The sequence below is a fragment of the Bubalus bubalis genome, chromosome 14 (assembly GCF_019923935.1).
Source record: "Bubalus bubalis isolate 160015118507 breed Murrah chromosome 14, NDDB_SH_1, whole genome shotgun sequence".
Classification (NCBI taxonomy): Eukaryota; Metazoa; Chordata; class Mammalia; order Artiodactyla; family Bovidae; genus Bubalus; species Bubalus bubalis.
The window spans coordinates 40,218,679-40,338,559 of NC_059170.1; the positions used below are offsets into that span (position 1 = coordinate 40,218,679).

Genomic DNA, 119,881 nt, shown 5'->3' on the forward strand with positions numbered 1-119,881 from the left:
TGAAAGTGCTGCACTCAATATAACAGCAAACTGGGAAAACTAAGCATTTACCACAAGATTGGCAATGGTCGGTTTTCATTCCAGTCCCAAAGAAAGGCAATGCCAAAGAATGCTCAAACCACCATATAATTGCACTCATCTCACACACTAAAGTAATGCTCAAAATTCTCCAAGCCAGGCTTCAGCAGTATGTGAACTTCCAGATATTCAAGCTAGATTTAGAAAAGGCAGAGGAAACAGAGATCAAATTGGCAACATATGCTGGATGATTGAGAAAGTAAGAGAGTTCCAGAAAAACATCTACTTCGGCTTTATTAACTATGCCAAAGCCTTTGACTGTGTGGATCACAACAAACTGGATAATTCTTCAAGAAGTGGGAATACAAGACCACCTTACCTGCCTCCTGAGAAATCTGTATGCAGGTCAAGAAGCAACAGTTAGAACCAGATATGGAACAACAGGAAAGGAAAGTGAAGCCGCTCAGTCATGTCCAACTCTTTGTGACCCCATGGAGTGTGGCCTACCAGGCTCCTCCGTCTATGGGTTTTTCCAGGCAATGGTACTGGAGTGGGTCGCCATTTCCTTCTCCAGGGGATCTTCCCAACCCAGGAATCGAACCCAGGTCTCCCACATTGCAGGCAGATGCTTTACCATCTGAGCCACCAGGGAAGCATGGAACAACAGAAAAGTTCCAAATGGGAATGGAATAAGTCAAAGCTGTATGTTTTTTCACCCTGCTTATTTAACTTATATGCAAAGTACATCTTGCAAAATGCCTGGATGGATGAAGCACATACTGGAATCAAGATTGCTGGGAGAAATATCAATAGCCTCAGATATGCAGATGACACAACCCTTATGGCAGAAAGTGAAGATGAACTAAAAGCCTCTTGATGAAAGTGAAACAGAGTGAAAAAGTTGGCTTAAAAATTCTACATTCATAAAATTAAGATGATGGCATCCAGTCCCATCACTTCATGACAAATAGATGGGAAACAATGGAAACAGTGAGAGACTTTATTTATGGGGGCTCCAAAATCATTGCAGATGGTGACCGCAGCCATGAAATTAAAAGATGATTGCTCCTTGGAATAAAAAATATGATCAACCTAGACAGCATATTAAAAAGCAGACACGTTACTTTGTCGACAAAGGACCATCTAGTCAAAGCTATCCTTTTTCCAGTAGTCACATATGGATGTGAGAGTTGGACCATAAAGAAAGCAGAGTGCCAAAGAATTGATGCTTTTGAACTGTGATGTTGGGGAAGACTCTTGAGAGTCCCTTGGACTGCAAGGAGATCCAACCAGTCAATCTTAAAGGAAATCATTCCTGAATGATCATTGTAAGAACTGATGCTGAGGCTGAAATCCAATACTTTGGCCACCTGATGCAAAGAACTGAGTCATTGGAAAAGCCCCTGATGCTGGGAGAGATTGAAGGCAGGAGGAGAAGGGGACAACAGAGGATGAGATTGTTGGATGGCCTCATGACTGAATGGACTTGAGTTTGAATAAGCTCTGGCAGTTGGTGATGGAGAGGGAGGCTTGGTGTGCTGTAGTCCATGGGGTTGCAAAGAGTCAGACATAACTAAGCAACTGAACTGAACTGATCTGAAATCACAAGGTCTGCTCTAAATCCTGAGTAACTCTTCCATCAACTGTTAGGATCAACATAAGCGTTTAACTTCATCCTCTAACCTGGGTGACTTTCATAGTCTCCAGCATATTTCTCTGTACTATGCTCCCTGTTGAAGCTGGGACACCAAGACTAAGGATTCAGGCATCCAAACTCCACACAAACCTGTAACACCTGTCTCACCTGGGTTTTCTCTTTATTTATTTCCCATTCCATGTTTTCATGGTCTTCCTTCCTGAGCACAGTTTCATCTGAGCACTTTCACACCTGATATCTGGTCATGCTTTGAGCTCAGGGAAACGCCTCCTTCCTCTAAGTTCTTGAGGAATTTCATCTCTGTTGCCTTCCCTCAGTCCCCACTACAATTGAGCAGGAAGCCATCCTCACCTTTTCCACCCAGAGCTGATCAAAGATACTGTTATAGATTCTATTTACACAGTCCATACCCAGGCTCAGCTCTGTAGAATCCTCTCTCCACAAAGGTCAGATGAACAGGAGGGAAGGACAGACAGACATCAGGCTCCAGTGTAAGGAGGTTCTGAAGAGCAGGAGGGAGAGGAGCCGAGCTGCTCACCTGGTTGCAGACGGGCTTGTACTTGAGCCCTGGCTTGTTCAGAATCTTCTCCAGCTGCTTGTGGTTGAAGTTGGACACTCCGATGGACTTGGTCAGCCCTGCGTCCTTACACTTCTCCAGGGCCTGGGAGGGAGGGGTGAGGAACAGTCACTTGGAATGGGCAATATAGCAATAAGAAATGCTGAAAAATCATTAAGAGGGTCTCTTGTCAATAATTAGCATTGCTTACCAAGAAGATAAAGGGGAAGAAGTTCATAAAACAAGAAGAAGTATCATCTCCTCCTTAGAAAAAACCTGGAGAAGACAATCACATGGAACGAAAGAGATGTCTATCTACACTGTCCCAAATTCTCCATTTTTTTCCTCTCTGTGAATATTTCAGCAATGGTTCCCTCCCCTCAACCCCAGCATCCCAGCCCTTGGATTCATGAACTGCTGAGTGTGATGGTCCACAGCCCATTCTCACAAGTGGAAGAGAGGAAGGATGTTCCCCCTCTCCTGGCTCCTCCCCTGGTTCTCTCCTCCCCAGACTCACCTCCCACGTGCGACAGAGATCTACTGAGTCAAACATCGGTTTTCCATTTTCATCTGTTGGGAAAAGTGTCTCCCCTGGCTGGAATAGAAGCAGTCATTTCAGAGATATCACCAAATAATTTCTTCACATTTAGCCAGCCCACCAGGCACATCTGGGACTAGGATGCTAAACCTCCATGAGGTTCATTTACTTTCTGCATACTAATATTTACAAAGAGGTTTGCAAATGGAGTTCTCAGCAATGTCTTTAGAAGGCAGTTTTCCAGTAATCTCTTATACATACTATATGTTTTCATAGATATAATTTTCCTACATTCTCATGGGAACTGTCAGTGCCTTAAGTGAAATTTTTTCTGCCCCTTATGCCTTTCCTCTTGCAAAATGCCTCTATTTTACTGCTGGCATAAAAATTGCAGTCTTGACCTGGACTACATATAAAAATTCCTTTTCACTCTGAACATCTGATAGCTTCAGGGCATACACATGAACCAGCAAGGTTCTCTTTAGGTTGATAAGCTATGTGGAAGAAGCAGACATACTCTCAAATATTCTGGAGAATGAGGCTTGAACAGATCATGGTCATTCTGCCACCCATGGAAAATGCTGAGATAAAAATAAAACAAACCAAGAGTGATGTCATTATAAGGAATAGAAAGCCAGAGACATTTCTATTAAGTATTAGGAATCCTTAAATCTATGTAGATGGGAATTGCCATCTACATAGTCCAATAAACTCTTTGGCAAAGGATGGCTTGAGCAGAATTCTGTATTCTAAAAAGTTGTTCTGCATAATAGACGTTGTTCTTGCTGTTTTGTTTTGGCTGTGCCATGGGTTTGCTGTATCTTAGTTCCCTGAACAGGAATTGAACCCACTTCCACAAAACACCCTGACTCAGCAATGAAAGCACACAGTCCTAACCACTGGAACAACTGGAAAATTCCCCGCTACATAATACAGTTCTTAATGGCTAAGTGCAGTCTGCAAACCTCACCGTGAATACAGACGATAGCGGAGGCCAGGTCTCCTGAGTCCTGAGAAGACCATGAGGTTTAGACCCACCCAGAAGGACATCACCAAATCCACGAAACATGAAAGGGTGAGAGATGAGAAGACCTCATCCTGTTCAGGTGTGAGGCTATGTCAGCGCTCAGCACTCTGCACCAAACTCTGGATATGAAATCCCAACTCCCAGGCCTAATCAGCGCCATGCACAGAACTCGCCTATTTCTACTTCCTCAAGATTTTGAGACAGAGACTCGGATTATTTAATTTGTTTCTCTGGAGACAGGTAAGAAATTCAAAGAACCTCCCCAAAAAGATGATCACAAATGATTATTTAAGAGATTCTACTCTAGTGTAATCATTCCTTCAACCTAACTAAGAAAAATCTTGTCAGCCATCCATGGAAGTTATAGACATTCTGACCCAAGAAATAGAACAAAGGTGATCACATAAATCACCTACCATCAAAGCCACTGGTTGATGAATAATATAGAGATCGACATAGTCCAGTTGAAGATCTTTCAGTGACTTTTCCAACGCTGGTCGGACCAACTCTGGACGAAGGAAAGTGGACCAAACCTGCAGATATTAAACAAAGGAAGCTGTGTGAAATGAATGCTTCATGTAATTTTGTTTGACTTGTTTCACTTAATAACAAGACATTGTTATTGGTTAGAAAGAGATGACCACGGGAAAAAAGTTCCATTTCTTCCTGAGTTCCATTCTTTATCTAACCTATCCATGTAAACATCATGATTTGATTGAATTTATCACCCATACATCTTTCACAATGGAATGAAATGAATCAAGATATAAATAACTTTATCAAATAATTAGCATACCCATCAACTGACCTATGCTTGATAGAGCATAAAAGCAGAACCTTAGTCTATTTTGACCAAACAATCCATCTTCTCAAAATTAATTACTATCTTGTTTACATAACTATAGGGGGAAATGCTTTGAACACTTTAATAGGAGCATAACATAATTCAAGACACTTTGGCTAGATTTTGTATAATACACAAAGTGTCTCTCCCAATGCTCTCTTACTCTTGGAACTGAGAACTGAGATTCAGAATGTGAAGAAATTTGAGAAACTCACCCAGATGATAAGAAAAGCTATAATCTGCTCCCAGATCTGTCTGATTCATTAGCCCATAATAAATTACACTGCTCTGGCCTGGACTCAAAGAAATAAAGTGACTTTCATGTAAAATTAAAATTTGAACACACCCTGATGATAAAGCTATAGTTACACTCTTTTGGGAGGGGAGGACACAGTGAGAGAAAAAGGATACTAGATTTAAGATACAAATAAGTGTGAAAACAGTGGTACCAATAAGCACCTTCACTAAACTACTGCTTCTATTACCAAATTGTCATCTACCCCAGTCACTTGCACACATGTGCACACACACAACACACACAGCACCTTTGAAGTGTAGAATATGTCTTCTCTTTTCACAGTGCCATCGGCAATCTTGCTTCGAATGGCCTGGCCAACCTGCTCTTCATTTTGATATGTATGAGCACTGTCAATATGCCGGAACCCAGCCTCTATAGCAAATTTGGTGACCTCCACAGCTTCACTCTTAGGAACCTACATAAGCAACAAAAATAGTAATTGAATATCCAGATGATTAAGAGATTCCTAAGGCACAAGCTTAATCTTATCAAGAACCAACATTTCATGCATTTGATTCATTCTGCGGGTGTGCTGAGGAACCCATAACACTTTCCCTGCATGTTCCTGTTCAGGAATTAAATGGACACCCAGGAACCCTTCAACCCCAGGCTATCAGTGGTTGATCACAGGCATCAGAGGACTCAAATACCCTCTAGGTTCAGTGATCTGGTGGTAAAACTCAAAGGACTCAGAATAAAATTGTAGTCATGGATACGATTTATACAGTGAGATGTTTGAAGCAAAATCAATAAAACTACAAGGGGATGGTAAATACATCAAGAAACCAGGTGAAAGCTTCTAAGACCTCTGTCTACCAGTGTTACCACACAGAAAACACCAAATAAAAGCTGTATCTATGCAAGGTGTAAAAAGTGATGTTCTCATGTAACTATTCATTGTTACCGATTACCACATTCAAGCTAGTTAGCAGACCCATCATCTCACATAGCTAACTTTTGGGGTGTTTTCGTGAGAATACTTAATATCTGTTAACTATAGTCACCATACTGTACACCAGGTACATTTATCTCATTACAGAAGGTCTGGACCTTTGACCAACATCTTTCCATTTTTCCTAACCTTGTCCCCAGCTTCTGGTCACCATTCCTCTACACTCTACTTCTGTGAGCTCACTTTTTCAGATTTTACCTATGAAGAGAACATGTAGCATTTGTCTTTCTATTTCTGGCTTATTTCACTTAGCTTAATGTTCTCCAAGTTCATCTGTGTGGTTGCAAATGGTGGGATTAACGTCCCTTTTCAAGCCAAATAATATTGCAATATGTTTCTGTAATCCAGGATTTTTCATGTTTCAAGCAGGTAGATGCTTGGTCCAAGTTCCCCCTGTTGGATCTAGTCTCCGTTTCCTTATGATCACGTGCCTTGTGGGGTGTACTGAGGAGTGAACCAGTGAGCTCTGTACTAGCCTGGACCCTTCCCTCCACTCATCACATTTTGCAAAGTGAACAACCCCATCTTTTACCTGCAAAATGTCTTCTGTTCTATAAATTAGAAAGGTGAGATTCAAAGTTTGAAGAACAGTCAGGTGTCACAACTACATATTCTAAAGGCAAGATGGACAGCAAAGTTTCTGGCTTCCAGTCTAGAGACTTGTCCACTAGTCCCTCTTATGCCCAAGGACTGAAAACTATACTTTAATAAAAAGGCACTAAAAAAAATCCAAGGATACATTAAAAAACCTGGCATGTAAGATTGTAGCTTATCCCTTCAAATGATAGTATAGTTCCCATCAGAAAAAGTTTCCAAGCAGAAGTACAAGGCCAAACACAGCTGGAGTGTGTCTTGCCTGGCACTGAGCAGGTATACCACAGGAGAAAAGCAATTCTCTCCCACTAGATTTCCGTCACCTTATCTTTAGGCCCTCCCACCTCAATTATTTCACTGGGTCATGTGTTTCTGAAGGAAAAAAGAGTTCTGAAATGAAATATACAGAAAACACACTGCAATCACCCTCAAAGCCAATCTGCTGACAGTCAGTGATCTTGACAGTTAAGTCTCACTCTTCTGCCAAGCTGGGAAAGAGATAGAAACTGGAGGGGAACCCAGAGTAATCTGCAGGTGAGCACAGCCTCAGACCCTGATGCAGAGTGAAGACAGGATGCTCTCTCCCTTTTCACAGGGCATGGTTCTAGCCTGATTAACAAAACCACATGATCTTCCTAGAGTCACCCAGGAACTCAATGCTTAAGAACATTAACCTCCTTCCACTTATGTTGCATCCACTTACTATTTATATCTCAACCCCAAACCACTACACTTACCTCTGGAGGTGCACCGGTGCCAAATCCCAGGGCAGGAATGAAGTGGCCGTCATTAAGCTTCACTCTTTGACTTTTGGGATCCATTGTCTGTTTTGCTCCTCTGACTAAGCAGACTCTGATTTTTCTCTTCTGCCTTCACAGGTTATAAATGCCAGTGAGGTAATGCCCTAGCTGCACTCTCTAGTGTTAGCAGATACATTGTAGGAGGGGCAAGGTGAAATCAGTACCCCGGGCATAAGAAAAGGATTGAAGTCAATTAACTCGTTTGCATTTTTATCAGTGTAATCATTAATTACACTGATTAAATCATTGACCTGAGGTTAAATCATTAACCACAGGTATGCAGATAATACCATCTTTATGGCACAAAGGGAAGAAGAGCTAAAGAGCCTCTTTATGAAAGTGAAAGAGGAGAATGAAAAAGTTGGCTTAAAACTCAACATTCAGAAACCTAAGATCATGGCATCTGTCCCATCACTTCATGGCAAATAGATGGGGAAACAGTGGAAACAGTGACATATTTTATTTTCTTTGGCTCCAAAATCACTGCAGATGGTGACTGCACCCATGAAATTAAAAGATGATTGCTCCTTGGAAGGAAAGCTATGACCAACCTGCTGCTGCTGCTGCTGCTAAGTCACTTCAGTCGTGTCTGCCTCTATGTGACCCCAGAGATGGCAGCCCACCAGGCTCCACCACCCCTGGGATTCTCCAGGCAACAACACTGGAGTGGGTTGCCATTTCTTTCTCCAATGCATGGAAGTGAAAAGTGAAAGTGAAGTCGCTCAGTCGTTTCCGACTCCTACTGACCTCATGGACTTCAGCCTACCAGGCACCTCCATCCATGGGATTTGCCAGGCAACAACACTGGAGTGGGTTGCCATTTCTTTCTCCAATGCATGAAAGTGAAAGTGAAGTCGTTCAGTCGTTTCGGACTCCTACCGACCCCATGGACTGCGGCTTACCAGGCTCCTCCATCCATAGGATTTGCCAGGCAAGAGTACTGGAGTGGGTTGCCATTGCCTTCTCCTACCTAGATAGCATATTAAAAAGCAGAGACATTACTTTGCCAACAAAGGTCTGTCTAGACAAGGCTATGGTTTTTCCAGTAGTCATGTATAGATGTGAGAGTTGGACAATAAGGAAAGCTGAGCACCAAAGAACTGATGCTTTTGAACTGTGGTGTTGGAGAAGACTCTTGAGAGTCCCTTGGACTGCAAGGAGATCCAACCAGTCCATCCTAAAGGAGATCAGTCCTGAATATTCCTTGGAAAAACTGATGCTAAAGCTGAAGCTCCAATCCTTTGGCCACCTGATGGAAAGAACTGACTCATTTGAAAAGACCCTGGTGCTAGGAAAGATTGAGGGCAGGAAGAGAGGGGAACAACAGAGGATGAGATGGTTGGATGGCATCACCGACTCAATGGACATAAGTTTGAGTAAACTCCAGGAGTTGGCAATGGACAGGGAAGCCTGGCATGCTGCAGCCCATGGGCTTGCAAAAAGTCAAACACAACTGAGCAACTGAACTGAACTGAACTGAACTGAATCATTAATTATATAATGTTGAGATTGACTGAACAATTATTGACCATATATTAGACTAGAAACCTCCACATAATTTTTTTTTCATTGTCTAATATGAAGCTTGTGCTGTGCTTAGTTGCTCAGTCATGTACGACTCTTTTGACCTCGTGGACTGTATTCCACAGGCTCCTAGTTCATGGGATTCTCTAGGCAAGAAAACTGGAGTGGATTGCCATGTCCTCTCTCCAGGGGATCTTTCCAACCCAGGGATTGAACCCAGGTCTCCTGCATTACAGGCAGATTCTTTATCATCTGAGGCACCAGGGAAGCCCATATGTTAGACTAGATACTTCCACACAATTTTTTTTTCATTTTTCTAATATGAAGCTTGATTTTGATCAAACATCAGTTGAAATAATTAACTATATTACAATATACACATACCCACATACAGTGAAGTGAAACTCGCTCAGTCGTGTCTGACTCTTTGCGACCCCATGGATATAGTCCTATATAGTCCATGGAATTCTCCAGGCCAGAACACTAGAGTGGGTAGCCTTTCCCTTCTCCAGGGGATCTTCCTAACTCAGGGATCAAACCCAGGTCTCCCACATTGCAGGCAGATTGTTCACCCACTGAGCTATCAGGGAAGCTGCTGATACACATACACACATATAAAGAATCACACAATTTAAGGGAGTGATTAATAAGCAGTTTTCAAAATATTATTTCTTAATAAAGAAAACTTCAAATGAAAATAAATTTGCCTTTTTACTTTCCCCACCACCATAATTATGTTGCTATCCAGACCTGACAGTGGTGATATCCTGAAAAGAATACCAAAACCACACATTCTAACAGTGTTTTTTTGAGATTAATTATTAATAGTTTCAGGATACCATGTGCAATGTGCAAACAGACCCTTACAGGGGTTAATCCTTGGACTTAGTTATATAACTTTTTAGAAAGATATCATAATGGAAATGATAATGATTTTATTTACTTTACTATCTTGCTCAATGGTTACTCATAATAGAAGAATCTGTACACAAGTTAAATTGTTACAAATACGGGAAGAGTCAGGGAAATCAAGATGTATTGATACAATGGGATGTTGTGAAGCTAGAAGTACTGAATTCTCCTTTAGAAATGTGAGAAAACAATCAGAAACCAGATGAAAAACCTCACAGGAGCTCTAGAAATGAACAAAATCTACAGGAATACATTAAACACACTATCAGGAAAATCCCAGAAGAGAGCAGAAGGTCATTTCATCATGTTTTTACTGCCATTTACCACTCTCCTGACTTGTACACAGCAGTCTTGATCTGTAAAGGGTGGCAGTTCAGCTCCCAGTTGCCTCCAGCAAACCAGATTGATCACAAAAGCCTTAATGCAATGTTCCAACCTATTTGGGTGTTGCCTGGAGACTGGTGTCTGTTTTTCATAAACCTAAGCTTAAACTAAAGAGCAGCTGGAGTGGCTTATTACTGTTGGAGGGAGACTGTACATATATAGAGCCAGGAACAAGGAATTAAGGGTGGAGATATAGACTAGAGCATATAATACCTTGAATAGAACCAGGGTGTGGATTTAGGGGACAGAGGGCATTCAAAAACAGCCATATATTCAGGAGAATCAAAGAGGCACACCTACTCCAGGCAAGATGCTGACTCAGAAATGAACTCAGTGCCTGTAGCTTAACTATTGGGCTAATCCCAGGACTAAAGCATGCCAAGTTAACCAGTGAAGGCCAGTCAGGACATGGCACAAATCTACAAAGTGTGGGTATTTAGTGCTTGTTTCAAGTGCCCAGTTGTGAACACACTCACACCACATACACACAAAACTCCATATGCCTCAAAGACTGACACATACAAGACACAAATATGTAACTCTTAGAAGAGAAACTAGAGGGAAAACTTCATGGCATTAGATTTGGATATGTCACCGATATATTATGGCATCCATAAGTGATGGTACCAATAAGTGATGGCATCCAGTCCCATCACTTCATGGCAAATAGATGGGGAAGCAATGGAATTAGTGACAGACTTTATTTTCTAGGGCTCCAAAACCCTGCAGATGGTGACTGCAACCATAAATTAAAAGATGCTTGCTCCTTGGAAGAAAAGCTAGGGCCAACCTAGACAGCATATTAAAAAGCAGAGACATTACTTTGCTTACAAAGTTTCATCTAGTCAAAGCTATGTTTTTTCCAGTAGTCATGTGTGGATGTGAGAGTTGGACCATAAAGAAAGCTGAGCTCTGAAGAATTGATGCTTTCAAACTGCTGTGTTGGAGAAGACTGTTGAAGAGTCCCTTGGACTGCGAGGAGATCAAACCAGTCCATCCTAAAGGAAATCAGTCCTGATATTCATTGGAAGGACTTATGCTAAAGCTGAAGCTCCAATCCTTTGGCCGCCTAATGAGAAGATCTGACTCACTGGAAAGGAACTTGATTCTGAGAAAGATTGAAGGCAGGAGATTGAAGGGGATGGCAGAGGATGAGATGGCTGGATGGCATCATGGACTTGGTGGACATGAGTTAGAGCAGGCTCTGGGAGTCGGTGGTAGACAGCGAAGCCTGGTGTGCTGCACTCTGTGGAGTTACAAAGAGTTGGACATGACAGAGTGACTGAACTTCACTGAACCAATGTCACCAAGGCACAGGCAACAGAAGAAAAATAGGTAAATCAGTTTCCATCAAAATTCAATTTTTTTTTTTTTTGCATCAGAAGAAACTATTAATGCAAAGGGGTGTGAAAAGTCAATCCACAGAAAGAGAAAAAAACTTTGCAAATTATATTTCTGATAAAGCTGACTGGAATGGCAAGTCCTGGAAACACCCTAAACTTTATTTCATATTGGTCGGCTCAATTGCTGAGCTTCCTTTGTAGCTCAGATGGTAAAGAATCTGCCTGCAATGCAGGAGACCAGGGTTCAATCCCTGGGGTGGGAAGATCCCTGGAGAAGGAAATGGCAACCCACTCCAGTATTCTTGTCTGGAGAATCCCATGGACAGAGAAGCCTTGCAGGCTATACTCCATGGAGTCACAAGAGTAGGACATGGCTTAGTGACTAAACCACCACTTGGTGACCTTCAATCTTTAATGCTTAGTATGTTCATAATTAATCTTTTGATTTTCCCTGCCTATTGAAGCAAATTGTAAAGTTTATGTATTTACTCACTTTTCCCGAGTTTGTCATGACTACCACCATTTCTCTTCCATACTGAATTAAAAGCATTTTCTAAGAGCATATGGATTTACACCTTGAACTAGTTCTACTGTCCCCCAGCTGACAGACATGGACATGGTAGAAACTGTCACAGCCTCTATGTGAAGAGCCGACACTCAGGAAACAAAACACATTGCTCCACAAACATCACACCAAGCACTCTGGTATATTCTCTCCACACCTTCCAGTAGTCACCTCTGTTTCTCTTCTGTTTCTCTTTGACTCCAGTTTTCTACACAGTGCATCCCAAATCATAGTAACTGTGTGGACAGGATGATGGTAAGCTCCAGATGACAGTGGCCCAGGTGCTTTGGCACATACCCCCATTCCTGCTTCTGTTCCCTCCCCTCCATGTTTCAGAACCACCACCTGTTTTTCTTCCTCCCTATTCTTGCACTTCCAGGATCTCAGAATTTGAGGGAACTTGAAGACCAGTCAGTGTCACGAATAAGTGTGATCAGATCACAACAGGAATAAAATGTTACATCAATAAACATCATCTTTGTTATAGAAGGAGTTGATGATAATGTAGAAGAAATGCTCAGATTTGTACAAGAAATGCTCAAACAAACATTCAAAGAGCTCTTCTTAGGTAATCTGCATTTCAACATCTCCTGGGTTTTCATCCAATCCATCTTCAATGAGAACAAAGTCTTCATGTCTTGAAGCAAGTACATCTATTGTTCTTGATCTGGTAACTAGAAAAGTTTTCCGAAATAGTGTTCATGATTTCCACCCACAAATTCAGATGAATAAGAAGAAAACAAGAATTCTTTGTCTTTCTTGGAATTGATTTTATTTGGGCTGTTTTGAAGTTGATCTTTCTCAGAAAAAGGTAACTGAAGAACATGCTGTGTTCTAGATAAAGAACCAAGATTAGAGGGTGACCTGATCATCCAGGACTAGCTCTGAAACCATGTTCAAATGTAGGTGTCCTTTTCCTTTGAAGTAAAATGCTGACTCAGGAGTTAATGATTGAGAAATGTGAAGATAAAGAAACAAAGAATAGCTGTAGGACTAGGGAACTGGTAACTGGGAGACTATAATTCTCCCACACTACAGGATCAAGGAACTCACAGTTCCCTGACAGATACAGATAAAGTCCTGACATACATTCCTAAATTGTTTTTACAGGAAGCAGACCCCCACCAAATGAGAAATCCTGAGGGCAAGCAAGTAGACCCTAGACTGGTTGAAACCAGGAGGTTGGTAATGCTTGAAACTTCACCTTGATGCCAACCAGTCCAAGGACTGTGCATGAGCTGGTCATGCCCTCATCCTTAAACACCATGAAACTCCTCACTAACTACTCCATAGTGGGTCACACCGTCTTGAGGGAATTAGCCCACTGTGGTGCCCTTTGCCTGGCAAAGCAATTATCCTTCAATTAGCACCATAGTTATGCATATATTCCCTCCCTTTTGAGTCTCTCTCCCACCTTCTCCCCCTCACAGCCATCTAGGTTATCACAGAGCACAGAGCTGAGGTCCTTGTGCTACACAGCAGCTTCCCACTAGCTGTCTATTTTACACACGTATAATAGATAGTGTTTATATGTCAATGCTTCCTCCTCAACTCGTCCCAAACTTTTGAAATTGCTTCCAATCAAGATTCTGTTCCTCATCTCTAAAACATCTTTAGGACTCCCTTTTTGGGAAGAACCCTGACCTCTGGGATATAAACACGTCTAAGGTACATAACTCCTCTAGTGGGATCCCAGTGAGATAGCTCATTCCTTACTCACCTACCAGCAAACACTGTATTTACTGTCACATGTACACAGACTCAGCTTTGGGCAAAGTAATAGAAAACTGATTTTGCAACACTTGTTGGGTTCCAAGTCAAAAACACAAAGCCTGCACCTATTAAGCAAAGCACACTCACCCACCCTCTACAGCCCAAAACTATAGTAACATTTCCTTAATTGATAAGATTTGAACTCATATCAGTTCAGGTCAATTCAGTTCAGTCGCTCAGTCATGTCCGACTCTTTGCAACCCCATGGACTGCAGCATGCCAGGCCTCTCTGTCCATCACCAACTCCCAGAGTTTATCAAACTCATGTTCAGTGAGTTGGTGATGCCATCCAACCATCTCATCCTCTGCTGTCCCCTTCTCCTCCTGCCTTCAATCTTTCCCAGCATCAGTCTTTTCAAATGAGTCAGCTCTTCTCATCAGGTGGCCAAAGGATTGGAGTTTCAGCTTCAACATCAGTCCTTCCAATGAACACCAAGGACTTATCTCCTTTAGGATGGACTGGTTGGATCTCCTTGCTGTCCAAGGGACTCTCGAGAGTCTTCTCCAACACTGCAGCTCAAAAGCATCAATTCTTCAGCGCTCAGCTTTTTTTATAATCCAACTCTCATATCCATACATGACTACTGGAAAAACCATAGCCTTGACTAGACAGACCTTTGTTGGCAAAGTAATGTCTCTACTTTTTAATATGCTGTCTAGACTGGTCATAACTTTCTTGTCAAGGAGTAAGAGTCCTTTAATTTCATGGCTGCAGTAACCATCTGCAGTGATTGTGGAGCCCCCCAAAATAAAGTCTGACACTATTTCCCCTGTTTCCCCATCTATTTGCCATGATGTGATGGGAGCAGATGACATGATCTTACTTTTCTGAATGTTGAGCTTTAAGCCAACTTTTTCACTCTCCTCTTTCACTTTCTTTAAGAGGCTCTTTAGTTCTTCTTCACTTTCTGTCATAAGGGTGGTGTCATCTGCATATCTGAGGTTATTGATATTTCTCCTGGCAATCTTGATTCCAGCTTATGCTTCATTCAGCCCAGCATTTCTCATGATGTACTCTGCATATAAGTTAAATAAACAGGGTGACAATATACAGTCTTGACATACTCCTTTTCCTATTTGGAACCAGTCTGTTGTTCTATGTCCAGTTCTGACTGTTGCTTCAGAAGCAACAGTCAGAACTGGAACACATATCAACCCATGAATATTCAGTGGGTGGAGTAACAGGAGAAAGACCTTGAGTCTAGGGATCCTGGATCAATGAAAATATGCCCTCAGCATCCTTCCCTTTCTCAGGAGAGAGATGTTTTCTTTACATTACTGCAAAGAAAACATGCCCTCCATGTCTCTGCAAGGAGCCACTGTCTCTGTGTTGCAAGGGTGTTTGCTATATGTTGTGTGGGATGAAGGGTAGTGAAGGTAGTTGGAACCTCTGCCTAACAGATGTACAGAAATGGGAGAGCTTAGGTAGAATTATCTGCAACAGACACTTATCCATTTCTAACAGCTAAATACTCCTGATATCATTCAGTCTGCTTCTCCACTAGACTATCAACTCAAGAATTTATATTAATATTATCTATTTTATTTATTGATAAAACAATGTCTTACTAAAATTTTTCAATAGTTTTGTTGAATAAATCAATGAATAAATATAAGAACTAATCAAAATGTTTAACATAAAGAAGAATGTATATCTAAGCATATATGTGTATGTATATGTGTGTGTGTGTGTGTGTGTGTGCCAAATTGCTTCAATCACTTCCATCTCTGTGTGACCCTGTGGGCTATAGACCTCCAGGCTTCTCTCTTTGTGTGATTCTCCAGGTAAGAATACTGGAGTGGGTTGCCATTTACATATATACATACATATATATACCAGTCCATTCTAAAGGAGATCAGTCCTGGGTGTTCATTGGAAGGACTGATGCTAAAGCTGAAACTCCAATACTTTGGCCACCTCATGCAAAGAGTTGACTCATTGGAAAAGACTCTGATGCTGGAAGGGATTGGGGGCAGGAGGAGAAGGGGACAACAGAGGATGAGATGGCTGGATGGCATCACCGACTTGATGGACATGAGTTTGAGTGAACTCCAGGAGCTGGTAATGGACAGGGAGGCCTGGCGTGCTGCGATTCATGGGGTCGCAAAGAGTTGGGCACGACTGAGTGACTGAACTGAACTGAACTCACACACACACACACACACACACACACACACCGATCATTTTCCTCTACAGCAGAAATTAGCACTACATTGCAAACCAACTATACCTCAATAAAAATTTTAAATATAGACATTTTAACAGTTTTTCAAAACTAAATAAATTGAAAAGATGCACTGCTTTATAACACGCATGTATGCTCAGTAGCAAAGTCAAGTCTGACTCTTGCAACCCCACAGACTGTAGCCTACCAAGCTTCTCTGTCCATGGGGTTTCCCAGGCAAGAATATTGGAGTGGGTTGCCATTTCCTTCTCCAGGGGATGTTCCCAATCCAGGGATCATACGTGAGTCTCTTTCATTGGTAAGCTGATTCTTTACCACTGAGCCACCTGGGAAGCATTATAAGAAGCAAAATATAATACTGGGACTTTTTTAGTTCATTTTTTTATTGAAGCATAGTTAAATTACAATGTTGTGCCAATTACTGCCTATAGCAAAGTGACTCATTTATACATATATATATACATTCTTTTTCATATTTTTTTCCATTATGGTTTATCATAGGATATTGAATATAGTACCCTGTGCTGTAAGTTGGTATTTGTGCTAATCCACTACTACTGTGGGCAGGAATCCCTCAGAAGAAATGGAGTGGCCATGATGGTCAACAAAAGAGTCCGAAATGCAGTACTTGGATGCAACCTCAAAAACGACAGAATGATCTCTGTTCATTTCCAAGGCAAACCATTCAATATCACAGTAATCCAAGTCTATGCCCCAACCAGTAATGCTGAAGAAGCTGAAGTTGAACGGTTCTATGAAGACCTACAAGACCTTTTAGAACTAACACCCAAAAAAGATGTCCTTTTCATTATAGGGGACTGGAATGCAAAAGTAGGAAGTCAAGAAACACCTGGAGTAACAGGCAAATTTGGCCTTGGAATATGGAATGAAGCAGGGCAAAGGCTAATACAGTTTTGCCAAGAAAATGCACTGGTCATAGCAAACACACTCTTCCAACAACACAAGAGAAGACTCTACACATGGACATCACCAGATGGTCAACAACGAAATCAGATTGACTATATTCCATGCAGCCAAAGATGGAGAAGCTCTATACAGTCAGCAAAAGCAAGACCAGGAGCTCACTGTGGCTCAGATCATGAACTCCTTATTGCCAAATTCAGACTGAAATTGAAGAAAGTAAGGAAAACTACTAGACCATTCAGGTATGACCTAAATCAAATACCTTATGATTATACAGTGGAATTGAGAAATAGATTTAAGGGCCTAGATCTGATAGATAGAGAGCTTGATGAACTATGGAATGAGGTTTGTGACATTGTACAGGAGACAGGGATCAAGACCATCCCCATGGAAAAGAAATGCAAAAAAGCAAAATGGCTGTCTGGGGAGGCCTTACAAATAGCTGTGAAAAGAAGAGAAGAGTAAAGCAAAGGAGAAAAGGAAAGATATAAACATCTGAATGCAGAGTTCCAAAGAATAGCAAGAAGAGATAAGAAAGCCTTCCTCAGCGATCAATGCAAAGAAATAGAGGAAAACAACAGAATGGGAAAAACTAGAGATCTCTTCAAGAAAATTAGAGATACCAAGGGGACATATCATGCAAAGATGGGTTCGATAAAGGACAGAAATGGTATGGACGTATCAGAAGCAGAAGGTATTAAGAAGAGGTGGCAAGAATACACAGAAGTGTAAAAAAAAGATCTTCATGATCCAGATAATCACGATGGTGTGATCACTGACCTAGAGCCAGACATCCTGGAATGTGAAGTCAAGTGGGCCTTAGAAACCATCACTACAAACAAAGCTAGTGAAGGTGATGGAATTCCAGTTGAGCTATTTCAAATCCTGAAAGATGATGCTGTGAAAGTGCTGCACTCAATATGCCAGCAAATTTGGAAAACTCAGCAGTGGCCACAGGACTGGAAAAGGTCAATTTTCATTCCAATCCCAAAGAAAGGCAATGCCAAAGAATGCTCAAACTACCGCACAATTGCACTCATCTCACACGCTAAAAAAGTAATGATCAAAATTCTCCAAGCCAGGCTTCAGCAATACGTGAACCATGAACTTCCTGATGTTCAAGCTGGTTTCAGAAAAGGCAGAGAAACCAGAGATCAAATTGCCAACATCTGCTGGATCATGGAAAAGGCAAGAGAGTTCCAGAAAAACATCTATTTCTGCTTTATTGACTATGCCAAAGCCTTTGACTGTGTGGATCACAGTAAACTGTGGAAAATTCTGAAAGAGATGGGAAAACCAGACCACCTGACCTACCTCTTGAGAAACCTATATGCAGGTCAGGAAGCAACAGTTAGAACTAGACATGGAACAACAGACTTGTTCCAAACAGGAAAAGGAGTACATCAAGGCTGTATATTATCACCATGCTTATTTAACTTATATACAGAGTACATCATGAGAAACACTGGACTGGAAGAAGTACAAGCTGGACTCAAGATTGCTGGGAGAAATATCAATAACCTCAGATATGCAGATGACACCACCCTTATGGCACAAAGTGAAGAGGAACTCAAAAGCCTCTTGATGAAAGTGAAAGTGGAGAGTGAAAAAGTTGGCTTAAAGCTCAACATTCAGAAAACGAAGATCATGGCATCGGGTCCCATCACTTCATGGGAAATAGATGGGGAAACAGTGGAAACAGTGTCAGACTTTATTTTTTGGGGTTCCAAAATCACTGCAGATGGTGACTGCAGCCATGAAATTAAAAGACGCTTCTCCTTGGAAGGAAAGTTATGACCGACCTAGACAGCATATTCAAAAGCAGAGACATTACTCTGCCAACAAAGGTCCGTCTAGTCAAGGCTATGGTTTTTCCTGTGGTCATGTATGGATGTGAAAGTGGGACTGTAAAGAAGGCTGAGCACTGAAGAATTTATGCTTTTCAACTGTGGTGTTGGAGAAGACTCTTGAGAGTCCCTTGGACTGCAAGGAGATCCAACCAGTCCATTCTAAAGGAGATCAGCCCTGGGATTTCTTTGGAGGGAATGATGCTGAAGCTGAAACTCCATTACTTTGGCCACCTCATGCGAAGAGTTGACTCATTGGAAATGACTCTGATGATGGGAGGGGTTGTGGGCAGGAGGAGAAGGGGACGACAGAGGATGAGATGGCTGGATGGCATCACTGACTCGATGGATGTGAGTCTGGGTGAACTCCGGGAGTTGGTGATGGACAGGGAGGCCTGGCGTGCTGTGATTCATGGGGTCGCGAAGAGTCAGACACGACTGAGCTGAACTGAACTGAATCCATATGTAATAGTTTGCATCTGCTAACCCCAACCTCCCGATCAAGCCCTCTCCCAACCCCTTCCTCTTCAGCAAACATCAGATAACACTTGACAGATTATGAAAATACTTATGTTAATTTTAAAAAAGTATAAAACCTCTATATTGAAGATTATTTCAAATTATAAATAAACAGGCACACACTTTTGTACAGGAGAGTCATGAAAGTATGAAATTAAATTTATATTTTATGGCAAGAAAAATATAAAAATATTTTCTCTGCCCTTTGCACTCTTCTCTCCTCACTGTGAGTTGTGTTTCTGCATTATGCATGGACCAGACCTCTCACATCAGCAGGAACACCTGCTCAACCATGAAAAGCAACATTCTCCCAGCATCAGTAGAACAGCTCCTTGAAAGATAAATTCCTTCTTGATCATGCAGGAGGTCACATGACCTACCATGATGACGCTTAGATCTGTATTATATACAGTGTCAATAATATGTCTTTTCATGCAGAGCCCTCCATCTTCAAACTTACATCCCTCTGCCTTGACTTCTGGAGGACAGACAGTTTCCAGAGCTTTCTGAGATGCTCTTCCTGGGTTATAGTTCTCAAATTTGACTCGAACAAAAGTTTCCATTTCTTTCTCAGATCAGCTGATTCATTTTCAAAGGAAAACACACCAAATTTATTAAATGGGTTAGTCAGAGGTTATTTTTATTTTTCATCCTTTATTTTTTTTTTTTAGTTTTTTTTTTCATTTTTTTTTAAATTTTATTTTATTTTTAAACTTTACATAACTGTATTAGTTTTGCCAAATTTATCTTTTATTTTCAAATTATTTTGTTATTGGAAAAGCTAGTATCTATATTTGAAATCTTTATTATTTCATAAAAACTTTTTAAAAGATAAATCAGCTTTCAAAAGTCAGAAACTTCTTTTAAACACCTCCACCAAGTACAGAAATGCTCTTCAGAACCCTAGAAAAAAAGTTCTGGTAGAATGCATGGTGGACAGCTCATAGTCAATATTCTTCAGAATAGGGATACTCAGGGTGTTCAACCCCCCTGAAAGAGAAAGAGAAGGAATAATTTATTAAATCTGCCATGTTGTCATAGAGACGATTACTCTGTGATGCAGCCAGGATGGGCTAAAACTTTAAGTCCAGAAACACGTCCCATCCTTTCCCCCGAGAAGCACAAGCAGGTATCTGCTCCTTGTGCACACAGCACCTGCACGTCCAGTCCCAACATTCACGTGTAATATTCACCCCATGGTGACAGGTAGTTTGACTCAGGTTACAATTTTTAAGAGTGTGCAAGACCTAAGGACTAACTGTGGAGATCATTTCAATACCACTTTCGACCCTAAGTGATGAGAAGGATCACAGGTAAGGAATTCCTTGCTGTTTCTCATACATCCATTCAAAATAATATTGCGCATACCCCAAAATATGCTTCCATTAAGAAATTACATTAAACTGAAGAAATATCACATGCCCCTAAATAATCATACCTATAAAATGTGACTACTGCTTCCTTAATTTGTATTATATGACTACACTTGTTATTTATTAATTAATATTACTGCTGTTTTCCTTCCTTATAGTCTGATTTTTCTTTCTAAATTTGTTCTTTTTAATTCAATTCATTAAAGAGTGCATCCTGAGCCATTCCATGTGCCAGAAGCTGTGCTATTGACATAAACCTACAAGGATGAGTAAGTCTAGGCATTCACAGCATAATGAAGGAGAACACAGAATACACTTAACAGTTTTTGAGAACAGAAAAGTAACTTGCTATCTTTTCTCATTTTTCATCATGTCTTTTCTCAGAATCATAATATACATATACATACATATACGCACACACTAAGTCGCTCAGTTGTGTCCAACTCTTAGTGACCCTAAGGACTATAGCCCGCCAGACTTCTCTGTCCATGAGATTCTCCAGGCAAGAATACTGGAGTGGGTTGCCTGCACTGCTCCAGGGAATTCCCACCCAGGGATCAAACACATCTCTTGTGTCTTCTGCATTGGCAGGCACATCTTTAGCACTACGACCACCTAGGAAGCCCATAAGCATGTATATGTATATATAAATACAAATATATATGTCTTCTTTACAAACAAGGTGGCTTCCCAAGTAGCTCAGTGGGTAAAGAATCTTCCATGGACAGAAAATCTCATGGACAGAGGACCCTGGCGGGCTACAGTCCATAAGGTCACAAAGAGTCAGACATGACTGAAGCCTGTGAGCACTACAAACAAGAGTTTTGAGATCTTTTATTTGAAACTAAAATTTCATTTCATCACTAATTTGTGTTCGCTTCTCTCTAAACTCCCTTTCAACTTCTCCCTGTTTGATTAGTATTCTGTCTTTTCAATCCTGACATCCTCCTATAGTAATTAGGCAACTGGAATTCAATGTTAGTGACTAAGTCAAAGTCAGGGAGATAGGAGCTCCCCAGAGAATGGACCCCTGATGGGCAAAGGTTACACTGCGGTAAGTCTGAACTCAAGAAACCAGAAGCCCAGACAATCTTACCTGGGTGTGTCCTACTAAGGACACAGCAGTCACTGGAGGATCAGTTAAGCTCATGATCTCCTTATAATTCATTTGGTGACATTTTAAGGATGAGGAAATGGGAGATGTGATGAGGGACAGGTCAATAAAGAGAAAAATTTGGAAGAAATAGATGGTGCCTTGGTAAAGAAAAGTCCATCAGGGAGAAAATCCACCAAACACTTAGGGGAGGGGGTGGAGGCAGGCCAACTGTGACTTCTTACACTGAAGCATGTTGGTTTTCATGGGCCCTCCTTCATAAATAGTATCAACAATACATTTAAAATTTTGTTAGGATAAGCATGAATGTAATTCAGGATGGAGTCCTTATTACACAGTCATTGTGTATCATTTCCTCTTGATTCTATAAAGAATTAAAGGTGAAACATTTGCATCAGTCCCTGAAAGAAGGAGCCTGGTGGGCTACAGGCCATGAGGTCCCAAAGAGTCAGACAAGATTGAGCAACTAACACTTTAACTTTTACTTTCTGAAAAAAGAGTGAGCTGCAGGCACTGCACCCTCTATAGCTACTAGGTCCCTTGGCCCTGAGAGGAGGTACACCAGGCACAGGGATTGCTGCTGCTGCTGCTGCTAGGTCGTTTCAGTCGTGTCCGACTCTGTGCGACCCCATAGATGGCAGCCCACCAGGCTCCTCTGTCCCTGGGATTCTCCAGGCAAGAACACTGGAGTGGGTTGCCATTTCCTTCTCCAATGCATGAAAGTGAAAAGTGAAAGTGAAGTTGCTCAGTCGTGTCCGACTCTTTGCGAACCCATGGACTGCAGCCTATCAGGCTCCTCTGTCCATGGGATTTTCCAGGCAAGAGTACTGGAGTGGGGTGCCACTGCCTTCTCCGAAGCACAGGGATTAGGGACACATAATAGTGAATTCACCACAATGTCAACTCTGAGTTGTCCTGGGCCCAATCACATTCTGTTGGTAAGAGACAGAGTTCTGGAGGAAACCTCTGTTCTGAGGTTGGCAGGAAGCCCCAGGTTTACTCCCACACTGGAAATCAGGACTCTCTTCCAAGAATTAAGCTTTTGAAAAGCTTAGTTCCCCTGCTGACCTGCCTGCTACAAAAGAAAACAAAACAAAAAACTGTGTATGTGAAACAGTCACTTACATTAGAAGTTCATAATATCTTGTATTTCTGTTGATGCCATCGATTGCTTTCATGTCTTCTGGAGTCAGTTCAAAGTCAAACACCTGGAAGGAAGGAAGAATCATATTAATCTCTGCCCCAAGGAGCTGACCTTACCCTGGTGACTGGAGGACATTTCAGATGGATGCAGACAAGAAGAGGGGACAGGGAAGTTGTGTCTGTCCCAGCTGGACAAGGAATGACCCTTGTGAAGGATATCCCTTAGGAGCCCTCTACCCACAGCCCCACTCATCATCACCTGCATGTTCTCTTTGATCTGCTTCTTGTTGTAACTCTTGGCCAGAACCACAACCCCACGTTGCATTTGGTAGCGAAGGGCAACAAGAGCTGGAGTTTGCTTGTGCTTTTGGGCAATGGCAGAGAGAACTGGGTCCTCCAAGAGATAAGAGAGGTTTGGGTCCAACTGGGAAGGAAATTCAGAAGTCCTGAGGAGGTGAGACTGAGTGGTCAGTTTATGAAGAAGTTTCCCAAACAGACCAGTATCTCTATTCTAGACCAGCGCTTCTCAAACTGTGGTCCATGGGCCAGCAGCATCTGCATCACCTGGGATCTTGTCAGAAACACAAATCCCATGGCTTAGCTGAGGACAAACTGAATCAGAACCTCAACTGTGTCACCTCCCATTCTGTATTTACAAAGATCTGCAGATGATTCGGGCACATTATTGAGTTGAGACCAGGACTGCTGAACGCATGGATTTTGTTTCTTTTTTACTTCTCTGTGGTTGTTTTCTTCTCCAATCAGAGCTCAAAAGTAAAGACAATGGTTTAAAAGGAGAACGTGATGGAAAAGATTGCAAACTATTTTTTCCTTTAACTTACACTTGTCTCAGGGGTTGATAAAAGTTGAGTAGTCTAAAAATGAAAACCGTGCTTTTCATCATTATTTACATTGTGCAATTCTTCTACAAACGTTTACAAAATGGTTCAAATTATACTTATTTTTCAATCATGATACACCTGGGAATTACATATTATTATCCTGATTTGGGGCTACCTTCATGGCTCAGATGGTAAGGAGTCCACCTGCAATGCATATTTAATCCCTGGGTCAGGAAGATCCCATGGAGAAGGTAATGGCTACCCATTCCAGGATTCTTGCCTGGAGAATTCCATGGACAGAGGAGCCTGGAGGGCTACAGTCCATGGGGTCACAAGTAGCTGACACGACTGAGCAACTAATGCTATCCTGATTTTAGATATAAAGTGAGGGAAGCTTGGAAAGTCTAGTAGTAGTAATGTGTTCATCAGTCCATAAATAAGTAGATTATGACAAACTTATGTCTTAGTTTTCAAATGGGGGAATATATAAAGATTTTAAAGTAGACACTTGTGTTAAAATCTATATACAAGACAAATGCAATGTAAGAAAACTGGCTGGATGATGCGAAGACAAAAGAAAATTTCTCCGACCTGTCTTGTCTCCCCTCTGCCTGTTGAGAGTTATCTTCAAAGCACTGAGTTTAGTATGATAACATTTGCATCAAAAATAGAGTTTTAGGTAAATTGGTTGTTGCCATCAATAACGTTCATTACCATTGTAATGATCATTGGGATCCCAGAGCACCATAAGCAATGAGGACAATATCATGTGACTTGCAGAACTCCAGCAGATTGAGATAAGGGTAACATTCCACCTGTAGAATGCCAGTATACAAGAGTGTTAGATTATATGGAAAGGTAATGTGCCAGAGAAAGCTTAAAAGTAAAAATTATATATGCTAAAGAAAAAATTGTGTCACATCACATTATGACTGGAACCACCAGGGAGAGAAATATTTTAAAAAGAAATTTATATCTCTGTTCTCTGAGAAGGTAAAAATTTAATGACATTACTGAAAGCAAGTAAATCTATGGACCAGATCTTGGTTGCTGAACACCACTGAACACCCCCAACACGCATGCTTAATTCCAGATCTGGGACAGGAAAAGAGCTTTCTAAGCCTTGGACATCAAACTATGCCAGAAAGAAAGAAATTGCACAAAATCATATGAAGAAATGTCTGAAGGACAAAAGAACCAGTTTGATGGTTCCACTGATGACATTTGATTAGATTTGAGAACCAAAGGGAGTTATGAATGAAAGCAAATGTAGCACACAGAGGCAATAAAAATCCCAAAGAGCAAAAAACATTTCCTGCCACAGACTGTGACTATTACAACAAATCATTTTTTAGAAACTGACAATTAATGGGAAGGAACAAAGATTTTTACACTGTCTTATAGGAATGTTGTACTTAGTCATTCAGTCATGTCCAACTCTTTGCAACCCCATAGACTATAGCACACCAGGCTCCTCTGTCCATGGGCTTCTTCAGGCAAGAATACTGGAGTGGGTTGCATGCCTGCCTCCAGGGGATCTTCCCAACCCAGGAATCAAACCTAGGTCTCCCTCATTGAAGGCAGATACTTTACCATCTGAGCCACCAGGGAAGTACAAGAATACTGGAGTGAGTAGCCTATCCCTTCTCCAGGGGAACTTCCTGACCCAGGAATTGAACTGTAGTCTCCTGTATTGTAGCCGATTCTTTACCAGCTGAGCTATCAGGGAATAGGTATATTTTATCCTGAATTAATGAGGCAATTATATTTTTACAATAAATGTCAGGTCAGAAGATTAAAAAGAGCATTTAAAATGGAAAATAATGAAAAACATTCCAATGCATTAATTCAGGTAGAAGTCATCAATGGATTCTCAACCATTATGTGAAAACTTGGGGGAAATCAAACTTCCCCCGATCATGCTTATTGTCCAACAGATGACTAGGTAATTTCAACAGGGAAAATACACATCTCCAAATAAAAGATCTAGCTATTAATAGCTTTACCAGGAGAACAAAGGTACTGTCACACAGTGGGACAACTTCTCACTATGCACTTCCAACCAGGGATCATGCAAGGAACAAAGCATGAAACCGACATTTTCTGAGGGAAGGTAATGGAGGTGAAGGGGATTAGATTAGTCCCCTAGAACTTAGAGGAAGGTGGTGTTCCTCTGAACTGAAAGCATGACCAGAAATCAGTGTGGAAGTGCTCAGATGAAACTGTGTACAAGAAAGAAGACCAAATATGCATAGTAAATGATGAGAAATGCTGGGCTGGAAGAAGCACAAGCTGGAATCAAGATTGCCGGGAGAAATATCAATAACCTCAGATATGCAGATGACACCACCCTTATGGCAGAAAGTGAAGAGGAACTAAAAAGCCTCTTGATGAAGGTGAAAGAGGAGAGTGAAAAAGTTGGCTTAAAACTCAACATTCTGAAAACGAAGATCATGGCATCTGGTCCCATCACTTCATGGGAAATAAATGGGGAAACAGTGTCAGACTTTATTTTTGGAGGCTCCAAAATCACTGCAGATGGTGATTGCAGCCATGAAATTGAAAGACACTTACACCTTGGAAGGAAAGTTATGACCAACCTAGATAGCATATTCAAAAGCAGAGACATTACTTTGCCAACAAAGGTCTGTCTAGTCAAGGCTATGGTTTTTCCAATAGTCATGTATGGATGTGAGAGTTGAACTGTGAAGAAAGCTGAGCACCAAAGAATTGATGCTTTTGAACTGTGGTGTTGGAGAAGACTCTTGAGAGTCCCATGGACTGCAAGGAGATCCAACCAGTCCATCCTAAAGGAGATCAGTCCTGGGTGTTCTTTGGAAGGGATGATGCTAAAGCTGAAACTCCAGTACTTTGGCCACCTCATGCGAAGAGTTGACTCATTGGAAAAGGCTCTGATGCTGGGGGGGTTGGGGGCAGGAGGAGAAGGGGACGACAGAGGATGAGATGGCTGGATGGCATCACTGACTCTATGGACGTGAGTCTGAGTGAACTCCGGGAGTTGGTGATGGACAGGGAGGCCTGGCATGCTGCAGTTCATGGGGTTGCAAAGAGTCAGACATGACTGAGCGACTGAACTGAACTGAACTGAACCTTAATATAGAAAGGTGTTCAGATTTAACTATTAATTAACACAATCTAGGATTACAGAAACAAGTTAATTAGCATCACAAAATAACAATGATAAATACATTCTATTTGTCAAAACCTGTCTGGATATCTTTGTAACATAAAGATTGAGTGGCCATTCTAAGTTAAAAGTGCTTGAAAAAGATGATTCAAAGTGATATAGGAACCACAATCAGACCCAGATCATCAAAATTATATATATATATGTAATGCATATATATATATATGTAATGCATGTATATATATATGTATGTATGTAAGGCGTTCCATCTGATTGTTCCTCATGTAGTTAATTTGGTTCATTCCTTCAAAAGTGATGGCCTGCCTTCCAGTACAGCCTTCCTAGTGCAGTTAACAGAACTGATTCACTGTATGATGTATCATTACTCTGGATTTCCGGATCTCTACGAACCCATCCTGGAGGCAATAAAGGTATGATGGCAGTTGTACCAGTGTCTGTGGAGCTGCAGCCTATGATGTGATAGATGAATGCGATGAAACATTCCTATAACCAGCTATTCAATTTACTTTTTTGTGGAAATGTGCTTTTTGTTTGAAAAATGCAATTTGAACTGTGGTTCAATATTTCTTAGAGAGTGATGTATTTCTTATGTGCTATTACTGTCCAAATTAATAATCATATTTCTTCAGTTCTACAGTACCAACAATGATAAGGCATATCTTTAAATTTGTAACAGCTTTGGAGGAAATTTGTTTTAAAAAATGATATATTAAGTCGATATGTACACAAGTTGCTTCCCAATATCAGAAATGTCAAAATATGTAAGATACATCTTAGATTCAAAGGAAGGCATTGTAATTACAGTATTTGACTTCCGTTTCTTCTCTGATTTTTATTTAATTTTTGCTATGGCTTGTTCATGAATGTTCATATATCTTAGAATCTTTACTTGAATTATTTGTGAACTCACTGTTTTTCAACTTTGTGTGGATACTGGATCTAAAAAGCATTGATTCAGTTTGTCTTGAAAAATGGGTCACAGAAAGCGCACTTTCCTCTTAGTAAATGTATTGCTTAATCAGGGAACAGCAAAACAATTGGAGAACTTCCTTCAGCTAGATGTATTCAGAAGTTGTTAGAAATCAGTTCTATTGATAATGTTCCTTCTTGAGGTCTGAAATAAAGTATAAGGTCTCAGTATCTTTACTTCTGTATCTGAAATGAATACAAAGCATTTTCTTTCTACTATAGAGTTTCTAGTTAGACTTAGAATGAGTTTGGATGAGGCCAAAACACAAAACTGTTCAGCAAAGAAGGTATACTACTGGTATGACCCTTGGACACTTCAGAAGTAAATGTCTTTATTTATAAAAGATTTTTGTCATGGATTTAATAGCAATATTAACCTCTTTCTGCAATGTTGCTGTGTCCATAGATGAAAGCTACTGCTGCTGTTAAGTGTCATTCTTCACCACTAAAAGCTGAAAATTCTGATAACTGAAGTAGGCTCAGTTTGCACGGATCTCCCTATTAAGCCAAGAAGAAGCATTTTCCATTAGTTGTCAACAACAACAATAAAATCAAAAGATTAAAATTCCTTCAGAAAGTATTTTCCGAGGTTTAAGTACTTTAGGTGGTAACAGCAGTCCAAAAAAGCCTTCAAGATTTTGCCACCTTTCCTTGGTCTCCAGTACTCCACTCATGCTTGAAAACCACTGACACTGGACATTTTCTCTCATATGTCACAAAGCGGGGAAGAAACTGTATCTTGTAATAATTTTCTCTATGGTTAAACATGAGATGGAGTTTTGTTTTTTAAACTCAGAGGTCACTGTGCTTAGATACTTTCGTTTTTCATTCTCTGACTACTTTGAGATTTCATTTCTAAGCGTTAATACTAGGTAAATATTAGTAGTGAATGATAAAGAGATATTTCTTATTTTACTATGAAATTTGAAAGCAAACTGTTAAGCTAATTCAGTTGTGTGCTAAGTCCTCATTCTACAGACTTTGAATAGCACTGCCACGTATTCTCTGATGGCAGAGGTTCATTTTGAAAATATTTTGCTGGCAAACAGGAAGTAGAAATAGTTCAAATGTGACTTGAGTTCCTATTTCTTGAGTATTCCTCAGCTTGATAAACTCTAGGAGATATTTATTCATTTTTGGAGACCATTATTTTTGCCATGTACTGTGATTTTTTTGATGACTGGTCAAGTACTATCAGTGATGTCAAAACTAAATGGGAAAAAAGAAAGATTAAATGTCAGTGGAAGAATCTTATTTATGGTGTTAATAACAAAAAATAGTTTATATTTTATACTACTTTTCCTCTTTATGATCTACAGGATTTTCCTAAGCCCAGTGAAGAGAAGGTTAAATTGATTCTCAGTCAAAGTGCCTGGACTTCTCAATCCAATTCTTTGGCATCTTGCTTGTCTAGACTTTCTGGAAAATCTGAAACTGGGAAAACTGGTCTTATTAATCTCGGGAATACATGTTATATGAACAGTGTTATACAAGCATTGTTTATGGCCACAGAGTAAGTTTAAATTTGAACTTATAAAAAAAATTTCATTTTAACTGTAGAAATTGATGCATGCTGATGAAATGAAAGATGGTGAGATTGTCTTCAAATTTTTGCTTATATATGGCAGAACAAATATTAATATTTTCATATAATCGCCTTATTTGGAAACAAAATTGCTTTTAGTGCCTGGAGCTATTAAAATGCTAATTTATATAAATTATATTTCATGTTTATATTATTTATTTCATTTAGAGTCCTTCAATTACTCTGACTTGATATTTATTAATATATCAGAGGAAGTGATTGAACTTATTTCACAGAGTTTAAGGGTTCTCAGGTACTAATTTGTTATTATCCTGTAAGACTGATTTTTTTTTTAACCTGTATATCTTGAGGTGGTCATATTTAGTTTTTTCTGCTTGTAGGTATTTTCTCAGATCAATTACTTCTTCACTGCCCTTAAAGAAATTCAAGCTCTGCTTCCCATCCCAAGTTGATAGATACTGAACAGATGTATAACAGACATGTTCCTTTGTTGTCTTACAGATTTACTTTCAAATACATTTTCTTTTGCAGCCAAGCAAATAGGAAATCAGTGGCTGTTAGCTATGTGAATGCAATCTGTAAAAGTACAAAATAGTGATGAACTTTTCCTGAAGGCAAAAACCTGGTTGAATTTTTCTCTTCTATACCAATAGGATATTCATGGAACTTGACCAAAGATGTTTACAAATTGAATTCTAGGCCTTTGTAAGTTTTTATGCCTTCCTAGAGGTATCATAGGAAAAGGAGAAGGAAATGGCAACCCACTCCAGTGTTCTTGCCTGGAGAATCTCAGGGACAGAGGAGCCTGGTGGGCTTCCGTCTATGGGGTCACACAGAGTCGGACATGACTGACGCGACTTAGCAGCAGCATATACATATATATATATATATATATATATATATATATTCCCTGCCATACTCTTAACTTTTCTAATGTCTGAAATTTTTCACATGAGAACATAGGAGCAAAAAAAAAAACTAATGCCAGGATCACATTAAATTCCTAACTTTTATAACTGAGAAGATTATATATATACACACACACACACACACATATATATATATATAACTGATATAAATGTATATTTCTTGAATTATAGAAGATTCTTTTTCTTTAACTGAAAGTTGTACCTTAAAGACTTTGGTACATATGAAATAAGGCCATTGCAGAAGGATAAATACTACATGACATATATATCATATATAAGTTATAATATATATGGAGAGGGGTCAAACTCAGAATTAAATGGTAGAGTGCTTGTCACCAGGGGGTGGGAGGCAGGAAAAATCAGAAATTGCTAATCCTAATAAATCTCAATTATACAAGATGAATAAACTCTAGATTTGCTGTACACCATTGTGCCTAGAGTTAACAACATTGCTGTATTGTATAGTTAAAAATTTGGTAAAAGGATAGATTTCCTTTTAAGTTTTCTCACAAAGAACCAAAAAAAGTAAGAGCACAGAAAGACACAGAAAAATGTGTTTAACAATTTTATGCTAGAAATAGATGTGGAAACAAGAATAAGACTGAGTAAATCACAAGGTCTGCTCTAAATCCTGAGTAATCCTTCCATAAACTGTCAGTATCCCCAAAAGCATTTAACTTCATGCTCTAACCTGGGTGACTTTCATAGTCTCCAGCACATTTCTCTGTATTGTGCTCCCTGTTGAAGTGGGGACACCAAGACTAAGGATTCAGGCATCCAAACTCCACACAAACACTTAACACCTGTCTCACCTGGTTTTCTCTTTATTTACTTCCCATTCCGTGTTTTCATGGTCTTCTTTCCTGTACACAGTTTCATCTGAGCACTTTCATGCTGATTTCTGGTAATGCTTTCAGCTCAGAGGAACACCTCCTTCCTCTAAGTTCTGGGTACTATTCTAATCCCCTTCACCTCCATTACCTTCCCTTAGGCCTCATCACAATTTAGCAGGAAGCCATCCCCACCTTTTCCTCCCAGATCTTATCAAAGATACTGTTATGGATTCTATTCACACTGTCCAGACAGAGGCTCTGCACTCTAGAACCTTCTGTCACCAAAGGTCGGATGAACAGGAGGGGAGGACAGACAGATATCTGGCTCCAGGGCAAGAAGGAGGCTCTGAAGAGCAGGAGGGAGAGGAGCCAAGCTGCTCACCTTGGTTACAGACGGGCTTGTACTTGAGCCCTGGCTTGTTCAGGATCTTCTCCAGCTGCTTGTGGTTGAAGCTGGACACCCCGATGGACTTGGTCAGCCCTGCGTCCTCACACTTCTCCAGGGCCTGGGAGGGAGGGGTGGTGAACAGTCGTGAACAGTCACTTGGAATGGGCAATAAAACAAGGTTAATGGCTGCAAAAAAAAAAATTATTAAAAGTGTCTCTTGTCAAGAATTAGCATTGATTATAAGGAAGAAAAAAGGGGAAGAAGTTTCTGACACAAGAAGAATTACAGTCTCCTTAGAAAAACCCCAGAGAAGATACATCACATGGAAGGAAATAGATACCTGTCTTCACATTCCTAAATTATCCTCCACAGTTCTTCTGTGTCAAGATTTGAGCAATGGTTTTCTCCCTCACAACCCCAGCATCACAGCCCTTAGATTTATGAACTGCTGTGTCTGATGGGCCACAGCCCATTCTCACAGGTGGAAGAAATGAAGGAGGATCCCCCGACCCCTCTCCTGGCTCCTTCCCTAGACTCACCTCCCATGTGCAACAGAGGTCCACTGAGTCATATGTCATTTTTCCATTTTCATATGTTGGGAAAAGTGCCTCCCCTGGCTGGAATAGAAGCAGTCATTTTAGAGATGTTACCAAATAATTTCTCCACACTTAGCCAGAGAGAGGGCACTGAGAGGGGGCATCAGAGGGAAGACAGATTGAAACCAAAATCATAGACAACTAGCCATTCTGATCACATGGACCACAGCCTTGTCTAAATCAATAAAACTAAGCCATGCCATGTAGGGCCACCCAAGACAGACGGGTCATGGTGGAGAATTCTGACAAATGTGGTCTACAGGAGAAAGGAATGGCAAAGCACTTCAGTATCCTTGCCTATAGAACGATATGAACAGTATAAAAAGGCAAAAAGATAGGACACTGAAAGATGAACTCCCCAGGTCGGTAAGTGCCCAATATGCTACTGGAGATAAGTGGAGAAATAACTCCAGAAAGAACAAAGGGACAGAGCCAAAGCAAAAACAACAACAAGTTGTGGATGTGACTGGTGACAGAAGCAACGTCCGATGCTGTAAAGAGCAATATTGCATAGGAACCTGGAATGTTAGGTCCATGAATCAAGGCACATTCGAAGTGGTCAAATAAGAGATTGCAAGTTCAGTTCAGTTTAGTTCAGTTCAGTCGCTCAGTCGTGTCCTACTCTTTGCAACCCCACGAATCGCAGCACACCAGGCCTCCTGTCCATCACCAACTCCCGGAGTTCACTCAGACTCATGTCCATCAAGTCAGTGATGCCATCCAGCCATCTCATCCTCTGTTATCCCCTTCTCCTCCTGCCCCCAATCCCTCCCAGCATCAGGGTCTTTTCCAATGAGTCAACTCTTCACATGAGGTGGCCAAAGTACTGGAGTTTCAGCTTTAGCATCATTCCTTCCAAAGAAATCCCAGGGCTGATCTCCTTCAGAATGGACTGGTTGGATCTCCTTACAGTCCAAGAGGATCTCAAGAGTATTCTCCAACACCACAGTTCAAAAGCATCAATTCTTCAGCCCTCAGCCTTCTTCACAGTCCAACTCTCACATCCATACATGACTATTGGAAAAACCATAGCCTTGACTAGACGGACCTTTGTTGGCAAAGTAATGTCTCCGCTTTTGAATATGCTATCTAGGTTGGTCATAACTTTCCTTCCAAGGAGTAAGCATCTTTTAATTTCATGGCTGCAGTCACTATCTGCAGTGATTTTGGAGCCCCCAAAAATAAAATCTGACACTGTTTCCACTGTTTCCCCATCTATTTCCCATGAAGTGATGGGACCAGATGCCATGATCTTCGTCTTCTGATTATTGAGTTTTAAGCCAACTGTTTCACTCTCCTCTTTCACCTTCATCAAGAGGCTTTTTAGTTCCACTTCACTTTCTGCCATAAGGGTGGTGTCATCTGCATATCTGAGGTTATTGATATTTCTCCCGACAATCTTGATTCCAGCTTGTGCTTCTTCCAGCCCAGTGTTTCTCATGATGTACTCTGCATATAAGTTAAATAAACAGGGTGACAATATACAACCTTGACATACTCCTTTTCCTATTTGGAACCAGTCTGTTCTTCCATGTCCAGTTCTAAGTGTTGCTTCCTGACCTCCATACAGGTTTCTCAAGAGGCAGGTCAGGTGGTCTGGTATTCCCATCTCTTTCACAATTTTCCGCAGTTTATTGTGATCCACACAGTCAAAGGCTTTGGCATAGTCAATAAAGCAGAAATAGATGTTTTTCTGGAACTCTCTTGCTTTTTCCATGACCCAGTGGATGTTGGCAATTTGGTCTCTGGTTCCTCTGCCTTTTTCTAAACCAGCTTGAACATCAGAAAGTTCACTGTTCACGTATTGCTGAAGCCTGGCTTGGAGAATTTTGAGTATTACTTTACTAGTGTGTGAGATGAGTGCAATTGTGCGGTAGTTTGAGCATTCTTTTGGCATTGCCTTTCTTTGGGATTGGAATGAAAACTGCCCTTTTCCAGTCCTGTGGCCACTGCTGAGTTTTCCAAATTTGCTGGCATATTGAGTGCAGCACTTTCACAGCATCATCTTCCAAGATTTGAAATAGCTCAACTGGAGTTCCATCACCTCCACTAGAGATTGCAAGACTGAATATCAAATTCTAGGAATCAGCGAACTAAAATGGACTGGAAAGGGTGAATTTAACTCAGATGACCATTATATCTACTACTGTGGGCAGGAATCCCTTAGAAGAAATGGAATAGCCATCATAATCACCAAAAGAGTCCAAAATTCAGTACCTAGATGCAATCTCAAAAACGACAGAATGATCTCTGTTCATTTCCATGGCAAACCATTCAATATCAGAGTAATCCAAGTCTATGCCCTGACCAGTACACTAAAGAAGCTGAAGTTGAACGGTTCTATGAAGACCTACAAGACCTTTTAGAACTAACACCCAAAAAGGATGTCCTTTTCATTATACGGGACTGGAATGCAAAAGTAGGAAGTCAAGAAACACCTGGAGTAACAGGCAAATTTGGCCTTGGAGTACAAAATGAAGCAGGGCAAAGACTAATAGAGTTTTGCCAAGAAAATGCACTGGTCATAGCAAACACCCTCTTCCAACAACACAAGGGAAAACTCTACACATGGACATTACCGGATGGCCAACACTGAAATCATATTGATTATATTATTTGCAGCCAAAATGGAAATGCTCTATACAGTCAGCAAAAACAAGACTGGGCGCTGACTGTGGCTCAGATCATGAACTCCTTATTGCCAAATTCAGACTTAAATTGAAAAAAGTAGGGAAAACCACTAGACCATTCAGGTATGACCTAAATCAAATCCCTTATGATTATACAGTGGAAGTGAAAAATGGATTTAAGGGACTAGATATGATAGATAGAGTGCCTGATGAACTATGGAGAGAGGTTTGTGACATTGTACAGGAGATAGAGAGCAAGACCATCCCCAAGAAAAAGAAATGCAAAAAAGCAAAATGGCAGTCTGGGGAGGCCTTACAAATAGCTGTGAAAAGAAGAGAAGTGAAAAGCAAAGGAGAAAAAGAAAGATATACCCATTTGAATGCAGAGGTCCTAAGAAAATCAAGGAGAGATAAGAAAGTCTTCCTCAGTGATCAGTGCAAAGAAATAGAGGAAAACCATAGAAGGGGAAAGACTACAGATCTCGTCAAGAAAATTACAGATACTAAGTGAATATTTCAGGCTAAGATGGGCTCAAAAAAGGATAGAAAAGTTATGGACCTAACAGAAGCAGAAGATATTAAGAAGAGGTGGCAAGAATACACAGAAGAACTGGACAAAAATGATCTTCATGACCCAGATAATCATGATGGTGTGATCACTCACCTAGAGCCAGACATCCTGGAATGTGAAGTCAAGTGGGCCTTAGGAAGCATCATTATGAACAAAGCTAGTGGAGGTTATGGAATTCCAGTTGAGCTATTTCAAATCCTAAAGATGATGCTGTGAAAGTGCTGCACTCAATATGCCAGCAAATTTGGAAAACTCAGTAGTGGCCATGGGACTGGAAAAGATCAGTTTTCATTCCAATCCCAAAGAAAGGCAATGCCAAAGAATGCTCAAACTACCACACAATTGCACTCATCTCACATGCTGGTAAAGTAATGCTCAAAATTCTGCAAGCCAGGCTTCAGCAGTACATGAACAGTGAATTTCCAGATGTTCTAGCTGGATATAGAAAAGGCAGAGGAACCAGAAATCAAATTGCCAACATCCGCTGGGTCATGGAAAAAGCAAGAGAGTTCCAGAAAAACATCTATTTCTGCTTTATTGACTATGCCAAAGCCTTTGACTGTGTGGATCACAATAAACTGCGGAAAATTGTGAAAGAGATGGGAATACCAGACCACCTGACCTGCCTCTTGAGAAACCTGTATGGAGGTCAGGAAGCAACACTTAGAACTGGACATGGAAGAACAGACTGGTTCCAAATAGGAAAAGGAGTATGTCAAGGCTGTATATTGTCACCCTGCTTATTTAACTTATATGCAGAGCACATCCTGAGAAATGCTGGGCTGGATGAAGCACAAGCTGGATCAAGATTGCCAGAAGAAATATCAATAACCTCAGATATGCAGATGATACCATCCTTATGGCAGAAAGTGAAGAAGACATAAAGAGCCTCTTGATGAAAGTGAAAGAGTAGAGTGAAAAAGTTGGTTTAAAGCTCAAGATTCAGAAAACGAAGATTATATCATCTGCTCCCATCACATCATGGCAAATAGACAGGGCAACAGTGGCAAACTTTATTTTGGGGGGCTCCACAATAACTGCAAATGGTGACTGCAGCCATGAAATTAAAAGACGCTTACTCCTTGGCAGGAAGATTATTAAGACCAGTCTGGACAGCATGTTAAAAAGCAGAGATACTACTTTGTCAACAAAGGTCTGTCTAGTCAAGGCTATGGTTTTTCCAGTGGTAATGTATGGATGTAAGAGTTGGACTATAAAGAAAGCTAAGTGCAGAATTGATGCTTTTGAGCTGCAGTGTTGGAGAAGACTTTTGAGAGTCCCTGGGACTGCATGGAGATCCAACCAGTCCATCCTAAAGGAGGTCAGTCCTGAGTGTTTATTGGAAGGACTGATGTTGAAGTTAAAGCTCCAATACTTTGGCCACCTAATGGGAATAGCTGACTCATTTGAAAAGTCCTTGATGCTGGGAAAGATTGAGGGTAGGAGGAGAAAGGGATGACAGAGAATGAGGTGGTTGGATGGCATCATCAACTCAATGGACATGAGTCTGAGTGAACTCCGGGAGTTGGTGATGGACAGGGAGGCCTGGTGTGCTGCTGTTCATGGGGTTGCAAGAGTTGTACACGACCGAGTGATTTATCTGAACACTTAGCCAGCCTCCCATGCACATTTGGGACTAGGATGCTAAATCTCCATAAGGTATGTTTACAACGTTCCGGATACTATTATTTGCAAAGTGGCTTGTAAATGGAGTTATCAGCAATGTTTTTAAAAGGCAATTTTCTACTAATCTCTTATATTTACTCTATGTTTTGATGGATATTGTATTCCTACATTCTCCTGGGAACTGTCAGTACCTTAAGAGAAATTTTTTCTGCCTCTTATACTTTCCTCTTGCAAAATGCCTTTATTGTATAGGGAGTAACAGTAAGTTATGCCTTACCGCTTGCATAAAAATTGCAATCTTCGATAAATATCAGAATTCCTTTGCACTCTGAACATCAGATAGCTTCAGGGCATACACATGAACCAGCAAGGTTCTCCTTAGGCTGATAAGTTATGTGGAAGATGCAGACATACTCTCAAATATTCTGGACTGATGAAGCTTGAACTGATCAAGGTCAATGAGACTTGAACTGATCAAGGTCAATCTGCCAGTGATGGAAAATGCTGAGAAAAACATCAAGCAAATCAAGAGTGATGTAATTACAAGAAATAGAAAATCAGAGACATTACTGTCAAGTATTAGGAATCCTTAAATCTATATAGATGGGAATTACCATCTACACAGTCCAATAAACTCTTTGGCAAAGGATGACTTGAGTAGAATTCTGTATTCTGAAAATGAGTTCTGCATAATAGACTTTGCTCTTGTTACTTTGCTTTGGCTGTGCCATGGATTTGCTGTATGTTAGTTCCCTGAATAGGAATTGAACCCACTCCCTCAAAACACCCTGACTCAGCAATGAAAGTACACAGTCCTAACCACTGGAAAAACTGGAAAATTCTCCTCCACATAATACAGTTCTTAACAGCTAAGTGCAGTCTGCAAATGTCACCATAAATACAGGCGCCAGCGGAGGCAAGGTCTCCTGAGTCCTGAGAAGACTGTGAGGTTTAGACCCACCCAGAAGGACACCACCAAATCCATGAAACATGAAAGGGTGAGAGATGACAAGACCTCATCCTGTTCAGGTGTGAGGCTGTGTCAGCGCTCAACACTCTTCACCGAACTCTGTAGTGAGATCCCCAGACTCTGAAACCTAATCAGCCCCATGCGCAGAACTTGCCTGTTTCCACTTCCTCAAGATTTTGAGGCCAAGAGACTCAGATTATTTAACTTGTTTCTCTGGAGGCAGGTAAGAGGTTCAAAGAACCTCCCCAAAATGATGATCACAAATGATTATTTAGGGGATTCTACTCTAGTGTAATCTTCCCTTCAAACCTACTAAAAAAAATCTTGTCAACCATCCATGCAAGTTATAGACATTCTGACCCAAGAAATAAAACAGAGCTGATCACACAAATCACCTACCACCAGAGCCACTGGATGATGAATAATATAGAGATTGACATAGTCCAGTTGAAGATCTTTCAGTGACTTTTCCAAGGCTGGTAGGACCAACTCTGGTTGAAAGAAAGTGGACCAAACCTGTAGAGATTAAACAAAGGAAATTGTGAGAAATGATTGCTGTATATAATTGTGCTTGTCTTCTTTCACTTAATAAATAGACATTATTATTGGTTATAAAGAGACAACCATGGGAAAAACCATCCCATTTCTTCTTGAGTTACATTCTTTATCTAACCTATCCATGTAAATTTCATTATTTGATTGAATTTGTCATCAGTACATCTTTCACAATGGAATGAAATGAATCAAGATATAAATAACTTCATCAAATAATTACCATGCCCATCAACTGAATTATGCTTGATAGAGTGTAAAAGCACAAACTTAGTCTAATTTGATCAAACAATCCATCTTCTCAAAGTTAATTACTATCTTGTTTACATAACTTTAGGGAAAAGTGCTTTGAACACATTAATGTGAGCAGAACATAATAAACATTTGAGACACTTGGGCTAGATTTTGTGTAGTGCACAAAGTGCCTCTCAAATGCTCTCTTACTCTTGGAATTGAGAACTGAGATTCAGATTGTGAAGAAATTCGAGAAGTCTCCCAGATTATATGAAAAGCTATAATCTGCTCCCAGGTAGTCTCAGGTAAAGTATTCATTAAGTAAATATAGTATAGTTTTAGTCACTCAATTGTGTCCGAATCTTTGCAACCCCTAGACTGTGGCCCACGAGGCTCCTTTGTCCATCGGATTCCCAAGCAACAATACTGGAATGGGTAGCCATTTCCCTCTCCAGTGGATCTTCCCGACCCAGGGATCAAACTCATATCTCCCGCATTTCAAACAGATTCTTAACCATCTGAGCCACCAGGGAAGCCCTGATTCATTAGCCCATACTAAATCACATGGCTCTGCTCTAGGTTCAAAGAAGTAAAGTGACTTTAATTTAAAATTAAAATTTGAACACACCAAGGATGAGAAAGTTACAATTACTCTCTTTGAGGGGCACAGTGAGAGGAGAAGTATACTAGATTGAAGATACTGGATTTAATTTGTGTGAAAAAAAAAAGGGGGTTACCAATAAGCACTGTTCAGCAAACTACTAATCGTATTACATAATTGTCATCTGCCCCCAGTCACTTGCATACACATGCACATACACACAGCACACACAACCTTTGAAGTGTAGAATATGTCTTCTCCCTTCACAGTGCCAACTGCAATCTTGCTTCGAATGGCCTGGCCAACCTGCTTTTCATTTTGGTACAAATGAGCACAGTCAATATGGTGAAATCCAACCTCTATAGCAAATTTGGTGACCTCAAGAGCTTCACTCTTAGGAACCTATGCAAACAAGAAAAGCAGTTGTTGAATATTCACATGATTAAGAGTTTGCTAAGGCACAAGTTTGATCATACTAAGAATCAACATTTCTTCATGCCTTTGTTTAGTTCTGTATTTGTGGTGATGGACCTATGACAGTTTCCCTAACATTCCTGGTCAGTGATTAAATGGTCACCCAGAAACCCTTCAACCCCAGCCGACCACAGATATCAGAGGACTCCAAGCCCACCACCAGTTTCAGAGATTTGCTGGAAGAACCCAAAGGACTCAGAATAAACTTGTAGTCATGGAGAGGATTTATTCCTTGAGATGTCTGAGCAAAATCAAAAAAGGTACAAGATGTATGACAAAAGCAAATACTGGACTGTACCTATGAGACTCCTCTGTCCATGGGATTCTCAGGCAAGACTACTGGAGTGCGTTGCCAGTTCCCTCTCCAGAGGATCGTCCCGACCCAGGGATCGAACTCAGGTCTCCCACATTTCAGGCAGATTCTTTACCATCTGAGCCACTAGGGGAGCCCTGATTTATTCAGTTCAGTTGAGTTCAGTCACTCAGTCGTGTCCAACCCTTTGTGACCCCATGAATCACAGCACGCCAGGCCTTCCTGTCCATCACCAACTCCTGGAGTTCACTCAAACTCATGTCCATCTAGTCTGTGATGCCATCCATCCACCTCATCTTCTGTCGTCCCCTTCTCCTCCTGCCCCCAATCCCTCCCAGCATCAGAGTCTTTTCTAGTGAGCCAACTTTTCACGTCAGGTGGCCAAAGTATTGGAGCTTCAGCCTCAGCATCATTCCTTCCAAAGAACGCCCAGGACTGATCTCCTTTAGAATGGACTGATTGGATCTCCTTGCAGTCCAAGGGACTCTCAAGAGTCTTCTCCAACACCACAGTTCAAAAGCATCAATTCTTTGGTGCTCAGCTTTCTTCACAGTCCAACTCTCACATCCATACATGACCACTGGAAAAACCATAGCCTTGACTAGACGGACCTTTGTTGGCAAAGTAATGTCACTGCTTTTCAATATGTTATCTAGGTTGGTCATAACTTTCCTTCCAAGGAGTAAGCATCTTTTAATTTCGTGGCTGCAGTCACCATCTGCAGTGATTTTGGAGCCCAGAAAAATAAATTCTGACACTGTTTCCACTGTTTCCCCATCTATTTCCCATGAAGTGGTGGGACCAGATCTTAGTTTTCTGAATGTTGAGTTTTAAGCCAACTTTTCCACTCTCCTCTTTCACCTTCATCAAGAGGCCTTTTAGTTCCTCTTCACTTTCTGCCATAAGGGTGGTGTCATCTGCATATCTGAGGTTATTGATACTTCTCCTGGCAGTCTTGATTCCAGCTTGTGTTTCTTCCAGCCCAACATTTCTCATGATGTACTCTACATATAAGTTAAATAAGCAGGGTGACAATATACAGCCTTGATGTACTCCTTTTCCTATTTGGAACCAGTCTGTTGTTCCATGTTCAGTTCTAACTGTTGCTTCCTGATGTACATCTAGGTTTCTCAAGAGGCAGGTCAGGTGGTCTGGTATTCCCATCTCTTTCAGAATTTTCCACAGTTTATTGTGATCCATGCAGTCAAAGGCTTTGGCATAGTCCTTAAAGAAGAAATAGATGTTTTTCTGGAACTCTTGCTTTTTCCATGATCCAGCGGATGTTGGCAATTTGATCTCTGGTTCCTCTGCCTTTCCTAAAACCAGCTTGGACATCTGGAAGTTTACAGTTCATGTATTGCTGAAGCCTGGCTTGGAGAATTTTGAGCATTCCTTTACTAGCGTGTGAGATGAGTGCAATTGTGCGGTAGTTTGAGCATTCTTTTGCATTGCCTTTCTTTGGGATTGGAATGAAAACTGCCCTTTTCCAGTCCTGTGGCCACTGCTGAATTTTCCAAATTTGCTGGCATATTGAGTGCAGCACTTTAACAGCATCACCTTTCAGGATTTGAAATAGCTCAACTGGAATTCCATCACCTTCACCAGCTTTGTTCGTAGTGATGCTTTCTAAGGCCCACTTGACTTCACATTCCAAGATGTCTGGCTCTAGGTGACTGCCCACAGTAGTAGATATTATGGTCATCTGAGTTCAAGTCACCCATTCCAGTCCATTTTAGTTCTCTGATTCCTAGAATGTCGACATTCACTCTTGCCATCTCCTGTTTGACCACTTCCAATGTACCTTGATTCATGGACCTAATATTCCAAGTTCCTATGCAATATTGCTCTTTACAGCATCAGACCTTGCTTCTATCACCAGTCACATCCACAGCTGGGTATTGTTTTTGCTTTGGCTCCATCCCTTCATTCTTTCTGGAGTTATTTCTCCACTGATCTCCAGTAGTATATTGGGCACCTACGGACCTGGGGAGTTCCTCTTTCAGTATCCTATCATTTTGCCTTTTCATACTGTTCATGGGGTTCTCAAGGCAAGGATACTGAAGTGGTTTGCCATTCCCTTCTCCAGCGGACCACATTCTTTCAGACCTCTCCACCATGACCCGCCCATCTTGAGTGGCCACACATGGCATGGCTTAGTTTCATTGAGTTAGACAAGGCTGTGGTCCATGTGATTAAATTAACTAGTTTTCAGTGATTATGGTTTCAGTGTGTCTGCCCTCTGATGCCCTCTTGCAACACCTACCACCTTACTTGGGTTTCTCTTACCTTGGACGTGGGGTATCTCTTCACGGCTGCTCTAGAACAGCACAGCGGCTGCTCCTTACCTTGGACGAGGGGTATCTCCTCACCACGACCCCTCTTGAACTTGAACGTGGAGAGGAGATACTTCTCCTCTCAGCCTTCCTGCGCTGGCATTCCTTCAGATCAGATCAGATCAGTCGCTCAGTCGTGTCCGACTCTTTGCGACCCCATGAATCACAGCACGCCAGGCCTCCCTGTCCATCACCAACTCCCGGAGTTCACTCAGACTCACGTCCATCGAGTCAGTGATGCCATCCAGCCATCTCATCCTCTGTCGTCCCCTTCTCCTCCTGCCCCCAATCCCTCCCAGCATCAGAGTCTTTTCCAATGAGTCAACTCTTCACATGAGGTGGCCAAAGTACTGGAGTTTCAGCTTTAGCCTCATTCCTTCCAAAGAAATCCCAGGGCTGATCTCCTTCAGAATGGACTGGTTGGATCTCTTTGCAGTCCAAGGGACTCTCAAGAGTCTTCTCCAACACCACAGTTCAAAAGCATCAATTCTTCAGTGCTCAGCCTTCTTCACAGTCCAACTCTCACATCCATACATGACCACAGGAAAAACCATAGCCTTGACTAGACGAACCTTTGTTGGCAAAGTAATGTCTCTGCTTTTGTATATGCTATCTAGGTTGGACATAACTTTCCTTCCAAGGAGTAAGCATCTTTTAATTTCATGGCTGCAATCACCATCTGTAGTGATTTTGGAGCCCCCCACATAAAATCTGACACTGTTTCCACTGTTTCCCCATCTATTTCCCATGAAGTGGTGGGACCGGTTGCCATGATCTTCATTTTCTGAATGTTGAGCTTTAAGCCAACTTTTTCACTCTCCTCTTTCACTTTCATCATAGGCTTTTTAGTTCCTCTTCACTTTCTGCCGTAAGGGTGGTGTCATCTGCATATCTGAGGTTATTGATATTTCTCCCGGCAATCTTGATTCCAGTTTGTGTTTCTTCCAGTCCAGCATTTCTCATGATGTACTCTGCCTATAAGTTAAATAAACAGGGTGACAATATACAGCCTTGACGAACTCCTTTTTCTATTTGGAACAAGTCTGTTGTTCCATGTCCAGTTCTAACTGTTGCTTCCTGACCTGCATGCAAATTTCTCAAGAGGCAGAGCAGGTGGTCTGGTATTCCCATCTCTTTCAGAATTTTCCACAGTTTATTGTGATCCACACAGTCAAAGGCTTTGGCATAGTCAATAAAACAGAAATAGATGTTTTTCTGGAACTCTCTTGCTTTTTCCATGATCCAGCGGATGTTGGCAATTTGATCTCTGGTTCCTCTGCCTTTTCTATATCCAGCTTGAACATCTGGAAGTTCACGGTTCACATATTGCTGAAGCCTGGCTTGGAGAATTTTGAGCATTACTTTACTAGCGTGTGAGATGAGTGCAATTGTGCAGTAGTTTGAGCATTCTTTTGCATTGCCTTTCTTTGGGATTGGAATGAACACTGACCTTTTCCAGTGCTGTGGCCACTGTTGAGTTTTCCAAATTTGCTGGCATATTGAGTGCAGCACTTTCACAGCATCATCTTTCAGGATTTGGAAAAGCTCAACTGGAATTCCATCACCTTCACTAGCTTTGTTCATAGTGATGCTTTCTAAGGCCCACTTGACTTCACATTCCAGGATGTCTGGCTCTAGGTGAGTGATCACACCATCGTGATTATCTGGGTCATGAATATCTTTTTTGTACAGTTCTTCTGTGTATTCTTGCCATCTCTTCTTAGTCTTAGTCAATTACAGAACTCAGTTTAAACTCTGTACTGGGGATTATACAACAACAATGTATCCTGCTTGAGGACAGTTTCTCCTTCCTGAAAACATTCTGCCTAATCCTGTTATCTTAAAATGTAAATTATGGGAGTGAGTCTAGTAAGATCTTTACAACCTCCAGACATTCTATTGATTCACTGTAATAACTAATTAAAAGTATATAACTCCATTGTTAAGACTAACAAGAAGGGTACTCTTTCTGCCCCCTTCTGATGTCTATGTCAGAAGCTTTCTAGATACCTTTTATACTTTCAGTTCAGTTCAGTCATTCACTTGTGTCCCACTCTTTGCAACCCCATGAACTGCAGCACGCCAGGCCTCCCTGTCCATCACAAACTCCTGGAGTTCACTCAGACTCACATCCATCAAGTCAGTGATGCCATCCAGCCATCTCATCCTCTGTCATCCCCTTCTCCTCCTGCCCCCAATCCCTCCCAGCATCAGAGTCTTTTCCAATGAGTCAACTCTTCACATGAGGTGGCCAAAGTACTGGAGTTTCAGCTTCAGCATCATTCCCTCGAAAGAAATCCCAGGGCTAATCTCCTTTAGAATGGACTGGTTGGCAAATTGTATTACACAAAAGCTCTGAGCCATCAAGCCTCGTCTCTGGCCCCGGATTGAATTCTTCTCCTCCGGAGGCCAAGAATCCCGGTGTCTTTCATGGTTCAGCAACAACCTTTCAGTTTCATGGATGCTGGTAAAAGAGGGAATATTTATCACCCACAACAAATGCCATATCCAATCTACGAGTATTGTTTTTCAGCTTTGCTGAGACATAGTTGACATGTCTCATTATGTAGTCTTCAAGATTACCATTTGATGATCTAGTGTACATATATATTGTGAAAATGTTCACCACACCAAGATTCATTCTTAACTCTTTCTTTCTAAAGATTGAAGTGGTGAGACAAGGTGACACCTAAACAGGCAATGATGGGAGGAAAAGTTTAAGTCTAGGGGCCCTGGACAAACTGCACTAAGTACTCAGCATGCCTGCCCTTTCTCTGGATGGAGATGTTTTCTTCATATCACTGGACAGTAAGCACACCCACCATTTCTCTGGAGGGAGCCACTGTCTCTATGTTGCAAGGCTGTTCCCTGTACAGATAAGAATTAGTGTGGCAGGAAGGTTAGTCAATGCCTCTGCATCTCAGCTCTCAGAAATGCAAGATGCTGTTGGCAGTCATCTCTCAAAGGGCAATGATCCATTTCTAACAGCTAAATACTCATGATTTCACTTTTTATCTTCACCCTCCTCTAGACTATCATTTCAAGACACTTTCATTTCATTCTTGTCTGCTTTATGTATTGACAAAAAACTGGCTTATTAAAAGTGTTTGATAGAGTTTTGTTGAGTAAATCAATGAATGAATGAAGAACTCATCAAAACGCTGACCATGGGAGAACAAGATGGCAGATGAATAGGTGGACGTGGAGTACATCTTTCTCCTCAGATACATCAGGAATACACCTTCAGACACAGACGTGCATGCAGAACACCAGCTGAGAGCAGACAGGTGTACCTGACCAGTGGAAAAGAATATATAGAATCACACAAAACAGTGTGGGTAGGACAAAGGAAGTAGGAGGGAAAATAGGAGTGTTAGTAGGACTGGACCTGCTATTGGTGGGTAGGGGAACTGAAGCAGGAGTTTTATCCCCACAGCAGGGCAATTGTCTGAGTCAGAGGAGAAACATTTAAGGCTGAGAGTGAAACAGCTGATCTGTGGCAGCTTAAATGGAATGAGATTCAGAGAGTCCTTACCACAGCCATACATACGCTGGGCAGGAATGCAGGTTTCCTGGAAGTTTCAGTGACTGGGAGCTGGAGTTTAGGGATTGTGGAGCAATCCCAGTGCGTGGGCTACTGTTGACTGTGGAGAGACGGATTGAGGGGATGTGAGGGAGGAGATTGTGGTGGGAAATGCCTGTGGAGGAAAGCTAGGCAGCCATGGAAGTAAGGCGATACTGCTGAGTCATGCACAGAGGGTAGAGCCATCAACATAGCCTCTCTCTCCTCACCTGCGAGCATCAGCAGATGAACAGCAGAGAGGCTGGCACATCAAACCCCTGGAGCGCTGAATGACTGAGTAGGACCCAAGGTGCCCCTTTAAGTGCCTGATGCACCAAACAACAACAACAACAACAAAGAAGGGCCCCAGGCAAAGGAGCCCTCTAAGTGCCTGAATGGGCGGAGATATGAACAAAGACTGGCCAAAGAGGTCTTCTGATCGCCAGCTACAAGAGACTCAAAAAAAGACTCTGATAGGGCCATAACTCCTGCTGCAGAAGCACTCGGTGTCCCTGCACACTTGGCGCCGCCGGGGTTCCCGCAAGCCAAGCAGCTGCACCACATTCACACTCAGCCCTCACTGTGGTAGAGCTGCCACAGGCAAAAAAAAAAAAATCTTGTGTTTATGCACAGGACTCTTTGCAACCCTGTGGACTGTGGCCTGTTAGGCTTTTCTGTCAGAGAGGGGGTTCTCCAGGCAAGAATACTGTTGGGGATTTTCTCCCCGGGACTTGGAAGCGATGAACCTGAATGAAGGACACTTGGACAGTCTCTTGCTAGGACTGACAAGTTTATTTCTGCAGTCAAGCTTTTTTATAGAAGCAGGAACAAAGAGCTCAAAGGATGCGGCCAGCAGAGCGCATAAGGAGTTAAAACATAATCAGTAGAAACATTTCAATGACGGCGTGCTGTAAATGACTCATGGGCTTCTCCCACAACCCGCTCTCACAAGCAACATCCCTGTTTATTATTAACTCTTGGCGCTGAGCATAACCAAAGGCAGGAGATGTCTTTCTGTCCGTAGTGCAAAGCTGCATACTTCTGGCCCTTCGTCATTTTCCCAAGGACTTTCTCCTTTTACGGCTATTTTGCACTACGCTTCCTAACAAATACTGGAGCGTATTGGCCAATAATGGTTGCCACACCTTCTAGAGCACTTTATTTTCTACTACCCTAGCGGTGAACTCCCCGGAGTACCTGGTGCTGCCAGAACACCTGTGACCCAAGCAGCTGCACCACCTCCACACCTGGCCCTCACAGGGACAAATCCAAGCCCTCCAGGGCAGCCTCAGGAGCTAAACTCCAGTGGACGACCCATATGTAGGGGTGGAAATAAAACCACACTTGAAACCCAGGGGCAGTGTGGCTAAGGAAGAAGACTCAAAACCTTCCCACCAGCTGTACAAGGCAGCAGATTAAACCCACATGATCAACTAAGCAGAGTCTGTGCCTATGGAATATATAAAAGGCCATTGAGAGCTCCCACAAAAGAAAATGCACTAGCTCTGATAGCTGGGGATATTGGAGGCAAGAACACACAAAAGTAGGACCAGGTTAGAATCTGAGCAGCCCCCACAGCAGGTCCAGAGATAAGTATAGTGTTGGAGGGCATCCTAGGGAGGTAAGGTAGACTGTGATTTCCAGCGTGGGAAAGGATTCTGACAACAGTGACTCAAGAAAAGCATTTATTATTCTTTTTTTTTTTTTTTACTTGTTATGTAGATTCTTTGGATTTTCTTTTTTTGCCCCCTCTGTTGTAGTTGTCGATTTTATTGGCACTAAGAAATTCAACTGAACTTTTGAGCTTTTTCTTTTTCCTCAGTTACTTTTTTTTTTTTTTTAATTGTTATCATAAACCTCTGCCTCTACATTGGGCTTTTGCAGTTCTGTGGCATTTTCCTCTTTCATTTTCTTTTCTCTTCTTTTAATTTTAATGTTTAATTTTTTTAACCGACTACTATTTTTTCTATATTTATTCCTTTGTTTGCTTTTCCTACTTTTTTCGCCGTTGCAGTTAATCTTTAATGTATATAACTCTTCTTTATCTACCTCTATTTAACTTCGCATATCTATTCTTTCTTTCTTTTCTTTCTCTCCTTTCCTCTCAACATATTTGTTAGTTTTAGTTTCATTGCTTTATTCCCCAATTGGCACCTTGCTTTAGTTTTGTTTTCCAGTTTGTGCTTTAATTAGTTTTGTTCTGGTAGATATAAATTTTGGTCTCCTTTGTTCACCAAGTCAATCTATTGTACTTAATTTTTGTTGGAATGCTTTGATTTTGTTTATGGGTGTATATGTATATGTGTATATTGAATCACATCTTCTATTGTTGTTATGAAACCTCTGCCTCTACATTAGGCTTTTGCAGTTCTGTGGAGTTTTCCTTTTTTTCCCTTTTTTCTTTCTTCTTCCATTTTTTTCTCTTTTCTCTTTTTTATAATTTTAATTTTTAATTTTTTGAACCGATTATATTTTTTCTACATTTATTCAGCATTTTTCTTTCCTACCGTTCTTTTCCCCTTACAGGTAATCTTTAATGTATATAAATCTTCTTCATCTATATCTATTTAACTTTGCATATTCTTTCTTTTCTTTCTTTCCTTTCCTCTCAACATATTTGTTAGTTTTGTTTTCATTGCTTTATTCCCTACTTGGCACCTTGCTTTAGTTTTGTTTTCCAGTTTGTGCTTAAGTTAGCTTGTTCTTAATAGGTAAATACAATTTTTGATTTCCTTTGTTTGCTGGATCAATCTGCTGTACTTTATTTTTGCTGGACTGTTTTCACTTTGCTCATGGGTATGTATGTGTATATTCCATTATTTTAATTATTATTTGCCTGATTTTGTAACTGCCATTTGTCTAGGGTTCATCTTTGGTTTCTTGCTTTTGGATGTTTTACTCTGCCTTAATGCCATAACAAACCACCTGTGGAATCTTCGTTCCTGACCAGAGATCAAACCCTGAGCCTTTGGAGTGGGAGCACTGACTCCAAGACCCTAGACTACCACAGAGCTAACCCTAGGGAGTATCAAATAGTGAGAATTCACACAAAGGAAAGCACTTGAATACAAGACCCGGCATCAACCAACCACCAGTAGCACCCTGTGCAAAAAGCCTCATCTAAACAACAAACAAAACAAAAATAGAAACCTAAGCATCAGCAGACAGGAGTACCACTTCACTCAGCCTTGCCTATCAGAGGAAAACCAAACAAACAAACAAAAATTCAGCCCATATCTCACTGTATGTGAAGCTCACACAAACCACTGGGCCAACTTTAGGAGGTCAGAAACCAAAAGGAAGAAAGAATTCAACCTTCTTCAAGGAAAGAATTCAACTTTCCTTGAAGCCTGGAAAAAGGAGACTTCAAACACAATACCTTAAAAAAAAAAAAAAAAGAAAAGGCAGAGAATTACTGCACAAATGAGGGAACACACTAGAAACACAGGAGTTCAAAATAAATCAAGAGGAAATAGGAAAATTACCTGAAAAAGAATTCAGAATAATGATAGTAAGGATGATCAAAAACCTTGAAAACAAAATGGAGAAAATGCCAGAATCAATTAACAAAGACCTAGAAGAACTAAAGAATAAGCATACAGGGACAAACAACACAATTACTGAAATTAAAAATACTCTAGAAGGAATCAATAGCAGAATATATGAATCAGAAGAACAAAACAGTGAGCTGGAAGATAAAATTGTGGAAATAATTTTTGAAGAGCAGAATAAAATAAAAAGAATGAAAAGAGCTGAGGACATTCTCAGAGACTTCTGGGACCATATCAAACACACCAACATTCTAATTATAGGGGTCCCAGAAGAAGAGAAAAAGAAAGGATATGAGAAAAAATTTGAAGATTATAGTTGAAAATTTCCCCAATATGGAAAAGGAAAGAGCCAATCAAGTCCAAGAGGTACAAAGAGTCCCATATAGGACAAACCCAAGGGGAAACATCCAAGACACATACTAACCAAACTAACAAACACTAAACACAAAGAAAGAATATTAAAAGAAGCAAGGGAGAACAACAAGTGACATACAAAGGAAACCACATATGTTTAACAGCTTGTATTTCAGCAGAAACTCTTCAGGCCAGAAGGGAATGGCAGGACATATTTAAAGTACTGAAAGGGAAAAATCTACAACCAAGATTACTGTACCCAGCAGGGATCTCACTCAAAATTGATGGGGAAATCAAAAGTTTTTCAGACAAGCAAAAGTTAAGAAGAATTCAGTACCACCAAACCAGCTTTACAACAAATGTTAAATGGACTTATATAGTCAAGAAATATAACAGAAGATAAAAGATATACAAAATCAACCCCAAGCAATTAGAAAATGCCAATAGGAATATATATATATATATATATATATATATATATATATATATATAATTACTTTAAATGTAAGTGGATTAAATGCTCCAACTGAAGGAAACAGACTGGCTAAAGGGATACAAAAACAAGACCCATATGTATATGCTGTCTACAGGAAGCCCACTTCAGACCTCAAGACACATGTAGACTGAAATTGAGAGGATGGAAAAATATATTCCATGCAAATGGGAAGCAAAAGAAAGCTGGAGTAGCAATTCCCATATCAAACAAAATAGACCTTAAAATAAAGAAGATTCCAAGAGATAAGCAAGGACACTACATAATGATTAAGGGATCAATCCAAGAGGAAGATATAACAATTGTAAATATCTGTGCACCCAACATGGGAGCACCTCAATACATAAGACAAACAGTAACAGACGCAAAAGGAGAAATTGACAGTAACACAAAAACAGTAGGAGTCTTTAACACCCCACTCACACCAATGGACAGATCATCAAAATAGAAAATTAATAAGGAAACACAAGTCTTAAGTGATACATTAGATGAGATGGATCTCATTGATATCTTCAGGACATTCCATACAAACACAGAAGAATACACCTTCTTCTCAAGTGCACATGGAACATTCTCCAGGATAGACCACATCTTGGGTCACAAATCAAACCTCAGTAAATTTAAGAAAATTGAAATTGTATCAAGCATCTTCTCCAACCACAATTCTATTAGATTAAATATCAATTATAAGAAAAAAACTGTAAGAAACACAAACACATGGAGATTAAACAACACATCTCTAAATAACCAACAGGTTACTGAAGAAATCAAAAGGGAAATAAAAAGATTTCTAGAAACAAATGACAATGAAAACATGACAACTCAAAATTTATGGGATGCAACAAAAGCAGTTCTAAGATGGAAGTTTATAGCAATATAATCCTACCTCAAGAAACAAGAAAAATATTGAATAGACAACCTAACTTTATACCTAAAGCAATTGGAAAAAGAAGAAGAAGAGAAAAAAAAACAAAATTAGTAGAAGGAAAGAAATCATAAAGATCTGAGCATAAATAAATGAAAAAGAAATGAAAGAAACAATATTGAAGATTAATAAAATTAAAAGCTGGTTCTTTGAGAAGATAAACAAAATTGACAAACCCTTAGCCAGACTCATCAAGGAAAAAAGAGAGAAGAATCAAATCAATAAAACTGGAAATGGAAAAGGAGAGGTTACAACAGACACTGTAGAAATACAAAGGATTATAAGAGACTATTATGAACACTACATAGCAATAAAATAGATAACCTGGAAGAAACGGACAGATTCTTAGAAAAATTCAATCTTCTAAGACTGAACCAGGAAGAAATAGAAATTATAAACAACCCAAATACAAGCACTGAAATTGAAGGTGTGATCAAAAATCTCCCAAAATACAAAAGCCCAGAACCTGACGGCTTCACAGGAGAATTCTATCAAACATTTAGAGAAGAGCTAATGCCTATCCTTCTAAAACTCTCAAAAAATTTCAGAGGAAGGAACACTTCCAAACTCATTCTACATGGCCACCATCACCCTAACACCAAAACTAGACAAAGACAACACAGAAAAACAAAACTATAAGCCAATATCACTGCTGATCATAGATGCAAAAATCTTCAACAAAATTTTAACAAACAGAATTCAGCAACACATCAAACAGCTCATACACTGTAATCAAGTTGGGTTTATTCCAGGGATGGAAGGATTCTTCAATATATGGAAAACAATCAGTGTGATACACCATATTAACAAATTAAAAGATAAAAACCATATGGTAATCTCAATAGATGCAGAAAAAACCTTTGACAAAATTCAGCACCTGTTTATGATTAAAACTCTTCAAAAAATGGGCACAGAAGGAACCTACCTCAACATAGTAAAGGCCATATATGATAAGCTTACAGCAAATATTATTCTCAATGGTGAAAAACTGAAAGCATCCCCCCTAAGATCCCTGATTCTAATATTCCCAAGACAAGGGTGTCCACTTCCTCAACTATTATTCAGCATAGTTCTGGAAGTCCTACCTACAGTAATCAGAGAAGAAAAAGAAATAAAAGGAATCCAGAAAAGAAGTACAGCTCTCACTGTTTGCAGATGACATGATACTGTACATAGAAAACCCTAAAGATATTATCAGAAAATTACTAGAGCTAAGGCTATACTTTTTCCAGTAATCATGTATGGATGTGAGAGTTGGAATATAAAGAAAGCTAAGCACTGAAGGATTGATGCTTTTGAACTGTGGTGTTGGAGAAGACTCTTGAGAGTCCCTTGGATTGCAAGGAGATCCAACCAGTCCATCCTAAAGGAGATCAGTCCTCGGTGTTCATTGGAAAGACTGATGTTGAATCTGAAACTCCAATACTTTGGCCACCTGATGCGAAGAACTGACTCACTTGAAAAGACTCTGATGCTGGGAAAGATTGAGGGCAGGAGGAGAAAGGGATGACAGAGTATGAGATGGTTGGATGGCATCACCAACTCAATGGACATGAGTTTGGGTAAACTCCAGGAGTTGGTGATGGACAGGGAAGCCTGACGTGCTGCAGTTCATGGAGTCACAAAGAGTCGGACATGACTGAGTGACTGAACTGAACTGAAGTGAATCAGTGAATTTAGCAAAGTTGCAGGATACAAAATCAATACACAGAAATCACTTGCATTTCTATATACTAACAATGAAAACTCTGAAAGAGCAATTATGGAATCAATCCTATTCACCATTGCAACAAAAAATAAATTAAATATCTAGGAATAAACTTACCTAAGGAGATGAAAGAACTGTACACAAAAAATTATAAGACACTAATGAAAGAAATCAAAGATGACATAAACAGATGGAGAGATATTCCATGTTCCTGGGTAGGAAGAATCAATATTGTGAAAATGATTATATTATCAAATGCAATCTACAGATTTAGTGCAATCCTTATCAAATTACCAATGGCATTTTTCACAGAACTAGAACAAAAATTTCAGAATTCATATGGAAACATAAAAGACCCCGAATAGCCAAAGCAGTGAGAAAGAAGAATGGAGCTGGAGGAATCAAGCTTCCTGACTTCAGGTTATACTACAAAGCTATAGTCATCAAGACAGTATGGTACTGGAACAAAAACAGAAATATAGACCAATGAAACAAGATAGAAAGTCTAGAAGTAAACCCATGCACCTATGGGTACCTTATTTTTTACAAAGGAGGCAAGAATATACAATGGAGCAAAGACAGCCTCTTCAATAAATGGTGCTGGGAAAACTGGACAGCTACATGTAAAAGAATGAAATTAGAATACTTCCTAACACCATATACAAAGATAAACTCAAAATGGATGAAAGACCTAAATGTAAGATCAGAAACTCTAAGACTCTTAGAGGAAAACATAGGCAGAACACTCAGTGACATAAATCAAAGCAAGATCCTCTATGACCCATCTCCTAGAGTAATGGAAATTTAAAAAAAAGTAAACAAGTGGGACCTGATTAAACTTAAAAGCTTTTTCACAGCAAAGGAAACTAAAACCAAGGTGAAAACACAACCTTCAGAATGGGAGAAAATAATAGCAAATGAAACAACTGATAAAGGACTAATTTCCAAAATATTCAAGCAACTCATACAACTGAATACCAGAAAAACAAACAACCCAATCAAAAAGTGAGAAAAAAGACCTAAACATTCATTTCTCCAAATAAGACATATAGGTGGTTAACAAACATATGAAAAGAGGCTCAACATCACTCATTATTAGAGAAATGCAAATCAAAACTACAATGAAATACCACCTCACACCAGTCAGAATAGCCCCCTCAAAAAGTCTAGAAACAATAAGTGCTGGAAAGGGTGTGGAGAAAAGGGAACACTCTTACACTGTTACAGCCACTATGGAAGATGGTATGGAAATTCCTTAAAAAACTAGGAATAAAAGCACCATATGACCCAGCAATCCCACTCCTAGTCATATACCCTGAGGAAATCAAAATTTAAAGAGACACATGTACCCCATTGTTCACTGCAGCACTATTTACAATAGCTAGAACATGGTAGCAACCTAGATGTCCATCGACAGATGAATGGATAAAGAAGTTGTGGTATATAGACACAATGGAATATTACTCAGCCATAAAAAGGAGCACATTTGAGTCAGTTCTAATGAGGTAGATGAACCTAGAACCTATTATACAGAGTGAAGTGAGTCAGAAAGAGAAAGATAAATACCATAATCTGACACATACATACAAAATCTAGAAAAATGGTACTGAAGAATTTATTTACAGGGCAACAATGGAGAAACAGACATAGAGAATAGACTTATGGACATGGGGAGAGGAGAGGAGAGGGTGAGATGTATGGAAAGAGTAACATGGAAACTTACATTACCATATGTAAAGTAGATAGCCAATGGGAATTTGCTGTATGGTTCAGAAAACTCAAACAGGGGCTCTGTATCAACCTAGAGGGGTGGGATGGGGTAGAAGATGGGAGGTAGTTTCAAAAGGGAGGGGATATATGTATATTTTTTTGGCTTCCCTGGTGGCTCAGAGGTTAAAGTGTCTGCCTGCAATGCGGGAGACCTGAGTTCGATCCCTGGGTCAGAAAGATCCCCTGGAGAAGGAAATGGCAACCCACTCCAGTATTCTTGCCTGGAGAATCCCATGGATGGAGGAGCCTGGTGGGCTACAGTCCACGGGGCCGCAAAGAGTCAGACACAACTGAGCAACTTCACTTTCACTGTCATGGCTGATTCATGTTGAGGTTTGACAGAAAACAGCAAAATTCTGTAAAGCAATTATCCTTCAATAAAAAAATTAATTAATTTTAAAAAATGCTGAGCATGGGCAGATGACTTAAAATTGGATAATTTGATATGATGCACTGCTTTACAATAGGCAAAATATAATACTGGAATTTTAAAATACTATGTCATAGCTTACCAAGATACTTAAGCTAAGTAAAAAATAAGTATGCAACCTGTGTGTTGAATATTATTTCAATTTATAAATAAATACACAAGGTGGCACCAGTGGTAAAGAACCTGCCTGCCAATGCAGGAGATGCAGGTTCAATTTCTTGATTGGGAAAGACCCTTGGAAGAGGTCATGGCAACCCACTCCAGTATTCTTGCCTGGACAATGCCATGGACAGAAGAGCCTCACAGGCTTCAGTCCATAAGGTGACCAAGAGTCAGACACGACTAAAGTGACTTAGCATGAACGCACACACAGTTGGAAGGGAAAATTACGAAAGTGTGAAATAAATTACATATTTTGTGAAAAGAAGATAAACTTCAGCAACAAAAAATTCTTCTCTGCCCTTTGCACTTCTGTCTCCTCACTGTGAGTTATGTGTCTGCACGACCCGTGGATCAGACCTCCCCCATCAGAGGGAAGACCTGCTCAACCATAACAAGCAACATTCTCCCAGCATCAGTAAGACAGTTCCTTAAAAGAGAGCATTCTATCTTGACCTTGTTAGGGGTTCCATGACCCAGCACAATGATGCTTAGATATGGATTATGTACTCTGTAATAAATATGTCATTTGATGTACAGCCTTCTTTCTAAAAACTTCCATAACTATACCTAGACCTCTAATGGACAGAACAGTTCTCAGAACTTTCTAAGATGCTCTTCCTTGAAGGTATTAATCCTCACATTTAAATCGAATAAAATTTTCCATTTCTTTCTTAGGTCAACTGACTAATATTTCACTGACAAAGGAAAATGCACCAAAGTTAAGTATTACTAAATGGATTAATTACAGATTAGCTTCATTTTCTAAACTTTCCCTTTTATTTTCTAATTTTCTGTAGCTTTTACTGTATTATTTTAATTATTGGGAAAAACAAGAATCAATGCTTTCAAGCCTTCACTGTTTCATAAAATGTTTTTTAATAAAGGAAAGGCAAGTTTTTGAAATGGAAGACAGTTTTTTTAAGCACCTCTACCAAGTACAGAAATCCTCTTCACAGCCCTAGAAGCAAGACGTTCTGGTAGAATGCGCGTGTACAGCTCACAGTCAATATTCTTCAACAAATGGATACTCAGGGTGACCAACACCCCTGCAAGAGAAAGAGGAGTGTTAATTTATTAAATCTGTCATGTTTTCATAGAGAGCTTGGCTCTGTGTTGCAGTCAGGATGGGTTGACACTCTGAATCTATAAACACGTCCCTCCTTCTCCCCCAACAAGCACACATGCAGATGCCTGCTCCATGTGTACACTGGACCTGCAAGTCCAGTCCCAACATCCACATGTAATATTCACTCCACAGTGACAAGTAATTTGACTCAGGTTACAGTTTATAAAAGGGCCCAAGAACTATGGCTAGGGGCTTCCCTGGTGGCTCAGTGGATAAGAATCCACCTGCCAATCCAGGAGACACGGGTTTGATCCCTGGTTCGGGAAGATCCCATATGCCATGGATAACTAAGTCCATGCGTCACCACTACTGAGCCTGTGTTCTAGAGCCTGGGGACCACAACTCCTGAAGCCTGTGCACCCTAGAGCCTATGCTCCACAACAAAAGAAGCCACTGCAATGAGAAGCCCATGAAGCACAACTACAGAGTAGCCTCTACTCATCCCAGCTAGAGAAAAAAGCCCATCCAGCAACAAAGATCCAGCACAGCCAAAAATAAATAACTTTTTTTTTTAATTTTTAATAGTAAGGAAAGTTTTTTAAAAATGAATGACGGCTAAAGGTGGAGGTCATTTCAGCCATAGGCAAAACGTAGGACCCTAGATGATGAAAAGGAAAACCCTTAAGGAACTAGTGGATCTTTTTCACATAATATTCAGAAAATAACTACTGAAGCCAGGACACAGGGTGCCCCTGGTGAGGAGCTTCTAATATAATGAAGAGATACCACATTCATCTGAGTGATCATAATTAGAGAATAAATTATTGTAGAATTTATGAGAATGTTTATCATTCATAATTAGCATTACCATTGTTTTCTGCTTCTTATATTCTCATTTTTCTTTCTAAATTTGTCCTTTTCAATTCAATTCATTAAAGAGTGTATTCTGAGCACTTCCATATCAAAAGAACCATGCTGTTGACCTAAAACCACAAATATGAGCAAGTCTAGGCATTCACAGCTTAATGAAGGAGCACATAGAAATATACTTCAAAGGCTGAGAACAGAAAAGGATCCATCTTTTTTCATTTATCAAGATACAGCTTTACAAACAAGAGAGTTTTGAGATCTTTCATTCAAAACTAAATGTTTGTTTTATCACTAAATTGTATTTTCTTCTCTTTAAACTCCCTTTCAACTTCTTTGTGTTTGATTAGCCTTCTGTCTCTTCAGTCCTGACAACCACATGCAGTAGTTAGGCAGCTGAAATTCCATGGTACTGACCAAGTCAAAGTCAAGGAGGTAGGGGCTCCCCATGGGATGGAGCCCTGGTGGACAAAGGCTACACTGGGGTGAGTCTGGACTCAAAAAACCAGAGAGACCAGACGATCTTACCTGAGTATGTCCTGCCAAGGACACAGCCATCACCCTCGGGAGGGTCAGTTAAGCTCATGATCTACTTGTGATTTATTTGGTGACATTATAAGGATAAAGAAATGGAAATTGGAACAGGTTAAAAAGGCCAATGAAGCGATAAATTTGAAAGAAATTAATGATGGCTTGGTAAAGAAATGCCCACTAGGGAGAAAAGCAACTAGACTCTTGGCTTGGGGGTGGTGGGAGGGTTGAAGCAGGCCCACTGTGATCTCTCAGTACCCATGCACAGTGGCCTTTGTGGGCCCCTCCTCCATAAAAACATAAGCATGGCATTTTACAATTGTATTAGGATAAACATGAACATGCAAAAGGATGGATTCATTATTACCTAGTAATCATTAATATAATCATTTCCTCCTGATGTATAAATAGAATTGAAGATGAAATATTTTCATAAGTCCTTAAAAGAATAGTGGGCTGAAAGCACTGTGCTGTCTTTGTCCACAGGGTGCCTGGGCCCTGAAAGGAGGTGCACCAGACACAGGGATGAGTGGTACAAAGTAGTGAATTCACCACCATGTCATCTCTGGGCTGGCCTGGGCCCCATTCACATTTCTGTTGGTCAGAAATGGAGCCTTGGAGGAAACCTCTGGTCTGAGGTCTGCAGGAAGCCCCTGGTTTACTCCTATGCTGGAAATTAGGACTGTCTCCCTAAAACTAAGCTTCGAAAAAACTTAGTTCCCTGTTGACCTGCCTGCTACAGAAAACTGTGAAATGTCTGCAAGTCACTTACAGTAGTAACTCATTATATCTCATATTGCTGTTGAGGCCATCGATTGCTTTCATGTCTTCTGGAGTCAGTTTAAAGTCAAACACCTGGAAGGAAGGAAGAATTGCATTAACCTCTCCCCACAAGGAGCCAGCCTTCCCCTGGGGACCGGAGGACTTTCCAACTGGATGGGGACAAGAAGAGGGGACAGGGAAGCTGTATCTGTCCTCAGTTGGACAAAGAATGACCCTTGTGAAGGATATTCCTTAGGAGCCCTCTGCCCACAGCCCCTCTCATCACCTGTATGTTCTCTTTGATCCGCTTCTTGTTGTAACTCTTGGCCAGAACCACAACCCCACGTTGTATCTGGTAGCGAAGGGCAACCAGAGCTGGGGTTTGCCTGTGCTTTTTGGCAATGGCAGAGAGAACTGGGTCCTCCAAGAGAAAGGGGAGGTTTGGGTTCACCCTGGAAGGAAATTCAGAAATGCCAAAGAGCTGAGACTTGTTTGTGAGGCGACTTCCCAAACAGACCAAGTAGGTCCACTCTAGACCAGTGCTTCTCAAAGTGTGGTCCATGGACCAACAGCATCAGCATCACTTGGGATCTTGTTAGAAATACAAATTCCATGGCTGAGCTGAAGACCAATTGAATCAGAACCGCAACTGTGTCACCTCCCATTCTGTGTTTACAAAGCTGTACAGGTGATTCGGATGCATTTTTGAGTTGAAGCCAGTGCTGCCAAACAGGTGGATTTTATTTCTTTCTTACTTTTTTTCTTCTTTAACTAGGAATTTTTTTTTTTTTTTTACTTTTCACTTTTCTAGGATATTGATCAAAATTGAATAGTCTCAAAATGAGAGCTATTCATTTCACCATTAGTCTTCTATGGATCTTTTAGAAAAATGCTTCATATTTGAATTTTTTCTATCATGATAGATCTGGGAGTTGCATATTACTATCCCAATTTTAAACATAAGGTAAGTGAGGCTAGAAATGCATATTTTTAGAAATGTGTTCATTAGTTAATAGATAAGTAAATCATGAAATATGCTTGTGTCTTTGGTCTCAAAGAGGGATTATATAGAGATTTTAATACAGACATTTGTTCCTGATGAATCTACAAGACTAGTACAATGTAGAAAAATTGTCTGGGAGCTGGGAAAATAAAAGAGAAGAATTCTTTCCATCCTTCCCCTTTCTCCCCTCTGCCTATGAGAGTTATCTGAGTACTGTACGATTTAAACTATTTCATCAAAAATTGAATTTTAGGGAAACTCCCACTTGTCTTCAATAGGATTCAATACCATTCTTTTAGTCGTTGGGATCCCAGAGCACCATAGGCAACAAGAACAATATCATGTGACTTGCAGAAATCCAACAGTTTGCTCTGATTGAAATAAGGGTGACATTCCACCTGTAGAATGCCAACAAAGAAGAGTGTCAGATTATATTAAAAGGTAATATTAACAGGACAGAGGAAGATTAAAAGTTTAAAAGGTGCTAAAGGAAAAACTGCAACTTAAATGTAAACTGGAAATAACAATATCAATAGAAAAATAGAGAAAAGTGTGTTTATATAGTTAATTTTACGATAGACATAGGTGGGAAAACCAATCCAAGATGGAGAAAATCACAAGGTGGGCTCTACATTTGAGTAAATGTTTCAGAGTAAATATTTCATCTAGTGTTAGCATCACCATGATCCTTTACCTTCACCCTCTTACCTGGATGATTTTCATCATCTCCAGTACATTTTTCTGTACAGTGCTGCCTGCCTGCTTCTGTACTGTACTCATAAATGCCAAGATACCAAGGCTAAGGATTCAGTCATTCAAACCCCACACAACTCTGAAACCCATCTTATATGACTTTTCTTTGGTGGTGGTGGTTTAGTTACTAGGTCCTGTCCAACTCTTGCAATCCCCATGAACTGTAGCCCGCCAGGCTCCTCTGTCCATGGAATTTCCCAGGCAAGAATACTGGAGTGAGTTGCCTTTTCCTCATCCAGGGGATCTTCCTGACCCAGGGATGGAGCCTGCTTCTCCTTCAGTGCAGACAGAGTCTTTACTGATGATCCACTTGGAAAACTCATATGTTCATTGTCTTTCTTCCTGTACACAGTTCCCTCTGAGCACTTTCACATCAACTTCTGGTCATGCTTTCAGCTCAGGGAAACACCTCCTTCCTTTAGTTCTGCATGTCTAGTCTAACCCATTTCACCTCCATTACCTTTCCTCAGTCCCCACCATAATTTAACAGAAAGGTCTCCCACATTTTCTACCCAGACATTATCAGACACAGATACCATTGTGAGTCCTATTCTCTAGAATCTTCTGTTCACAGAAGAGGGGAGGACAGACAGACATCAGGCTCCAGGGCAAGAAGGAGGTTCTGAAGAGCAGGAGGGAGAGGAGCCAAGCTGCTCACCTGGTTGCAGACGGGCTTGTACTTGAGCCCCGGCTTGTTCAGGATCTTCTCCAGTTGCTTGTGGTTGAAGTTGGACACCCCGATGGACTTGGTCAGCCCTGCGTCCTTACACTTCTCCAGGGCCTGGGAGGGAGGGGTGGTGAAGTCATGAACAGTAACTTGGAATGGGCAATAGAACAAGAATAAAAGCTGAAAAACAATCTGTAAAAAATGTCACCTGTCAAGAAATAGCATTGATTATAAGGAAGGAAAAAGGGGAAGAAGGTCATGACACAAGAAGAATTACCATCTCCTTTTAAGAAAAACCTCAGAGAAGACATGTCACGTGGAAGGAAATAGAAGCCTGTCTTACTGGCCAAAATTCTCCTCCTCTATTCCTTTCTGTGAACATTTCAGCAATGGTTTCCTCCCCTACAACCCTAGCATCACAACCCTTAGATTCATGAACTACTGAGTCTGATGGTCCACAGCCCATTCTCACAGGTGGAAGAAAGAAAGGAGGTTCCCCCTCTCCTGGTGCCTCCCCTGGTTCCCTCCTCCCCAGACTCACCTCCCATGTGCGACAGAGATCCACTGAGTCAAATATTGGTTTTCCATTTTCATCTGTTGGGAAAAGTGCCTCCCCTGGCTGAAATGGAAGCAGTCATTTTAGAGATGTCACAAAGTAATTTCTCCACATTTAGCCAGCCTGCCAGGCACCAGGGATTAAACCTTCATGACGTAGGTTTATAACTTTCTAGATACTAATATTTGCAATGATTGCATATGGAGTTGTAAGCAATGTCTTTAGAGGGAGGCTTATTCTAATCTCTTACACATACTATCTGTTGTAATAAATAAAATTTTTGTAGATCCTAATGGGACGCATATTGGCTTATGTGAATTTTGTTTGTTTCCTGTAATTGCCTCTTTTGAAATGCCTCTTTTGAGCTAGGAATGGCAGTAAGCTACATGGCTTTATTTCCAGAATAAAAATTGCAACCTTGACCTGGGCTAGATAATCAGACTTCCTTTTCCCTCTAAGCATCTGATACCCTAGGGCAGGCATGTGAACTAGAAAGGCTCTCCTTAAGTTGATATGGAATGTGGACGATCCAGACATGCTTTCAAATGTTCATGACCATGAGCTTTGAGCTGTCCCAAGGCCATATTTGCCACCAATGGAAAATGTTCAGTAAAAGTAAAGCAAACCTAGAGGATTGGCTTGATAAAGGGTTTTTTTGTTTTTTTGTGTTTTTTTTGTTTGTTTGTTTGTTTTTTTAAAGACATTTCTGAAGAGTACTGCAAATCCTTAGATCTCCATGGTTGGGACCTGCCATCTTCATAGTCCTCCAAGCTATTTTGCATCAGATGGCTTGAGTAGATTTCTATAACTTAAAAGCAAGAGTTCTACATGATGCAGTTCTTAGTGGTTGAGTGCAGTCTACAAACATCGTGAAAACAGACATCAGTGTAGGCAAGGTTTCCCAAGTCCCTATAAAGGCTGGGAGGTTTAGACCTACACAGAAAGAGCACCAAATCTGCTCAACTTGAAAGAGCAGATAAACTCATCATGTTCAATGTAAGGCAATGTCATGCTGCAACAAACTCTGGATTCATTAAATCCCCAGAGGCTCAAGAGTCATAATCTTGACTGTGTGTTGAACTTGCCTATTTTTATTTTCACAAGTTTTTGAGTCAGATTATTTAACTCCTTTCTCTGGGAAGCAGGTAACGTATTCAAAGAAACTCAGTAAAAAGATGATCACAAATGATTATTTGGGAGGATTCTGCCATAGTGAGGGCTTCCTACAACCTACTAAGAAAAATCTTGTCAACCATCCATGCAAGTTTATAAGCATTATGAGGCAAGAAAAAATATATATGTGATTGATTTTAAAAATAGATTGCCAACCTTCAGAGCCACTGGAAAATGAATAATATAGAGATCGACATAGTCCAGTTGAAGATTATTCAGTGACTTTTCCAAGGCTGGTCGGACCAATTCTGGACGAAGGGAAGTGGACCAAAGCTGCAGAGGTTAAACAATAGAAGCTGTGTTAAATTAATTCTTTAGGTAATTTGGTGGGGGGGCATGGGGGGCCCTAAATGTGAGGCTGAAGAGATCTTAGTTCCCTAGTTAGGAATGGAACCCAGGCTCATGGCAATAATATATTGAGTCACAACCACTGGACCCCCAGGGAATTTCAATACTTCAGGTAATATTTTTCTGCTTTCATCTAATATTTAGATATTTGGGGGCTTCCCTGGTAGCTGAGACAGTAAAAAATCTGCCTGCAATGCAGGAGACCCAGGTTTGATCCCTGGGTAGGGAAGATCCCTTGGAGAAGGGAATGGCAACCCACTCCAGTATTCTTGCCTGGAGAATTCCATGGACAGAGAAACTGGAAGGCTATAGCCCATGGGGTCACAAAGAGATGGACACAACTGATTGACTATGTCTAACACTTTAGACATTTTTACTGATTAAAACAAATGACCTCAAGAAAGATGCTCATTTTCCTTTTGAGGTCCTTTTTGATCTAACTTACCCATGTAAGCTTTATTATTTGCTTAAATTATCATCAGTTGAATCAGACAGATTCTTATATCAATCACAATGGAGTGAAATGAAGCAAGAGATAAAAAGAATTATTGAAAAATTGCCATGTTCATCATCTGATTATGTTTGATAGAATGTGAAACCTGCTCACAAACTTGCTGTAACTGGGTCAAACAATCAGATCTCTCAGAATTAATTAATATCTTGCTGTTTACATAACTGTAGGGAAAAGACCTGGAACATATTAACATGGACAGAAGATAAGTCAAGACACTTCAGCTAGATCTTGTGTGATACACAAAGTGCCTGTCCTAATGCTCTCATACTGACAGATCTAAGAACTGATTCAGAATGAGAAGAAATTCTAGAAAGTCTACCAGGTGATAAGGAAAGCTATAATCTGACAACTGTTCTGTCTGATTCATTCACCCATACTAAATCACATTGCTCTGGTATAGGCGCAGAGAAGCAAGTGACTAATTTAAAATTAAAATTTGAACACACTGATGATGAGAAGGGTATAATCACATTCTTTCTTTGGTGGGAGAGTATGGTTTGGTGGAGAAGGATGTTAGATTTAATATATAAATATGTGTGAAAAAAGTTGTAGCAATAAGCACCATTGACCAAACAACTACTGATCCTATTACCTAACTGTCACCTGCACACAATCACTTACACACATGTGCACACACAAAACACACAGCACCTTTGAAGTGTAGAATATGTCTTCTCTCTTCACAGTGCCATCGGCAATCTTGCTTCGAATGGCCTGGCCAACCTGCTCTTCATTTTGGTACAAATGAGCACTGTCAATATGGCGGAACCCAGCCTCTATAGCAAATTTGGTGACCTCTAGAGCTTCACTCTTAGGAACCTTCATAAGCAACAAAAGTACAAGTTAAATATCCACATGATTAAGAGATTGCTAAGGCCCAGGTTGATCTTCCCAAGAACCCACTTTTTTGTGTGCCTTTGGTTAGTTCTGTGTGTGTGGTGATGTAGCCATGACAGTTTCCCTGAACATTGTTGTTGCTCAGTCACCAAGTCATGGCCAACTCTTTGAGACATCAGAGACTACAGCATGTCAGACTTCCCTGTCTTTCACTATCTTCTGGAGTTTGCTCAAACTCATGTCCATAGGGTCAGTGATGTGGTCCAACCATCTCATCATCTGTCATCTGCTTCATTCCTAGTAAGTAACTAAATGGACATGCAGAAACATTTAATACCAGGCAATAAGTGATTGATTGCTGGCATCAGAGGACCCCAAGACCACTTCAAGTTTCAGAAATTTACTGGAATAAATCATAAGACTCAGTATAAGTTTGTAGTCATGGATATGATTTATACTGTGAGATGTTTGAAGCAAAATCAATAAAGGTGTAAGTTGCCTGGTAAAAGCATCAAGAAAGCAGGTGAAAGCTATTGAGACCTCTGTTTACCAGTGAAGCCACACAGAATACACTAAATAAAAACTGTATCTATTCAAGGTGTACAAAGCTATATTCTTATAAAAGATCCATTGTTGATGATCACCAACACTCTTCTTATGACCAAGCACTGAAAATTATACTTTAATAAAAACATATTACGACACCCAGGGAAACATTGCAAAACCTTTGCTGTAAGACTGTAGCTTATCCCCTCAAATGACACTATGTTTTCCATTAGAAGAAGTTTCCAAGCAGAAACAGAAGAACAGGCACAGCTGGAGTGTCTTGCTTAACACCAAACAGGCACCCCACAGTAGAAAAGAAATTGTCTCCCATTAGTTTTCAGTCACCTCATATTTGAGAACTTTTACCTCAAATATTTCTCTGGGTCATGTCTTTTCAGAAGGAGCAAAGAATTTTTGAACTAATTAAATACACAGAGAAACCCCACCATTGCAATCCCCCTCAAAGCAAAGCAGTTGACAGTGTTCCTGAGAGCCGAGCCCCACCTCTTCTGCCAATCTGGGAAAGAGGCAGAAACTGGAGGGGAACCCAGAGTAATCTGCAGGTGAGCACAGCCTCAGATCCTGATGCAGAGTGAAGACTGGACGCTCTCTCCCCTTTCACAGGGTATGGTTCTAGCCTGGTTAGTGGAATCTCGAGATCCTCCCAGAGTCACACAGGAGCTCAGTGCTTGACAACCCAAGGCCCTTCCTCTCAAGTTACATTCACTTACTATTTATATCTCAACCCACAGCCACTAATGTTACCTCTGGAGGTGCAAAGGTTCCAAATCCCAGGACAGGAATGAAGTGGCCATCATTAAGCTTCACTCTCTGGCCTTTGGGATCCATTGCTTGTTGCTCCACTGAGTAAGCAGACTGATTTTTTTCTTTTGCCTTCAGAGGTTATAAATAACAGGAAGTTAACGCCCAGCTGACTGTCCAATGTTAGCAGACACACTGTATGAGGAGAAGGATTAAATGAGTCCTACAGGGTAAGAGGAGTATTTAGCCACTTAGCTTGTTTGTTTTTTCTTATCAGAATGTCTTAAGTTATATAATGATGAGATGTGCAGAACAATTATTGACCATATGTTACACAGAAACCTCCAAGGCCAGTCATTTCATTTTTCTAATTAAGAAGCCCACTCTTGATCAAACATCATTTGAAACAACTATCTTGTAGTACATACAAACACAAGTCACACAATTTGAAAGAATATTTAATAAGCATTTTTCAAAATGTAATCCCTTAATAAAGAATAAAAATATCAAATGAAAACAAATTGCCTTTTTTACATTTCCCACCAGAAAAATTATTTTGCTTTATAGACCTGTACTGGTGGAAGTTTTAGTTGCTAAGTTCTGTCTGACTCCTTTACAACCCCATGGACTGTAGCTGGCAGGCTGCTCTGTTCATGGAATTTCCCAGCAAGAATACTGGAATGGGTTGCCATTCACTATACCACGGGAAATTCCTGACCCAGGGAATCTAACTCACTTCTCTTACAACTCCTGCATTGACAGGCAGATTCTTTAACACTGAGCCACCTGAGAAACCCTTACAGATCTGACAAGGGTAAAATCCTGAAAAGGATACCAAAGCCAAACATTTGGCAAGATGTTTATAGGAGACTAAATATTAATATTTATTGGTTACCATGTGCAGTGTGCAAACAGACTCTGAGTGTTTATACCATGAACTTTGTTACATAATTTTAAAAAAAAAAAACACTCATAATGTAGCTGACAAATACTTACATAATTTACTATCCTGCTCAACATTATTCATAAAAGGAAAACCTATAAACAACTGAAACTGCAACAAAATTGAGAAGAGTAAAGGAAATCATGATGCACCAGTACAAGGGGATGTTGTGAAGGAAAATATAGTTTAACACATAGAGTGATGTCAGCAAAATAGTGAGGTAGGAGGAGTGAAGTCTCCCTTGGAGAAGGAAGTATGGAAACAGAAAGCAGCTGAAAATGTCATAGGCATTCTGGGAAACAGTCAAAGATCTACAGCTACAAAGTGAACATGCAACTAGGAAAGATCCAAAACTGTGGAAGGACATTTACGTGTGTTTTTATTCATATTCACCTCTCCTCTGACTTGTACGGTGGTGTCTTGATCTGTAAACGGCAGCAGCTCAGCACCCAGTTGCCTCCCTAAAAACAAACTGATGACAGAAATCCTTATGTGCAAAGTTCCCACCTACTTGGGGGCTGACTGAAGACTGGTGTCCCTTTCACTTAACTCTGAACTTAAACTGCTCTGAAGAGCAGCTAGGGTGGTTCCTTACAGCTACAGAGGGATTTCTATATGTGGGGACAGGGACAAGGGAGTACAGTGGAGAAACAAGACTAGACCATGTTAAACACTGAGTATAACAGGTGTGGACTTGAGGGGATAGTAAACCATTCAGAAACAGTCATAAATTCCCCAGAACCAGAGTCATCCATGGGTCAGCTATGTTGTTGATTCAGAAATGAACTCAGTTGCAGATGACACCACCCTTATGGCAGAAAGTAAAGAAGAACTAAAGAGCCTCCTGATGAAAGTGAAAGAGGAGAGTGAAAAAGTTGACTTAAAGCTCAACATTCAGAAAACTAAGATCTTGGCATCCAGTCCCATCATTTCATGGCTAATAGATGGGGAAACAGTGGCAGGCTTTATTTTTTGGAGCTCCAAAATTACTGCAGATAGTGACTGCAGCCATGAAATTAAAAAACACTTACTCCTTGGAAGGAAAGTTATGACCAACCTAGACAGCATATTAAAAAGCAGAGACATTGCTTTGTCCATCTAGTCAAGGCTATGATTTTTCCAATAGTCGTGTATAGATGTGAGAGTTGGACTGTAAAGAAAGCCGAGCACAGAAGAATTGATGTTTTTGAACTGTGGTGTTAGAGAAGACTCTTGAGAGTTTCTTGAACTGCAAAGAGATCAAACCAGTCCATCCTAAGGGAAATCAGTCCTGAATATTCATTGGAAGGACTGATGTTGAAGCTGAAACTCCAATCCTTTGGCCACCTGATGCAAAGAACTGACTCATTGGAAAAGACCCTGATGCTGGGAAAGATTGAAGGTGGGAGGAGGAGGTGACGACAGAAGATGAGATGGTTGGATGGCATCACCGACTCAATGGACATGAGTTTGAGCAAGCTCCAGGAGTTGGTGATGGACAGGCAGGCCTGGCATGCTGCAGTCCATGGGCTCGCAAAGAGTTGGACACAACTGAGCAACTGAGCTGAACTGAACTGCCATTAGTTTCCTGCTGGGCTGATCCCAGACCAGGCACATGCCATGCCACCTAGTAAAGGACAATCAGGATGTGGTAAAAATCTGAACACAGTGGGTGTGTTGTCCAAGTACCCAGTCATGAACATACAGAGGAAGAGAGAGAAAAGGCGTACAATAAAGAAAGCTAAAAAAAAGAGACAGAGTGGAAAAAGAAAAAGAGAATGACATGAGCCATGAAACTGTTGTTGTTACTGTTTAGTTGGCTAAGTCAAAGCCCCTCTTTGTGACAGTATGGATGGTAGCCTGACAGGTTTCTCTGTCCATGGGATTCTCCAGGCAAGAATACTGGAGTGGGCTGCCATTTCCTTTTCCAGTGAATCTTCCTGGATCTGAGATCCAACCCGTATCTCCTGCACTGTCAGGCAGATTCTTTACCACTGCCCTACCTGGGAAGCCTGATCCATGAGACGAAGAAAAGAAACCGGCACCAACTCTTCCTGAACAATCACAGGAGCCACACTTAGCTCACAGTGAGTGTCACAACTGTGCTGGGAGGAGCTCCAGGTGGGCAAGAGGACGCTGAGCTCAGCTACCCCAGGAGCACATCAGGGTCACATCTCCTAATAACACATGACAACAGCAGGAAGACTTTTCCACACCAGGGCTGTAAAATTCTCTTGTCCCCACAGAGCTGGGTGGGAAGGGAAGAGAAGCCGGCAGATGAGGACTGAACCCCGGGAGGGCCCCAGACAAGAGGGGTGACAGGGACTCAGAGATCCTCCCTGGAGAGACCCATGTACACCATACACTGGGCACTGCAGCCCTGGTATGACCCTGGGAGGTCACGACCCCACAGCTGCTGTGAACCCAGGCGGACCCGCAGGAGGCCTGGGAACCTGACTCCTCTCCTGAGACACGCACCCACTCCTGGTACTGGAACAGGCTGAGAGGGTGGCCAGATGCTGCCCAGGACTCGGCCAGTTTACTGGGCAGCCCATGTGCCCCCCGACCCACAAATGCCCCCTCAGCACCTCTGGATCCAGTTCACTCTCCCTGGGGCAAGGGCCACCCATGCTGGGCAGAGTAGGCAGTGAGGGGTACAGATCTGGCTCAGACCAGTAGGATGTCTGGATGGGCCAGGGTGGCCATCGGCTATCAGAGAGGGGCCTGAGGAGCAGTGTTCTGGAAATATCTTTCTCCATTTCCCTCTGAGTAAAGTCCTTTAAAAGCCTATGTGACAAGGACCCTCTGCCCCACTGACTCTCTGACTTGTCTTCAGCTCCTGTCTCCCCACCTCACTAAACTCCACCCACATCAGCAGACTTGCTGGCCCTTAAATGTTCCATGAATACCCTTCCTTCCTGGAATGAGTGTTTTCTGTTCCAGAGAAATGCAGGGAGCCACTGTCTCTATTTTCAAGGCTGTTTGGTACAAATGAAAAGTTGTGTGGGGTGAACAGGTAGTTTGTGTCTCTGCCTAACAGAAGTACAGAAATGGGAAAGATTGTGCAGAATTTGGGAGAATGGCATTGAAATACGTATAATATCATATATGAAATGAGTCACCAGTCCAGGTTCGATGCACGATACTGGATGCTTGGGGCTGGTGCACTGGGACGACCCAGAGGGATGGTATGGGGAGGGAGGAGGGAGGAGGGTTCAGGATGGGGAACACATGTATACCTGTGGCAGATTCATTTCAATATTTGGCAAAACCAATACAATATTGTAAAGTTTAAAAATAAAATAAAATTTTTTAAAAAAAAGATTGTGCAGAATTATCTCAACAGACATTTACCCATTTCTAACAGTTAAATTCTCCTGATTTCATTCACAGTCTCATTCTACATGAGAGTAATGGCTCAAGACATTTCTCATTTCAGTTATTGACATTTGTTGATAAAACAATGTCTTTCTAAAGAATGTTCAGTAAAGTTCTGTGGAATGACCACTAAATAAACTCAAAATATGTAAGGATTCATCAAAATGCTGAGCATGAGCAGACAAATAAGAAATTACAAAAATGACTAAGATGTGCTGCTTGTTATACAGGAAGCAAAATATAATACTGGATTTTTTAAATCATATTTTTAGCTTACCAAGATACTTAGGCTATGCTTCAAAAGAAGTGTACAACCTGTAGATTGAAGTTTATATGTCTTTGTAAATAAACAAACACACACATTTGTCAAGTAAAATCACAATGTAAATGCACCAAAGGAAGTGTTTTTGAGTGGGTAAACACAGCTGATCATCATTCCCTATCCTGTCCCTTTTCTATCTAAATATTCTGTCATATATCTCTATTATTTCAATCATCAGGAAAAAGAGTATTCTTACTTTGAAGTCTATGCTGTTTCATAAACAGTTTATTTTTAAAAGGAAAGGCATGGTTTCAGAAAGTTCAGACACTTTATTTAAACTTCTCTTTCAGGCACAAAAATTTTCTTAACCACCCTAGAAGTAAGAAGTTATCGAAGAACCACAGGGAGAGCTGAGAGTCAATATTATTCAGAGAATGGATGCTCAGGGTGACTGACACCACTGGAAGACAAAGAGATATATTCATTTATGAAATCTGGCCTCATTATAACATAGTTTTATAATTAATATAATCATTTTCCCCTGATGTGAAAAGAATTAAACATTAAACATGTTCATTAGTCCCTGAAAGAATAGTGGACTATATGCACTGTGCACTTTGTGTTTCCTGGCTCCCTGGGCTCTGAGAGGAGGTACACCAGGCACAGGGATTAGGGGCACAAAGTAGTGAATTTATTCACCACAATGTCAACTGTGGGAATTTTACTGATGGGCTGTCCTGGGCCCCAATCTCATTTCTGTTGATCAAGGATGGAGCCCTGGAGGAAACTTCTGGTTTGAGGTCTGCAGGAAGTACCCGGCTGACTCCTATGCTGGAAGACTCCTATACTGGACTGTCTTTCTTTTCAGTCCTGAAAAGAGGACTGACTTAAGGACTGACTGAAGCTTTTAAAAAGCTTAGTTCCCCTGCTCACCTGTCTACTACCAAAAAAAAACAAAACAAAAACAAAAAACTGTGTGTGTGAAACAGTCACTTACATTAGAAATTCATAATATCTTATATTTCTGTTGAGGCCATCAATTGCTGTCATGTCATCCGGACTCAGTTCAAACCCAAACACCTGGAAGGAAGGAACAATCACATTAACCTCTCCAGGAAGGAGCCGGCCTCCTCCAGGGCAATGGAGGACTTTCCAGCTGGATGGAGACAAGAAGAGTCAGGAAGACGTGTCTGTCCTCAGCTTCCAGGAGAACAGTCTGGCCCCCTCTGATGAATTCTCACCTCTTCTTTCCACACCTTCTCCTACTCTGTCCACCTCACAAACATTACAGTGCATCAGTCCCTTATCTTTCTGAGTGAATCACTTGTGACAGAAAACAAACTAAAATTTGCTTTTTCCAAACACACTGCTTTAGAGACTCCTGACTCGATACTGAACCTGAGCTGACATTAGACTGATTGCCTCTCCTCAACATGCCCTAAGGGTGACAGCGTTCAGCTGAAGCAGTGTGGGAAGGAGGCTCCCCTTGAAAGCCTGTTCAGAAATCTGATATGAAACTTACTCATTATCTAATATAATAAATCTAACAAAACCTATATGTCAATGTCTTAGTGGAGAAGACCCCTGTGTTGGGAAAATGTCCTGGAGAAGAAAATAGCAACCCATTCCAGCATTCTTGCTTGGAGAATCACATGGACAGAGGAGCCGGGTGGGCTACAGTCCATGGGGTTACAAAGAGTTGGACACAACTAAAGCAACTAACACTTTAGTGTAAACAGTTATGAATGAAAAGTGTTTAAAATATTAAAGAACACAAATTATTAAAAATTCACATCACAGTCATGAAAAGAAAAGCTTAATTTTCTAAAGAAATACATTTTCCAGAGTGATCTAGTGATTCAGTGCAGCATGAACCAAAGCCTAAAACACATAATCTTTTGTGGAAATCAGTAAAGTAATACTAAATTTTAAATAAAAGAACAGCAGTCAAGAGCAGTCAAGATATCCTCAAAGACAAATGTACCATTCTAAGGAAGAACACTTACTTTCCATTTTAAAAACACAGAACAGAAAACTGAATAGTTAAATACAAGAGAAGGGCCACAAATGTACTTATGGACACTTATTATATAACAGAGTTGATAATAAAAATCAATGAAATACATAGACACTTAGATTTCTATTTAAATAAAGAAACATATAGGCAATTATTTTTATATCATATTAAAAAAATCAGTTTCAGATATATTTTTGAATGAAATTTCAATGGAAACAGAAAAACAATTTTTCAGGGGACCATGCACCTGACCCTTGACATGGCCTGACCTGTAATTTCCAATGGAGACTGAAGTTTGCCAAAAGAAGTGGTGACTTATTTCTGAGCTGAGATAATGACATGGATTTTTTTCCCACTCCCTGGCTTGAAATTACAGCGCTGTCCTGAGATGAAAACCAAGTTAGTTGACCAGATTCTAGCCAAATATATATGAAAAACTACATGGAGAAGTATGCAGGCTCCTCTGACAAGAGTCGTATCCACCTGCTAAAGCAGAACTGCCTAGCTGTACTGAACTGAACAGCAAATGCATGAGAGCCCAGCCAAGAGGACAACAGTTGAGCTGAGTGCAGGTGGAATCTCAAACCATAGAATCAAGAGACACATAGCTGATCTCTGTATTAAATCTTAAAACTGGAGAGAGTTTTCTGTACACCTATGCTTAAGGGTACAGTAATGCTCTGTTTCACAGAAAACAAACGAGAGACACCATGCAAAAGTGGACAAAGTCTTGAGAGGAACTTTACAAAGACAGAAACTCAAGAAGTTTAAACATATGAAGATGAAACCTTATTAGTATTCAGGAAAATGCAAAATAAAACCACTATGGTTTGGAGATGAAAGATTGCTGCCCTAATTTTCGTGCCCCCAAATTCACATGTGGATGGTGTTAGAAATGGAGCCTTTGAGGGGTGATTAGATCATGATGGTGGAGCCTTTGTGATGAGATTTCAACAACATCATAGTCATATAAGAAACTTGGGAGAACTCTCCTGCCCACCTCAACTACATTAAAATACAAGAAGAAGCCTGGAGGAGAGCCCTCACCTGACCAAGAGTGCACCCTGACCTCAGACCTCCAGCTTCAGAAATGTGAGAAGCAAATTTTCATTGTTTCTAAGACACCAAATTTGTGGCATTTTGTTAAAACAGTCCAAATGGCGTAAAATAATCACATAGTGCAATTTCATCCATTGAGAAAGAAGGTAAGAAGACATCATTTGTACAAGGTGATAGGATAAATTGCAGACCTAGCACTGGAACTAAAATCTCTATTTTCTGTCCAAATTCATTTTCTTGGACTTCAAAATCACTGAAGATCGTGACTGCAGCCATGAAATTAAAAGACCCTTGCTCCTTCTAAGAAAAGCTATGACAAAGCTAGGCAGTGTATTAAAAAAAACAGAGGCATTACTTTACTGACAAAGGTCCATATAGTCAAAGCTGTGGTTTTTCCAGCAGCCATGTATGGATGTGAGAGGTAAGCTGAGTGCCGAAGAACTGATGCTTTTGAACTGTGGTGTTGGAGAAGACTCTTGAAAGTTCCTTGGACTGTAAGGAAACTAAACCAGTCAATTGTAAAGGAAATCAGTCCTGAATATTCATTGGAAGGACAGATGCTGAAGGAGAAGCTCCAATACTTTGGCCACCTGATGCAAAGAACTGACTCATTGGAAAAGACCCTGATGCTGGGAAAGATTGAAGGCAGGAGGAAAAGGAGAAGACAGAGGATGAGATGGTTGGATGGCCTCACTGACTCAGTGGACATGAGTTTGAGCAAGCTCCGGGAGTTGGTGATGGACAGGGAAGCCTGGCGTGCTGCAATCCATGAAGTTGCAAAGAGTCATACATGACTGAGTGACTGAACTGAACTGAACTGAACCCTGTACAACCAGGCCACCTCTCCCGTTGCCACAGCAGGAGGAGAAAATCATCAGGAATACACACAAGACATTAATGCACAGGGAAGAACCAGTAAATCATAGTGACTCAAGGAAAGTCATGAGAGACAGACAAAGAATGACCCTTTGGAATGAAGGATATTCCTTAGGAGCCCTCTACCCATAACCCGACTCATCACATGTATGTTCTCTTTGAATCGTTTTTTGTTGTAACTCTTGGCCAGAACCACAACCCCACATTGTATCTGATAGTGAAGGACAACCAAAGCTGGAGTTCGCTTGTGCTTTTTGGCAATGGCACAAAGAACCGGGTCCTCCAAGAGAATGGGGTGGTTCACATTCACCCTAGAAAGAAATTCAGAAATCCAGAGGAGCTGAGACTAAGTATTCAGTCTGTGAGTAGTTTTCCCAGACATATTAAGTAGGTGTCCTCTATACCAGTGCTTCACAAAGTGTGGTCCATGGACCAGCATCATCAGTATCACCTGGGATTTTGTTAGAAATACAAATTTCATGGCTTAGCTGAAGACAAACTGAATCAGCATCTCAACTGTGTCACCTCCCATTCTGTGTTTACAAAACTCTGCAGGTATTTGGATGCATTATTGATCTGAGACCAGGATTGCTAAAGTTGTGGGTTTTTTCTTTAATTCTCAGAGGTTGTTTTTCTTCTATAATCAAGGGCATGAACAGAGAAACAGAAGGGAAAGACCAGGGATTTTTTCTAAATTTCACTTTCCTGCTGCTCTGCTGCTGCTGCTGCTGCTGGTAAGTTGTTTCAGTCGTGTCTGACTCTGCGACCCCATAGATGGCAGCCCACCAGGCTCCCCCGTCCCTGGGATTCTTTAGGCAAGAACACTGGAGTGGATTGTCATTTCCTTCTCCAATGCATGAAAGTGAAAAGTGAAAGTGAAGTCGTTCACTTGTGTCCGACTCTTTGCGACCCCATGGACTGCGGCCTACCAGGCTCCTCTATCCATGGGATTTTCCAGGCAAGAGTACTGGAGTGGGGTGTCATTGTCTTCTCTGTTCACTTTCCTAAGGTATTAATAAAAAGTAAGTAGTCTCAAAATCAGAGACATTTATTCCCTCATTATTTTTCTTTAGATATTTATAGAAGTGGTTCAAGTTTGTTTTTTTCTATCATAATAGACCTCACAATTGCATATTATTATCCCAATTTTACATGTAAGGTAACTGAGGCTTGGAATTTCTATCTTTAGAAATGTTTTATTAGTTAATAACTACATAAATCATGACATAAGCTTGTGTCTCTGGTTCCAGCTAGGGTATTATATTTAGATTTTATTGCAGACATTTGTTAATGATGAGTTTACAAGCTGTTCAGTTCAATTCAGTTCAGTCGCTCAATCATGTCCAACTCTTTGTGACCCCATGAATCTCAGCTAATACAATGTACAAAGAAATGGCTGGGTGATGGGAAGTTAAAAGAAAAGAAAATATTCCATCCATCCCCTATCTCCCCTTTGCTTATGAGAGTTATCTGAGTACTGTATTTTAAAATATCTCATCAAAAATTGAATTTTAGGGAAACTCCCACTTGTCTTCAATAGGATTCAATATCATTCTTTTACTTCTTGTGATCCCAGCACACCATGGGCTAAAAGAACAATATCATGTGACTTGCAGAAATCCAACAGTTTTCTCTGATTGAGATAAGGGTGACATTCCACCTGTAGAATGTCAACAGAGAAGAGTGTCAGATTATTTGAAAAGGTAATATTAACATGACAGAGGCAGATTAAAAGTTTTAAGTGCCTAAAGGAAAGATTGCAACATTAAATGTAAAATGGAAATATAAACATCTAGAGAGAAGTAGAGAAAAGTGTGTTTATACAGTTAATTTTATGACAGACCATGGATGGGAGAACCAGTCCAGGTTGAATAATAAAAAGGTGTACTCTATATTTGAGTAGATACTCTCAGGTAAATGGTTTCTCTTCTGTTAACATCACCTCGAGCCTTTAACTTCACCCTCTAACCTGGATGACTTTAATCATCTCCAGCACATTTTCTGTTCTGTGCTCTCTGTTGAGACTCATAAAGGCTAAGACACCAAGACTAAGGATTCAGCAATCAGAACCCCACAAAAACACTTAACACTCATCTCAGCTGATTGGTTACTTTATTAATTTACTTCCCATTCAATGTTTTCAAGGCTTCCTTCCTATACACAGTTTGTTCCAGGGCACTCTCCCATCCAATCTTGTCATCCTTTAATCTCAGGGAAACACCTCCTACCTCTAGTTCTAGATTCTATCCAAAATTCAGAAGGATGCCCTCCCCACCTTTTCCATCCAGATTACATAGAGATACTACTTTGGATTCTATTCACACCACCCAGACAGAGACTCTGCTGTCTAGAGTCCTCTGTCCCACAAAGGTCAGATGAACAGGAGGGAAGGACAGACAGACATCTGGCTCCAGTGTAAGAAGGAGGTTCTGAAGAGCAGGAGGGAGAGGAGTCAAGCTGCTCACCTGGTTGCAGACGGGCTTGTACTTGAGCCCCAGCTTGTTCACAATCTACTCCAGCTGCTTGTGGTTGAAGTTGGACACCCCAATGGACTTGGTCAGCCTTGTGTCCTTACACTTCTCCAGGGCCTGGGAGGGAGGGGTGGTGAGCAGTCACTTGGAATGGGCAAGAACAAGAATAAATGTTGAAAAAATCAACAAACATGGTCACCATCAAGAATTAGCATTGAGTATTAAGAGGAAAAAGGGAAGAAAGTCATCACATCAGTTGAAGAATTACTATTTCTGCCTTAAAAAAACAAACAAACAAACAAAGAAGACATATCACGTGGAAGGAAAGAAATGCCTTGTTTTTGCTGTCCAAAATTCTCCATTTCATTCCTCTATGTGAACATTTCAGCAATGGTTTCCTCCCCTCAACCCGAGCATCCCAGCCCTTAGGTTCATGAACTGCTGAGTCTGATGGTCCACAGCCCATTCTCACAGGTGGAAGAAATGAAGGAGGTTTTCCCTCTCCTGGCTCCTCCACTGGTTCTCTCCTCCCTGGACTCACCTCCCACGTGTGACAGAGATCCAACGTATCAAATATCAATTTTCGCTTTCCATCTTTTGGAAATAATTCCTCCCCTGGATGGAACAGAAGCAGGCATATTAGAGATGTGACAAAATAATTTCTCCACGATTAGCCAGGCTGCAAGGCACCAGGAATTAAATTTCCATGAGGTAGGTTTACAAATTTGTACATACTAATATTTGCAATGTGATTTGTGTATGGAGTTGTAAGCAATGTCTACAGGAAGGAGGCTTATTCTATTCTCTTATACTTATTATATGTTACAAAAAATACAATTTTTCTATGTTCTTAAAGGGACTTCCAGTGGCTTCTGTGAATTTTGTCTGTTTCCTGTACTTGCCTCTCTTGAAATGTCTCTGGTCTGAGAATGGCAATAAGTTCCATGCCATAATTTCCAGAATAAAAATTGCGAATGACACCTGGGCTAGATAATCAGGTTTCCTTTTCTCTTCAAGCATCAGATGCCCTAGAGCAGGCATGTGAACCAGCAAGGCTCTTGTTAGGCTGATACGGAATGTGGAAGACCCAGACATGCTCTCAAATATTCATGACCATGAGCCTTGGAATGCCTCCAAAATCATATTTGCCACCAATGGAAATTTTCAGTGAAAATATAGTAATGTTATGATAAGGGATAGAAAAAGGAGACATTTCTGAAGAGTCCTGCAAATCCTCAAATCTCTCTGTGTCTGAGATTTGCAACTACATAGTCCACTAAGCTATTTTGCATCAGATGGCTTGAGTTGATTTCTGTAACTTGAAATCAAGAGTGCAAAGTAAACCTTTCCTTTTTTTTAATTCCTTTTTTTAAATTGAAGGATCAGTGTTTTACAGAATTTTGTTGTTTTCTGTCAAACCTCAACATGAATCAGCCATAGGTAAACATATATCTCCTCCCTTTTCAACCTCCTTCCCATCTCCCTCCAAATCCTACCCCTCTATGTTGATACAGTGCCTCATTTGAGTTTTAAGCAAAACATTCTTAATGACTAAGTGCAGTCTAAAAATCTCATTATAAAGTAGGGCAGGACTGTAGACAATGTCTCCCAATTCCCTATAAAGGTACAAGGTTTAGACTCACCCAAGAGGGAGCACCACCAAATCCTCTCAAGTTAAAAGGATGAAAGACAAGATAAAGTCATCATGTACAATGTAAGGCAGTGTCATGCTCACCACGGCTTCACCAAACTCTTGGTTCATTAAATCCCCAGACACTCAGGAGTCATAACCAGGACTGTGTGCAGAACTCACCTATTTCTACTTCCTCAAGTTTTTCAGGCAGAGACTCTAGATTATTAACTCCTTTGTCTGGGAGGCATGTAACAGATTCGAAGAAACTCGGTAAATAGATGACCACAAATGATTATGTGGGGGATTCTACTCTAATGTAATCATCCCTTCAATCTACTAAGAAAAACCTTAAATCAACCATCCATGCAAGTTGATGCATCTTCTTTTTTTTTAATTTATTTATTTTAGTTGGAGACTAATTACTTTACAAAATTGTAGGGGTTTTTGCCATACACTGATATGAATCATCCATGGGTTTACATGTGTTCCCCATCCTGAGCCCCCATCCCATCCCTCTGGATCATCCCAGTGCACCAGCCCTGAGCACCCTGTCTCATGCATCAAGCCTGGACTGGCGATCTGTTTCATATATGATAATATATATGTTTCAAGGCTATTCTCCCAGATCATCCCACCCTCGCATTCTCCCACAGAGTCCAGAAGACTGTTCTATACATCTGTGTCTCTTTTGCTGTCTCACATACAGGGTCATCGTTACCATCTTTCTAAATTCCATATATATGTGTTAGTATACTGTACTGGTGTTTTTCTCTCTGGCTTACTTCACTCTGTATAATAGGCTCCAGTTTCATCCACCTCATTAGAACTGATTCAAATGTATTCTTTTTAATGGCTGAGTAATACTCCATTGTGTATATGTACCACAGCTTTCTTATCCAGTCGTCTGCTCATGTACATCCAGGTTGCTTCCATGTCCTGGCTATTATAAACAGTGCTGCAGTGAACATTGGGATACATGTGTCTCTTTCAATTCTGGTTTTCTCGGTGTGTATGCCCAGCAGTGGGATTGCTGGGTCATATGGCAGTTCTATTTCCAGTGTTTTTTTTTTTTTTTTTTTAAATTTAAATTTATTTATTTTATTAGAGGCTAATTACTTTACAGTATTGTATTGATTTTGCCATACATCAACATGAATCTGCCACGGATGTACACGTGTTCCCAATCCTGAACCCCCCTCCCACCTCCCTCCCCATACCATCCCTCTGGGTCATCCCAGTGCACCAGCCCCAAGCTTCCTGTATCCTGCATCGAACCTGGACTGGCAATTCACTTCTTATATGATATTATACATGTTTCAATGCCATTCTCCCAAATCATTCCCCCCCCCCCTTACAGAGTCCAAAAGACTGTTCTATACATCTGTGTCTCTTTTGTTGTCTCCCATACAGGGTTGTCGTTACCATCTTTCTAAATTCCATATATATGCGTTAGTATACTGTACTGGTGCTTTTCTTTCTGGCTTACTTCACTCTGTATAATCAGCTTGTTTCATCCACCTCATTAGAACTGATTCAAATGTATTCTTTTTAATGGCTGAGTAATATTCCATTGTGTATATGTACCACAGCTTTCTTATCCATTCATCTGCTGATGGACATCTAGGTTGCTTCCATGTCCTGGCTATTATAAACAGTGCTGTGATGAACATTGGAGTACACATGTCTCTTTCAATTCTGGTTTCCTCGGTGTGTATGTCCAGCAGTGGGATTTCTGGGTTGTATGGCAGTTCTATTTCCAGTTTTTTAAGGAATCTCCACACTGTTCTCCATAGTGGCTGTACTAGTTTGCATTCCCACCAACAGTGGAAGAGGGTTCCCTTTTTTCCACATCCTCTCCAGCATTTATTGCTTGTAGACTTTTGGATCGCAGCCATTCCAACTGGTGTGAAATGGTACCTCATAGTGGTTTTGATTTGCATTTCAATATAAATATCATCACTGATGATGAGTGATGTTGAGCATCTTGTTATGTGTTTGTTAGCCATCTGTATGTCTTCTTTGGAGAAATGTCTATTTAGTTCTTTGGCCCATTTTTTGATTAGGTCATTTTTTTTTCTGGAATTGAGCTGCAGGAGTTGCTTGTATATTTTTGAGATTAGTTGTTTGTCAGTTGCTTCATTTGCTATTATTTTCTCCTATTCTGAAGGCTGTCTTTTCACCTTGCTTATAGTTTCTTTTGTTGTGCAGAAGCTTTTAATTTTAATTAGATCCCATTTGTTTATTTTTGCTCTTATTTCCAATATTCTGGGAGGTGGGTCATAGAGGATCCTGCTGTGATTTATGTCAGAGAGTGTTTTGCCTATGTTCTCCTCTAAGAGTTTTATAGTGTCTGGCCTTACATTTAGATCTTTAATCCATTTTGAGTTTGTTTTTGTGTATGGTGTTAGAAAGTATTCTAGTTTCATTCTTTTACAAGTAGTTGACCAGTTTTCCCAGAACCACTTGTTAAAGAGATTGTCTTTTCTCCATTGTATATTCTTGCCTCCTTTGTCAAAGATAAGGTGTCCATAGGTATGTGGATCTATCTCTGGGCTTTCTATTTTGTTCCATTGATCTATATTACTGTCTTTGTGCCAGTACCATACTGTCTTAATGACTGTAGCTTTGTAGTAGAGCCTGAAGTCAGGCAGGTTGATTCCTCCAGTTCCATTCTTCTATCTCAAGATTTCTTTGGCTATTTGAGGTTTTTTGTATTTCCATACAAATTGTGAAATTATTTCTTCTAGTTCTCTGAAAACTACCTTTGGTAGCTTGATAGGGATTGCACTGAATCTATAGATTGCTTTGGGTAGTACACTCATTTTCACTATATTGATTCTTCTGATCCATGAACACGGTATATTTCTCCATCTATTTGTGTCCTCTTTGATTTATTTCACCAGTGTTTTATAGTTTTCTATATATAGGTCTTTTGTTTCTTTAGGTAGATATATTCCGAAGTATTTTATTCTTTTCATTGCAATGGTAAATGGAATTGTTTCCTTAAATTTTCTTTCTGTTTTCTCATTGCTAGTGTAAAGGAATGCAAGGGATTCCTGTGTATTGATTTTATATCCTGCAACTTTACTATATTCATTGATCAGCTCTAGTAATTTTCTGGTGGAGTCTTTAGGGTTTTCTATGTAGAGGATCAAGTCATCTGCAAACAGTGAGAGTTTTACTTCTTCTTTTCCAATCTGGATTCCTTTTATTTCTTTTTCTGCTCTGATTGCTGTGGCCAAAACTTCCATAACTATGTTGAATAGTAGTGGTGAGAGTGGGCACCCTTATCTTGTTCCTGACTTTAGGGGAAATGCTTCAATTTTTCACCATTGAGGATAGTCTTTCCTGTGGGTTTGTCATATATATCTTTTATTATGTTGAGGTATGTTCCTTCTATCCTGCTTTCTGGAGGGTTTTGTTTTTTTTTTTTTTATCATAAATGGATGTTGAATTGTGTCAAAGGCTTTCTCTACATTTATTGAGAAAATAATATGGTTTATATCTTTCAATTTGTTAATGTGGTGTATTACGTTGATTGATTTGAGGATATTGAAGAATCCTTGCATCCCTGTGATAAAGCCCACTTGGTCATGATGTACGATCTTTTTAATATGTTGTTGGATTCTGTTTACTAGAATTTTGTTAAGGATTTTTGCATCTATGTTCATCAGTGATATTGGCCTGTAGTTTCCTTTTTTGTGGCATCTTTGCCTGGTTTTGGTATTATGGTGATGGTGGCCTCATAGAAAGTGTTTGGAAGCTGACCTTCCTCTTCAATTTTCTGGAAGAGTTTGAGTAGGATAGGTGTTAGCTCTTCTCTGAATTTTTGGTAGAATTCAGCTGTGAAGCCGTCTGGTCCCGGGCTTTTGTTTGCTGGAAGATTTCTTATTACAGTTTCAATTTCCATGCTTGTGATGGCTCTGTTAAGATTTTCTATTTCTTTCTGGTTCAGTTTTGGAAAGTTGTGCTTTTCTAAGAATTTGTCCATTTCTTCTAAATTTTCCATTTTATTAGCGTATAGTTGCGATAGTAGTCTCTTATGATCCTTTGTATTTCTGTGCTATCTTTTTTTATTTCTCCATTTTCATCTCTAATTTTTCTGATTTGATTCTTCTCCCTTTGTGTCTTGATGAGTCTGACTAATGGTTTGTCAATTTTATTTATCGTCTCAAAGAACTAGCTTTTAACTTTGTTGATTTTTGCTATGGTCTCTTTTGTTTCTTTTGCATTTCTGCCCTAATTTTTAAGATTTCTTTCCTTCTACTAACCCTGGGGTTCTTCATTTCTTCCTTTTCTAGTTGCTTTAAGTGTAGAGTTAGGTTATTTATTTGACTTTTTTCTTGTTTCCTGAGGTAAGCCTTTATTGCTATGAACCTTTCCCTTAGCACTGTTTTTACAGTGTCCCATAGGTTTTGGGTTGTTGTGTTTTCATTTTCATTCATTTCTATACATATTTTGATTTCTTCTGTGATTTGTTGGTTATTCAGAAGTGTGTTGTTTAGCCTCCATGTGTTGGAATTTTTAATAGGTTTTTTTTTTTTTTTTCACTGTAATTGATATCTAACCTTACTGCATTGTGGTCAGAAAAGATGCTTGGAATAATTTCAATATTTTTGAATTTACCAAGGCTAGATTTATGGCCCAGGATGTGATCTATCCTGGAGAAGGTTCCGTGTGCACTTGAGAAAAAGGTGAAATTCATTGTTTTGGGGTGAAATGTCCTATAGATATCAATTAGGTCTAGCTGGTCCATTGTGTCATTTAAAGTTTGTGTTTCCTTGTTAATTTTCTGTTTAGTTGATCTATCCATAGATGTGAGTGGGGTATTAAAGTGCCCTACTATTATTGTGTTATTGTTAATTTCCCCTTTCATACTTGTTTGTATTTGCCTTACATATTGTGGTGCTCCTATGTTGAGTGCATATATATTTATAATTGTTTTATCTTCTTCTTGGATTCATCATTTGAGCATTATGTAGTGTCCTTCTTTGTCTCTTTTCACAGCCTTTATTTAAAGTTTATTTTATCTGATATGAGTATTGCTACTCCTCCTTTTTTTTTTTTTTTTTTTTGATCTCCATTTGCATGAAGTATATTTTTCCAGCCCTTCACTTTCAGTCTGTATGCGTCCCTTGTTTTGAGGTAGGTGTCTTGTAGACAGCATATATAGGGGTCTTGTTTTTTTATCCATTCAGCCAGTCTTTGTCTTTTGCTTGGGGCATTCAACCCATTTACTTTTAAGGTAATTATTGATAAGTATGGTCCTGTTGTCATTTACTTTGGTGTTTTGGGTTTGAGTTTATACATGCTTTCTGTTTTTCCTGTCTAGAGAAAACCCTTTGGCATTTGTTGAAGAGCTGGTTTGGTGGTGCTGAATTCTCTCAGCCTTCGCTTGTCTGTAAAGCTTTTGATTTCTCCTTCATATCTGAATAAGATCCTTGCTGGGTACAGTAACCTGGGTTGTAGGTTTTTCTCTCTCATCACTTTAAGTATGTCCTGCCATTCCCTTCTGGCCTGAAGAGTTTCTATTGAAAGATCAGCTGTTATCTTTATGAGAATCCCCTTATGTGTTATTTGTTGTTTTTCCCTTACTGTTTTAATATTTGTTCTTTGTGTTTGATCTTTGTTAACTTGATTAATATGTGTCTTGGGGTGTTTCACCTTGGGTTTATCATGTTTGGGACTCTCTGGGTTTCTTGGACTTGTGTGACTATTTCCTTTTCCATTTTAGGGAAGTTTTTGACTATTATCTCCTCTAGTATTTTCTCATGGCCTTTCTTTTTGTCTTCTTCTTCTAGGACTCCTATGATTTGAATGTTGGGGCGTTTCACATTGTCCCAGAGGTCTCTGAGGTTGTCCTCATTTCTTTTTTTTCTTTTTTCTTCTCTTCTTCATTTATTTCTACCATTCTATCTTCTACCTCACTTATCCTATCTTCTGCCTCCATTATTCTACTGTTGGTTCTCTCCAGAGTGGTTTTGATCTCACTTATTGCATTATTTTTTAATTAAATGACTCTTTTTTATTTCTTCTGGGTCCTTGTTAAACATTTCTTGTATCTTATCAATCCTTGTCTCCAGGCTATTTATCTGTAACTCCTTTTTGTTTTCAAGATTTTGGATCATTTTTATTATCATTATTCTGAAGTCTTTTTCAGGTAGACTCCCTATCTCCTCCTCTTTTGTTTGGTCTGGTGGGCATTTATCATGTTCCTTTACCTGTTGATTATTTCTCTGCCTTTTCATCTTGTTTAGATTGCTGTGTTTGGGGTGGCCTTTCTGTATTCTGGCAGTTTGTGGTTCCTCTTTATTGTGGTGGTTCCTCCCTGTTGGTGGGCTTAGACGAGTGGCTTGTCAATGTTTTCTGGTTAGGGAAGCTTGCATCGGTGTGCTGGTGGGTAGAGCTGGATTTATTCTCTCTGGAGTGCAATGCAGTGTCCAGTAGTGAGTTTTGAGGTGCCTATGGGTTTGGTGTGACTCTGGGCAGCCTGTATATTGTATATCAGGGCTATATTCCTGCATTGCTGGAGAATTTGCATGGTATGTCTTGTTCTGGAACTTATTGGCTCTTGGATGGTGCTTGGTTTCAGTGTAGGTATGAAGGCTTTTGGATGAGTTCTTATCAATTAATGTTCTCTAAAGTCGGGAGTTCTCTGGTGTTCTCAGGATTTGGGCTTAAGACTCCTGCCTCTGGTTTTCAGTCTTATTCTTACAGTAGCCTCAAGACTTCTCCATCCAAACAGCACTTATAATAAAGCTTCTAGGTTAATGGTGAAAAGATTCTCCACAGTGAAGGACACCCAGAGGTTCACAGAGTTACATGGAGAAGAAAAGAGGAAGGAGGGAGATAGCAGTGACCAGGAGGAAAAGAGGGGGAATCAAAAGGGGAGAGAGCAATCTAGCTAGTAAACAATTCCCTATGTGCTCTCCATAGTCTGGAACCCTCAGAGAGGTTCATGGAGTTACATAGAGAAGAGAAGAGGGAGGAAAGAAATAGAGGTGAGCAAGAGGAGAAAAGGGGGAATCAAAAGGAGAGAGATAGATCTAGGCAGTGCTCAGTTCCTTAAGTGTTCTCCACAGCCTGGAACACCCACAAAGATTCACAGAGTTGGCTTGAGAAGAGAAGGGGGAGGGAGGAGATAGAGGTCACCTGAGGGAGAAAAAGGAGAGTCAAAGGGGGAGAGAGTAATCAAGCCAGTAAACACACTCCTAAGTAAAAATGGGTACTTAAGATTGGACTCTTAAATGTACAAAATTGATAACAAATACTATAAAGCAAAGATTAAAAATCTAGAGTTGAGGTTAGACTCTCAAAAATACAATATTAAAAATAAACAAACAAAATAACAAAAAGTATAAGAAATATATATGAAGTTTGCTTTAAAAATAGGGTCTTTTTTTGCAAGGAACAGTAGGTTCTAAAAATGAAAATTAAAGGAGTAATAGAGGAGTTAAAAAAAGAAAAATAATTTTTAAAAATTAAAAAAAAATGATAATAGTAAAAATATATCTAGGAATTTCTCTGGTGCCGTTGCAGGCAGTGTGGGGTCAGTTCAGTTTCAGATAGTTCCTTGTTCCAGCTTATACTTTTCAAGATCTATCAGATCAGATCAGATCAGGTCAGTCGCTTAGTCGTGTCCGACTCTTTGCCACCCCCATGAATCGCAGCTCGCCAGGCCTCCCTGTCCCTCACCAACTCCTGGAGTTCACTCAGACTCACGTCCATCGAGTCAGTGATGCCATCCAGCCATCTCATCCTCTGTCGTCCCCTTCTCCTCCTGCCCCCAATCCCTCCCAGCATCAGAGTCTTTTCCAATGAGTCAACTCTTCGCATGAGGTGGCCAAAGTACTGGAGTTTCAGCTTTAGCATCATTCCTTCCAAAGAAATCCCAGGGCTGATCTCCTTCAGAATGGACTGGTTGGATCTCCTTGCAGTCCAAGGGACTCTCAAGAGTCTTCTCCAATGCCACAGTTCAAAAGCATCAATTCTTCGGTGCTCAGCCTTCTTCACAGTCCAACTCTCACATCCATACATGACCACAGGAAAAACCATAGCCTTGACTAGATGGACCTTTGTTGACAAAGTAATGTCTCTGCTTTTGAATCAAGATCTATAGGCCCCTTCTAATGTAGTAGGTGTTAAACTACAGGGATTTTAATCTGTTGCACCTGTCACTTCCAAAGCAGTTCTCTGTTTATTTGGCTTCTCCTGTTTTGCAGGTGTCTTCAGTGTCTACTTTCTGCCCTGACACAAGGGGGCACAGGCGGTCTCTTGTTTAGGCTCACTTGTTCAGTCGTGCTGTTGGGAGGGGGGAGCACTGCAAACAAATACTACTGGCGTTTGTGGGGAGTGTTCACAGTGTCTCGGCCACACTGGCTTTGTCCAGGCTCATGGTGTGTGTGCTTTCCCAGACTACACTGCTCAGGCTTCAGGTTGCTTTGCAGGGAGTGGGCCCTGGGTTGCATGCACTTCCCACGTCTAAGCCGCTCCGGTTCAGATTCTCGGGTACTCCACAAAAGCGCAGACTCAGTTGGGCCTGCATTTTGTCCCGTTTCCCTGTCTGAGCAGCTCAGGCGACCAGGTGCGTGGGGAGTGCACTCTCCTTAGGTGCGGTGCATCTTATCACCTCTCTGGTCCTAGCCACTCCGGTTTCCAGCTGCACCCATCTCCCATGTGCCTTGTGTCTCTTCTGGGGAGCTGATCTCTGGCTGCAACCCTCCCGGTGGATGTCAACCGTCCAGAATCTCAGGAAGTCTTTGGTTAGAAACTGGAAGCCTGTTTGCATTTTGGTAGGGGGTGCCCTTTCTGGGGCCGAGTTTGCCCTTCTCCAGCTCTGGCTGGTGCCCGCCTGGCCCCTGCCTCCAGCGGGGGATGGGCCAGTCCACAGCCGACTAGCTCTTCTCTGATATTGGCTCAGTCCTTTGTTCTGTGAACAGCCTGGCAGTGCCTTAGGTTAGGGCTTTTTGTAGGATAGTTCTCTCTTTCTCTTTTTTTTTTTCTCTCTCACTCTGGCTATCCCACAGTTTAGGTTGCTCTCTCATGTTAGCTCCCTCAGATTGCCCAGTCCTTACCCTAAGCAATGCCACCTGCTCCTCTCCGTTCACACCCCCCCCACCCCTACCCCACCCACCCCACCCCACCCCTGCTTGCTGGTGGTGGATGAAAGCGTTTGGGGTACTTCTCTGCTGAGAGTTGCCTTTAGGCACATAATCTGTGGGTTTTATTTATTTGTTTTTCTTCCTGGTTATGTTGCCCTCCAAGAGTCAAAAACTTCCCCCAGACCTGCTGGTAAGAGGGTTTCCTGGTGTTTGGAAACCTCTCCTCTATTAAGTCTCCCTTCCTGGGATGGATCTCCATCGCTAACTCTTTTGTCTCTCTTATCTTTTATTTTTTGTCCTACCTCCTTTCGAAGACAATGGGAGGCTTTTCTGGGTGCCTGATGTCCTCTGCCAGCGTTCAGAAGTTGTTTTGTGGAGTTTGCTCAGCGTTCAAATGTCCTTTCAATGAATTTGTGGGGGAGAAAGTGGTCTCCCCTTCCTATTCATCTGCCATCTTAGGACCGCCCCCTCCTGACACACATTCTAACACAAGATATAACATTGATCTGATCACACAAATTTCCAACCTTTGCAGCCAGTGGATAATGAATAATATAGAGATCAACATAGTCCAGTTGAGGAGTTTTCAGTGACTTTTCCAAGGCTGGTCTGACCAATTCTGATTGAAGGAAAGTACACCGAAGCTGCAAATAGTAAAGAATGGAAATTTTATTAAAAATTCTTAGTAAATTTTCATTTGGTCTTACCTTTTGGCTTCTGATATTACTTCCTTGACCAATGATGGTAATGTGCCAATTCTTAAACACTGAACACCAAGGATTTCTAATACCTTAAGAATATACCAAGAAGCATAGTTCACCAATCAACTGCTCACCAAACAAATGATCCTATATATAAAACAGTCCCCTGAGCACATTCACTAGCACACATGTTCACACACACAACACACAACACATTTGAAGTGTAGAATGTATCATCTCTCTTCACAGTGCCATCTGCAATCTTGCTTCGAATGGCCTGGCCAATGTGCTCTTCATTTTTGTACACATGAGCATAGTCAATATAGCGAATTTGGTGACTTCAAGAGCTTCACTCTTAGGAACATACATAAGCAACAAAGGTAGAAGTTGAATATCCACATGATTAAGAGATTGCTAGCACAAGCTTTGATCTTCCAAAGAATCAACATTTCTCCATGTCTTTGATTAGATATGTATGTGTGGTGCTGAACCCTGGACAGTTTACCTGAATGTTCCTGGTCAGATTTTATTTTATTTTTTATTTATTTATTTTTATATACACACCCAGTAACCCTTACATCCCTAATGATCCATGATCGATCACTGGCATCAGAGGACCCTAAGCCAACCTCCAGGTTCAGTGGACCCAAATAACTCAGCATAAAGTTGTGGTCATGAATATGGTTTATACTATAAGATAGTTGAAGCAAAATCAACAAAGGTATAAGGTACATGGTAAAGACATTAAATTACAAGAGATAGACACAGGGAGTCAGGTCTGTTGCAATCCATAGGATCACAAAGAGTCGGACATGACTTAGTGACTGAAAAGCAATAATAACAAAAAGCATCAAGAAACAAGGTGAAAGCTTCTAAGACCACTGTCTACTACTGAAGCTACATGGAATACACCAAATATAAACTGTATCTATTCAAGGTGTACCAAGTGATGTTCTCATATAAGGATCCATTGTTTTTATGATCACCAAAATCAAGCTATTTAGCAGATCCCTCATTTCACTTACCTTACTTTAGGGGGTTTGTAAGAAGACTTCACATCTACTCTCTACAAAATCTCAGGGTATCACCCATTATTTTTAATTATTGTCATGGTGCTGTCCATCAGGTTACCAACTTATTCATCTCATCATTCAAGTTCTAGACTGTTGACCAATATTTTTCCATTTGTCGCAGATTTATCTCCAGCTTCTGGTCTTCATTTCTCTACTCTTTGTTTCTATAAGTTCCACTATTTTAGATTTCACCTACAAAAAGACTCCCCTGGTGTTTCAGACGGTAAAGCGTCTACCTACAATGTGGGAGAACCGGGTTAGATCCCTGGGTCAAGAAGATCTCCTGGAGAAGGAAATGGCAACACACTCATGTATCTTGCCTGGAAAATTCCATGGACAGAAGAGCCTGGTAAGCTACAGTCCATGGGGTCCCAGTGAGTCAGACACGACTGAGCGACTTCACTTTCACTTTTCACAAAGAGATCATGTAGTATTTGTCTTTTTATTTCTGGCTTACTTCACTTAGCTAAAGATCTCTCAGTTCACCTGTGTGGTTTCAAATGGCAGGACTAACGGTTTAAATGCTGAGTAATATTCCATTTATTTTACATGTGTAGAATCTTTTCTATTACAAGGAGTTAGATAATTGGTGTAACCACCCTCTGTTGGGTTCAGTCCTGGTCTTTCTTAAACATTCTGGCATTCGGAGAATGTACTGAGGAATGGACTAGTGCTTCAGTACTAACCTGGACACTTTACTCCCTGCACCCTACTTTGCACTAAAAAGTCCTGTCTTCTCTTTCCAAAATGTCTCTGAATATTTCCTTCTAATTTCCAAATGAAAAAACTGAGATGCAAAGTTTCAGGATCAGACCTTGTCACTACTACATTCTCTAAAGACAAGATAGACAGCAAACTTTCTGGCTTCAGGTCTAGAGACTTGTCTGCTAGGCCCTTTTTTGTCCAAGCACTGAAAACTACACTTTAATAAAAAGACATTACAACACCCAAGGGATACATTACACAACATGGCCTGTAAGATGGTAGCTTATCCCCTCAAATGCCACTATTTTTTGCATTAGAAGTTTCCAAGCAGCAACCGAAGTACAAGGCAAAACACAGCTGGGGTGTCTTGCCTGGCACCTACCAGGTACCCCACGGTAGAGAAGCAATTCTCTACAATTAGTTCCTATTCACCTCATCCTTAGGACTTTCCACCTCAAATACTTCTCTGGGTCATGCTTTTTTGGAAGGAAGAAGAGTTCTGGAATAAAACATACAGAGAAACCTGGCCATTGCAAAAGCCCTCAAAGCAAAGCAGTTGACAGTCAGTGATCTGGACAGCCAAGTCTCACCTCTTCTGCCAAGCTGGGAAAGAGGTGGAAACTGGAGGGGAACCCAGGGTAATCTCCGGTGAGCACAGCCTCAGACCCTGATGCAGAGTGAAGACTGGGTGCTCTCTCCCCTTTCACAGGGCATGGTTCTAGCCTGATTAGTGGAACCATGTGACCCTTCCAGAGTCACCCAGGAACCCAATGCTTGACAACCCAAGTCCCTTCTGCTCATGTTACATCCACTACTATTTATACCTCAACCCCAAATCACCTCTGTTACCTCTTTAGTTTCAGCGCTGCCAAATCCCAGGAAAGGAATGAAGTAGCTGTCACTTAGCTTCACTGTCTGGCCTCTAGGATACATTGCTTGTTTCTCATCTGATAAGCAGACTGATGTTTTCTTCTGCCTTCACAGGTTACAAATAACAGGAAGTTAACACCCCAGTTGACTGTCCAATGTTAGCAGATACATTGGAGGAGGAGAAGGATTAAACCAGTGCCCATAGAGTAAGAAAAGAATTGAAGCCAGTTACATTTTTTTTATCAGAAAGAAAAACTTAACTTATATAAAGATGAAATGTGCCAAACAATTATTGACCAAACTTTACACAGAAACCTCCACACACCAGTCATTTCACTTTTCTAATTATGAAGCCCACTTTTGATCAAACATCAGTTGAATCAACTACTTCATAGTACAGAAAGACACACTAGTCACACAATTTAAAAGTGTTGATTATTACTGCTACTGCTAAGTCACTTTAGTCATGTCCGACTCTGTGCGACCCCATAAACGGCAGCCCACCAGGCTCCCCCATCCCTGGGATTCTCCAGGCAAGAACACTGGAGTGGGTTGCCATTTCCTTCTCCAATGCATGAAAGTGAAAAGTGAAAGTGAAGTCGCTCAGTCGTGTCCGACTCTTAGCGACCACATGGACTGTGGCCTACCAGGCTCCTCTGTCTATGGGATTTTCCAGGCAAGAGTACTGGAGTGGGGTGCCATTGCCTTCTCCATTGATTATTAAGCACTTTCCAAAATGTAATCTCTTAGTAGAAAATCAAAATGTGAAACAAACCAAATTTGCCTTTTAAATTTTCCAGCAGCAAAATTATTTTGCTTTACACACCTATGGTGGTAGAGGTACAGTCAGTAAGTCATGTCTGACTCTTTTACAACCCCATGGACTGTACCCCGCCAGGCTCCACAGTTCATGGAATTTCCCAGCTAGAATACAGGAATGGGTTGCCATTTCCTACCCCATAGTATCTTCCTGATCCAGGGATCAAACCCAAGTCTCTTGTGTCACTTACATTGGCAGGTGAATTCTTACCACTGGGCCACCCGAGAAGCCCTTACAGACCTGACTAGGGTGAAATTCTGAAAAGGACACTAAAACCAGACAGTTTGGCAAAGTGTTTATTGACATTAATCATTAACAATGTTTTGATACCATGTGCAGGTTCAAACAGACTCTTGAGTATTTATACCTTGTACTATGTTACATAACTTTTTAGAGTACTCTTTTAATGTTACAAGTACATATTTTACACAGTTTGTTTTCATGCTAAATATTATTCTTAAAATAAAAACCTATAAACAAATGAAATTGCAACAAATTTAGGAAGAGTAAGGGAAATCATGATGCACTGGTACAAGGGGATGTTGTGAAGAAAAATTCATTTTATCACATAGAGTGATGTCAGCAAAATAGTGAGCTAGGAGGAGTGAAGTACCTCTTGGAAAGAGAAAGCAGCTGAAAAATATCGTAGGAGTTCTGGGAACCAGTCAAAAAAACATCTACAGCAACAACGTGAATGCACAACTAGGAAAGATCCAGAACTGTGGAAGGACATTTCCGTATGTTTTTATTCACACTCACCTCTCCCCTGACTGTATCCATTTCACTTATTTCTGAGTTTGAACAGAAGAGCAGCAGGAGTGGCTCATTAAAGCTTCAGGGGGACTAGATATATATAGGACCAGGGCCGGGGACCAAGTGTGGAGACACACACAAGACCATGTAAAACCCTGATAGAACTGGGGTGTGGATTTGGCAAATAGTAAGGCATTCAAAAACAATCATAAATTTCCCAGAATCAGAAAGCCACTCATGCTCCAGGCATGTTGTTGACTCAGAAAGGACCTGAGTTTCCCTTAGTTTTCTGTTGAGCTGACTCGAGGATCTGGCACATGCCACGTCAGCCAGTGAAGGACAATCAGGATGTGGTACAAATCTGCAAACAGTGGGTGTGCTGTGCTTTTCCAAGTACCCAGTCATGAACACACAGAAGGAAACAGAGAAGGCGTACAACAGAGAAAGGGTGAAACAAGAAAGCTAAAAAAAAAAAAAAAGACAGATGGGGAAAAAAGAGAGAAAAAAATGAGCCATGAAACAGTTTTTGTTACTGTTTAGTCGCTATGTCAGACCCCTCTATTGCAACCCAGTGGACGGTAGCCTCACAGGTTTTTCTGTCCATGGGATTCTGCAGGCAAGAATACTGGAGTTGGCTGCATTTCTTTTTCCAGTGGATCTTCCTGGACGAGATCCAACCTGCATCTACTGCATTGGCAGGCAAATTCTTTACCACTGCCCTACCTGGGAAGCCTGATTCATGAAAGGAAAAAAAAGAAATCAGCACCAACTCTTCCTGAACAATCACAGGAGCCACACTTAGCTCACAGTGAGTGTCACAACTGTCCTGAGAGGAGCTCCACGTGGACAAGAGGACACTGAGCTCAGCTCCCCCAGGAGCACATCAGGGTCACATCTCCTAATAACAGACAACACCAGCAGGAAGCCCCCTCCACACCAAGGCTGTAAAGAATCATCCCCACGGAGCTGGGTGGGAAGGGAAGAGAAGCCAGCAGATCAGGACTGAGCCCCTGGGAGGGCCCCAGATGAGGAGGGGAGGACAGGAGCTCAGAGGTCCTCCCTGGAGAGACCCATGCATGCCACACACTGGGCACTGCAGCCCTGGCACAACCCTGAGTGGTCTTAGCCCCACAGCTGCTGTGAACCCAGGGGGACCCGCAAGAGGCCTGGAAACCTGACTCCTCTTCTGAGACATGCACCCACTCCTGCTCCTGGAACAGGTTGAGGGGGTGGCCAGACGCTGCCCAGGACTCGGCCAGTTCACTGGGCAGCCCATGCGCCCCCTGGCCCATAAATGCCCCCTTAGCACCAATGGATCCAGTTCACTCCCCCTGGGGCAAAGCCACCCATGCTGGGCAGAGTGGGCAGTGGGGGGTACAGATCCAGCTTAGACCAGCAGGATGTCTGGATAGGGCAGGGTAGCCATCAGAGTGGGGCCTGAGGAGCAGTGTTCTGGAAATATCCTTCTCCATTTCCCTCATAGTAAAGTCCTTTAAAAGCCTATATGACAAGGACCCCCTGCCCCACCAGCTCTCTGACTTGCCTTTAGCTCCTGTCTCCCCACCTCACTAAACTCCACCCACATCAGCAGACTTGTTGGCCCTTAAGTGTTCCATGAAAACTCTTCCTTCCTGGAATAAGCGTTTCCTGTTCCAGAGAAATGCAAGGAGCCACTTTCTTTGTGTTTCAAGGCTGTTTTGTACAAATGAAAAGTTGTGTGTAATGAAGTGTAATTGATATCTCTAACAGAAGTACAGAAATGGGAGAGATTGTGCAGAATTATCTCAATAGACACTTAACCATTTCTAACAGTTAAATTCTCCTGATTTCATTCACAGTCTCATTCTTCACAAGACTAATGACTCAAGACATTTCTCATTTCACTTATTTACATTTGTTGATATGACAATGTCTTTCTAAAGAATGTTCAGTAAAGTTTTGCGGAATGACCACTGAATAAACTCAAAATATGTAAGGATTCATCAAAATGCTGAGTACGGGCAGACAAATAAGAAATTACATAAATGACTAAGATGTGCTACTTGCTATACAGGAAGCAAAATATAATACTGGATTTTTAAAATCATATTTTTAGCTTACCAAGATACTTAGGCTATGTTTCAAAGGAAGTATACAATCTGTAGAATGAAGTTTATTTGTCTTTGTAAATAAACAAATGCACATATGTGCCTAGGAAAATTACAAGGTAAATGCACCAAAGGTAAGTATTATCGAATGGGTAAACATGACTGATCTTTATTTCCTATCCTTTCCCTTTTCTATCTAAATATTCTGTCATATATATGTATTATTTCAATGACAGGAAAGAAAGAGCATTCTTACTTTAAAGTCTATGCTGTTTCATAAACTGTTTATTTTTAAAAAGAAAGGCATGGTTTCAGAAGTTCAGACACTTTATTTAAATTTCTTCATCAAGCATAAAAATATTCACCACCCCAGAAGTAAAGAGTTATCGAAGAACCACAGTGAGTTGATCAATATTCTTCAGAGAATGGATACTCAGGGTGACTGACACCACTGGAAGACAAAGAGATGGACTCATTTATGAAATCTGGCTTCATAATAATATAGTTATTATTAATAATAATAACTGTATTCATTTTATTCTTATATAATAACTAATTTTTTTTCCTTATGTAAAAAGAATTAACAATTAAACATGTTTACTGGTCGCTGAAAGAATAGTGGGCTGCAGGCTTTGTGCCCTTTGTGTTTCCTGGCTCCCTGGGCTCTGAGAGGAGGTACACCAGGCACAGGGATTAGGGGCACAAAGTAGTGAATTTATTTACCACAATGTCAACTGTGGGAATTTTACTGATGGGCTCTCCTGGTCCCCAATCAATTTCTGTTGATCAAGGATGGAGCCCTGGAGGAAACCTCTGGGCTGAGGTCTGCAGGAAGTACCTGGCTCACTCCTACTCTGGAAATAAGGACTGTCTTTCTAAACTTAAGCTTTTAAAAAGCTTAGTTCCCCTGCTCACCTCTCTGCTACAAAAAAATAAAAACAAAAATGACTGTGTTTGTGAAACAGTCACTTACATAAGAAATTCATAATATCTTATATTTCTGTTGAGGCCATCAATTGCTTTCATGTCTTCTGGAGTCAGTTCAAAGTCAAACACCTTGAAGGAAGAAACAATCATGTTCACCTCTCCCTCAGGGAGCCAGCATCCCCTGGGGACTGGAGGACTTTCCAGCTGGCTGGAGACAAGAGGGGACAGGGAAGTCGTGTCTGTCCTTAGCTTCCAGGAGAACAACCTGGGACCCTTGCTGAGTTCTCACCTCTCCTTCCCACACCTTCTCCTACTCTGTCCACCTCACTAACATTACTGTGTATTAATCCCTTATCTTTCTAAGTGAATCACTTTAGACAGGAAACAAACTAAAATCTTCTTTTTCCAAACAAACTGCTGTGGACACTCCTAACTCAATACTTGAACCTGAGCTAACATTAGACTGATTTCGTCTCCCCAACACGCCCGAAGGGTGACAGCATTCAGCTGAAGCAGCGTAGGTGGAGGCTCCCCCTTGAAAGCCTATCAGTAATCTGATTTCAAACTTACTTCTTACCTATGAATAAATCTAACAAAACCTATATGTCAGTGCCTTAGTGGAGAAGATCTCTGTGTTGGGAAAATCCCCTGGAGAAGGAAATGGCAACCAACTTCAGTATTCTTGCCTGGAGCATCGCATGGACAGAGGAGCCTGACAGACTACAGTCCATGGGGTCACAAGGAGTCACACACAACTGAAGCGACTAACACTTTACTGGAGAAAGTTATGAAAAGTGTTTAAAATGTTAAAGAACAGCAAATTATTAAAAATTAACATCACAGTCATGAAAAGAAAAACTCAGTTTTCTAAAGAAATGCATTTCTCCAGAGTGATCTAGTATTTCAGTGCAGCATGATCCAAGGAGTTAAACAAATATTCTTTTGTGCAAATCAGTAAAGTGATACTAAATTTTAAATAAAAGAACAGTCAAGAGCAGTCAAGACATGTTTAAAGATGAATGCACCATTCTGAGAAAGAACACTTATTTTCCATTTTAAGAACACAGTACAAAGGACTGAATAGTTAAATAGAAGAGAAGGGCCGAGGCAGTCCTAAGATGGTGGAGGAATAGGATGGGGAGACCACTTTCTCCCCTACAATCATCAAAAGGAAAGATGGAAGGCAGAGGAAAGGAGGATGACAAAGGATGAGATGGTTGGATGGCATCACCGACTTAATTGACATGAGTTTCAGCAAGCTCCAGGATATGGTAATGGACAGGGAAGCCTGGCATGCTGAAATCCATAGGCCATAAAGGGTCAGACATGACTGGGTGACTTAATTGAACAGAACTGAACCCTCTTCAGGGAGGCCACCTCTCCTGCTGCCACAGCAGGAAAAGAAAACCATCAGGAATACACACTAGGCATTCATGCATAGGGAAGAACAGGTAATGCATCTTGACTCAAGGAAAGTCTTGACAGACAGACAAAGAATGACCCTCATGAAGGATATTCCATAGAAGCCCTCGGCCCAGAGCCCCACTCATCACCTGTATGTTCTCTTTGATCCACTTCTTGTTGTAACTCTTGGCCAGAACAACAACCCCACGTTGAATCTGGTAACGAAGGACAACCAGAGCTGGGGTTTGCTTGTGCTTTTTGGCAATGGCACAAAGAACTGAGTCCTCCAAGAGAACAGGGAGGTTCAAGTTCACCCTAGAAGAAAATTCAGAAATCCAGAGGAGCTGAGACTAAGTATGCAGTTTGTGAGTAGTTTTCCCAAACAGATTAAGTAGGTCCACTCTATACCAGTGCTTCTCAAAGTGTACCAGCATCATCAGTATCACCTGGGATCTTGTCAGATATAAAAATTCCATGGCTAGCTGAAGACAAACTAAATCAGAATTTCAACTGTGTCACATCCCATTCTGTGTTTACAAAGCTCTGCAGGTTATTTGGATGCATTATTGACCTGAGACCAGGAGTGCTAAAGTCGTGGATTTTTTTTTTTTTTTTTAATTCTCAGAGGTTGTTTTTTTTCTATAATCAAGGGCATGAACAGAGAACAGAAGGAAAAAAACAGGGATTTTTAAAAATTTTCACTTTCCTAAGTGAATAGTCCTAAGTGAAAAATATTGAGTACTCTCAAAATCAGAGAAATCTATTCCGTCACTACTCTTCTTTAGATATATACAAAAATGGTTCAAGTTTAGTTTTTTCTATCATAATAGACCTGAGAATTGCATATTATTATACCAATTTTAGACATAAGGTAAGTGAGGCTTGGAATTTCTATTTTTAGAAATGTTTTATTAGTTAATATCTATATAAATCATGACATAAGCTTGTGTTTCTAGTTTCAACTAGGGGATTATATATAGATTTTAATGCAGATATCTGTTAATGATGAGTCTGCAAGCTAATACAATGTAGAAAAATGGCTGGGTGTTAGGAAGATAGAAGAAAATATTCCATCTGTCCCCTCACTCCCCTTTGCTTATGAGAGTTATCTGAGTACTGTATTTTAAAATAGCTCATCAAAAATTGAATTTTAAGGAAACTCCCAGTTGTCTTCAGTGGGATTCATATCAATCTTTTACTCGTTGGGATCCCAGAGCACCATAGGCTACAAGAACAATATCATGTGACTTGCAGAAATCCAACAGTTTGCTCTGGTTGAGATAAGGGTGACATTCCACCTGTAGAATGTCAACAGAGAAGAGTGTCAGATTATTTGAAAAGGTAATATTAATATAACAGAGGCAGATTAAAAGTTTTAAGTGCCTAAAGGAAAGGTTGCAACATTAAATGTAAAATGGAAATATCAACATCTAGAGAACAATAGAGAAAAGTGTGTTTATACAGTTAATTTTATGACAGACCATGGATGGGAGAACCAGTCCAAGTTGAGTAATCAAAAGGTGTACTCTATATTTGAGTAGATATTCCTGGGTAAATGTTTTATCTTCTGTTAGCATCACCTTGAACCTTTAACTTCACCCTCTAGCCTGGATGAATTTCATCATCTCCAGCACATTTTTCTGTTCTGTGCTCCCTGTTGAGACTCGTAAATGTTGAGACACCAAGACTAAAGATTCAGTCATCAGAACCCCACACAAACCCTTACCACCCATTTCAGCTGATTGGTTACTTTATTAATTTACTTCCCATTCAATGTTTTCATGGCTTCCTTCGTACACAAAGTTCATTCCAGGGCACTTTCCCATCCAATCTTGTCATCCTTTAATCTCAGGAAAACACATCCTACCTCTAGTTCTAGGTTTTACCCACAATTTAGCAGGATGCCCTCCCTACCTTTTCCATCCAGACTACATCAGATAGATACATCAAATCTGTCTACATCAGATTTGGGGTTCTATTCACACTATCCAGACAGCAACTCTACTCTCTAGAATCCTCTGTCCAACAAAGGTTGGATGAACAGGAGGGGAGGACAGACAGACATCAGGCTTCAGCGCAAGAAGGAGGTTCTGAAGAGCAGGAGGGAGAGGAGCCGAGCTGCTCACCTGGTTGCAGACGGGCTTGTACTTGAGCCCCGGCTTGTTCAGGATCTTCTCCAGCTGCTTGTGGTTGAAGTTGGATACCCCGATGGACTTGGTCAGCCCTGCGTCCTTACACTTCTCCAGGGCCTGGGAGGGAGAGGTGGTGAACAGTCATTTGAAATGAGTGACAGACCAAGAATAAATGCTGGAAAAAAAATCTGTAAAAAGTGTCTCATGTCAAGAATTTACATTGATTTTAAGAAAGAAAAAAGGAGAAGAAGGTCATGATATAAGAAGAATTACTGGGGGAGGAGCTAAGATGGCACAGAAGTAGGATGGGGAGAACACTTTTTCCACCACGAATTCATCAAAAGAACATTGAAACGCCGAGTAAATTCCACAAAACAACTTCTAAATGCCGGCAGAGGACATCAGGCACCCAGAAAAGCAACCCAAGTCTTCGAAAGGAGGTAGGAAAAAAAATATAAAAGACAAAAAAAGAAACAAAAGAGGGAGGGACGGAGTTCCGTCCTGGGAAGGGAGTCTTAAAAAGAGAGAAGTTTCCAAACACCAGGAAACCTCACTGCCGAATCTGTGCCGAGCCTTGGAAGCACAGAGGGCAACATAACAGGGAGGAAAAATAAATAAAAAATTAAAACCCACACATTGCGAGCCCTACGGTAACTCACCCAGCGGAGAAGCAGTGCAGATGCCTGCATCCGCCATTAGCAAGTGGGGCCTGGGCAGGGAGGCGCGGCGCAGGCTGCATCGCAAGGATCTGGCCTGAATACCCCGAGCGCTATCTGAGCGAAATAATTTGGGCTAGCAAACCAGACTGTGGGATATCTACCATGTGAAAAGCCAGCCCTAACCTAAGACACCACCAGGCCCACGCACGGAACAAAGGACTGAACAGAGATAGCTGGCGGCAGACCATCCCCCTCCGGTGACAGGCAGCCAGAGCCGGAAGGGGACAATCGCAGTCCCAGAGAGATATTACCTATAAAACTGTAAGCAGGCTTCTTTGCTAACTAAAACTTACTGGGGGTCTGGACGGTCAACATCTGCCTGAGAAGGTGCGCCGGTTGCATACCTAGATAACCGAGCAGCGGGGAGGCGATAAGTCGCAGCAATCGCGCGCGCCGAACACCTCATCACCTGAGCTGCTCGGATCTGGGAAGGGCACAAAACGCAGGCCCAACCGAGAGTCTGCGCCTCTGAGGACTACCCGAGTGCCTGAACCTGAGCGGCTTGGACCTGAGAAGTGCAGGCAGCCCAGGGCCGGCCTCGGATGGTTCCCGGAGGAGCAACCTAGAGCCTAAGCAGCGTGGGCAGGGAGGCTACACGCGCCGTGAACGGGGGGCAGACCCAGTGTGGCTGAGGCTCTGCGAGCACACGCCAGTGTTATTTGTTTGCAGCATCCCTCCCTACCTCCCCACAGTGCGACTGAACAAGTGAGCCTAAAAAAAAAAAATGTCCTCCATCGTCCCCTTTGTGTCAGGGCGGAAACCAGACACTGAAGAGACCAGCAAACAGAAGAAGCTATAACAGAGGGAACTGCCTTGGAAGCTACAGGCAATAGATTAAAACCCTGTGGTTACTACCAACTACATAGGAAGGGGCCTATAGATCTTGAGAAATATAAGTCAGACCAAGGAACTAGCCAAAAATAAACTGAACCCACAATACTCACAACAAAACCGGAGAAAGTCCTAGATATATTTTTACTATTTTTACGATCATTCATTCTTTCTTTTTTTTATTTTTATTTTTTTAACTTAAAAAAAATTTTTAAGTCCTCTATTATTCCTTTAATTTTCACTTTTATAACCGATTACTTTGCAAAAAAAAAAAAAAGAGAGAGAAGACCCTATTCTTTTTCTTAAAGCAAACTTCATATATATATATATATTTTATAATTTTTTTGACCTTGTTTTTTTTTTCTTTTTTTTTTTTCCTTCTTTTCTTTAACATTGTATTTTTGAAATTCCAAACTCTACTCTAGATTTTTAATTTTAGCTTTTTGGTATTTGTTATCAATTTTGTACCTATAGTTTTTTTTATATATAATTTCTGTGACCCTTTTTTAATTTTTCTTTTTCTTTTTCTATGTTTCTTTCTCTTCTTCTTTTAAATAACATTGTATATCTGAAATTCCAAACTCTACTCTAGATTTTTAATTTATGCTTTTTGGTATTTGTTATCAATTTTGTACCTATATTTTCTTTATAATTTATGCGACTTTGTTTGTTCTTGTTTTTTTTTTTTTTTCCTCTCTCTTTCTTTTCCTTCTTCTTTTTTTAACATTGTATTTTTTAAATTCCAGACTCTACTCTAGATTTTTAACTTTTGCTTTTTGGTATTAGTTATCAATTTTGTGCCTATATTTTCTTTATAATTTATGTGACTTTGTTTGTTCTTGTTTTTTTTTTTTTCCCTCTCTCTTTCTTTTTCTTCTTCTTTTTTTAACATTGTATTTTTGAAATTCCAGACTCTACTCTAGATTTTTAACTTTTGCTTTTTGGTATTAGTTATCAATTTTGTGCCTATATTTTCTTTATAATTTTTGCGACCTTGTTGGTTTTTGTTTGTTCGTTTTATCTCTTTCTTTTCCTTCCTCTTTTCTTTAACATCGTATTTTTGAAATTCCAAACTCTACTCTAGATTTTTAATTTTTGCTTTTATGTATTTGTTACCAATTTTGTACCTTTAACAACCCAATCTTCAGTACCCATTTTTCACTAGGGAGTGAGATTACTGGCTTGACTGCTCTCTCTCCCTTTGGACTCTCCTTTTTCTCCACCAGGTCGCCTGTGTCGCCTCCCTAACCCCTCTCTACTCTACCCAACTCTGAATTTCTGTGTGTTCCAGATGGTGGAGAACACTTAGGGAACTGATTACTGGCTGGATCTGTCTCCCTCCTTTTCATTCCCCCCTTTTATCCTCCTGGCCACCTCTGTCACCTTCCTCCTTCTTCTCTTCTCTGTATAACTCCGTGAACAGCTCTGAGCGGTCCAGTTGTGGAGTGCACATAAGGAAGAGATTACTGGCTAGCCCACTCTCTCCTCTATTGATCCCACCTCATCTCATTTGGGTCACCTCTAACTCCCTCCTCCCTCTTCCCTTCTCCATGTAACGCTGTGAACCTCTCTGGGTGACCCACATGGTAGAGAAACTTTTCATCTTTAACGTAGATGTTTTATCAATGGTGCTGTATAGAAGGAGAAGCTTTGAAACTACTGTAAAAATAAGGCCGATAACTGGAAGCAGGAGGCTTAAGTCCAAACCCTGACTCCAGGGAGCTCCTGACTCCAAGGAACATTAATTGACAGGAGCTCATCAAATGCCTCCATACCTACACTGAAACCAAGCACCACACAAGGGCCAACAAGTTTCAGGGCAAGACATACCAAGCAAATTCTCCTGCAACAAGGAACACAGCCCTGAGCTCCAAGAAACAGGCAGCCCAAAGTCACCTCAAAACTATACACATCCCATAACTCATTACTGGACATTTCATTGCACTCCAGAGAGAAGAAATACAGCTCCACCCACCAGAACACCAACACAAGCTTCCCTAACCAAGAAACCTTGACAAGCCACCTGTACAAACCCACACAGAGCGAGGAAACGCCACAATAAAGAGAACTCCACAAACTGCCAGAATACAGAAAGGACACCCCAAACTCAGCAATTTAAATAAGATGAAGAGACAGAGGAATACCCAGGAGATAAAGGAACAGGATAAAAGCCCACCAAACCAAACAAAAGAGGAAGAGATAGGGAATCTACCTGATAAAGAATTCCGAATAATGATAGTGAAATTGATCCAAAATCTTGAAATCAAAATGGAATCACAGATAAATAGCCTGGAGACAAAGATTGAGAAGATGCAAGAAAGGTTTAACAAGGACCTAGAAGAAATAAAAGAGAGTCAATATATAATGAATAATGCAATAAATGAAATTAAAAATACTCTGGAGGCAACAAATAGTAGAATAACAGAGGCAGAAGATAGGATTAGCGAATTAGAAGATAGAATGGAAGAAATAAATGAATCAGAGAGGATAAAAGAAAAATGAATTAGAAGAAATGAGGACAATCTCAGAGACCTCCAGGACAATATTAAACACTACAACATTCGAATCATAGGGGTCCCAGAAGAAGAAGACAAAAAGAAAGACCATGAGAAAATACTTGAACTGGTAATAGTTGAAAACTTCCCTAAAATGGGGAAGAAAATAATCACCCAAGTCCAAGAAACCCAGAGAGTCCCAAACAGGATAAACCCAAGGTGAAACACCCCAAGACACATATTAATCAAATTAACAAAGATCAAACACAAAGAACAAATATTAAAAGCAGCAAGGGAAAAACAACAAATAACACACAAGGGGATTCCCATAAGGATAACAGCTGCTCTTTCAATAGAAACTCTTCAAGCCAGGAGGGAATGGCAAGACATACTTAAAGTGATGAAAGAAAATAACCTACAGCCCAGATTATTGTACCCAGCAGGGATCTCATTCAAATATGAAGGAGAAATCAAAAGCTTTTCAGACAAGCAAAAGCTGAGAGAATTCAGCACCACCAAACCAGCTCTCCAACAAATACTAAAGGATATTCTCTAGACAGGAAACACAAAAACGGTGTATAAAATCGAACCCAAAACAAAAAAGTAAATGGCAACGGGATCACACTTATCAGTAATTACCTTAAACGTAAATGGGTTGAATGCCCCAACCAAAAGACAAAGACTGGCTGAATGGATACAAAAACAAGACCCCTACATATGTTGTCTACAAGAGACCCACCTCAAAACAGGGGACACATACAGACTGAAAGTGAAGGGCTGGAAAAAGATTTTCCATGCAAATAGGGACCAAAAGAAAGCAGGAGTAGCAATACTTATATCAGATAAAATAGACTTTAAAACAAAGGCTGTGAAAAGAGACAAAGATGGTCACTACATAATGATTAAAGGATCAATCAAAAAGAAGATATAACAGTTATAAATATATATGAACCCAACACGGGAGCGCCGCAATATGTAAGACAAACACTAACAAGTATGAAAGGAGAAATTAACAATAACACAATAATAGTGGGAGACTTTAATACGCCACTCACACCTATGGATAGATCAACTAAACAGAAAATTAACAAGGAAACACAAACTTTAAATGATACAATAGACCAGTTAGACTTAATTGATATCTATAGGACATTTCATCCCAAAACAATGAATTTCACCTTTTTCTCAAGCGCACATGGAACCTTCTCCAGGATAGATCACATTCTGGGCCATAAATCTAGCCTTGGTAAATTCAAAAAAATAGAAATCATTCCAAGCATCTTTTCTGACCACAATGCAGTAAGATTAGATCTCAATTACAGGAGAAAAACTATTAAAAATTCCAACATATGGAGGCTGAACAACAAGCTGCTGAATGACCAACAAATCACAGAAGAAATCAAAAAAGAAATCAAAATTTGCATAGAAACTAATGAAAATGAAAACACAACAACCCAAAACCTATGGGACACTTTAAAAGCAGTCCTAAGGGGAAAGTTCATAGCAATACAGGCATACCTCAAGAAACAAGAAAAAAGTCAAATAAATAACCTAACCCTACACCTAAAGCAACTAGAAAAGTAAGAAATGAAGAACCCCAGGGTTAGTAGAAGGAAAGAAATCTTAAAAATTAGAGCAGAAATAAATGCAAAAGAAACAAAAGAGACCATAGCAAAAATCAACAAAGCCAAAAGCTGGTTCTTTGAAAGGATAAATAAAATTGACAAACCATTAGCCAGACTCATCAAGAAACAAAGGGAGAAAAATCAAATCAATAAAATTAGAAATGAAAATGGAGAGATCACAACAGACAACACAGAAATACAAAGGATCATAAGAGACTACTATCAACAATTATATGCCAATAAAATGGGCAAAGTGGAAGAAATGGACAAATTCTTAGAAAAGTACAACTTTCCAAAACTCGACCAGGAAGAAATAGAAAATCTTAACAGATCCATCACAAGCACGGAAATTGAAACTGTAATCAAAAATCTTCCAGCAAACAAAAGCCCAGGTCCAGACGGCTTCACAGCTGAATTCTACCAAAAATTTAGAGAATAGCTAGCACCTATCCTGCTCAAACTCTTCCAGAAAATTGCAGAGGATGGTAAACTTCCAAACTCATTCTATGAGGCCACCATCACCCTCATACCAAAACCTGACAAAGATGCCACAAAAAAAGAAAACTACAGGCCAATATCACTGATGAACATAGATGCAAAAATCCTTAACAAAATTCTAGCAATCAGAATCCAACAACACATTAAAAAGATCATACATCACGACCAAGTGGGCTTTATCCCAGGGATGCAAGGATTCTTCAATATCTGCAAATCAATCAATGTAATACACTACATTAACAAATTGAAAAATAAAAGCCATATGATTATCTCAATAGATGCAGAGAAAGCCTTTGACAAAATTCAACATCCTTTTATGATAAAAACTCTCCAGAAAGCAGGAATAGAAGGAACATACCTCAACATAATAAAAGCTATATATGACAAACCCACAGCAAACATTATCCTCAATGTGAAAAATTGAAAGCATTTCCCCTAAAGTCAGGAACAAGACAAGGGTGCCCACTCTCACCACTACTAATCAACATAGCTTTGGAAGTTTTGGCCACAGCAATCAGAGCAGAAAAAGAAATAAAAGGAATCCAAATTGGAAAAGAATAAGTACAGCTCTCACTATTTGCAGATGACATGATCCTCTACATAGAAAACCCTAAAGACTCCACTAGAAAATTACTAGAACTAATCAATGAATATAGTAAAGTTGCAGGATATAAAATCAGCACACAGAAATCTCTTGCATTCCTATACACTAATAATGAGAAAACAGAAAGAGAAATTAAGGAAACAATTCCATTCACCATTGCAATGGAAAGAATAAAATACTTAGGAATATATCTACCTAAAGAAACTAAAGGCCTATATATAGAAAACTATAAAACACTGGTGAAAGAAATCAAAGAGGATACTAATAGATGGAGAAATATACCATGTTCATGGATTGGAAGAATCAATATAGTGAAAATGAGTATATTACCCAAAGCAATTTATAGATTCAATGCAATCCCTATCAAGCTACCAACGGTATTCTTCACAGACCTAGAACAAATAATTTCACAATTTGTATGGAAATACAAAAAACCTTGAATAGCCAAAGCTATCTTGAGAAAGAAGAATGGAACTGGAGGAATCAACCTACCTGACTTCAGGCTCTATTACAAAGCCACAGTTATCAAGACAGTATGGTACTGGCACAAAGACAGAAATATTGATCAATGGGACAAACTAGAAAGCCCAGAGATAAATCCACACACATATGGACACCTTATCTTTGACAAAGGAGGTAAGAATATACAATGGATTAAAGACAATGTCTTTAACAAGTGGTGCTGGGAAAACTGGTCAACCACTTGTAAAAGAATGAAACTAGAACACTTTCTAACACCATACACAAAAATAAACTCAAAATGGATTAAAGATCTAAATGGAAGACCAGAAACTATAAAACTCCTAGAGGAGAACATAGGCAAAACACTCTCCGACATACATCACAGCAGGATCCTCTATGACCCACCTCCCAGAATATTGGAAATAAAAGCAAAAATAAACAAATGGAACCTAATTAACCTTAAAAGCTTCTGCACAACAAAGGAAACTATTAGCAAGGTGAAAAGGCAGCCTTCAGAATGGGAGAAAATAATAGCAAATGAAGCAACTGACAAACAACTAATCTCGAGAATATACAAGCAACTCCTACAGCTCAACTCCAGAAAAATAAATGACCCAATCAAAAAATGGGCCAAAGAACTAAATAGACATTTCTCCAAAGAAGACATACAGATGGCTAACAAATACATGAAAAGATGCTCAACATCACTCATTATCAGAGAAATGCAAATCAAAACCACTATGAGGTACCATTTCACGCCAGTCAGAATGGCTGCAATCCAAAAGTCTACAAGCAATAAATGCTGGAGAGGGTGTGGAGAAAAGGAACCCTCTTACACTGCTGGTGGGAATGCAAACTAGTACAGCCACTATGGACAACAGTGTGGAGATTCCTTAAAAAACTGGAAACAGAACTGCCTTATGATCCAGCAATCCCACTGCTGGGCATACACACTGAGGAAACCAGAAGGGAAAGAGACACGTGTACCCCAATGTTCATCGCAGCACTGTTTGTGATAGCCAGGACATGGAAGCAACCTAGATGCCCATCAGCAGATGAATGGATAAGAAAGCTGTGGTACATATACACAATGAAGTATTACTCAGCCATTAAAAAGAATACATTTGAATCAGTTCTAATGAGGTGGATGAAACTGGAGCCGATTATACAGTGAAGTAAGCCAGAAAGAAAAACACCAATACAGTATACTAACGCATATATATGGAATTTAGAAAGATGGTAACAATAACCCTGTGTACGAGACAGCAAAAGAGACACTGATGTATAGATCAGTCTTATGGACTCAGTGGGAGAGGGAGAGGGTGGGGAGATTTGGGAGAATGGCATTGAAACATATATAATATCATGTATGAAACGAGTCGCCAGTCCAGGTTCGACGCACGATACTGGATGCTTGGGGCTGGTGCACTGGGATGACCCAGAGGGAGGGTATGGGGAGGGAGGAGGGAAGAGGGTTCAGGATGAGAAACACAGGTATACCTGTGGTGGATTCATTTCGTTATTTGGCAAAACTGATACAATATTGTAAAGTTTAAAAATAAAATAAAATTTAAAAAATAAAAAAAAAAGAAGAAGAATTACCAACTTCTCCTTAGAAAACCCTGGAGAAGACATATCACAAGAAAGGAAAGAGATGCCTGTCTACACTGTCCCATATTCTCCTTCTCCGTTCTTTTCTATGAACATTTCAGCAATGGTTTCCTCCCCACAAACCCAGCATCCCAGCCCTTAGATTCATGAACTGCCAAGTCTGATGGTCCACAGCCCATTCTCACAGGTAGCAGAAATAAAGGAGTTTCCCCCTCTCCTGGATCCTCCTCTGGTTCTCTCCTCCCTGGACTCACCTCCTACGTGCGGCAGAGATCCACCGAATCACCTATCAGTTTTCCATTTTCATCTTTTGGAAGTAATTCCTCCCCTGGCTGGAACAGAGGCAGATATATTAGAGATGTGACAAAATAATTTCTCCACATTTAGCCAGGCTGCCAGGCACTAGGAATTAAACCTCCATGAGGTAGGTTTATAACTTTCTACATACTAATATTTGCAAAGTGATTTGTGTATGGAGTTGTAAGCAATGTCTTTTGAGGGAGGCTTATTCTAATCTCTTACACTTATTATATGTTGCAATAATTTTTCTATGTCCTAAAAGGGACTTCCAGTGACTTCTGTTAATTTATTCTGTTCCCTGTACTTGGTTCTTTTGAAATATCTCTGATCTGAGAATGGCAGTAACTTACATGCCATAGTTTCCAAAATAAAACTTGTAAACTAGACCTGGGCTAGATAATCAAATTTCCTTTACCCTTCTAGCATTAGATGCTCTAGGACAGGCACGTGAACCAGCAAGGCTCTCATTAGGTTGATATGGAATGTGAAAGATCCAGACGTGCTCTCAAATGCTTATGACCCTGAGCTTTGAAATGCCCCTCAGGTCATATTTGCCACCAATGGAAAATGTTCAGTAAAAATAAAGTAATCCCCTTATAAGGGATAGAAAAAAGAGACATTTCTGAGGAGTCCTGAAAATCCTCAAAACTCTCTGTGTCTGGGACTTGCCACCTACATACTACACTAAGTTATTTTGCATTAGATGGCTTGAGTTGATTTCTATAACTAGAAATCAAGATTTCTAAGTAAACCATTCTTAATGACTAAGTGCAGTCTACAAAGCTCATCATAAAGTCGAGCAAGACTGTAGACAATATCTCCCAACTCCTTATAAAGGTACAAAGTTTAGATGTACCCAGAGGGAACAGCACCAAATCTGCTAACCTTGAAAGGGTGAAAGACAAGATAAACTAATAATGTTCAATATAAGGCAGTCCCATGTTCACCACAGCTGCACCAAACTCTTGGTTCATGAAATCCCCAGACACTCAGGAGTCATAATCAAGACTGTGTGCAGAACTTGCCTGTTTCTACTGCCTCAAGTTTTTCTGGCAGAGAGTCTTGGATTATTAACTCCTTTGTCTGGGGGGCATGTAACAGATTCAAAGAAGCTCAGTAAAAAGATGATCACAAATGATTATTTGGGGGATTCTACTCTGGTGTAATCATCCCTTCAATCTACTAAGAAAAATCTTAATTCAACCATCCATGCAAGTTGATGCACATTCTAACACAAGATTTAAAATTGATGTGATCACACATATATCCAACCTTCATAGCCACTGGAAAATGAATAATATAGAGATCAACATAGTCCAGTTGAAGATTTTTCAGTGACTTTTCCAAGGTTGGTCTGACCAACTCTGGTCGAAGGAAAGTGCACCAAAGCTGAAAATATTAAAGAATAGAAATTTTATTTATAAAAATTTAGGAAATTTTCTTTTGGTCTTACTGCATGGCTTGTGGGATATTACTTCCCTGACACATGATGGAATGGGGGCCCATAATAGTAATGTGCCAAGTCTTAAACACTGAGCACCAGGGATTTCTAATACCTTAAGAATATACCAAGAAGCATAGTTCACCAATCAATTCTTCACCAAACATGATCCTATTATATAATAGTGACCTGGGCACACTCACTAGTACACATATTCAACACACAACATGCAGCACCTTTGAAGTGTAGAATATGTCTTCTCTCTTCACAGTGCCATCTGCAATCTTGCTTTGAATGGCCTGGCCAACATGTCTTCATTTTGGTACAGATAAGCACAGTCAATATGGCGGAACCCAACCTCTATAGCAAATTTGGTGACTTCCAGAGCTTCACTCTTAGGAACCTACATAAGCAACAAAGGTAGAAGTTGAATACCCACATGATTAAGAGATCGCTAGTGCAAGCTTTGATCTTCCAAAGAATCAACTTTTCTTCATATCTTTGATTAGTTCTGGTCTGGTGCTGAACCCATGACAGTTTCCCTGAACATTCCTGGTCAGATTTTAAATACCCACCCAGTAACCTTTACATCCCAAATGATCCATGGTCGATCACAGGCATCGGAGGACCCGAAGACCACCTCCAGGTTCAGTGGACCCAAAGGACTCAGCATTAAGTTGTAGTAATGAATATGATTTATACTATAAGATTCTTGAAGCAAAATAAAAAAGGTATAAGGTACATGGTAAAGACACTAACTACAGGAGATAGTGAGAGACAGGGAGCCTGGACTGTTGTAATCCATAGGATCACAAAGAGTCAGACATGACTTAGTAACTGAAAAACAAAATAACAAAAAGCATCAAGAAGCAAGGTGAAAGCTTCTAAGACCACTGTCTACCAGTGAAGCTGCATGGAATACACCAAATATAAACTGTATCTACAGAAAGAGAAATTAAGGAAACAATTCCATTCACCATTGCAACGGAAAGAATAAAATACTTAGGAATATATCTACCTAAAGAAACTAAAGACCTATATATAGAAAACTATAAAACACTGGTGAAAGAAATCAAAGAGGACACTAACAGATGGAGAAATATACCATGTTCATGGATTGGAAGAATCAATGTAGTGAAAATGAGTATACTACCCAAAGCAATCTATAGATTCAATGCAATCCCTATCAAGCTACCAACAGCATTCTTCACAGAGCTAGAACAAATAATTTCACAATTTGTATGGAAAAACAAAAAACCTCGAATAGCCAAAGCGATCTTGAGAAAGAAGAATGGAACTGGAGGAATCAACCTACCTGACTTCAGGCTCTACTACAAAGCCACAGTTATCAAGACAGTATGGTACTGGCACAAAGACAGAAATATAGATCAATGGAACAAAATAGAAAGCCCAGAGATAAATCCACGCACATATGGACACCTTATCTTCGACAAAGGAGGCAAGAATATACAATGGATTAAAGACAATCTCTTTAACAAGTGGTGCTGGGAACTCTGGTCAACCACTTGTAAAAGAATGAAACTAGAACACTTTCTAACACCATACACAAAAATAAACTCAAAATGGATTAAAGATCTAAACGTAAGACCAGAAACTATAAAACTCCTAGAGGAGAACATAGGCAAAACACTCTCTGACATACATCACAGCAGGATCCTCTATGACCCACCTCCCAGAATATTGGAAATAAAAGCAAAAATAAACAAATGGGACCTAATTAACCTTAAAAGCTTCTGCACATCAAAGGAAACTATTAGCAAGGTGAAAAGACAACCTTCAGAATGGGAGAAGATAATAGCAAATGAAGCAACTGACAAACAACTAATCTCGAGAATATACAAGCAACTCCTACAGCTCAACTCCAGAAAAATAAATGACCCAATCAAAAAATGGGCCAAAGAACTAAATAGACATTTCTCCAAAGAAGACATACAGATGGCTAACAAACACATGAAAAGATGCTCAGCATCACTCATTATCAGAGAAATGCAAATCAAAACCACTATGAGGTACCATTTCACGCCAGTCAGAATGGCTGCAATCCAAAAGTCTACAAGTAATAAATGCTGGAGAGGGTGTGGAGAAAAGGGAACCCTCTTCCACTGTTGGTGGGAATGCAAACTAGTACAGCCACTATGGAGAACAGTGTGGAGATTCCTTAAAAAACTGGAAATAGACATGCCTTATGATCCAGCAATCCCACTGCTGGGCATACACACTGAGAAAACCAGAAGGGAAAGAGACACGAGTACCCCAATGTTCATCGCAGCACTGTTTATAATAGCCAGGACATGGAAGCAACCTAGATGCCCATCAGCAGATGAATGGATAAGAAAGCTGTGGTACATATACACAATGGAGTATTATTCAGCCATTAAAAAGAATACATTTGAAGCAGTTCTAATGAGGTGGATGAAACTGGAGCCTATTATACAGAGTGAAGTAAGCCAGAAAGAAAAACACCAATACAGTATACTAACGCATATATATGGAATTTAGAAAGATGGTAACAATAACCCTGTGTACGAGACAGCAAAAGAGACACTGATGTATAGAACAATCTTATGGACTCTGTGGGAGAGGGAGAGGGTGGGAAGATTTGGGAGAATGGCATTGAAACATGTAAAATATCATGTATGAAACGAGTTGCCAGTCCAGGTTCGATGCACGATACTGGATGCTTGGGGCTGGTGCACTGGGACGACCCAGAGGGATGGAATGGGGAGGGAGGAGGGAGGAGGGTTCAGGATGGGGAAAACATGTAAACCTGTGGCGGATTCATTTTGATATTTGGCAAATCTAATACAGTTATGTAAAGTTTAAAAATAAAATAAAATTAAAAAAAAAAAAAAGAGGATGGAAAAAAAAAAAATAAACTGTATCTATTCAAGGTGTAAAAAGTGATGTTCTCATATAAGCATCCATTGTTGATGATCACTAAAATCAAACTATTTAGCAGATCACTCATTTCATTTACCTTACTTTAGGGGGTTTCTAAGAAAACTTCAGATCTAATCTCTACAAAATCTCAGGGTATCACCCATTATTTATAACTATAGTCATAGTGCTGTGCATCAGGTCACCAACTTATTCATTGTATCACTGAAAGTCTAGACTGTTGACAAACATCTTTCCATTTTTCACAGATTTATCTCCAGCTTTTGGTCATTTCTCTACTCTCTGTTTCTATAAGTTCCACTATTTTAGATTCCACCTACAAAGAGACTTCCTTGGTGGCTCAGACAGTAAAGTGTCTGCCTAAAATGAGGGAGACCCAGGTTTGATCCCTGGGTCAAGAAGATCTCCTGGAGAAGGAAATGGCAACCCACTCCAGTGTTCTTGCCTGGAAAATCCCATGGACAGAGGAGCCTGGTAGGCTACAGTCCATTGGGTCGCAAAGAGTTGGACACGACTGAGCGACTTCACTTTCACTTTTCACAAAGAGATCATGTAGTATTTGTCTTTTTATTTCTGGCTTACTTCACCTAGCTAAACTTCTCCCAGTTCACCTGTGTAATTTCAAATGGCAGTATTAACTTTGTTTAAAATGCTGAATAATATTCTATTTCTTTTTCGTGTGTCAGAATCTTTTCTATTTCAAGGAGGTAGATAATTGGTGCAACTGCTCTCTGTTGGGTTCAGTCCTGGTCTTTCTTAAACACTTGGGTATTCAGGGATGTACTAGGAATGGACCAGTGAACTTTAGTACTAGCCTGGACACTTTACTCCCTGCACCCTACTTGACACTAAAATGTCCTGTCTTCTCTTTCCAAAATGTCTCTGAATATTTCCTTCTAATTTCCAAATGATAAAAGTGAGACCCAAAGTTTCAGGATCAGACCTTGTCACAACTACATTCTCTAAAGACAAGATGGACAGCAAACTTTCTGGCTTCAGGTCTAGAGACTTGTCCGCTAGTCCCTTTTTTGTCCAAGCACTGAAAACTACACTTTAATAAAAAGACATTACAACACCCAAGGGATACATTACACAACATGGCCTGTAAGATGGTAGCTTATCCCCTCAAGTGACACCATATTTTCCATTAGAAGAAGTTTCCAAGGAGCAACTGAAGTACAAGGCAAAACACAACTGGAGTGTCTTGTCTGGCACCTACGAGGCACCCCATGGTAGAGAAGCAGTTCTCTCTCATTAGTTCCTATTCACCTCATTCTTAGGAACTTCCACCTCAAATACTTCTCTGGGTCACATCATTTTTGAAGGAGGTAAGAGTTCTGGAACTAATGAAATACACAGAGAGACCAGCCATTGCAATTGCCCTCAAAGCAAAGCAGTTGACAGTCAGTGATCTTGACAGCCGAGTCTCACCTCTTGTGCCAAGCTAAGAAAGAGACAGAAACTGGAGGGAAACCCAGAGTAATCTGCAGGTGAGCACAGCCTCAGACCCTGATGCATAGTGAAGACTGGATGCTCTCTCTCTTTTCACAGGACATGGTTCTAGCCTGGTTAGTGGCTAGAGGAGCTAGCCAGGTGCTCAGTGCTTGACAACCCAAGTCCCTTCCATTCATGTTACATCCACTACTATTTATATCTCAACCCCAAACCACCTCTGTTACCTCTTTAGCTTCAGCGGTGCCAAATCCCAGGACAGGAATGAAGTGGCCATCATTAAGCTTCACTCTCTGGCCTTTGGGATCCATTGTCTGTTTTACCTCTGAATAAGTAGACTGATCTTTTCTTCTGCCTTCACAGGCTATAAATAACAGGAAGTTAACACCCCAGCTGACTGTCTAATGTTAGCAGATACATTGGAGGAGGAGAGGATTAAACCAGTGCCCATAGAGTAAGAGAAATGAAACCAATTACTTTGGTAGTTTATTTTTTAATCAGCATAACTTCAGTTATATAACCATGAAATATGCCAAACAATTATTGACCAAATGTTACACAGAAACCTCCGCATACCAGTCATTTCACTTTTCTAATTATGGAGCCCACTTTTGATGAAACATCAATTGAAACAAGTATTTCACAGTATAGGAAGGCACACTAATCACACAATTAAGAAGTGTGCATTATTAAGCATTTTCCAAAATGTAATCTCTTAATAGAGAATCAAAATGTGAAACAAACCAAATTTGCCTTTTAAATTTTCCAGCAGCAAAATTATTTTGCTTTATACACCTATGGTGGTTGAGGTATAGTCAGTAAGTCATGTCCCACTCTTTTACAACCCCATGGCCTGTACCCTGCCAGGCTCCAGAGTTCATGGAATTTCCCGGCTAGAATACTAGAGTGGGTTGCCATTCCCTACACTACAGTATCTTTCTGATCCAAGGATCAAAGCCAAGTTTCTTGCGTCACTTACATTGGCAGGCGAATTCTTACCACTGGGCCACCTGAGAAGCCCTTACAGACCTGACTAGGGTGAAATTATGAAAAGGATACCAAAACCAGGCATTTTGGCAAAGTGTTTATTGATGTCAATTATTAACAGTTTTAGGATACCATGTGCAGGTTCAAACAGACTCTTGAGTGTTTATACCTTGAACTAAGTTACATAACTTTTTAGAGTACTCTTATAATGTAACCAATACATATTTTACACAGTTTGTTATCATGCTAAACATTATTCATAAAAGAAAAGCCGATAAACAACTGAAATTGCAACAAATTTAGGAAGAGTAAGGGAAACCATGATGCACTGGTACAAGCAGATGTTGTGAAGGAAAATTCATTTTAACACATAGAGTGATGTCAGCAAAATAGTGAGCTAGGAGGAGTGAAGCCTCCCTTGAAAAGGGAAGTATGGAAAAAGAAAGCAGCTGAAAAATGTCATAGGAGTTCTGGGAACCAGTAAAAAAACATCTACAGCAACAAAGTGAACGTATGACTAGGAAAGATCCAAAAGACTGGAAGGACATTTCTGTATGTTTTTATTCACACTCACCTCTCCCCTGACTTGAGCAGAGCCATCTTGATCTGTAAAGGGCGGCGGTGCAGCACCCCGCTGCCTCCCTCAAAGCAGACTCATCACAGAAATCCTTATGTGCGATATTCTCCACTACTTGGAGTTTGTCAGGAAAATGGTGTCCATTTCACTTAACTCTGAGCTTGAACTGAAGAGCAGCTGGAGTGGCTCATTACACCTGCAGGGGGAATAGATATGTATGGTGCCAGGAGCCCACGAGAGACATTCCACTCGTGACAAAGGTCATGAGGAAGGAGGCTCGGCATACGCAAAGGCGGGATCGAGCCTCAGGAGTCCCCCTGGATATTCTCGAGCATCTACCCCCCAAAAAACCAGAGTCTGCCTACTTTATTGCTTTGTGCGCTCACCTCTGACTTTACTGGGGGCTGTCCCCCACCACCATCTCGCTCTCTCTGTCAAAGAGTTAACTTACAGCTCCAATTAATAAAGTTCCTGGGCAACTAGGAGTGTTTAAATCCAAACCCCTCAGATGGCTCTCTAACTCTCCTGACAAGTTTACCCAGACTCCTACAGCTATGCATACGATTGTTTACAGTCTCCCAGCCTCGAGAGGCACGGGAAGCTTAAGATATTCAAATAGCTTAGAGCCTCTCAGAGAGTTAGAAACTGTCAGAATAAAACTAGTAAAAGATTTCATTGATGAACCAATGCTTGTTGCCAAGTTTTCACATCCCCTGAATTGTATCCTTGAATGTGTATTAATTAATATAGTTGGTATGTAGAAAAAATAAGTAGTGGCCTTGGTGTTAGTAACTTTAGACCCTTAAGGTAATAAATTCTTTCCTTTGTTGTAAACCCATTACACATCTGCCCTATAGGAATGCCATTTTATCTTCGGAAGATGGCGCCAAACCTTAAAATAATTACTCTTAGAGAAAATAAGTCTTAACGGTTGATAAGTCTTTGTCAAGAGTCATAAAATGTTAATAGGCCTTCTGGCCAGAAGATGATGTAAATCACCTAAACCATTTGTATACGATAACTTAGCAGGAAAGATACCCTGGTTTTTGATAAGGATCAAAGACTGCTGACTTTGCATCCCCTATTATCCTCTATGTGTAACTTAGGGTATATAACCCCTGTTGAAAATAAAGCTACGGGCCTTGCTCACCAAAGCTTGGTCTCCCCATGTCATTCTTCCCCTTAACTTCCAGCTGAGTCTCCATCTGGAGCGCGGATATCCTCTGCGACCATTTATTTGCCTGGGCTTCTAAAACCCACTTGAGAAGGTGTCTAAGGTGGGGCACCTTCCGCTATTTGAGAGGGCGCCTGCGGTGTCCGTGGTCAGAGCTAACCTGGTGTCACAGGTTATATTGATTTTCCGCGTAAACCAAGCTACTCAGCTTCTTTTCTCCACTGAATTTTCCTACTGAGCTATCCTCATTCTATTACTCTTTATATCTTTGATAAATAAATAAATAAATAGGTCGCCGAAGCCATCTCTCCTTTGAATACCCTGGATCAGCCAGGGCTGGACACTGACCAGGTGGCACCTGAGACAGGTGTTTTGAAGGTAAGCTCCCTAAAGCAATTAGGGTCATCAGCCCTATTACTCCCCCTTCTTGGAACAACTGGGTCATCAGCCCTCTTGTTCCCCCATGGAACAGTTTGGGTCATCAGCCCTACTGCTCCTCCCTTGGAACAGTTTGGGTCATCAGCCTACTGTTCCTCCCTCGGAACAATCTGGGTCATCAGCCCTATTGTTCTTCCAGTGTTCGGGATGGCTAGGACCCCACTCAGGGTGCCGTGGACCCCCCTGTAGAATAGACAGGGCGAGAGGAGTGGGAAGTGTTGAAAGTGTTAAAGAGTTAAACTTAGAGAGAGAAAACAGTTTCTGAAGTTAAAAGGCCAAAGAAAAGCCTGATCTTTTGATAGCTAAAAGCAAAATCTTTTACTATACTTAATTTTCTGACATGGGTAACACTGAATCAAATGAAAGACAGCTCTTTATAGGAGTAATCTTACAGTTATTAAATAAAAGAGGAATCAAAGTTAAAAAATCTGCCATTCAATCATTTTTTTTCATTTGTACAAGAGCACTGTCCCTGGTTTCCAGACGAAGGCTCTGTTAACCTAGATATCTGGGGGAAAGTAGGGAAACAGCTAAGAGCTTATTGTGCTCATCATGGCTTGGAGAAAATCCCTACTTACACCTTTCCTCTATGGAACATGACTAGAAATGCTTTAGATCCAGCTCATGAATTTGAAAAGGTACCTGTTAAAGAGGAAAGTGAAGTTGCAAAAACACCTGTTAAACAGAAAAGCGAATCTGAAAAGGTACCTGTTATAAAAGAAAGTAAAATGAAGAAGTTATACCTACCTATCGGCAGCTAAACGAATGGCTAACCGCTATGACTGCCAATGAGCATGTAGAAGATAGGGATGAAAAGAAAGATCAGCTCTCCCCTCAAGATGAGAAAGATTTAGAGGAAACAGCAGCTCGATGCCATTCTGATGAGGATTGGTCGTTTTTAGCTAAAGATGCTCCTAAAAGTTTAAGAAAAACATCCCTAATCAGACCATCCGCTCCTAGGAGCTTGAGGGAAACATCCCCGATCAGACCGTCCGTAAGATTTAGTCACCAAACAGTTAAAGGATCTCCGGAACAGGAGAGGAGAAATACGGGACGCTTCCATCCCCTCATGCCTCCTCCTCCATGTGGGGGTAAAGGGCCTCTGCTAGGAGTTTCCCGGAGAAGGGTTTTCTCTAGTCCAGAGGATAAATTTGATCCTCACCTTGAGGCTTCTTTTCTAGTCCCCTCTGCAGTTTAGATAGGGTAAAGAGGGTACAAAATAAATAAAAATATTCTCTAAAATTAAGAAAAAGGGGGTTTCTCTGCATCTAAGAATAGACAAATGTTTACTGACTGTGGAATATGATTAGAAATGTCCTAGATCTCCATCATGAGGCTGTTAGATAGCCTATGGGGGAGGCTATAGCGGTGGATGGTGGTGAGTCTCCACTTTCTGCACAGATCATAATTTCTGCTATTAAAAAAAAAAAAAAAAAGGAGGGAGACTGCTCTACCTCCCGAGGACGGAGAGGGCTTACAGGACGCTGCAGCCGAGCACCCTGGCGAGCTCCCTCCCCCTCTGCGCAAACCTTTAAAAAACTTATCCACCACTTTCTGATTTAAGGTGATCGCCATCACCTCCGTTTGTGCTTCCCAGGGCCCAGGAATTCCCCCACTTTCCCCCCAAAGCCTCCCAAAGTGTTGCCTAAGCCTGAGGAAGATAAAAAGTTTTTTGAACAGTGGAGCTTTTAAAACAGACTGCGTGCACAATATGCAGAGCGTGCTCCTTAGAGAAAACCCCCTCAGGGGGGTCTCACCCAGGCTAGGAGAAAAGCGAACCGGCAAGGGGATTTAGCAACAATATTAACCCCTGACGTGCAGCTTACTCCAATTCCAACGGGAGTGGCTGGCCCCCTACCCTTGGACATTGTAAGATTTGTCCTGGGGCGTAGCTCGCTTTCTTTTCAAAAACAAAAAAAAAAAAGAAAGAAATTTCAGTGGTGCATGGTGTAGCAGATTCTGATTATATTGGAAAAATTAAAGTCTTGATCTCACCGCCTACCAAAACTGTACAAATTAATACAGGTCAAAGAGTAACACAGCTTTTGCTTTTACCTTATTATCAGACAAGAAAAAACTTGACTTCTCAAGCTAAGAGCCACAAAGCATTTAGATCTAGTGGTCTAGCCTTTTGGCTGCAGGAAATTACAGCTCCAAGGCCTTTAAAAGATCTTTTAATTCAAGGGAATAAAATGTCAGGGCTGAGTTACGAGCAGTTATTTAGGCTTTTCAACATTTAGGAGACCACACCTTTAATCTTTTGACTGACTCCAGATATATTGTAGGGTTGTTTCCTCATATTGAAACTGCTAATATTCCAAAAAATAAAACTACTATCTTCTCCTTGTTATCTGATTTACAAAAGGAGATTAAACACAGAGATAAAAAAATATATTGTGGGACATATTAGAGCCCATTCCAACTTGCCCGGCCCTTTACATGAAGGAAATGCTTTGGCAGATGCATTGACTAAAGTAATTTTTCAAAGTTACATAAAAAGATTGATAAGGCCAAAAATTCTAGCAAAATTCACCATCAAAATGCAGCTGGTTTAAGGTATAAATTTCATATCCCTAGGGAAACAGCTAGACAAATAGTTATGTCCAAATTGTAATTAATCACTTAAACGTAAACACACAGGGGCAGACTACAATGATGAGACACTAGATGCCTGAATTACAGGCTACGACTCGGCCCCTGGTCAAGTGAAAAGACCTCCTTACTGGAGAGTGAAAAAGGCCAGATGTGTT

General features: G+C 40.5%; 2 protein-coding genes and 3 pseudogenes across 6 annotated transcripts in view; all 5 read right to left on the reverse strand.

Moving 5' to 3' along the window:
- LOC102396460 (dihydrodiol dehydrogenase 3) overlaps positions 1–7,470 on the reverse strand; it is a 19,509-nt gene extending 12,039 nt beyond the window's left edge. Inside the window, exons 1-6 of one of the 3 annotated variants that reach the window (XM_044927947.2) lie at positions 7,222–7,470; positions 5,186–5,353; positions 4,213–4,329; positions 2,749–2,826; positions 2,443–2,507; positions 2,219–2,336 (exon numbers count right to left, since the gene is read on the reverse strand). In XM_044927947.2, coding sequence (XP_044783882.1) covers positions 2,466–2,507; positions 2,749–2,826; positions 4,213–4,329; positions 5,186–5,353; positions 7,222–7,305 — 489 coding nt within the window. In that variant the 5' untranslated portion in view covers positions 7,306–7,470 and the 3' untranslated portion in view covers positions 2,219–2,336; positions 2,443–2,465. Of the gene's footprint in view, positions 1–2,213; positions 2,337–2,442; positions 2,508–2,748; positions 2,827–4,212; positions 4,330–5,185; positions 5,354–7,221 lie in introns of those variants that run through there. The other 2 variants (XM_044927946.2, XM_025264091.3) reach the window with 2 other exon arrangements.
- Positions 7,471–19,403: 11,933 nt separating this feature from the next.
- Positions 19,404–46,011, reverse strand: LOC102415550 (annotated as a pseudogene).
- Positions 46,012–56,274: 10,263 nt separating this feature from the next.
- Positions 56,275–65,992, reverse strand: LOC102396772 (dihydrodiol dehydrogenase 3). Of its 3 annotated transcripts, XR_329266.4 has the most exons (10): positions 65,811–65,991; positions 64,314–64,481; positions 62,957–63,073; positions 61,613–61,690; positions 61,063–61,185; positions 59,940–60,049; positions 58,935–59,100; positions 58,659–58,741; positions 57,357–57,471; positions 56,275–56,468 (listed from the first exon to the last, which is right to left on the reverse strand). XR_329266.4 is itself a non-coding variant. In XM_006078307.4 (9 exons), the coding sequence occupies exons 1-9, from the start codon at positions 65,892–65,894 to the stop codon at positions 56,426–56,428; spliced, it is 972 nt and encodes a 323-aa protein (XP_006078369.3). In that variant the 5' UTR covers positions 65,895–65,988; the 3' UTR covers positions 56,275–56,425. The 3 variants fall into 3 exon arrangements, 2 of the variants coding, with proteins under 2 accessions (XP_006078369.3, XP_025119877.3); XM_006078307.4 differs by lacking the exon at positions 57,357–57,471 and having other exon boundaries at positions 65,811–65,988; XM_025264092.3 differs by lacking the exons at positions 57,357–57,471; positions 64,314–64,481 and having other exon boundaries at positions 65,811–65,992.
- An 8,254-nt stretch (positions 65,993–74,246) lies between these two features.
- Positions 74,247–91,363, reverse strand: LOC102397189 (annotated as a pseudogene).
- A 536-nt stretch (positions 91,364–91,899) lies between these two features.
- LOC102398153 lies at positions 91,900–114,393 on the reverse strand (annotated as a pseudogene).
- Positions 114,394–119,881: the final 5,488 nt, after the last annotated feature.

Coding starts and splice junctions, on each gene's coding strand:
- LOC102396772 (XM_006078307.4), bottom strand. CDS start 65,894: ATGGATCCCAAAGGCCAGAGAGTGAAGCTTAATGATGGCCACTTCATT. Junction 64,482..65,810: donor GAACCTTTGCACCTCCAGAG/GTAACATTAGTG, acceptor TTGCTTATGAAG/GTTCCTAAGAGTGAAGCTCT. Junction 61,186..61,612: donor ATCTCTGTCGCACATGGGAG/GTGAGTCTGGGG, acceptor CCTCCCTCCCAG/GCCCTGGAGAAGTGTAAGGA.